This window comes from Hermetia illucens, chromosome 5 (genome assembly GCF_905115235.1).
Source record: "Hermetia illucens chromosome 5, iHerIll2.2.curated.20191125, whole genome shotgun sequence".
Taxonomy (NCBI): domain Eukaryota; kingdom Metazoa; phylum Arthropoda; class Insecta; order Diptera; family Stratiomyidae; genus Hermetia; species Hermetia illucens.
Window position 1 is genome coordinate 49,265,427 of NC_051853.1, and position 132,563 is coordinate 49,397,989.

The 132,563-nt window shown below is 41.4% G+C and overlaps 3 protein-coding genes across 3 annotated transcripts; 2 read left to right on the forward strand and 1 right to left on the reverse strand.

The window, feature by feature from the left end:
- Positions 1-20,214: 20,214 nt before the first annotated feature.
- Positions 20,215-86,342, forward strand: LOC119657792 (homeobox protein OTX2-A-like). Its single transcript, XM_038064875.1, has 8 exons — positions 20,215-20,369; positions 29,656-29,711; positions 57,475-57,626; positions 58,649-58,800; positions 73,663-73,949; positions 74,016-74,130; positions 85,673-85,897; positions 85,972-86,342. The coding sequence occupies exons 2-8, from the start codon at positions 29,686-29,688 to the stop codon at positions 86,068-86,070; spliced, it is 1,056 nt and encodes a 351-aa protein (XP_037920803.1). The 5' UTR covers positions 20,215-20,369; positions 29,656-29,685; the 3' UTR covers positions 86,071-86,342.
- A 15,767-nt stretch (positions 86,343-102,109) lies between these two features.
- Positions 102,110-103,892, forward strand: LOC119658051 (alcohol dehydrogenase class-3-like; the record flags this gene model as incomplete). Its single annotated transcript, XM_038065295.1, has 3 exons — positions 102,110-102,589; positions 102,946-103,032; positions 103,230-103,892. Coding segments are annotated over 3 exons (1,131 nt in total), but the record flags the coding sequence as incomplete, so codon positions are not given.
- A 7,208-nt stretch (positions 103,893-111,100) lies between these two features.
- Positions 111,101-121,146, reverse strand: LOC119657794 (alcohol dehydrogenase class-3-like). The gene is made up of 4 exons (XM_038064878.1): positions 120,790-121,146; positions 112,034-112,501; positions 111,886-111,972; positions 111,101-111,772 (listed from the first exon to the last, which is right to left on the reverse strand). Exons 1-4 carry the CDS (start codon positions 120,808-120,810, stop codon positions 111,209-111,211), a joined length of 1,140 nt encoding a protein of 379 aa, XP_037920806.1. The 5' UTR covers positions 120,811-121,146; the 3' UTR covers positions 111,101-111,208.
- Between the last annotated feature and the right edge of the window lie 11,417 nt (positions 121,147-132,563).

Below are 132,563 nucleotides of genomic sequence, written 5' to 3' on the forward strand. Positions count from 1 at the left end.
TCGTCGGATTAATACCTGCAGGACATGTATATACCTCATACAAGAACCGTTGGTTGTTGGTGGGGAAATCAGGGGCTGGCATATTATATGCCAATGAAAATGACAGACCCCATGCTTGCATGATGATTTCGAAGTATCTCCAAGCTATCTTGCTTTACAACCTACATGATGGCGACACTGCAACGGTGAGAAGGAGATTCTTTGGCGCTCTGCTCATTTCCCTAACGACGTAGACGAAGTTGCCAGTGGAACATTCATTAAAGATATTCAATATGCCATCCGGGGTATGATGTTAACACTCACCATATATGCTGGGGAAATTCCAATATCACGAGAAGATCGAGATTTCTAGAGTATCTGATAGGAACCGAACTGCAGATCATTAATTTGGATAATGAACCCACTTTCTTCAACTTGGTCAAGCGAGAAATCATCGATATCACAGTGGCATCCTTTGAAATTGTGGTGAGTGGTGAGTATCAAACGATATCACGCTCTCGGATCTCAGGCACGTTAATTTTTTACGCGGGCACGGATCCACCTCCAACCACTCCATTTCGGAATCCACAGAATACAAGTCGAGCGACATTCAACATAGAACTGAGCGGACGAGTTACGACGCCTGGGAGGTCCATCAAATCAGATCATCACAACTAGTATGAGAGAAGCTTTCGAAGAGAGTTGTTCAATCACGACTAACTCTTCCGAGGCAATCTCAAAGCTGAAGCGGATACTTGCCAAATACCGCAGCCAGCAGCTCACTTATCCAAGATTACAGAAGGCGATGAAGAAATGGCAAGGCATGCACTCCCCAGGCAGCATTCGAAATCTCAGCTCAGAAAAGACAGCTGCATTCAGCCCTCAACCAAGAGACTGGACTCTGGCATGCAAAGTAGTATCACTGGAACAATTGAAATGGGTATTTAACTCGTTCCAGAAATACAGGTCTGTGGGCCGGAATGGTAATATTGCTGCTCTAGTAGTAAAGAGAATTGATGGCCTGCTTATACATATTCGGATATATACCGTGCTTATTTGGCTCACGCTTATATTCCAATTAACTGCCGAGATGTGAAGATGACATTTATTTTCAAACCAGGCAAACTAACCTACAAGAATGCACAAAGCTTCCGACCAAGTCTAATTTCATCTGAAAAAACAATAAATCGGTTCAAAAGGGATATATATGTACATCCCGGAAAAACAAATCCACGGAGACAATACACAACGAACTCACGGCGATGTTCGAAAAGGAATGCGCCTTAGACCCAATCGAAGGTGCTTTCAATTATGCCTCATTCGCGACGATTTGTGTCCCAACAAGACAACATGGAACTGATCCGCTGTTAATTAGTTGGATCCTTCACACGCTGGAGTAGATCTATATTCTGGTCAGACTGAGGTCTATTCAGGTAGGATGTCTTAAAGGTTGCCCACAGGGAGGGATTCTCTTTCCTCTGTTATGACTCCTGGTAATAGACACTTAGTATGCCTCCTGGAGGAAATACAAATCTGCATGTAATCCACAGTTGGTGCTTCTATAAAAGAGTCACTGTGAACACCAGAAATATTGGACTAGTGACATTCACTCGCAACATCAGATGGGACAGCTACATGTGGAAGGGCGGGAGTACATTTCGACTCTAAGTTAACAGAGAAGCCCCATGTCCAAGAGCAATATTAGAAATCCTGCAGATTGCTTTCGTACGCCGATTTTCAAGACCTGATGACTTTCAGAAAACGGATTCATCAAAAAACTCATTTTGATATATGCCTGCATCATTTGGTGGCCGAATTTTCAACTTTGCTAACACCGAGAATCTGCTGACGCAAATTCGGAGGCTCGGTTACAAAAGTATTACTGGCGCAATGAGTACTACGCCGACCGCAGCCCCCGAAGCTATCCTAAATCTAGCCCCATTCATAATACCATTGACGCGTGAGAAGGTGGCGGTTACGGTTATTCGTTCATCTGGAAATTCCTTGGCAAACATCAAGTGGCTCTAATGCCCGCCGATCATATGGTTTCCAGATTCCTCTTTAAAAGGACATACTTCGTCGTAATCACCAAAAGAGAAGAATAGTTGATGCCATGAGTTTTTTGGAATTACAAAACTAATAATTTTCACTGACGAGCCAGTCGTAGAAGGAACACAAGATTACAATTATTAGCTATTGACTTTATTGACTCAATATTAAGGAAGCTCTCAATTAATTTGCGCCAGGAAGATGACGAGATCTCGCACAAAGCACCGGATCACCCTATAGTGTCCTGCCGACAGTGGCAACTACTTTAATGAGAAGACAAACAAGACTGGCAAATCGGTAAGAAACAGCGGTAAGAAACGGAACGGAAACAGAGAGAAGCCGACGTTAACACAAAGTACAGGAAAAGATGAAATAACACTCTGCTGAACGAGTTACCTGGAGTGATAGGGAGTAGCCTACTATCAATTCCATCGAGAGTCTTTGGGACAGCAAGAAGTACGTAAATACCTCCTAATGTTCGGACAACTCAAAGCAGCGTACCGAAGAGGGACCGTCAAGGTTAGTGAATTTTCACCATTTGAGCAGGTTGATAGCAAACGTAGTTTAAAGACGCTGCTCATATTATCCACAAAAAAGGTGGAACTTCACGTCAATACTACTTCCACTTATTTAGGAACTCATTATCGCGAATGAAAAGACTACCGCAAATTATTACGCCATCGAAAGGCTTACGACCACAAATTACAACTATTTCGTGATGCGGTATACTGGAGGGAAATCGTTGGTTGGAATTCCCTCTGTCATACCGTAAGCTACGCCGAACGTTCACATTTTCTTACGGTGACGGAGCTACAATGCGTTGTGCTCACCAAAAATTACAGTCATCCACAAGACACTCAGTTACTTACGCTTATCGATCTGCCCCCACATTTTCGCAGCTATTCTTTGTCCGGTCTTCCCAGGACGTGGCCAACGACGGGGACCTATTGAATTTGGAGCCAACGCGTTGTTTCCTTGGGAAAGAATACACTACTTCAGCTACGCCCTCCTGGAGCCATCAAAGCAGGGAATTCCTTTCACCAATGAGAGGGGAGAGTAAGAAGGGAACTGTTAGTTCAAGGTTAATCTTTTTCGGAACAAGAAAAACCCGAACCTAATAAGCAACTCGACTGCATCTGCCAGCAATCCTCAGATTCTCTGACAACGTTGTCTGGAGAGCTTCCCCGTATCTGCATAAGCGGGCCACGCAGTCCATCTAACCACCTCCCTTCAGTTTTCTCCCTTGCACTAGTAGATGGCTTTACGTAGCCTGGCAAGGAAGACAACGGGAATCAACCCCACGATCACCATCACAGTCAGTTCTGAAACAGTGCCGTGGACAGACGAAACTTACATAGGCGCTCCACTGGGTGTCGGTATCAGGTTCATCATTGAATTTACAACAGTATCAGCTGCGAAGGCACTATCCGCCCACAAATAGTAACAATAACTTCATCCACCTTCCATGCTCAAAACGGCGTCCTGCAAATATCGAGCCTGCGTCGAAAGATAAACCGTAAGAAACGTGAACCGAAATAGCGAATCTAGACATTTGCTCAATCTAGGGCGTCTTAGCTCTTTCTAGCTCTCACTCTGAAGAGACGACAGTGCCTCGAGCCCGCAGTGTGTGCAACGTTTTCACCAAATGCACCACGATCCCTACAGAGGATGGAACTTTTCTTTTCATTGCAAATCTTTGCTGTGTAACTTAACTGGTCCCATCTGCGGCGTACTGTTAGATCCTTTGTAGGTAGTGTAGCCATTCGTACCATACCCATCCAATTCTGATTTTCTCTCTGTTAAGGAGTCCTTCCGTATTGCTCGGCATTTCATCAACGACGAGCTTTTGGGTTCAAGAAATAGCGAAAGCGATATCTATCCGAACATTAGTTACCTCTAGCTATGCACGCTTAATAACCCCCCCCCCCCCACTTCAGTTTTGTCTGTGAAAACAATCAAGATGTAAAATTTCCAGAGAGCCCTTTGGCTCTAGACTAGAAAGCAGAGTCTTTTTTTCTTTGTAGCCGTCTAACCGCCTCACTCGTGCTCTTATTCGTTGTCTTCAGGTCTAATTCAACAAGGACTTAACCACCTTCGTTTTCTATATAGAAGACATTTCTGTTCCACTATCTTCCAGCTTGATCTTATAACCGATCTCGCTTCGGCAAGTTTGTTGTTTTAATAAGCAAAATCAACGGTTCAGTCCTCCTTCATTTCCTCGTCCTTTCTTTCGGTGACCCAAAATTCAAGACCCATCCGTCTTGACTGCGAGCAGACGGATTTCTAACAGGGCGACTTGTTATTTTCCTACGACCTTTTTTTAGCCCTCCGCTGGTTAATTTCTATATAACTTAATATCTAGCATACCTTCAGGAGTCAGGGATCCCGGGAAAATGATGGGATGCACTTTTACAAACTTGCAGGAACTGGGCAAAGCGAAACCCACACAAGCAACCGGCAATTCTCAACTTCGCCACATTAAAGCCTTCTCAGTGAACAATTCTGTAGTCGCAACACTAGTAATAATGGCTCACTATCATTTTCCCCGGTAATCCTATTTTTCCTTGCTAACAAAAAATTTATTGTAGACACTTTCGATTTTTGAAAAAGAGTTTCGTAAGCCGTCGTTAAAAGCTTCACTTATCTCTTCAATTTTACCAGAAAAACTATATCATACAAAGAGCACTTCGAAAACTTTACAAATATGGTATGTTCACATTATTTCCGCCTTATACAGACACAACTTTTCGTCATCCTTACATCTCATCAAATATAAGCACCTCTTTTTATTTAAATATCACATGGACTCATACAATGATAACGAAGTATTAAATTAATCGAAATATGAATACGATAGAAACACGATGTATACTCCTCATCATAGTAGCATAGCAACTCGACCGAACCTCTCGTTTTCCGCAGGCAATACGAAAAAGTCCAAGCCACACTTGCCGGTATGCGAATAGTGCAAAACATATCTGATCATTTCACAACATTACGTACATAAATATTTTTACAATGCCTTAGGAGAGCCGCTTTTGCAAAATGCATTTAATTGTATGCTAGCTTGGAAATGTACATAGCATTGCAATGCCAAATATAAGGAAAAGAGTGATCGACCATTTGTATTCATAAATATATGCATTTGTGTAGTTATCAAACAGGATTTAAAGTTAGGGCAGATTGCATGGTTAATAATTTTTTGGCGAAAAGTTTTCAGAAAAAAGTTAATACAGGTCAGAGGTCAGAGCATTGCTGCCAAATATCCACAGCAAACCAGAAATTTGCAACCCAATCTAGTAGTGAAATTTGCTTTCGTATGAATGAAAATTTTATATGTATATCGACTAACGAAATTTTGTTTTTTTAATAGAAAGTTCTCTTTTAGTTACATTTTAAATATTTAGAGAATTGTTTGTTCCTTTCTTTGGCGCAAGGCTTTTACATATCCAAAAAGAATTTTTACCTGGAAAAAAAATTCATCCCTCGAACTGGCTCTATTTAGATTGCTTCCGAAAACGTAATACCCGGTACTTCCTTTTAAATTGTAAAGTGTCTATACTGTACTTATTGCTCGCAACTTTCTAGTTATGCATTAATCAGACTAATCTAAATGAGTAAAAGAAAAACTGCATTACACTTGCATTTCCCAAAAGCGACGAAAAACCCGCGTTCATTATTTTTCTACAGAAAACCTATTCAAGTGTCCCAAATTGTTCGTTCACTTCAATTTCGACTTTTTCAACAATTTAAAACCTCGTTCACCATTAAACAAAGCGCGTAAAGTTGCTTTCAGGCGATTGAACAGAACCTCCCCAAGTATCGGCAGGGAAGTAGAAAATGTGAAGAATACGCGATGAGCGATTCCAGCGTCCTCTCAAGCATCTGTCCCATTAGACCCCCCTGAAATTTTCAAATTGTCGTAGTAGCAGTTATCATCGGCTTCCTGCCCCAAACCTCAGATCCAACTACATGTGCTATCCACCTCCCCCCGCGAGCACGGGATAGTATCCATCGTACCACTTAAAGAGATACAGAAAAGACGCACCCGCAAACGTTTAACGAGAAAAGCAAAAGATGCACCAACAAATAAAACGGCATCGTTCAAATTATTGTATAAATGGGGAAAGACAAAAAAAGGGAATAAGGACTTGCTTCGTTATGTACCGCTTCCATCACAACCTTCATAAAGAATCATCCCCGGCTCCACTTCACTCCCGAGACATAATCAACTCCACCCTTTCGAATTTATGTCTCTATCAAAAGTTTTTAGGGTACCTACACGGTAAATATATAGTAGAAGCCACCCGGCCCCATTCCGCCGTATCTTTCGAACTCTGCGCGGCAATAGTGCGAGTATTTATCCAACGTACCTGCATCCTGACTGGGGCCAAATACATAAGTTTTCGCAGCGGGAGCGAAATCAATTGTAACTACATTTCAGATACACCGACATACGCGTCGACTCCGCCCCGATTCGGTTTCAAATTCTTCTCAATGGTTCTGGTCCAGTGCGCAGCATCCATTCGCCGCTGTATCTGTATGCCACCCAATATTGCGGAGCTCATCCCACTTCTGGGCGTACGGAGTAAGTATATGAAGCTCCACATATATAACACTCAAGTGGGGCTCAGCTCCCATCTCTTTTCAACATCCAAGTCGGTTGTTTTTCTTTGTATCTTAACGAACATCAGACATCGGACAAAAGAATCTTTTTTGGATCGATAAGAGTGACGATGCTGTTTGGCGCTAATGGTACTGTTGGAGCAAGAGTTGGTCGTTTGATTGTGAGGATATCGATTTCTTAGCTACATACCTAGCCCTCTAATTTGCTTGAGTCAAGTCCAAGTGAATTTTGGGGGTAAAAACTTGAACGGAAATTATTGTGTGAGACTTTTTGCACGATAAAAACACCTCTTAGAGGAGAGATTTTCGACACTTTCACTTTTGCTGGCAACGCAAATTATCGGTCGGGGCCGGTCTGAGGATAAACAGGCGAATGGTCGCCCTTAAAACTGAAGAATATTCACGTGAATTCACAAATCCGTTGCCTCTTTTATTTACAGTTCTGTCTTCGATATTACATCATATTTATTTTAATTTGAGCTAAGAATCAGATATCAAATTACCGAATAATTCCCAGAAATTATTCAAGGTTGGATTAGAATTATCTAATATCGCTTTTTCCGACATTCTGACTATCGAAACATGAAGAATGTAAAAGGAAACTATCAAACTAGCAAAAGCATTTCCTTCTAAGGTTTGTGATGAATTCTGGAACTGCAACAATCTCAGCAATCTATAGATAAATATGCCCGAACCGAAATACTTCCAACAAATAATGGAGTTAAAGTTGTTTCACTGTTTTAGATATAAAATAGTTTATTAAGCAAATTCCTTATTTCGGAATTCAATTGTTTCGGGGTAGGTAGGTATTAGTGGCCGCTCAGAGGAGCCCAATTAGCGCTTTGGTGCGCCATTTTGATGTCACAAACTCCTAAGTCCGTCACTGTTGTTATAGGAACAGGGCGGCAGAGTCCAGCCGGCTTGGATCTTCAGAGCCAGCCCCTAGCATTCACAAAGGAAAGCAGCTCTCCCACCCTGCAGCTAGTAATCTCTCTGAGGTCCCCGAAGAATAGTTTACCCAGTGTCCGCAGCCTGACTCTAGCCAGAGCGGAGCAATCGCAGAGAAAGTACATGAGGGTTTCCCTTCCTTCTCCGCAGCTTCGACAATGCGAATTGTAGGGTATGCCTATGGGCCCCGTGCCGTAATCTTGACTGTATGTGCACGCGTCTGGCACAGGAGCTCTCGTGATCGGGCTATGTTATAAGCGGGCCAAATTCTCCTTGACTTGGCACAGCTTGTAAGCCTTCGCCATCTCAGGCGCGCGGCTGCTAGGTAGTGCGAGTAGATTCGACCCCCGACAGATGCCAGCCGAAAACAGACTGTATTTGCCGAAGGACTGCCAAGAGCGGAGCCTTGCCTGGCCTATCCGTCAGCCCGCTCATTCCCCAGAGGAGAGTGACCTTGAGCGTGCCGCCGAGACGGTTCAGCGCGTCTATGCACTGCCCCATCAGCCGGGAAGATGTCGTAGCTGAGTACAAGGCCTTGATGGCCGCTTGGCTGTCGATTGTTTCATTCTTCATAGTTTTTCTTCTTAAGAAGGGAAGGGATTGAGAAAAAAAGAATTGGTTCCCAAAGGACTTAAAATACCAACTACCAAACCTCTCCAAGAAAACCCAAACATAATATATGTACAATTCTTTCCCCCAAGGATAGTGAAAAAATCTTGAAAGTCTCCTCAAAATCCATTTCAAAAAACTTGTATGGTTCCTATCAACCCTAGAAACAATTTTATTCTTTTGATCATCCCTGTTGGTTCCTGGCTATTAGTTTCAGACTCAACCATAATTGTCGACCATTGTTTACGAAATGAAGTTCTAAATTGGTTTACTTTTCGGCCTTATTGAGACACCCAAATTGAGAAGCTGGGTTGGTCGCTACACGATATCAGATGCTATGACTGAGAGGACTGATTGTTGATTCTACCATATTTCACCCAAGATTCGAAACCGGGAATTACTACAAACCGATCGGCAATGGCATCGAATACAACATGGCTTTCCCCCCTTTAAAAACTAGCAGCGCCAACCGGACAAACTCAAGAGATGGCATTGCAGATGTGAACAACATCCTCAAGGTCCAAGAAAAGTACAGTGCGGCTGTGAAGAAGAGGAACCCCGTTACAACTTTGAGGACTTTCCCCCAAATGGACCAAATAACTACAAATACAAACAAGGATCTAGTGTTTGAACATCCTGCCTACTTTATAGTAACTGGGTATCAAAAACTATTGCATAATATGATGTTGGTATCTAATAATCTGTAGAGAGCCAAGAGCACCTAGGAATTTCAAACGAAATACAGAACATCAGAGATATGGCATAAAAGTTCAACAATTTTTACAATTTCAACAACATCGACATAGTGTCCCTGCAAAAAAACCTATGACATTCATTTTTCTCCGATTTAGTGTCCAGATTGAGAGATGATGAATATGGCGGAGTGGCGCTTGCCTTTTGCAAAGGAATAGCCTTTAGAAAACTCATTTTGAAACCCCCTCCCCCCGAAAGTACCCAGTGCAAACTTCAGGAAAGAGATTGCGAGATTTACGACCTTTCTCGGCAACCTACAAAATGTCATTTTCATGGGAGACTTCAACATGGATGATCTCAACAAAATTCATCCTAAGCACAAGAGGCAGTCCGGGAATGATAAGATACTTTACTTTTATGTAAACTAGCTGAATGAAGAAACCAAATTACACTTTCTGAACTCGCTTAATCCAACCACCACAAGAATGGAGGACAGTCAAAATTATTCCTATACCCAAAAACCACATTGATCCGAAAAACATCATGAACTTTAAATCTAATAAATCCTTTCGCCAAAATTCTTAACGAAATGTTGAAGAAAAGACTTTCCAACTTTCTAGAAGATGGCGGAGCTTTGCTATGCGTACAGAAAAGGGAAATCCATCACAACGTGCTTAAACGACCTGTTGCTGAAAATATATGTTGCCAAGAGTGAGGGCAGAGTCATGCAAGCGGTGTATGCCGACATCAGCAAAGCGTACGAATGAGTGGACCTACTCCTTCTTGCCGAAACTATGAGAGAGAAAAACGTGCCATCTGACATATACTCTTGGACCCTGCGCTTTCTGAAATACAGGGAGCTGAAACTGGATGAGTAGTCGTGTTCGGTAAACAGTGACCTACCTCAAGGAAGTGTTTTAAGCCCGGAACCTTTCAATTCATACACTTGACTTTATCATCCTTGCTATGGGTTCAGGAGATGATCAGGTGGATAGGCTACTACAAAAACAGGTTGACCTTTTTGTGCACAAATGTAACACCCTGAAATTCCCAGTAAACGGAGATAAGTCTAGCGTCATTACTTTTAGGTGCAATAAAGGGATACTATGTAAAATTCTGGTATATCAACTCCTTTTAAAACAAGTACCGGAGATAACATTTCTGAGCAGGACAATAACGAAATCCTGAAAGATCACGTCTATCATAAAATCATAAAAGCGAAACAGATCTTGCCGCAAGTTTCTCATGGGGATTTACACCTGAGAGAGCCGTAAAGCTGTTTAGGACCACTGTGAGACCAGCGCTTGATTGTGCTGCTGCCCCCACGCTCTTGATACCCAAATATCTGCACAACAGAATAGCCACGATTGAGGCATCTCAGTCGAAAGGATGGTTGGGTTTAGCTAAGCCCGCATCATCTGGCACATGCTCTGTTGGCCAAACCGGCCAATAGGCGCTATTGCCCTCTGAGGAGCTGATAACACTCAAAACACCTGCTTCCTCCTCCTATAGTTTGTCTATCGGTAACTTATAAGAATTCCCAGCCAGCCTTTAATAACTTCAAGATCTATGAGGAGAAAAGAAGAGTGGGAAACCTGCTGGTCTGGAGTGGGTTAGGGCAGAGAAGTAATAGGAACAAAAATGGTTGGGTAGTTAAAATCCGAAATGAAATAACCGAACTCAGGAACAGGTGTTTTCCCCTATATGCTATGCGGTAGTCTTTGGCCACCCTCAAGTCAAAGCTGGTTACAAGATGCAAGCAATGACGGTCCTCTCTGCTGCACTGGAAAAGAGTCCCACGCAAATGGCAAAGGCAAGCTCAAAAAGGAAGATAGCAATAATCACTTCCAAAAAGCCTGCACTCGTTTGGAAAAGCAAGATATCAGACATACCATTGTCAGGGAAATAATAGCGAATTCTAACGTCGAGGAGATAAAAATATTGTGGAGCTAAAAGTGAAATTATCTTGAACAACTCGGCAGCAAAGTCAGCCCTAATCAGCGGGGGCACCATGGTTTCATCCATTGCAGCTGAAGATCTACAATGGTGGTGCAGAAAAAGGGCTTGCAAGATAAATACCAAACAACGTCGAGATTAAAAGGCGAAGATTTCATGGCAATCTTTCCGGAACTGCTCATCAATATACCAGCTTTCATCTCAACAAATAGCAATAGATTTTATTCAAATCATGTCTACAGCAAACCTTTCGTTCGGAAGATTCGCAAAATCAGTAATGACAAATGTCTAAAGTGTCTCGTGCAGAAAACAATAAACCACCTTATTTTTGAGTGTAGGAGGCATAGGGTGGCTAGGGACCAATTCAATTGGAAAGAGTCTTTCAACTCTCTAAGTGTTTTTTTTTAAAGAAGGAAACCAACTCCAGATTCAAGAATCAGGCTTTGGGACTATGCGTCTACTCTCCCGTTTTATTTCGTATTTATTCTACCTTGCTTTTTGTGAGAAAATGTGAAAATCGCAAGCTGGGAGGCATTTCCTATTCCAAAGCACCCTTCCAAGTGTATTATCACAATCATATAAAAACGATAGCTTTGTCTAAACTTGTAAGTGTCCTACCTGTTCGGACAGGCTCCAATACAATTGTGCCTGCAAGTGTCATCACAAAAAGTATTGAAATATTCGTGGTTATCTAACCTACAAGGCCCAGTGCCCAAAAAACTGAGTGACAGCTGGCACACACAAGTCGAAGACCTGAATCTCAGTTTCCTACAATAATGCAGAACCTTCCTCGACGAGATAGCCTACTCTGCTCCACTCCTCCTCCATCACCAAATTCAGCGCTTCATATAGCATGTAGAGTAAATACACTGTCTAAATACGTCACACTAACTCAGTACACTCCACATCCGCTCCCCGATTCCACTACACACTACAGCTTACTCCCTTAGACTCCTTTTCCTACCGTAAAGGGTAGACTATGTTTTTTACCCGATCTTTTGCGGATTCATGGATTCAATCTATGTATAATCTGCATGCGAGCAGCACCTGGTGTTCTTTGTGATCGACGAACGTCTCAAATCTAAAGTTTATCGCAATGTCGTCCGTCCTGTCAGCCTGTATGGTTGTGTTGGTCGACTATCAAAGACAATGAACGGTGTCCTGCGGTAATGGAGACGAAGATGTTGCGTTGGACAAGTGGCGTGACATGTTTTGGTCACATCCGAAATGAGGATATCCGTGATCGTTATGGGGTCGCAACGATCGTGAAAAAATTTGTGAGTAGGCTTCTTCGATGGTATGGTCACGCAATTCGCGTTAGCGAGAATTCACTTGCCAAAATTGGTGTGAACATCAAAGCCGATGGTAAACGACAAAAGGTCAGGCCAAAACAACGGTGGCTTGATACGCTGGATGACGGTTTAAAAGCCTCGAGATTGCATCCAGATCAGGCATTTGATAGAGCCAAATGGCGATTACGACGAGTCGACCCCGCTTGTGAACGGGACAAAGGCTGAAGAAAAACAAGATGCGAGCAACACCTGGGAAACAATAGAGAATGTCACTGAAGAGTTCCAGGCTTTCGTTAACTCGTTTCATGTCGTGTTATCGGAGTACTCTCATCTAAACAATATTAAACGGAAATTTTCACCGGCTTACAGGCTAGATACTTATGGGTAGAGTCATAATTCCGGTGTTAAGCAAAGGTATCTAGATTCTAGGATGGTTGATGAGCAGGTCGCACCAGAACTGCATGATGCAGAACCAAGGAGAAGACTGCATATTTTTGCGGAATTCATGAGGGGGACTGAAGCGCATCATCAAAAACCATCAGCAAGGGCGCAAACCATCTGCTAGAAGTGATTCCAGCCACGTAACATTCTGAAACTGTAGAGTTAAGGTAGGATAAAGATTGCGGAATACACTTTTTTTTTAGAATTGAGGGAGTTTTGAGTCTGCAGTAATCACAGAGGATCAAAAAAGGCTATAATATTCATTTGAGAGAAATTTTGATAGTGCGTCAAGAAACTTGACGTCAAAATAGAATAGAGATGAACAAGCCAGACAATAACATTAAAGAAGGAACACCTATGTTCTTGCCGTTGGAGGTTTTATTTTTAGCTAAAGACTATGTGAATATCTGAGTAATCAATATCTTCCAGATGTAGTGAAATATAACGCGGCTAGCGTTAAGAGCTCAGGAGTTCAGTTTATCGACCAACATTTATGCAATGGAAGAATATTTTCAGTTTTTCCCAGAGGACTGCTTGCAGCATGCTATTCCCCTGCTGTTATATTCCTTCCTTTAGAAAGGCATTCCCTTCCATTTCCCTTACACTTTCACAAAATGCCACAAATTTACACAATGACGCCTGAAGCTTCATGAGATGATCCCAGGGGTAAACTGTCTAATGACTTCATTCTGCTTTTGAAGACGTCATAACAAAACTTCCATGTACTCCGACCTATTTGAAACGTTTTGTTGCTGTCCATAGTGATGTTGTGGTTTTTGTCGATTATATGTTTGGCTACCAATAACTCTGAATTGCTCTACTTTTCATAATCCACACCATTTCCATTGCGAGTAGCCTTTTTGGTCACTAGTTTCTGCTTGTGAGTATTGAAACTATAATAGTTTGGTTTTCTGCATTGCGCTTTGAATCATTCTGTGTGATTCATTGTAGCACTGTGTGAGGAGGTGAGATCACCTCTTTACCGACTTCGAGGTGCATTTCGTCACCGATACTCTTTTTTCTTCTCATCAGCAACATTTTCCAAGCTCCATGGCCCCGAGGACGTAAATCGGTTCAATGCATTTAAACATCCCGAGTACGTTCATGTTATCTAATTTCTCTCTCACGGACTGATGGACCCAGGTCATGTAGCTCTCAATTTGAATAAAGAATCAAGGAAAAATGGACTGAACATACCAACTAACTAAGGTTCTCACCCTGACCTGTTATGCACTTTACCTATCCGCATTGCTGGGCAGAACATATAAGGCGATTACCAGTTTGTACTCGATGTTACTCCTCGTATTAATAGCACTAGACCCGCCCTCTTTGTATTTCCCAAAGTTGAGGTTATTTTGCGTCAATGACCTCTGTGTGCTTCTATACAGAACCAGCGCCTGAAAAGTGATCGCCATGTTACCAGAAGACTAGACCCCTTCGTTAACACCTGTATCGGCCGTGTCCTCGGGGTACCCTGACCCGACATAATCTCAGAAGAGGAACTACGATACTACGAACTAAGGTATAGACCAGGTGCTGACGAAGCTACTGATTAGGAGGCGGGAGTGTCAATGGCTAGACCACAGAAACGGTGTCAGCTGCTTTTTAATGAAATCTACTATCAGAAACTGACCGGCACGCGGGTTCACTTTTGGAGCACGTCCCGCAGAACAGCAGAGGAGGAATTTAGACTTGTCGGGAAAAACTGGAGAACTGAAACACATTTTGATGAACCGACAGCGATGACGGGTAGGTATAGTTGCAGATATCTATTTCGGCATTCCCGCCCCTGTTTATTATTCTCATGTCCAAAAGGGGAAGTTGTCGTCCATTTCCGTCTCTATGTGAATTATGAGTGTTTTTGTTGAGCCTGTTGGAACTTTCGACCATGGATTCGCGATCTTATGTCCTCATAACAACTAAAACAGCTTTTACTTGTCTTACATGCAAATGTAGTATTAGTCCTTCCACTTTTGCCTTCTGTTTTCTTCGATCAGTGATGGTGAGAGAAGCTTACCTATTAAGACGTCTAAAGTCCCATGACAGAATCCTCCTCTAAAAATAATTTTCATTCATGCATAGGGAAGTTAACTTCATGTATTGACGGATTTAGATATCAGATCCTCTGAAGATTAAGATATGCATTCTTATCATTAACGAATTGCCGATGATACGTTCGTTTTTTACCACTTTATCGACTTTGATAATGGGACTTTTAAGTTTTCGCTATGTAATTGTAACATCCTTCCCCATGATGATGACTGCATTTCCCTTATCGACGTTCAGGTAGCTTACCGATTTTTTTAAGATTTTCTACTAAAGCTGCTTCTAAACTTCTGCTAGTTCCACCTCTGGGAAATACTCCCAATCCCAAGTAATCTGCCAATATTAAAATTTCATTTGTAACCGATTTCTTCTTTAACCTCTTCTCATTCCGCGGCTAAATCAGCTAATCCTGAACAAAATTCATTACTTTCCCCAGTCTCACTCCAGATTCCCTACCTGCAACTCTACAATATTCTCCTCAGCTACACGATGCATTATAGATATCTTAATCATATCATGATGAAATTTAATCATATCTTGATGAAATTTCGAACCTGAGGATCGTTTTTTAACCGCATGTACTGTAGGTACCATGGTGTCAAATCATAAATAAACCGGTGGTTATGCCGGTGTACCAATCCTCAGGTCTTGGTGAAGATTTAATTTAACAATAATTCCCTGCCTTTGCTCAAAAACATAGCCCTTGGTAGAAAATTTTTAGGTCTCGGTTGCCGGCACATTATTTGTTAACATGGTCTTGGCACAATGCTGTATTCACATTCTTCTGGTAACTAGAAGTCATTTTTAAACACAGATCATTCAAAGTCATCGTGGACCCCCAGTGGTCAGCAGCGAGAGATGTCTAACAAATATAATCGGAATGTCTTTCACGCATTTATGAGTAACTTAAACTAATAGTGCATATTTTTCTAAAACTGACGTTTTTAACATTTCCGGGAATTCCAACCCAAAAAGTAATATTCGTATGATGCTTTATAAAATTACCAGGAATATGAACCAACATTTTGAAACAATATCGTATTTTTAAGAGTGCTTTTTAAGGTTTATTCTAAGACAAAACCTTATTAAAATCGGTTTACTGTCTGTCTATTTGTCTATCTGTACGGGGAACCTCCCTTAAGTTCATTCTAGAATCATGAAATGCAGCAGTGTAGGCTATAATGATACAACCATGATACTACCAAGTTTGGTAGAAATCGCACTATAATTAACAAAGTTATAATAAGTCAAAGTTGTCGCTTGTGCAAATTCAAGACTTTGAATGTCAGTATCCAGGGAAAGTGGATATTCTTACATAATATATGCATATATTACGTGCTAGGTATTAATGGGACAAATGTCTACTCAAATGTTTTTATAAAAGAAATACTTTGGGTATTTCCTTTCCCACCTAAAGCGTCCGACTTCCGGTTTCCCGACTTGTTTGTATTATTTGTAAAAAAAAGTAGTAAAAATTGAAAATTTTTTTTCCAAAGCTGTAAAATTTTTGATTTTGTTTATTTTTAACCGCATTCAGGTTCAAATTCCTAGAAAATAAGTTAGTAATGTAAAATTCAGCTTTTTGGCTTCAGATAAGACTTGGAGTCCCCGCTCGGCCCACAGTTGAAGAACTCTCGGTACGACCTTCATCGGAATAATGCCGTGCAACTTTTTTTTAATTTTTAATTTTAAGTTAAATTAATTTTAAATTAAATTTTTCACAAAAGTTGTTCGAGACATAACTATTGTAATGTCCAATTTACAATCAGCTTTTCCCAACCAAAAAACGAAATGCCAAAAACATACGTAAAAATACTTCTTCTGTGTCGCCTTAAAGGGAATTTTCTGTAAATTTAAGAATTATATCATTATTGACTTTCATCATCATCAACGGCGCAACAACAGATATCCGGTCTAGGCCTGCCTTAATAAGGAACTCCAGACATCCCGATTTTGCGCCGAGGTCCACCAATTCGATATCCATAAAAGCTGTCTAGCGTCCTGACCTACGCCATCGTTCCATCTTAGGCAGGGTCTGCCCATCTTGTTTTTCTGCCATAGATATTTCCCTTATAGACTTTCCGGGTGGATCATCCTCATACGAATTAAGTGACCCGCCCACCGTAACCTATTCAGCCGGATTTTATCCACAACTAGACGGTCATGGTATCGCTCATAGATTTCATCGTTATGTAGGCTACGGAATCGTCCATACTCATGTAGGGGCTAAAAATTCTGAGGAGGATTCTTCTCTCGAACGTGGCCAAATTTCGCAATTCTTTTTGCTAAGAACTCAAGTCTCCGAGGAATACATGAGGACTGGCAAGATCTTGTAAAGTACGAGCTTCGACCCTATGGTGAGACGTTTCGAAAGAAACAGTTTTTGTAAGCTGAAATAGGCTCTGTTGGCTGACAACAACCGTATGCGGATTTCATCATCGTAGCTGTTATCGGTTGTGATTTTCGACCCTAGATAGGAGATAGTTTCTCCATTATTGACTTTATCTGAACAAATATCGGGATTTCCGGGATAGATTTTATATAGATGCATCATCATGGTTGTTTCTTAGATTTTTTGGTTGCCTGGGTTCTTAGAACGACAGCCCCTTTACTTTATGCTGCGTCCATTTTGACTCCTAACTCTTTCATTTACTAACTCTGAAAAGAACTTACATATATGAAAAGGCCGGAGTTTACATAAAAAATTTTGCATATTAGGGGAGCTCCCCCTTAAATTCAGCACAAAATTTTGCGGCTAGCTGCAAGCAAATGGCTCAACAGAATAAATACTTTCGCCAAATTTTTTGATAATAGTTTCAACGTTTTCGAGTGAATTATGTATGACAGACAAGCAGACAGGCATATTTTTAATCGATTTTAGTAAGGTTTCCTTTTGTACAAAACTTTGAAAATACAATACTGGTCAACGTATTCCATCAAACGCAATCGTTCTTATCATAATTAGGTCACTTCTGGCGCAAAACAAAATTTGCTTTGGTCACCTCTGGCCCAAATGAGGCATTATTGGCAGATATAATCCACGCTCATTTTGTATTGGTGAGCATACATATATAATAGAGTAACGCCACCTGAGAACAACTTTCGATCTCGCTGCTCCGTGGGCAGAGGACAGCTTCGGATGAGTTGCCTCTGCCCGGAACGAGACCTCCAACAGTTTTTTTAAAAATCTTCAAGCTTTTCCCTTTGCCTGTCTTTATGGCCTTGTTTGCTTCTGTAGTAGAAATCTTTCAATATTTATCTCCTATTGCCAAACTCGCCGATATTGGTAGTATCTTGGACCTTTGCTGTTTGGTGGGCATTTTGCAATAAGATATCTGCCCCCGAAAGGTCTTTGCGTAACTCAATAAAGCCAGGTTCATTCGGAGTTTTGTCAATGATCAAGTTTATTGCTGTTCATGTACTGATCTCCCTTCGATTAATAATAGCAAGCAATTCGCATAGATACCCTTCATACGGTTCGTTTCATCTCATCTGCTTCTGAACAGGAGGCAAACAATTTCGTCGAATTTTGGGGGCCCAAACAGTGATGACTTTATACCTCTCGACTAAACCCAGACCATGCTTACAATTGAGAGAAGGGGGAACCCGATCCAGACGAGCTGAAACAAAGAAGATGGAAAAGGCTAAGGAATTAAGCAAACGCGACAATAAACTAACTAAATGGACTAAATGGACTGAAACCAATTGACCCCGGAGATGATGGTCACAAAGCTCCCACATTGGGCGCCCAATTGAAAAAGTAAAAACATTAGATTTTCTACAAAATTCTTTAAAGTTACAACAGTTACATTTAGGAGGGAACATATGGGGTAATATATCGTACTCCATTGCCGTCCAAAACTTTTGAAGACTCCAGGGTGTAAAAGAACTGCATCGAAGCTCAAAAGAATAGATATCATAGTGAAGTGCTGAACGTCCCTCAAAACAATTAATTCATCGATTTTTTTCCCGCAAAATCACACAGCCCAATTAATATTTTCCAGTCGTCAAGTGGAGTCAAATTCCGTTTCATGCATATTTGAATTTATCTCCGGTTCCTCATCAATCGATAACGAGAATACATTCACACTTTTTCCACATCAGTGCAAGGAGAAATAGAATTCATTTTCATCTTTTTCTTCCTCTCCGGTCATTTGTTTATGCCAGTTCTCTTCCACCGATGGCCTGTTCACTCCTGCGCACTTTCGGCAATCCAAGAACCGAGAAAATCAAAACAAAAGCAGCAAACAGAATCATCTCGCCCCCAATATGAGGAAGGGCTTATAAAACATTGCGAAAAATACAAGTGAAAGCATCTTCCCGCATCTCCTGGCTCTTCTCCTTTCGCAATACAAACTTTGGGATTCGCGCAGAAATTTCATAAGCGAGTGAAATGAAATGAAACACAATACCCGCCCTTGCCCCCGGGGTGCGTTTCTGGTCCACCCCAGCATCCGCACCGGAGAAATGGCGGAGCGACGGGAACCTGACTGTGTCGCACAGCTTCCAAATGAACCTCTGTGTCAAGACATAAGACACTCTCGAATGCTGTAAATCGGAAAATAGGGAAATGTACAGTGAATTTTCGAAAGATAAATGTAAATTGAAGAACAGCAAACGCGTGTCTCCATACACCGCGCTGGATCCCATTCTTGCAATGAAGCCACTATCGGAAAAGCTATCGGGAAAATTCTGCGGAACGCTGGTGTGTGAATAAACCCAGTTCAGTGGAGGAAATTTGTGGCGCGGTGGCAGGTGATCGGGCGCGCGAAGAAGGGGCGTTCCAAGGCTGCAGGCTCCAACTGCTCCATTCTACATGGACACGGGGAAGTGGGCGGCGCGGCACTGAAGATCCAAAACGACAACGTTTTCTTGCTCTTGTTTGTTCGCTCGCTGATTTTTTGTTATGCTCGACCCCACATTAATTTCTGTCTCCAAAGTTTTCTTAAGACTTGATGCGAATCGTCGCCAAACTAAAAAGACCGTTTCCACGTTTTACGCGCTTTCAGAAACGTCCGCCAACGTTACTTTGCACCCTGTAACGATCGCTAGGTCCTATACTGTGTCCTGTCCTGTTTAAAAGTTTATAGTCTCGTGTATCCTGCTAGACACTGTGCCCGCGTTTCATTGTGTTAGTGAGTTACTCGCTGGTGATTGTGTGATTATATTATTAATAATAGAAGTAATTAGAGCCGAACATGTGATTGATTTTTATTGTAATTACTTCGTTGTCGGTCGTTTGTGGAAACGTAATCGCGTCTGGAATGCTGGGCTCGAATTTTGGCGGGAGATTTTGCTGAATGACCGTTGAAATGAAATAAATCGGAGCATGTTGCCTGCATGGAATGTAAATTGATTAAACCACAATTCTGTGATATAAAATGTATTGAATTTGGAAGATTACCGCGATTAGTGTCCTCCTGGATGAATATGAATATTTGACACCAGAAACAAATGAGGGAATTTCAAAAAATTGTTGAGATAGAAAAATCAGTGTGCGCGTCGGGATACATTCATCCATGAATATCTCCCAGGTGTGTGGAATTTAATTAAATTGATATTGAATCATCATCAATGGAATGCTACGAAAAAAAGCCAAAAACTTGTAGTTCGAATTGAATAATTTTCCTGCCTTGGGAGCAACACAACGAGACAAAAGAATTCCATTTTGATGACGTTCCGGCGCAGGTTTCAAATCTTATTTTGAGAAGGAATTTAACAAATATTCGGGTTAGTAAAGTTTGTTTTTTAGTTTCAGTTGCAGGAGATTATATTTCGAGTGGACCTTTTCATCATTTCTTTGGTGAAAGTCGCAATATTTTCTGGTGGAGTTGTTTGAAGATTATTTACAATATCTGTGAAGTTCTTGTCCGATCAAAGTTTGTGGATATTCTAACTCTAATGATTGAATTGAAATTTCACTAATTGCAAGACTACAACTCCTTATTTTTCATTTCTTCCTTTCCCAGGAATTAGGATTCCGCGAATCCTTCTCCTTCTAATTGGATTTAAGGTTTCTACTTTTTACATATTTCCGCCAAATAATGCCGTCTTCAAAACGCACATCATGATTGCCGACGCTTCGTCCCTTTATTGTTACAAGTATAATTCTTCAGAATTTTCCTCCCAGCGTCCTTTAAAAAGAATTAATTTTCAATTTTTTGATAATATTTGCCAAATTTAGTTATGGTCTTCAAAAGTGCTTCAAGTGGGCGGTGGACTTATGAATCCCTCAATTGCTAAACAAAATTTAGTGTCCTAGTTCCCGCTGTGTTTTCTATCTAAGCTAGATAGTATTAATGGTAAATAATAAAAACTACGGGAACTAGGACCCTAAATTTTGTTTAAGAATTAAAGGAGTCCTAAGTCCCACACACACACCCAGTTGATAGCAGAGCGGACCAGTTGTGAAGTAATTTACTTCCCAGGTTGTGCTCCACGGACCCCTCAGTCTTGGGCAAGCACCCAAGCTGCTAAAATTAGGCGACACGGTGCCGCCCAGGGCAGACCTAACTCATCAGGCGCTGCCTCATCTCTGCCCTGTGAACAGCGTGAAATTTTCCGCTAACGCAACGGAAGAGGCTACTTGTGAAAACACAAGTCTAATTGTTGCATCTTGGGTGCTTGCCCAAGACTCAGTGGTCCATGGACCACAACCGTCGACGTAAGCCGCTTCCCAACTAATCCTGCCCGCCATCAAATGGCTGGCGAACTTAGGACTGCCGCAATTTCTAAACAAAATTTAGTTTATCCTTGGTCGGCTTTAGGCCTGAATTTTTATTCGACGGCTTTGTCCTGAATATAATTCATACACATGTCCTGTTGTTGAATTTAAATAAGGGGGCAAATACCACCTAGTAACCACTTCGGTCACAGGAGGCAGCATTTGATGAGTTGCCTGGATCAAGCCGTGAGTCTTACTAGAATACTTATTACAGTAGTAAAATGCTTCAATGGCTTATACTCAACTTGTTTTTTCTCAAAGGATTCCAAAGGAGTCAGTGAAATATCTACTGATTTCTGACATTCTTCTTTCCAACGCTAAAACTCCTTCCAGCCCTTACCCCCACCCCCAGGTATGATGCAAAAACCTAATATCTCTTTGAAAATAGCTACCAACTTCTTTTATCGTACGATGCACCCTTGCTGACTAGCCCTATTTCCGCCTCATAATCAATTCGTTCAGATTACTGCACTATATGTCGGCTTGTTTATAATTAGAAATCGAAAATAAACTAAATTTCCCTAGAACCCTTTTATGATCTTTTATGTCGCTACTTCGAGAACCGATTGTTCTCTTCCTCAGTGATTTTTAATCTGACCTGCTTACAATCCAACTTGTCCTACCAATTAGCAATTCAGATTTAGGTTCTAAATCCGAAACTATCCTAAAGTGAACTTATTCTTGGGTTCGTCAGCAAACGGAAATAGTGTATGATGAGTAATATATAGTGATTAGTGCCTTACTATATCCACATTGACTTGCTGGTACTGCAGTAGATCAATGCTCCAAGGCTTTGAGCAATCAGACCCGAGTCTGCACCGGGACTCATCTGAGTCGCTTTGGCTACGAATATTCATCATCATCATCATCAACGACGCAAAAACGGTTTAGGCCTGCCTTAATAAGGAACTCCAGACATCCCGGTTTGGCGCCGAGGTCCACCAATTCGATATCCTTAGAAGCTCTCTGGCGTCTTGACCTACGCTATCGCTCCATTTTAGGCAAGGTCTGCCTCGGCTTCTTTTTCTACCATAGATATTGTGCTTATAGATTTTTCGGGCTGGATCATCCTTATCTATATGGATTAAATGACCCGTTCGCCACAACTTGCTGAGCCAGATTTTGTCCCCAACTTAATGGTATCGCTCATAGATTTCGTCGTTATGTAGGCTGCGGGATCGTCCATCCTCATGTAGGGGCCCAAATTCTTCGAAGGATTCTTATCTCGCACGTGGTCAAAAGTTCGTAATTTTTTTTGCTAAGAACCCAAGTCTCCGAAGAATACATGAGAACTGACAAGATCATAGTCTTGTACACTAAGACCACCCCATAGTGTCAGGTGAGATATTTCGAGCGGAACAGTTTTTGTAAGCTGAAATAGACTCTTTTGGCACGAAGATCCACAAGAGGTTATCCACCAGAGATTATCTGGTACCGGGGTAGCCCTCTGAGTTCCTATTCCTGGGACATGTATTCCCATCCCGGTTATTTGCGATAGGCCCCCTAGTGGGAGTTTCATAGAGGTTGAGGTAAGGTTCCCACCACGACAAAGACCTTCGAATAAAAGTGTGCAGTATCGTTTACAACTCGCGCTCTTAGTTCGGTAAAGATTTAGGCATGTTTTGCATTCACCAGTACGAATGCTGAGCCATGCACTCAGTATAGACCAGTACCGGTGTTGCTTGTCACAGCGGGGTTCAGATTGTGATGACAAAATCAATCCGTGTCTTAAGAAGATAGTGCAGTTATACCTCAAGATGAGAACTCACGTTAAACCATCCGGATTTAACTTGTTTCTGTTGCCAATGTCTGCAAATATTAAGTGTTCGATGCGCAGTGAAACTCCGACAATGAAAAACAATGCAGTTTACATTCCTAATCACATTGACGCATGTCGAGCGAAATCGTGAATCATCGTGAACCAATCATCTAGTTATTGGCCGTAATCACAGTTTGCTCCTCTTGATCTTATGTCAAGGATGCTGGTCTATCTAGTTGAAGGTAATACAATCTGAGTAATGCACTTGTGTGCGTAGCATTTCGTTTTTTAACTCAAATTTCTGCTACTTTCGAAGTCAATAAGGTATTGGCCGTTGTCACTTGATATGTTATGGAGGCTTCACCCCCGAATCATCCTTCACTGTGCCCCCGCGCTCCCAAACTTTGGGTTGAAATCCCCGAGCAATACCTTGACGTCATCCGAGGGCAATCTAGACCAATCTGGACCGATTGGCTTAAAATTTTACCTCTACATTTAAAACTGATGCCTAGGGTTTGTATGATATATTACATAAAGTTCAATTGTAAATAATAATAACTGCAAAGTAAGTAAGTAAACTAGGCTGGAGCCGGGCCTAAGCCCGATTGTGAAAGGAGGAGGGATGGATAGCTTCAGTCTGAATGGATGTACGCCACCGCAGCGTCTCAGGGGGTAGGTGAGAAAAGTGCAGGAACTCTGCAGTCTTGCAGATTACTCACTGAGGAAGCTGTCCTCACACCTGGCAATTAGGTATAAAATGCAAATCCATCTATAATATGAAAAGAAGGAGAAACTTTAAGTTCGGTGCGGATAACCGGCGGGAGTCGTCTGATTTTGTGACTGGGCCGGGCACCCGTAATGGACAGCACGGCGTCGAAACCGCTAGTCGTGGAGCAGTTCGATGTCTACAGGCCACAACGACCAGGACCATTGCTCCGCCTTCTGCAGCTGTTTTGCCACAATCTGTGGCGACCACTTCAGCAGGTTCGCGTAGGCAGCAGATGAACTGGGCTGAAGAAATGGAACTCTTCATCATCTGCTCCTACTACGAAATAACGGCGGGGGCGGGTACAACATCTTACCGCCCCTTGCTGTACCAGAGATTCATCTAACGATTCCCGCAATCCACACAACAGTACCGCTATATTACTCGCAGCGACACAATCCCGACCATCATCAGAAAACGTGTTCGGCTTGAGGTCATCGCGGAAACTGGTGACTGAGAGTCGATGGGGGTAGAGCCGGCAACATCAACAGCATCACCCCGCACTGCAGGCAACAGTTTCAGTACTCACCCAAGCACTCTGCTGCAACTACAATCGCTTGTGTGGTGCAGTTGCGGGTTTCAGATTGCACGATCAGAAGAGTCGATTTCGTGTTATTGATTTGAGTGACCGAAATGATCCACCATGGAAAGTTCATCTGAAACGTCGGCGGGACTCACTAAGGTAGAACATTGCTAGACTCATCCAGATCAGCACTGGCAATGCCAGCAGATGGTTGAGAAATAAAGTGCAGAAGGTTTAGAAAAATTATGCCATCCCCGGTGAGACACCCGCAATTGAAATTCTGGACACACTAAAGCAGAAACTTTCTGTCATATGCAGTCGATTACGACGGTGCGGCGAAAGTCACTCCATACGTGTCCAGAATGTAACATACGCGAGGTACCAGCGAAGCCTTTTCAGGTCTCCCAACGAATCCCAAGAGAGGGTCCAAACAGTGCAGTTTTCGATAAAGGAAGCGAAAGAATACTGGGGTGGACTTTGGGGGTTACCCGCCCAGCATGTTAAGTGAATCACCACCGAAGGCACCCGTCATGCCAATGCGCCTAGCATGAATTTCGCGGATGTTACCGAAGAGGAAGTTCGACGAGCCATAAACAACTCGAAGAACTGGAGGGGCCCAGGTCTGGATCGGGTGCAGAATTTCTGGTATAAAAAATTTGCCAGCGTACACAGTCGGTTGGCACACGGCATAAATTAGGTCATGAATCGGCGGAAGGAATTTCCACCCTTCCTCACTGCGGGGATTGCCTACCTTATCCCTAAAGAGGACACGGTTCAGGATCAGACACAAGACCGTTTACTTGCTTACCAACCCTCTACAAATTCATTATGTCCATTATTAGTGGGAGAGTCAATGCGCACTTCGAGGCCAACAACATGCCATCCGAGGAGCAGAAGGGCTGCCGAGTTGGGTTAAGGGGTTTCAAAGAACAACTCATTATCGACTCGGTAGTTATAGGACAAGTAACTAGAGGCCAAAGAAAAATTTTTAGTTGCTATATCGATTATGCCAAGGCTTTTGATAGCTTCCCGCATATCTGGTTAATTGATGTCCTTCATTTGTATCGCATTGGCCAGAAACTAATAAAGTTTTTGGTGACACTCATGGAAGGATGCATACCACCTTATCAGTACGTACATCTTAGGGTGCACATCCGTATACGTAGGGGCATATTCCAAAGGGATTCTTGGAGTCCCCTTTGATTTTGTATGGCACTGAACCCCCTTTCATGGCTACTGAATGATGCTTCTCCAATTAAATATGGCTTGCGTGCTAAGTGCGAAGTGCCACACTTAGATGACATCAAGCTGTGTGCTTGTACTGTCTTGTCTGCTGCGAATAGTAGAAATGTCCACACGTAATATTCGGATGGAGTTTGGATTAGACAAATGTCGAATCCAAGCCATCCGCAAAGTCCCGGCCATAGCAATGGTGACCTCCACATCGAAGCTATGACCGAGACAGACAAATGCTTAGGAATTCCACAAGGAACACCCGCTCGGGTTGGTGATCTGAAGGATCTTCTGCTGTCTGAATTCCTGCGACATGTAAAGTTGGTACTGAAATCGCATCTGTCGGGGAAGAATAAAATAAGCGCATTGAATGTATTCGCTATCCCCTCGCTGACTTATGTATTCGGAACATTGCCGTGGACGAAGACCGATTTGGAAAACATCCAGCGGCGGATACGACTGACTGTACTATTATGGCACCGGTATGTAAGGTTATCAATCAAAACCTTGGACACAAGCATGAGCTGATCACGAAAACATGTCCGGTTTACCAGCAATACTTGATAGTTCTGCTTGCAGCATGTATTGGGACCGGCAAGTTCTAACTGACGTACTGTTAGTTGACAAGACGGGTCGCTCCGCGTATATTATTGATGTTGCTAACATCAACATCGAACAGAAATACGCACAATCTGGTTCCAACCATACAGAAGTACACCATTCTGCATACGTGCTCGATGTTGCGGAAGTTCTCAACGGATTTTCCCATTCACTTACCACCGCCAACGTCCCTTTAGTTTTTAAGTAGGTAGGGTCGTCAGCGCCTAAAAACTTGGTACTTAGTGCTAGTATTAGGTAAAATCAAAATAATCGTTGGCGCTACATATTGAATCAAGGCCTTCAAGTGCGTGAAAACACTGCATTCAAGACAGTAACGGTACACTACAGTACATTGTAGGAGGCAATGTTGTAAGCATTGCGTTCGCCCGAGATTATTACCCTGATTTGACTCAGGTACTCATTCACAGCTGAGTCGACTGGTATCCAACGTCAAATCACGATGCAAATCCCGCTGCCACCAGTGAGATTCGAACCGCGACCTTCCGTACGACAGCCTTGTGCTCTAACCACCTAGCTAACTGGACACGGATTGATTGTAAATAATTTTCGGAAATTCTGAACCTTACTTTTTAAAATGCGATATTTTGGCAAAAATCCACATATTAAGGGGGTCATCCCGTGTGTCGGGTTGGAGAAATCGATTTTTTTTTTGCATGAATTGTATCTATATATAGTGGAGAATATGTGGGCAAAGGGATTTTCCAATATTCCGAGTCTTTCAGAAATTACAGTGTTAAACAGTTAAGGAGTTTGCAGCCGCGGCTAGAGTACTCGATGGGAAAGAGCGTCGATTCTTTTTTTACCTGTTAGTTTTTTACCTTAGCCTTATAAATTCGAACACAGGTATAAATATAAACAGATTGAAAACAAATCAATTGTCTAAACTTATTTGCCGTTTGGAATAAAAAGGATAATCCAGTCTAGAGTGAGCACTGAAAGGGTTTCAAGCTATACTCAGTTATATTTTGTTGTAAGTATTGTGCTGTTTGGGTGTTTAGTGATTTTTTGAAATGGATCGTACGAAGGGAGATCGCTTCAACGTTCAACGTCATGCTCGCACTAAAAAACGAGTATTTCATGGGAATCGATACTTATCAGAGAAGAAAAAGAACTTCGCATCAACATCAGCAAAGAAACTTTTAGCAAGCATGAACATGGATGTTCCAATTGCGACAAGTTTCGTATATTGTATATTGGATTTTGCTGGAATTTTCTCCGGTATTTCTGCAAATTTCTGCAAATAATAAAATATACTTAGTAGTAAAAAAGGAATGCGTAGGACATGTCGAGAAAAGAATGGGAACGCGGCTTAGAAATGTAAAGAAGATTCACAAAGACATTGGTAGAAAAGGGGCTGAAATACTTACTGATAAAGTTATTAACGACCGCACTACATTTTTTTGGGCTACCTATTCGTCGACACGCAAATTCGATAGAAGGAATGAAAAAAGAAATTTGGGCAACTTTCTTCCATAAATGCTCTACAGACGAAAATCCTCAGCATCAAATTGTCCAGCAGGCGAGGACAGTTGGTGCAAATGGCGCAAAGCGGAAACGAAAGGAGAACTGGATAGTTTCCACCACGAGAAGGCACCTTTGACAGAAGAAGTTCAAACAGTCATCAAACCAATCTACGAAGATTTGTAACGAGATGATCTCTTGAACAGATGTTTAGGAGCAGAGACCCAGAATAACAATGAGTCGTTAAATGCATTGATCTGGACTTTCGCTCCTAAACACCTTCATTCTGGGGACAAGGTCGTAGAAATAGCCACTTTTCTGGCTGTAATTATTTTCAATGAAGGATTCAATGGCATTCTCAAAATCCTAGTGACGATGGGATGTCAAGTTGGTCACATATGTCAGGTTTATGTCAACCGCCGTAATGAAGCGCGAATTTGGCTTTCCGAACGACGGTCGACTGACCTCGCTAAAAGAGCCAAAATTGGAACCAGAGAGCAACAATCGGCCTTACAAGACTTTTTTGGAGAAACGGAGGGTGTTCTCTATAGACCAGGTATAGAAGATTAATGGGGAGTTAAAATTTTACTGTTGATAATCACATTTAAATTTTCAAATGCGTTTTTCTCGAAACCGCATCTTGAAAGTCGGCTGCCACCATAGCTCAAAATCTATCCAAACAAATTCTTTGAAATTTTCACGACTTCTTTAATACATATTTCTACGGTCCCCAAACTAGGATAATTGCAATCGGACGGATCGTTTTTTTTATTCATAAAAAAACCGTAAAAAAACACCCAAATCGAAAAAATTAGGTTTAAAAGCCCACCAAAAATTTACCTTTTAATATTTTCTAATTATCCTAGTTTGCGGACCGTGGAATATTGTCCATATTAAAATGGGGTTTAGTTTTTTTTCCTCAGATGAACACAGCGCCCTCCAGCGTGGCAGCAGAAAAACGTATTCCGAAAACTAGCTACGATATCAAGCTAAAAAATTTATCACATATACTAGAGATATCAATAAATATATGGTGAAAAAATCGCGTTTCTATCTTTATCCATTTGCTCATTAATCCACTGTAAAGAATCCCAAAATGCTTAATTTTCTGGACGCGATGGCGATGTTTGTATCACGTAGGGCGATAGTACACAATTATGCTACAGTGCAAATGTAGCTGGTGTTAAAATCACTTTTATGAAATTAGTGTGATACCTCTTTTGTGTTATTGAAGTTATTTCTACTGTTGTGTATGTCACTTTGTCCGGGCTAGAAAAACCAAAAAAAAAGCAAATTTCCCCGTAATGCCGAAAAGATTTTAATTGAAACCAGTGAAAAGATGTTTAAATCGGTTAGATACAATAAACCCCATTCCAGAATCCTTACTTTCGTCGGCTCCCCTTTGGTATATATAGATTTTCATTTGTAGAACAAGATCAAATCGAAGCTCTGCTACTTTAAAAGGAATGAAAAGCCTGAATTATTCAGCCCCCTGGTCTCTATAGAATTGTTTATTGGGTGTCTCCAGACCATATAAAGTTGGACCATTACTTTTATGAAATGAGATATCGTTCATTACTGTTGCAGTAACTTCTTTTTCTCGCCTGTTGGTCTCAGATCACTCCTAATTAGGTGCTCTATAATGTACCCTCCTCCAGCTGAACTTCCTTAGTATAAATTAGCGTTCTACCTAAAAAAGGTAAATTAACCTAAGCGAAAGCATAAATTTCTGCAGTAAATACATTACACATCACCTTTTCACTACACTCCAAAACGGATTCCCTACCTTGCTCCTAACCATACTCATCGAACTATTTATGTCCTTATATTTATAAAAGAAAACTAAAATTCTTACTCATATTCATTTTATTGACCGTAATATCAGTCGAGGTCTATAATGTTCATTAATCTTATTTTCTCATTTTTCAGGCTCGCTAGAATTATACAAAACTAAAGATTATGTGGAGCAACACTCTGGCATCAGGGTAAGAATTCAAGAACAGTTCCAACTTTATAAATTTTTTTCTCGATTTCCCTTCGACCAAATATTTGTGATAATATTTCTAATGGCATTCCAACCCGTCATCACAAAGGTTTCCATTTTTTCATCCGTTGCTTTGAAACATGATTATTCTGTCAGTCACAGGGCTTGACATTTTCCCTTTTTGAACAACATTACTTCGCTACCTATCCTCCAAATGATAAACATTTTCTCCGTCTATTCTTCTCAACTGGAATGGAAATCAAGAGACCATTTTGTCTGTGAACTATCTACAATGATTTTAAGATACAGGTAATAATCAATTTGTGATCGAATTTGATCTTCTGGTTGAGTTGCCAACAGAGAGTCTGCGTTATTACGACCGACACCTACCACACGCAATAGTGGGTAGCACACAAAGAGTTCTAGACTTTTATACACTCCCAGGAAATTCGATATCTTAAGAATCGACGGAGGCTGTTGGCTTCATAAAAACAACTCGACTTGGCCATTCTAGAGGCAATGATTGCCACAGTCTCTTTTCGAAAGAATTAATCCTCACGCCTTTTGTTTGCTTTTTTTGATTACCTGCAATACGGAAAGTTGGAACAGGACAAAGGCGGGTGTAGAAAACCAACATGTCAATATCTTGCGTAGTCTTAAAAGATTTTTTATAGAAAATATTGCATTAGGAGATCATCAGGATGCCGTCATCATGAACATTATCCACAAGAAAATCAAATAATGCTGGAGTGTCTGAAAGGGTTTTAAGAAGTTCCAAAATGGCATTTCGACCCCTTTTTCACGTGACAGACATGTTGTCTGCTGAGATGTTACTTTTTATGATACTCCTTCCACTTGGGAGTTTTCAAGGCACACGAGATACCCAGACCTACATTCGCTATTAGTAATTGGAGTTGGAGTCGAAATTGAAACACAATCAGGGGCTTATAAGTACAGTAAGAAGGAAATTGAGTACATAAGAAACATATGCAAGTTCATTTTATGGCCTCAACTGGGTTGGAACAACATTTATATTATCGATAGCCTTTGAATATCGCAACAGACTGCAACGATTCCAAGAAATACACATATTGGAAATTTTAATTCCATACGCAACCCAAAAAAGTCAGAATTTTATTCGCTACTAACATTGTTGAATTTATGGAATTCGACTTCACAATGGGGAAACCCAAGTTCCATATTTGGATTTTCCATACTTCATAAATATTTTTCTATAACATTGTTCCTAAATGTGTGGATTAATGAGGTGCATTATTGGAATATTGCAGCCAACAATTTGAATATTTTGTCTTATTAATGTCGATTCTTGTGAATTATAATTTGACGGTATTGTGGCTAACCCATAGCGTCTTATCAGTGTTTCGACGGAAGGCACGCTCTTCCACCATAACTTAAGTGAGAACTGCAGTGATACTGGAGATGGTGTTGTTTTAACCGTTCCTCATGCTGCTGTTGCACTCTAACAAGACAGGACACCTAAGAAGCACTGATGGAGCGAACTCGCGTAAAGCTCGAAAGATGTTGTCAGACAAATCTTTCCCCAAGGAACTTCCATCCAAATTAGGAAACATCAGACTTGCATAGTTTGCGCCCCAATGAAGGCTTCCGAGCTAAAGAAAAGAAGGAGGCTTTCTATAAAAATTTCAGTATACTCCAAGTATGCTCCTCAAAGACAACATTGTGATCCTTATAGGAGATCTGCATGTGAAAGTACGCTGTGATAATGCATTGATTGAACATGGAATATGGAAACAAGATTTTGGTGACGGTAACAGCAATGATAGAAGATGATTTGTAAACGACAGTCTTTATGGTTCAATGTTCCGCTTGAAGTGCAATTCGAACTCTCCTCTGAAGGGTACAACTTACCCGTAGTACTTAATATAACTTGAAATCAAGCGGGCATGCGCCTTTCACCCCAGTTTAGTCACCATTGTGTATGGGCACTCTGAAGTAACAGATAATATTTATCCCCTGATAAATAACCTCCGATCAGATACGCACATTGTTGGTGCGAAGCTCAAAGCTAAGACTTATTTGTAGGTCGTGTTAAGGAGGCTATTGGCTACAAGAATCAAAATAATAGGAAGGAAGTAATGAAAAAAGAATGCAAGGTTAGTAACAGTAGGCCGTCGATATCCCATAACTGCAGTGCCTTGATAGTGGGACACTCGACTATAGTGGAATTTAATGTTACAAAAAAAATATAGAGAAGTTAAACTGAAATGTACACCATATCTCTTTGAGAAGAGTTCAATACTGTGTCATTTTCATCAATAGACCTGCCCTAACAGGAAACTTGAAGTATCCTGAACGCGTCAAATGCGCTGTCTGGCGTTCTGACCGCCTTCATCTAAAGTACAGGCTCCCTCGTATCCTTTCTCTAACATAGATGTTGCCCTTATAGACTTTCCGGACTAAATCGTCCTTATGCGAACCCACTTTCCGCAGCTTATCCAGCAAGTCTTTGCCCCCAGTCGTAGGTCGTAAACGCCCCTTAAATTATTTGCCTGTTTTCTCTCCGCTGGGCTCTACTCTCTTGCAGTCCACCCTTGATAATTGGGTCCATTGGTGTTCGGTCAACAAGCTAACACTGAATGTCATCAAATGCCACTGGATGTGCTATTCGCTTAAACCCTCCCGACATCCTTTCCCTATTCTCTTAATAGATAACCCCTTTCACTACTGACCTCCTTCCAAAACCTGGGTATAATATTCGACAACACACTTCGTTTCAACTCCCACTTCGTTGACATCATCGATAGAGCTTCCTAAATGTCTGATTTTATCCTATGTTCCTCCTCCGACTTTACTTCAGCCCTCCTTAACACTCTTCCACTCCCTTGTCAGAAATGTCCTTGAATATTGCTGTGTAGTCTGGCCCCATTCCGCATCCGTGACTGTCGCGCTCTTGAAGTTGTACAACGCGAATTCACCCAGACCCTCTTTTACAAAAAGAACCTTCCACGGGTTGTCTATCAGGCACGACTCCGCACCTTCAATGTCCCCTCCCTGAAGCAACGCGGTATCTTCCATGATATGTGCACTCTTTTCAAACTCTACAATTGCCTGATGGACCGCTCTGCCAACTCGGATATTAATTTCCACGCCGCATCTCAAAACGGATATTTTTGAAGTACCCTGCGCAGAGCTCGACATTTACTTTCCATTTATAAACATCAGAATATCTTTATGTCAACTAGGGGTTTTTTAAATAGGCACACGTACATATGTAGGTATAGTCGCTTTACAAGCTCAAATGGCCCCATCTGTGAGTCTTCAGCTAATTTCACCTTCACCCCAAAATGGATCATTGTAATGGTGAAATGCTGAATCAGTAAGAATCTGCACGACCTGCTTTTTTGTTCCTGGAAATGGTGCTTATCCAATAGTTTGGAACAAAGACCATCATCATCAACGGCGCAAGAGCCGGCATCCGGTCTAAGCCTGCCTTAATAAGGAACTCCAGACATCCCGGTTTTGTCAGGAGGTCCACCAATTCGATATTCCTACGCCATCGCTCTATCTCAGTCAGGGTCTGTCTCGTCTTCTTTTTCTACCATAGATATTACCCTTATAGATTTTCCAGGCTGGATCATCCTCATCTATATGGACTAAGTGACCCGCCCACCGCAGCCTGCTGAGCCGGATTTTATTCACAACTTGACGCCGCGGTATCGCTCATAGATTGCGTCATTATGTAGGCTACGGAATCGTGCATCCTCATGTAGGGGGCCAAAAATTCTTCGGAGGATTCTTCTCTCGAACGCGGTCAAAAATTCGCAGTTTTTCGATAAGAACCCAAGTCTCCCAGGAATACAAACCCTAGTTTCGAGCGAAACAGTTTTTGGAAGCTGAAATAGGCTCATTTGGCTGACAACAACCGTGCGCGGTTTTCATCGTCATAGCTGTTATCGGTTGTGATTTTCAACCCCAGATAGGAGAAATTTTCAACGGTCTCGAAGTTTTAGTCTCCTATTTTCATTGTTTTCTTTTGACCAGTGCGTTCATTCTTTTGGTTTTGGCGCTGACGCTGCCACCAGGTACTTCGTCTTGCCTTCATTAATATGTAGCCCAACATGTTGTGCTGCCTGCTCGATCTGGATGAACATCTCGGGTTGTTCGTCCCATGATGTCGATATCACCAGCATAGGCCAGTAGTTGGGTAGACTTAAAGAGGAACGTACCCCTCGCATTTACCTCAGTATCACGGATCACTTTCTCCAGGGCCAGGATGAAGAGGACGCATGATACGCATCTCCTTGTCGTAGACCGTTGTTGATGTCGAATGATCTTGAGAGTGATCCTGCTGCTTTTATCTGACCTCGCACATTGGTCAGGGTCAGCCTAGTCAGTCTTATTAATTTCGTCGGGATACCGAATTCTCTCATGGCTGTGTACAGTTTTACCCTGGCTATGCTATCATAGGCGGCTTTAAAGTCGATGAACAGATGGTGCAACTGTTGTCCATATTCCAACAGTTTTTCCATCGCTTGCTGCAGAGAGAGAATTTGACCTGTTGCTGATTTGCCTGGAGTGAAGCCTCTTTGGTATGGGCCAATGATGTTCTGGGCGTATGCGGCTATTCGACCTAGCAAGATAGTGGAGAATATCTTATAGATGGTACTCAGCAACGTGATACCGCTATAATTGCTGCAATGCGTGATATCCCCCTTTTTATGTGTGAGACAGATAATGCCTCGTTGCCAATCGTCAGGCATTGATTCGCTGTTCCACATCTTGAGCACAAGTTGATGAACAACTTGGGGTAATTGGTCACTTCCATATTTAACCAATTCGGCTGTAATTCCATCGGCTCCTGGGGACTTATGGTTTTTAAACTTTTATGCTTAGTGGTGGCAATATTTGTCCGTCGTCTTGAGTTGGCAGGACCTCGAACTCGTCGATATTTTCGTTGTTGGACAGTTCATCAAAATACTCAACCCATCACTCCAATATGTCCATTCTGTCAGAAATCAAATTTCCCTCTTTAACTCGGCAGGATGAGTATCGTAGTGTATAAAGTTTCATCCTGCTGACTTGTTGGTAAAACTTCCGCGCCTGGTGCGGTTGCTCCCTGAACTTTTCTAGTTCAGAGACTTGTTGGTTCTCCCAGACCCACTTTTTCTGTCTGGGAAGTCCTTTCTTCGCTCGACGGAGTTCATGATAAGTCTCGGCGCCTGCCCGCGTTCTTTGAGAATGCAACATTAATCGGTATACAACATTCTTCCGTTCCGTTGCTAGCTTACATTCATCGTCAAACCAGCCATTCCAACTCTTTTTGCAACTGGGGCCAAATATGTGTGTGGCCGTATCAATGAGAACGTTCTTCAGGATCTCTCTTGACTGCGGTTATTGGGGCATCCATTTCGCTCTTATAGAAGTTGCGGAGGGCTGTGTTATGAATGGCTTCAGTATTCACTTTCACCTGATTTTCAGAGGGGATTGTAGGTGGCGTCATAATTCGAGCTCGGAACACTATGCCAACAAGATACTCGTCCGAGTCTATATTCGCCCCCTATATTTTCTGACTTTCATCAAGGTTGAAATTCATCCCGTCTGGAGAGGCCCACGTATGTGGACCGCTTTTCGCGCATACCAGGTATTTCCGACAACCATTTCGTGCGATACTGCTAACTGAATAATCCGCAGCCGTTATCATTGGTATCCCTATGTAAGATATGGGAGCCGACGTATCGCCTGAATATGGGCTCCGTCCCTACTTGACTGTTGAAATCTCCAAGTATGATTTTGATATCATACTTGGGATTAGCTTCGAGGGTCCGCTCAACTGCTTCGTAGAAAGTATCCTTCTCCAACTCTGCAGTCTCCTCCGTAGGGGCGTGAACCTTTGTCAGGCTTATATTTCTAAACTTGCCTCGCAAACGCATAGCCATTCGCTTATATTTTCAAAGCCGATAGCATTGGAACAAAAATAGTCCCCTAAATTTCAGACGCGACGGAAAAGTCTGTCTGTTCTCTCACCGGATCCAGTTGAAAGTATTCTGTGCTGTTGCTATATGGGAGCAGCACATGGAAGGTGACAACAACTGTTACTCAAAAGCTCCAAACCTTCTTCAACATTTGTCTGCGAAGTATCATCGGAATACAGTTGCCTAATACTACTTCTAACAAAAAACTTAGTCGGTGTGCAGGCCTGTCACCCGAGGGCGATGGGTTTGGAAGGCGGAAATGGCAGTAGATAGGTCACACATTGAGGAAGGGCGACATTTCCACTGCTGGCTGCGTCTACTGTCCCAAGATGGTCGTAGACTAAGCCCCATTTACGTATCTAACGTAAATAATTGATTAAAGTTGAAATAATAGTTACAGTCCATTGCCAGAACCTCAGCTCTTGAGTTGCTTTGATTATCTTTCTTTAAAATATAAATTTTGATATGCGGGAAAATAAAATTATAACTAAATATATGAAATGAACTTAATGGGCAGAGTGTGACTTTCTAAATCTTTTTTGAATTCATGCGAAATCAAAATCGCCACCTTCATTCATCTACCACTGAATTAATTTCTTGAACTTGTGAATTCAAATAAATTGTTGCACTTGTTGGCCGCAACAATCGATTCAGGGAGGAATTTCCCTGGGTACGTATTGTTCTCCATCCGTTTTAAGTTTGAATTCAATACGCTTTTGTCATACCGTTTTGAATCGACAGTCAAGTGCCTCTACAAACACTTAACCTGCCAATATACCTCATGCAGTGCGCACTTGACAACTTGTGCAATGCACTCCAAATTTCCTCGATTTGCAAACCCTACTTCAATACCAGAAGACCAAGAAAGACACTTGAAACATTTGAATTGGGGGTGCGCTTTTTCCAGCCCTTTAGCTACCGTGGACAAATAACGAAAACAAAAGCCGCATGCGGTAAATGACTTCTTTGCAGCCAACAAAGAGTTTTCCCTGCTCCTTTTGGCGGAATCTTCCAGGACCAGGGCTACGTATGCCTGAAAGAGAACAAATCGAAAAACGCCAACCAATCCTAGTTCCAGCGACACAAAGCCACTGAGTAATTTATTTTTGCCAAACTCGAGACTGATAAAATTTGCATTTTAAATTGTAAATTATCGATAATTTATGAACTGGAAGTCTGAAGGGGGTTGCGTCCATGCCAGCGCTATCATCTCTTTTGTAAGCTTAAAATTTTGTCGCCTTTGTTCAAGACGCGTAGACCGTGCCAATGTTTTGCTTGCATTTGTGTTTGCCAAATGGGAGGATGTGTCGTGTGTTAAAATGCTTTTCAAGTCCTTTTTTAGGGGCAAAAAAGCATTTTATCATGTGCTAAGCTTTCCTCCTGTGATTTATGACTGAGGTGCTTCTGCAAAACATTCCGGCTCAATTTGTTCCCGTGGTTTTGTGATGGCGGAAGGTGAAATTGGAAGCATTCTATGGACTCACGCTTTAAGTATGCAACAAAAATATCTGAAACTGGTATGCAAGGAGCAAATAAAGCTGAAGCAGCATAATATGGACGTAAGGATATTTGTCGATCGATTTCATAAAACAGGAATAGTAAGATGCTTACTGGAAGCTGAATTGTACCACATTCTATTGTTATTGCGGTAGCTATAGTGCCCTTAGTTGTACAAAACAACTGCCAGCCCTTTGTAACTCAGTATTCATGTTTCGGCTTTCTTCAATTAAATCAACTAAACTAAGTACATATTCCTGCAAGGAAGGAAGTAAACGCATTTCGGTGTACATGGTTAATACTCTTCCAAACGTTCTGACCGACTTTATGACATCTGCTTGCGTGCCTTTGAGTGCTTCAAGTGAGTATTTATGACTTCAATTACGACCCTCATATTCCTCCTCCTACAAGCAACACCTAAGAATTTTATTATGATATGCATTGTTGAGTCAATGAATGCCAACGGCACCCCCAACGTTGTAAATTGATTTAATCCTATTCGAATTATTATGTCGAAGTGTCGCTTGCTCCTGGAGCGCGCAATAGGAATCCCGAAAATCAATGGTAGTAAGGATCAAGGATATGAATATAATTAAGTAATTGTTTCTGGGATTTGTACGAGGATCGCCATTCTTCAGAATCATATAGACCGAAAAGTGATAATCTTCCACATCAAACAAAGAACTTTGCCCCAATGTATCTGGGTTTCCGATTTTTATAATAAACATACATTTATTCATTAAAACCGGAGCGCGTCTCTACACTGCCCCACCCCAGTCTGGACGATGTCGTCGCTGAGTAGAAGGCCTTGATGGCCGCTTGGTTGTCGGCCAGAATGGCTGTGTTATGCTTGGGGCTCGAATCTCGCTCCAGCCATCGGCAGACTTCCAAAATCGCCAGTACGTCCGCCTGGAATACACTGGCGAATCCTAGGAGACCATGCGACTTAAATACACTGTGTGTATTCGAGAAAACACCCGCGCCGACTCCACAGGCCATCTTTAATCCGTCCGTAAAGAATACCGTGTCATAACCTTGCAACATACCGCCGGTCTTCCACTTTGCCTTGTTTGGAAAGTCCAAAGCAAAGCTGCTCGTGAAGTTCAACTTGCGTGTGGCATAGTCCGTGGGGAATGCCCAGATTTCCCGAGGTACTTCGTCTAGGATGTTGCTGTGGCCGTAGGACTTCGCTGCCCAGTATCCGGACTCACGTAGTCTGATCGCACTGCACGCTGCAAAGTATTTAATGCGGAGGTCTAGGGGGAGGAGATACAGGAGTACATTGAGAGCATCTGCCGGGCAGGCCTGCAGAGCCCCAGTAGCACCTGCACACGCGGTTCTGTTAAGCTTTATCCTATTGTATTTTTTCTTCAAAGCCTGCCACCATACAATAGAGCCGTACGTTACGATCGGACGCACTACAGAGAACCATCCTCGAGCGGAAACCCCATTTCCTTGCAGAGGTTCTCTTGCAGGCATAGAAGGCTATACATGCTGACAGGCACACCTTTCGCAACGCTCCTTCCATGATGTCGCTCATAATGGACAGAAACATCCCTAATACTAATATCACCAAGTCGTCGGCATACGCCACTACCTTCACCCCGCTGCTGTAATATGTACGTAAAATTTTGTCCATTACTATTAACCAGAGCACCGGTGAGATGACGCCACCCTGGGGCGTGCCTCTGTTCACAGCTCTGGTCAAGTGATTGCCTCCCAGATCCGACTGGATTATCCTGGTACTTAGCTTCCTTGATGGCGTTGGTACTGATGTTGTTAAAGGCTCCCTCTATATCCAAAAAGGCAGCTAGTGTATACTACTTGTACTGCAGCGACCGCTAAACCGTGCCAATTACCTCATGGAGGGTGGTTTCTGTGGATTTTCCTTTGAGGTAGGCATGCTGGGAGAGAAAGGCGTTCTCTCCATAACCGTCCTTAAGTGAACGTCCAGGACGCGCTCTAAGGTCTTCAGCACGAAAGAGGTCAGGCTGATTGGTCGAAAGTCCTTCGCGGACTCATGACCGCGCTTGCTCGCTTTCGGTATAAAAACCACTCGTGCGCGCCTCCAAGACTTTGATACGTATCCTAAAGATATGCAGCTCAACAATCTCAACAAGCCACGGCACAACCCTTTTCTGCTGCTTCTGTAGCATGACTGGCATTATGCCATCAGGGCCTGGAAATTTGTATGCGGAGAAGCTGTTTATAGCCCAGCCAATCTTATCCTCGGTAACTACGATTTGATAGACTCGCACAGCTGGTCTGGTCGCAAACCCTCCAAGCACGGATCTGGCTCACAGTCCTCCTCGCTGGCGGAGAAGTGCGTTTGAACCAGCAGCTCCAAGGTTTCATTAGAAGATTCCATCCAGGAGCCTTCCGACTTTCTAAGAAAGGATGGGCTCTTATGTTCTTTGGACAGAATCTTACTGAACCTCGCGGTCCTGATGGCCGACTTGTACTTCTTCAGGCAGTCCTTGTATGGCTGCCAGTATTTTTGCCTGTAGCAGATGTTGAAGATTTCTCTGGTCAGCTTGCTGAGGCTGGAGAGATCTTCATTCCACCACGATGACATGGTCTTTTTGCTGTACTTAGTAGGGCGCGAGACTTTAAATGCGGTATCAAATGCCTTTTCCAGAGCCCCGACCTTTAACTCCAGTTCGTCTGTCGTGCCAATCTTACCAATTTGCGCACCGGAGAGTTTGCTCTTAATTACTTGACCAAAGTTTCTCCAGTCGATCCTCCTGGGGTCTCTGAAGGTTTTGTAGACTTCTGGGGCGAGATCTAGACTGAAAGGTATCCAACTGTGATCAGAGAAGGATCTCTGGTCAAACACTCCCCAGTCCTCCACCCTACGAATTCCAATTTCGGTTATTAGGGTGTTATCAAGGACTTCCTGCCAACCGTCGCAGTTCTCCGAGCAGGGGGAATGGAAGGTTGGTGTACTGCCCCTGTTACACACCGATAGGTTTGAAGTAATATTGTTGATTTTCGAGCTAATGCCTATCAGCAGGTTCGCTTTCTTTGTTGCTATGGTGTTCGTCAGATGTTCTAGTTCTTCTGGCGGAGTTGATCGGTCGTGAACTATGTAAGCCGAGGAAATATACACGTTCTCTGCCCCCACCTGCTCCAGCTTGACCAGTCGTGGTCGGTGGAACTCTGGTCCGGACACAGAAAAGCGTGCAGACTCTTCCTCGCAAGAATACATGCTCTAGGTTTATCCTTATCAGGATCTCCTGTGCTGTGGAATAAATTAAAATATTTGCTTTGGAGCCCTTTGATGGTTATGCTGATTAACTTCACCATTTTTCAGCTACTTGTCTCTATTCTTAAAATTTAGGTCAGAGAAACCAAGGTAGCCTTTCAAGTCCATCTTCAGATTTTAGCCATCAATTTGTAATGCAAGGATAACATTCCCATTGCTTTTCGATTCGATTACACTCCCCTCCTCGCTTACGAGATCAACATTCAGGTTTTATTCTTTGGCAAATCCCCAGAGCTGGGTGCCGTACTTCAATATGGACCTTAGGATACAGGATTATACATTAACATGAGTGTCCGGATAGGGAACTGGTTAGAGCACGAGATTGTCGTCATTGGTGGCAATGTGGGATTTATACTCGTATCGTAATTTGACGTCGGATGGACTCAACTGTGAATGAGTACCTGAGTCCAGTCAGGGTAATAATCTCGGACGAACGCAATGCAATGAATGAAATGCTCTAACACACTTGAAGGCCCTGATCGAACAGGATTGTTGCGCCAACGATTATGATTATTATTCTCAGGTAATAAGTTCCTAGCCAGGAGCTTTATTAGGAGGCACATTTGTTTTAATTTCTGTCTTCAGCTCATTTAGTTTCACACGGCGTATTGGGTAATGGTCCACTTTTTTTATTAAGGTTTTGTGTGAAACAAAACCTTATTAGAATCGATTCGATGTCTGTCTGTCTGTCTGTCTGTCTGTCTGTCTGTCTATCTGTCTGTCACAGCCGATTTATTCGAAAACGGCTGAACCGATTGTCACGAAAATTGATAGGAGTATGTGATCTGCCGTTCCCTTTACATGCAGCAACTGACGCCATTTTGTGTTAAGTTTAAGGGGGGGCTCCCCATACATGTGAAAGGAGGGTGCAAAATTTTTTTTCATAAAATGTGGCCATGTAGGGTATCAAATGAAAGGTCTCAATTAGTACTTTTCGAAACTGGTTCAATATTTGACATTGGGTGAAATATAGGGGAGTGAGGGCTCAAAATATGACCCCCAAAAAGTGTAACAGGTCTCGTTCCCAGAACCTATCCAACCGAAAAATCTGAAAAAAATCTCAGTGGTGCATCTCTACGAAATCTAGGCCTCAAAATATATCCGGTTCCGATATCTGCACAAATAAAGTTAATAATAGTATATTTCCACATTTTAGAAATTTACCCGGCACCCCCCTTATGTTCATCCCAGAAGTACAAAATTTGGCACGGGTATAATGAAGAATATAGTGCACAATTTGGTCAAGTTTGAGGAAAATCCAACTATTATTAACAAAGTTATAGGGGGTGAAACTTTACAATTTTTTGTAAATTTCGTTCACTCTACAACCTGATGACGTCATCATCACATATCAATTCCTCAATGCCACAACGAAGTTAGTTCGTATGAATTGGGTGGAAAAGGATTATTTTGTTTTAGTTTTTTAGTCATTTGTATATGAATATCAATTATTCCAACGAGACATGTGTGTATGTAGGTATATAGTATATGCGTGCTAATGAACTTTGCGGGTAGAACCTAATTCAGATAAATATAAGAAGTAAATCGGAAATATGGGTATGATCAATTTACATATATACGTGCCTATATGTGTACAGTATTCGAAAATAGGCAGTTTTTTTGTTTAGGGTGAGCGTAACATCTACGGCTGTAATATGTACGTATGTCTCGTAGTTTTGTAGCTGTATACGGGTAGAAAAATGTGCGTTGAAATTTCTTAGATAAGATGAACACAAAACCTTTATACCCGAAGCACGAGCTTCCGGTATTCCGACTTGTTTGTGTTAAGGGGGTCATCCCGTGTGTCGGGTTGGAGAAATCGATTTTTTTTTTTTTGCATGAATTGTATCTATATATAGTGGAGAATATGTGGGCAAAGGGATTTTCCGATATTCCGAGTCGTTCAGAAATTACAGGGTTAAACAGGTAAGGAGTTTGCAGCCGCGACTAGATGAGAAAGAGCATCGAATCTTTTTTTACCTGTTAGTTTTTTACCTGAGCCTTATAAATTCGAACACAGGTATAAATATAAAAAGATGGAAAACCAATCAATTGTCTAAACTTATTTGCTGTTTGGAATAAAAAGGATAATCCAGTCTAGAGTGAGCACTGAAAGGCTTTTAAGCTATACTCAGTTATATTTTGTTGTAAGTATTGTGCTGTTTGTGTGTTCAGCGATTTTTTTAAATGGATCGTACGAAGGGAGATCGCTTTAACGTTCAACGTCATGCTCGCAATAAAAAATGAATATTTCATGGGAATCGATACTTATCAGAGAAGAAAAAGGACTTCGCATCAACATCACCAAAGAAACTTTCAGCAAGCATGAACATGGATGTTCCAATTGCGACAAGTTTTGTATATTGTATATTGGATTTTACTGCAGTTGTCTCCGGTATTTCTGCAAATAATTAAATGTACGTAGTAGTAAAAAAGGAATACGTAAGACATGTCGAGAAAAGAATGGGAACGCGGCTTAGAAATGCAAAGAAGAATCACAAAGGCATTGGTGGAAGAGGGGCTGGAAAACTTACTGATAAGGACCTCACTACATTTTCTGCGCTAGCTATTTGTCGACACGCAAATTCGATACAAGAAATGAAGCAAGAAATTTGAGAAACTTTCTTCCATAATTGTTCTACAGACGAAAATCCTCAGCATCAAAATTGTTCAGCAGGCGAGGACAGTTGGTGCAAACGGCGCAAAGCGGATGCTAAAGGAGAACTGGATAGTTTTCACCACGAGAAGGCACCTTTGACTGAAGGAGTTCAAACAGTCATCAAACCAATCTACGAAGATTTGTCACGAGATGATCTCTTGAACAGATGTTTAGGAGCAGAGACCCAGAATAACAATGAGTCGTTAAATGCATTGATCTGGACTTTCGCTCCTAAACACCTTCATTCTGGGGACAAGGTCGTAGAAATAGCCACTTTTCTGGCTGTAATTATTTTCAATTAACGATTCAATGGCATTCTCAAAATCCTAGTAACAATGGGGTGTCAAGTTGGTCACATATGTCAGGTTTATGCCGACCGCCGTAATGAAGTGCGAAATTGGCGGTGCGAACGACCATCGACTGACCTCGTTAAAAGAGCCAGAATTGACACCAGAGAGCAACAATCGGCCTTACAAGACTTTTTTGAAGAAACGGAGGGTGCTCTCTATGGACCAGGAATAGCAGATTAATGGTGGGCTAAAATTTTACTGTTGATAATCACATTTAAATTTTCAAATGCATTTTTCTCGAAACTGCATCTTGAAAATCGGCTGCCACCATAGCTCAAAATCTATCAAACCAAATTCTTTGAAATTTTCACGGCTTCTTTAGTACATATTTCTACGGTCCGCAAACTAGGATAATTGCAATCGAACGGGTCGTTTTTTTTTTATTCATAAAAAAAGCCGTAAAAAAACACCAAAATTCAAAAAATTAAGTTTAAAAGCCCGCCAAAAATTTACTTTTTAATAATTTCCAATTATCCTAGTTTGCGGACCGTGGAATATTGTCCACATTAAAATGCCGTTTAGCTTTTTTTCCTCAGATGAACACAGCGCCCTCCAGCGTGGCAGCAGAAAAACACCTTTTTTTGGAGATGGGTGCATAAATTAACACCTATTCCGAAAATTAGCTACGAAATCAAGCTGAAAAATTTATCACGTATACTAGAGATATCAATAAACATATGGTGAAAAAATCATGTTTCTATCTTTATCCAGTCCTTCAAAATAATTTTTCAAAAAAAGGCAAAAAAAACGGCCTTCACACGGGATGACCCCCTTAAGCGTGTGACTCTTGAGTACCTAGATCTTGGAAGGTACTTTCTTGATGCTTCGCGAACATATCTGCCTTATTCTGTACAGCACAAACCCATTGCCCGTTTTCCTGTTTATTAGGTGGAATTTGTTGTCTGGGGTTTTTTAGATCTTTCGCGGCCTTCCACACAGAGTAGCCTATGTCTTTTTGTTCTACAAGATTTGACACATACCTATTGAAGTACTCGTTCCTGTATTTGTTATTTGAGGCTTTTAGCTTGCTTGTCTGAAAGTTTAGGGTATTTTCCTTTCCGTTGTGTGGTTTCTTTCCCATAATTTGAGCTTTATGTTTCGCTACAATTAATTCTAATCTCAGTCGATGTTTGTCTGAGCGTCTGTCTGTCTGTCTGTCTACCACACCCAATTTATTGGGAAATGGCTTTAACGATTGTCATGAAAATTGGTGAGAGCATGTGGTATGTTGTTCCCTTTAAATACAGGAAGTGGCACCATTTTGTGTTAAGTTTAAGGGTGGGCTCCCTATACATGTGAATGGAAGGTGCAATATTTTTTTCACAGAATGTGGCCGTGTGGAGTTCCAAATGAAAGGCCTCAATCAGTACTTTTTGAAACTGGGGATCCCATACATACACAAGGGGAGCGTAAATTTTTTTCACCAAATTTAGTCACGTAATTTCCATAGCCGATCTCAGTTTTAACATTTGTTGGAAAGGTGGGGAACGCGGGAGGACGAAACTGATCATTTCTTTAATGGGCCCATTCTCAAAAACTACCCATCTGAAAAAAGAAGCTGGTAATATATGGTGCCTAGACTCCGAAATACCCTCGATACTGATACCCGTTCAAATAAAGTTAATAATAGTATTACATTACTATAATTTTTAGTAATTGACTGCAAAGCCCCCCTTAAGTTCATCCTAGCACCACGAAATTTTGCAGCAATATAGACTATAACATAGAGCATAATCCTACCTAATCCTAATCCTAATCCTAATCCTAGTTCAAAGTTATAATAGGTCAACATTGTCGATTCTTTGCAAATTCAATACTCTAAATGTCAATATCACCTGAAAGTGTATATTCTCACTTAATATATGCATATACTACGTGCTACGTACTAATGGGACAAATGCACAGTCAAATGTCTTTATGAAAGAAATACATTAAACCTTTCATACCTGAAGCGTCCGGCTTCCGGCTTCCGGCTTCTGGTTTCCCAACTTGCTTTATTTGTTTAGAATAAGCATAAGACCTACGTTCTGTAATATGTAGGTATTTCTTCTGCTTTGAAAAAAATAAGAAGGAATATTTTGGGTTTACGAATGGAAAAATGGGCGTAGAAACTTTCTCACTTAAGATGAACAGAAAACCTTTATACTCGAAGCGCCAGCTTCCAGTATTCCCTGTGTGGAGTTGCCAAATCTCCCATCAGGCGCGTCCCTTCGTGCGGATAAGGGAATGCTCGGTGAATGTGTCATGGCCATGCACATGCACGCATCCGGAGATGTGCGTGTATGAGCATGTTTATGCGCAGGCCGGGTAGGTGGGAAGTCAACGCCCACCCGTGGATAAAAATTGGCTATGGGAAGGATACCCAGAAATAAAACCAAACATGGAGGAGCAGAAAAAGAATGAAGTTACGGTGCAGGGCTTCGGAAACCCAGTGCCGGCGGTTTTTGGGAGTGAGCAAGGCCGTCGATATCCAACGACCGCAGTGCCTCAGTAGTGGGAACCTTGGCTACTGTGGCATCTAATGTTACAAGCGTACGGGAGAAACTTGAACTGGCTCCAGTGATGGATCCGTTCAGAAGGAGCTCGATTTTTCGCAGGTCCCTCCCACACGGGCACAAGCCCCCACGATCGCTACCCCCAGTGGGAAGCGTATAGCGGTAGTCTTCGATGAGGAAGAATCACTGACACCGATTCACCCGAGCGATGTTTTGGGCAATGATCAGTCTGGAGCTGCCTTTACTGCCCTCGGTAAAAAGATCATGGAGCTGTGTGAGTTTATAAAGGAGCGCAGGAACATTCACCAAAATATAAGGGCCATGATAAGAAGCATCCGTTTGATGTACGGCAAGGCCCAGGATGAACGAGTAGGGAAGTCGCCGATTGGAAAAGTGAACCAGGCAGCTCAAGTAACGCCGGTTCAAAACACAAAAGGGGAGAAACCGAGGAAGAGGCTGCGCGAAAAGCTGAATGACTCAACACGCCAGCAAACCCCGAAAAGAAAAAAGGACTCAACTCCCAAAAAGGCGGAGTTCATGAAAAGTATGTCTGAAGCTACCAGGGAAAATACTGCAGTGGCTACCTCGAGAAAAGGGATCGAACCTTCAAAGACGGATGCGGAAGCTTGGAGGAACGTAGAACCGCGGAAAAGAAATTATCGGAGGAAGATTAGACCGGAGGTGATTTTCATTTCCAAACGAGGCGAAGGGTCATACGCCGACATTCTCAGGAAAGTGAAGGCAGACCCCGAACTCACCAATTTGGGAGACAACGTCAGGCGTATTAGACGGTCGCAGAAGGGAGATCTTATGTTGGAACTTAAGAAATCCAAGGATGTAACCGCGGACAAATTCTTAAGACAAATCGGGAAGACTTTAGGGCAGGAAGCCGACATAAGAGCTAGCAGGCCGGAGATCACTATAATCTGCAAAGATATAGATGAAATCACGACGAAGGAGGAGGTTCGCGAAGCGTTCGAGAAACAGATCGATCTTGCCGGACTACAAGAGTCAGTGGTGAAAACGCTAAGGAAAGCCTATGGGGGAACACAAACCGCGGTGGTAGCGTTTGGGTCAAAGACCAAACGGGCCAAGCAGCGCTGTGGACTTGTGGAGAACAAGCCTTCCAGGAAATAATGGAGCACCCGGAGGAGGGCTTCATCAGAGCGAAGGTGAAGGGCATCCACATCTACAGCTGCTATGCTCCACCCAGCGCTACACTCGTCGAGTATGAGCGGATGCTTGCCGCTCTTGTTTTGGATGCAAGAGGACGTTGGCCGATCATAATAGGAGGCGATTTCAATGCGTGGGCTCTTGAATGGGGCAGCCGGATAACTAATGTCAGGGGACGTATTCTCCTCGAAGCATTCGCGGAGCTGGACGTGGTACTGGCGAATGTTGGGTCTTCGTACACTTTCCGGGAAAGGGGCCTGGGGGTCTATAGTGGACCTGACATACGTGAGTGCCACTTTAGCCAGTAGAATCGCTTGGCATGTCAGTGAGGACTATACTCACAGCGACCACCAGGCAATCTGCATAGAGATCAAGGGCGGATCGAACTCGAAAAAGAGTTTTCGCAAAATGCCGGTTGGTATGCTTGGCTGGACAGTGAAAGCGTTCGAGGGGGACACGTTCTCCGCGGTGCTCAAATCCGACATATCCCTGAATGGTACGGCTGGAGAGAAAGCCACCCAGATCACTCGATGGGTGACGGAAGCATGCGATGCTACTATGCCCAGAAGGCGATTGCTCCCCAGTAGGCAACCCAACTACTGGTGGAACAACGAAATCGCAAGTTTGCGAGCCGCATGTTTTCGGGCAAGGAGGCTTTGCCAGAGGCTCAGGGGAAAACCCGGTGGCGACGGTCGAGAGAAGGCACACAAGCAATTGCGTGGCCGCCTAAAAGAAGCCATTCGGAGGAGCAAAAAGAACTGCTTCAAACAGCTGTGCGACCATGCCGACATAAACCCTTGCGGCGAGGCTTACAGAGTGGTGATGAAAAGGCTGCGGAAATCACCCCAGGTGACCTGTCCGCGCCTCCTGAAACAGATTGTTACCACTCTGTTCCCTCACCACGAAAATAGGGGAAGGCAAGTTTTTGTCCAGCCAAATGACGGCATAATACCGCCTGTAACTGTGGAGGAGCTGCGGGAAATATGTGGTAGGTTCGGTGACAACAAGGCTCCAGGTTTGGATGGCATCCCCACCCGAGCTTTGAAACTGGCAGTGAAGACTAGGCCCGACCTTTTCGTCAACACCTTCGAGGCGTGCCTAAAAGAAGGAATATTCCCTGCCCAGTGGAAAAAGCAAAAGTTGGTGTTGCTTCCGAAGCCTGGCAAGCAACCTGGAAACCCAGCGTCGTATCGTCCTATCTGCCTGTTGGATACAATGGGGAAGATGATGGAGAGAGTCATCTACAACAGACTCCTGCCCATCGTCGAAGCCAGGAATGGTTTGTCGGAACGCCAGTTTGGTTTCCGACGCGCCCACTCTACGGTCGACGCAATTGGCATGGTGGTAAACCTGGCAAAAGGTGCACTGATTTCTGGCGGCTGCTGTGTCGTGGTGGCGTTGGATGTCAAAAACGCATTCAACTCGGCCAACTGGAATAGAATTAAACGGGCGTTGGCTGACATAGATGTCCCCGGATACTTAGCGAATTTGGTAGAAAACTACCTCTCAGAGAGGACTCTCTGGTGCGGGACGGATGGGGGCCCCAAAGAGTACATGGTCACAGCCGGGGTACCACAGGGATCGGTACTTGGTCCCCTGTTGTGGAATATCATGTATAATGGGGTGCTTGCTCTTCCCGTCCCAGAGGGGACTACGATTGTCGGCTTTGCTGATGACCTAGCTGTGGTTGTTGCAGCAAAACACCCAGAAGATGTGGAGGTTTACGCAACAGAAACAGTGAGAGCGGTAAAGTCCTGGCTAGAAAAGGCCGGGCTGACCTTGGCGGACGCGAAAACGGAAGCGGTCTTAATAACGAAACGCAGGAAAAATAACACTGTAAAAGTGGAGGTCGGTGGACATGCGGTCGTATCAAAGCCGGCTATCAAATACCTGGGGGTAATAATTGACACCAAATTGAGTTTTAGGGAGCACCTAGAGTATGCATGCCAAAAGGCAGCCAGTGCCACCATGGCACTTGCAAAAATGTTGCCAAATATTGGTGGGCCGAAACATTGCCGGAGGTTGGTGCTAACCGGAGTGGTGCGCTCCATCCTGCTCTACTCGTCGCCTGTGTGGGCAGAGGCGCTTGCAAACTCTCAGAGACGGAAGCAGGTGAACTCGGTTTACCGGCGGATGGCTTTGAGGGTTGGCAGTGCTTTTAGAACCACATCAGATGAGGCAGTATTGGTGGTGGCAGGCATGATCCCGGTTGACATTCTGGCCAAAGAAATGAGTGTCCTGTACAATGCAAGACACATGGAGGGGCATGCAACGCAGATGGGACGAGTCTGCGAAAGGTCGGTGGACGCACAGGCTCATTCCCAACATTAGGGTGTGGCTTGAGCGAAAACATGGGGATACCAGCTACCACATTACCCAGTTCCTCACGGGACACGGTGGTTGCTACAGGCAGTATCTGCACCGCTTTGGGTTGGATGATTTTCCGAACTGTCCCAGATGCGATGGCATACCGGAGGATCCAGAGCATGTGATGTTTCACTGCCCACGATTTGCGATAGAAAGAAGGAGCTTAAACCAGGTGCTGGGCAGGAGCGGGACCCCGGAGAGCTTGGTTACTGAGATGCTGGAGTCCGAGGAGAAGTGGCTTACGGTTAGCTCCGCAATCATCCAAATGCAGGAGGAGTTGCAGAAGGAACAAAGAAGGAGGAAAGCTGCAAATAGGAGAAGGATGAGTGCCTAAGAGCAAACCTACCCCGCGAAGTAATACCTCAATGGTGGTCCCGCGGGGTTGGAGCTGGAGCTGGAGAGACCGGGGGGTGGTTTTTAGTGGGTGTGAATCCCACACGCGCCCGCTGTTGTTCCGCCGTTTGGGCGGCGGAGCTGCGGCGGACGTGTCTTTCTAAGATTTTCCACCTCCGTGTACGCACAAAAAAAAAAGCTTCCAGTATTCCGACTTGTTCCCATATTGGAACTATGGTACTTTCTTGCCAGTCAGATGATGTTCTACCTTCATGAATAATCCGATTGAAGAATTCACTACGCCACAGTATTGGGTTCGAGCTCAGATTTATTTTATCGCTTCCTCGACTTTTGGAACTGCTCCAAAAGTCGGCAATGATTGTGGAAGTGGAGGATGTACCAATTCTTCAGTTGAAATCTGCTTAAAGTATTCTCGCCATCTATCCGTCGCGGCTTGTTGATTGGTACTATTTCTGTCATTAACACAACAGCAGTGTCATGTGTGCGTTCGTATTAGCTTTTGACAAGTCGATACAAATCTCTCTCGCCATCCCGAATGTTCAGTTTATCGTAAAAATCTTTATAATGGACCGCCCGGATGATAGCGATCGCTTTCTTTACTTCCCCGTTGGCATTCTTGTAAATTTAGCAATTGGCCAGCATTTCATTGTCGAGAAATTTGTGGTAGAGGCATTTCGTTTCACGGACCTTCATTGGAACATCGTCATTCCAAAGCAAGGTATCTCGAAAATTGATAGAGCAGTAGCTTACTCCAAACGCAATATATATACATAATAAAATAAAATTGTAGTTTGGAGTAAGCTACTGGTCTATCAATTTTAGACTTAACTACAAACAGAAGGCAATATCTAACATTTTAAGGTATCTCGGTTGATGAATCGGATTGGTAACCCCGAGAGTGACATAGACCGATTTGTGGATAGTGTCTTTAACTTAGTTCCATCGTTCTTCCACATTCGTAATGATTGGTAATTGAAGAAGTGAAATCATTTGTTCTCCCGAAAACGCCACCATTTAATACGTGATGGGCCATTGCATTCCCCACGCGGTTTTATCGGTGGCAAGGCGGCAACCAGGGGCCGATACTATTGTGCGATGGTCTCTTATTGAAAGGCTTCGCAGTCAGTGACGGTAGTAAAATGTCGGCGTCTTATGAGAATATAGTCAATTAACATTTTACTGTTCCCACTAGAAAATGGGGAAGGTCATGGGTGTCCACAAAATCAACTATATTCTCGCCACTCCCAATGCGCCCTCCAACCCCTTTTCCCCATAACACCTATTGCCTTCTGCCTTTTTACCCAGATAACCCTTAACGTCGCCTGCAATGACGATATAGTCATTAGCAAGCATCCAGAAGTTGCCAGAAGACAACATTGTTTCCTTATTGTGTGAGACGTGGCACCATACTCTTCGATCCTCTTATTTGAAGAGAAGGAAGGCTGTTGTATCTTTATTGGAGGAAAAAGAGTGAAAGAGTGATCTTAATTCCATACATTGATGTGGTCAGTAGAAAAATATGCCGACGTAAAACTCCTGCCAACCTGGCTTTCAAACGTAAATTCTAATAATAAATTTATAGAAGCCAAAAAGACGCACATCTGATCGTTTCAAGTTCTTAAAATCAAAATGTTTACTGCTTTCGAGATTTTAACAACCATCTCCTTTTCAAACTCATGTGGGAAGAGTAATTCTTCTCTTGATTTTGTGAGAATTTTGGAATCTTCAACCAAATTATGAGACAATTTAATTACGTATTCAACGTACACATACGAGTACATATGACTGACTTTATATTTGAACCCTTTGTAGCTGCAAACATTCACTTACTTTCCCAGATTTATACTGAAGTGAAAATTCCATTCAGCACTTTTCACTCTAAATAATCAATTCAACCCGCTTCGTTAAGTAAGGCCTTGAAGGACTTTAAAAATTTAACGAAGTCACAAGTACATCAAAGATTTTTAATAATTCGATTCATTAGTATTCCACGTAATCGACCTTCCCCGTTTCTGAGGCGAGCACTGAAAATCGTTATCTTCAGACGAATTCCATACAATCTGTCGTTGATGGTTGTTATCCTTGAACGAATTCGCTCCGCTTGTTGAGCGGGACCGATGATTTGCATTAAGGATTTCACTTTGAAGTATTTTTCCACTCGATTTTGATCGTTTTGTTTGAAACCAAAAATGATGATGTGTTCCATTGCCATAGATACTGAAGACACATATAAGCATTTTCAAAAACTTGGGGAACTAAATTCGATAATTCTCTTAAATGGTTGCCCCCTCACATCCTTGCGTCCTTGTACGTCCGTTTCGCTTTTGTGTGGCTATCAAAATTCTGCATCAAGCCAAGGTATATCATTAGTACAACTCGTTATCTCCGTGAGCAACGAATAACGAAGGTGGAAGCCCTTACCGCCTTAGGTAGATGCTATAAAATGAATTGAATTCTTTGTAGTCTCACGTGCTCGATTTATGTGGAAGGTTTGCACTGGAAAGGGTACGTAGAAGGCGAATTAGGGAAAAATAAGGAGAACCCTAATCTGCGTTGTGATGAGTTGAAAGAGCGCTGGTTACGAGTTAAATCTTGGAGAAGGATTAGAGGTAAGATACCATGGGAAAGGGCGGATTTCGGTAGGGTGAGCTGGTGGCATATGGGTAATTAAACTAATCATTTCAATCAGTGAAAGTGATTAGATAAATGAGTTGGCTGGCCCAAGAAAAAAATTGACGTGTGCATATGGTAAAATTAAACGAACTTTTGTCTGGCATTTTATTCATGTTTAGTACGTGAAACTTTTTGTGGCTAGAAGCTATACACAAGCCAGGTAGAACTCCAGGTCTACATTAGTGTTAATTTAATTTAACGAAGTAGCTATCGTTCCTCCCAAATACCTGGAATCTAGCCTTGTGGCAACAATGTGATTGGCTGTTTTGTTACGGAAGAAACAACATTTTTCAACGTCAGACGTCAGATTCCTTCCTGCTGACAGAAGAATGCATTTAATAATATGCAATATTCCTTCGTTTTCTCCCGTCCCAACATTCCTTAGCTTTCCCAATGGGCCCATTCCCACTCCCAAATTCCAATTTTAACTTTCAACTTCAACATGTAATTTTTAAATTGAGTAATTTTATTTATTTTATAAAAAAAAGTAGGTACTGGTCCCTTTTCCTTAATCTCAAGAATAAATACATTTAAATAATTCCAAATTTTATGGCGATTTCCCAAATAGTGCAAATCAATTTTGAATCGTGATAACGTACACCTCAATTGTTTGTGCCTACATCATTTTGGAAAATTGTTGTTGTTTTCCCAACGTTTCAACATAGAGAAGGGATCGCCGTGTTGCTAAGCGCATGCTCTAGCCATTCTTTTGCTTCTGAACAGTGCATGAGGTGTTGGGTGTTGTCGCTGAGCCGGCGTGAACTTCTAAGTTCAAGGCCCTGTGTAGCAAAATCAGTATGAACGGGACCGGAACCGGCTGATCGGACAAGCAGCTGATGAGCGAGAGATGGAATGGAAGGCTGGTTTTTCTTGAGGAGGACATACGTTGCGAGGAGTTCTGCTATGGTTATGTGAGGATCAGCTCCCCACAATATATCTGAAACAGGGGAAACATCGATCGAGGATGTGATCCATCGTGGATCCTCCTTTTCGATTACGTCACTGGAATCCAGAGTTTTATGGCTCTACGCGTGCGATCGAGCAGTTATTTTTTTTTATTTTTGAATTTCATGTTTAGCTCGCGTGTTCTTTATTTCGAAAAGTTTCATGAATACCCCTTAAAGTTTATTTTTCAGGATCCGGTGGGGACCCACATACCGGAAAGAACACGTGAATTTTGGTATAATGACACGTGAAGGATCGAAGTGTGCAAAGGACCCGCCCCCGGCGTTCCCGAGCTTGACTAGCACAGAGGCGTGCAAGCACGCGTCGACGAAGCATTTCGATGGAACTTCAGTATTTACGGGCGGACCTTCACGGTCAATGTCGCCAGCTTTTTACCTTGTCAGGATAGCTCTCCCCTCTTTTTCCGAAAAAAAACTTAAACAACTGTCAATCCAATATCGTCAATTATCAATGTCGAATATGCCTTTAACACTGTAAATCAATAGGTTAACCCTATTAGTCGAAAAGTTCGAAGTCCAAACTGATTGTTAGAGAGATCACCTCCCTTGCTGGCACTCAAGATACATATACACACAAATATTATAAATATTCGTTCAGATAATTTGTTTATGTTAGGTGGAAGGCATATCAACCCACTTAGCGTTGTTTGTTTTGTTTCGGAAGGAGGCATGCGATAAATGCTGATAAGCGCTATCTTAACTGCTTCCTTAGGAGGTTTGTTAGGAATGCTTTTTTGGCTATTTTCTAGGTCCTTCCCCTCAGTTATCACTTAAACACGTCCTACCAGCACAACGGGAAAGTTAACAGCTCATCCAAGCTTTGACCAGGGCAGACTTCTAGAGTTTTAGCAACAGAGAACCCATACTCATGTCGGTGTTTTGAAGCATGCCCTGCTGTCCAAATTCCTGCGACGTGTGAAGCTAATGCTGGAATCGCATTTCTCGAGCACTGTATTCACTATATGGCATATGCATTTGAAATATTGCCAAGAATTAAAAACCGAACTGAATGCATCACACAAATTTCTTCGTGGAGCAAATGAACCTGTCTGTCTTGTCTGCACAATCTACTCCACTATTAGTACAAACACCCAGAAAATAAAATAACGACGGCTTTCGCAGATTTTTTTTAAAGCCGTCCTCAGCAATCGAGTAGCAAAACTGTTCTCCTTTGGTAGTTGGTAAAATTTGTACGGCTGGAACTAGTTTAAATTACTTGTGGAATAAAAGAGTAAAATAAAACTAAATCCACGTGGAAAATCACACACTATCATAAATTGCGCAAAAAAAACGTTACTTTAACAAATAAAATTTAAAGAATTCAACGATAACTTCGCGGCGATAACACTGCAAGAAGATAGCTATATAACTAAACAGCAACTCATGCGAATGCGTTGCGAATCTCCATCGAACACGCGTCTTTCCGCTCGCCCGCCATAGACAAAAAAGACGCATCAGCAGTAATTTTTTCCAGCACAAACCGAAAATTTTCATTGCACCCGCAACAATTCTAGACGTAGCATGCATTCAACTATGTATTTCCCAGCAGTACCTAAATACACAAATGTTTCACAATTGTCTAAGACGATCCGTTAGGCAAAGTATATGCAATTTATAGCGAAAACAACAAAAGAGAGGTTTAATGATAATTACTTATAAGGAATTAAAGTAATCATTTATAAATGTATTTTTAAAACATCTTAATGATTTTTCGTAATGTGAAGTAGTAAGGGAATTACGAATTTTAGAAAAAGAGCGAGCAAAAATGCTGCGTATATCAGCTGCTTGCAGGACATCAGGGAAACGAAATGATCTGCATGCCGCAGAACCGTGGATACTACAAGTCCTCATTAAGACTATAAAGCTCGGCAAATCTCGGCCTTTTTAGTCGTCTCGGTCAAATCATCGAATACTATGTCTGAATGACTTCCACACAATTTTACTTTAATGACGATTTTACTTTATTTTGTGAGTGTACAGGCTTTGATTTTAAATCAAATTAATTTAAATTTAACCAATAAGTCGCCTGCCATTGTCTATCTCATACCTTTCACATTCCCATATGGATCAATCAAGTAGTTGTCTGTTTTGCCCTTAAACAGGATTTCTGCGTAGATAGTTCTCCTTCATTATCAACAACGCATGAAGTTGACGTTGCTTCTTCAACACTTTTTACTTTCCACCTTGGTCCATGTGGAGTTTTCAATGAAATCGCCGTCTTTTCTAAAGTGATTAGCTGGTAGGGTTTCCTTGTTTATCCTGAAGGCAATTTGTCAATTTTTCGCTCCTCACTTCGTTGGGAAAATTCTACTTTTCCATTGAACTCAATCTTTTACACTTTTACTTTTTATTTGCTTTACGCCCAGTATATTCTATACTGCAGTTCGCACAAGAACGCAAGAATTTCTGCTAGTTGAAGGCTCTGCTAGATGTTCACCACTGATAACTATAATACCTTCGGTGAAAAAAACTGACCGGAGGTGGCGACATCCTCGGACTTTGGTGTAGATATCCCCACTCTAAACTGAAATTATTTCATCTGCATCCGTCGTTATTGACTTTTTGTCTTCAGTCTGACCACATTTACTTGACTGACCGTCCACGACCTTCCGTTTTAAAGAGCCAGATCTCTGAGGATCTACCTTGCGATAAATGCTACCTTTTATCACCTAGATGCCTCCCACCAATGTTCCCCACTCCATCTCGCTCATGATGTCATTGCTCACTCGTAGATGAGCCATATTGTCACTGAAGAGTCTTGTGTAGAAAGCCCAGTCTATTCGCCAGGGATTCCCTATAATTCTATCTACTTCCGAGTTGCCCTCAATGCAAAATCTGATTACTGTGTGTTCCGTCATAAAAGGCTCATCCGACACTTTTCAATTCCATTCTGATCCGGGTGTAGTCCTATGAAAAGTATCCTGGTGCGGTTTCCAACGAGATTTGGGCAACCACGCGGTCTCAAGTTAGAAACTCTGAAAGACATATTTGTTTTAAATTTCTTTTGAGAATGATGCAAACTCTTGGTTTTTCCAAAGAAGAATCCCCAATTAACCGCATGCTTCTTCCTTGCAGACTGCTTACCTGCCCCCAGTACAACCAGGCTTATTGAGCTTGCACCATTCCAATGTTATCCTTGGAACTTGACCTTGCAATTACTCTAGATGCAGCTTTTGCATGGTAGAGGTTTACCTGGACTATTTTGGTGCTGGCCATTGGCTTCTTTAGTGTTTGGAGCTTTTCCTCCAATCTCGGAGTATAATTCTTCTCCTTGCTCCGCAAAAACTTTAAGAAGTATGGCCAGTCGAGTGTCCTTTACCGTATTGGCATAGCTAACGTCAGATCTCTTCTCTCCCTTGATGATTAAAATTTAGGTCTGCCCTGTGCCTTCTTAAGGACCTTGCGCGTCCCCGCTTTTTGATCGGAGGCCTTTGTTGGTTGCAATCTTCACAGTAGGCCAATGTTAACCTTAGGTCCATTGCTTGACTTCCCAACTTGTCCCTTCTTGCGTGTAGTCTCCTTGCTCTCAATGTCGTCTAATGGGCCAGTTTAAGTGCGGTATGGGGACACAATTGTTTATTATTAAGTTTTTTTATATTTTTATTTATTAAAGTTGTACTCATTTAAATCCCAGGGGTATGAGGGTTAGAGGGTCCGCCGCGCTCTATCCTCCTGTAGCACGATAAGGCCAACCCGAGGCGACCAGGTATCAGCAGAGCTTCGCTCGAATACTGTCAGCTACCCCCGACTGAAAAATCCAATAGCACGGTTCACATTACACTCTGGATTGGAGGAAGTATTTTTCGACTACTCAATCTGGATACTTATTGGTTTGTTAATAGTAGGGTCACCTCCTATAGAGTCTAGTTGTCACCGGGAAGGACGAAAACTGTTACTGCCTATCCTTTTTCATGAAATCAAATTTCCCCACAAAAGTCAAAGAAAGTCCTCGAATCCTGTAGAATTAAAAAAGTTCAGCCTCTCTTTATACTAATCTATTCATTCATTTCAGATGTCCTTCCGACACCGATTTGGGGTTTTCTCCGTTCGCCGCAACAGCACAAGGCGGTGGTCCAGGAGCTATCACGGGAATGCCCTATCTAAAAACAGCGCCTTACATAATGACCGTGGATTCACTACATTCAATGGGATATCCGACAGCAGGTATTATCCTTCACTCAAAGCTAATTGCAATGCTCATATGTGGAAACATGTTGCAAAACAAACATTAACTACTTACATTTATGGCTTTCCAACCCCTAGAAATTAATTATTTGCATGCCATTTCCTATATTCCAACTCACGTTGAACTGCAGCCCTTCAACCCGATTAAATTGAGAATTCTTCGAAATGTTCAAAAGCGCAAGGATATAATTGCCATAATGGCAAATGTAAACATACGAGCAAGTGAAATTGAAATGTAAACATGGCTCCAGGATATTTGTCGGAGATTAACTTCTTGGCATTCTACCCATCCAGGAAGGCGTACACACGTTCGCACTTACGCGCTTTTATTTGCGTATCATTTATATTACGGTAGAGGCCTGGGAACTTGGCTGCAACCGATAATTCATACAAGAGTTGAATGGGGTTGTCGATTTTCAGGGAGTGTAGTATGGATGAAAAGGAGTTTTTCCTTAAGGAGTAAGAAATCATTGTTACAAACAGGATCTATGTAGCATTTCCAAAAGCTGTTCATAGAACGTATTGATTTTTAGTGCAACCGCTACCATACAAAATATTGTCATCAACCCCGTGCACAGCAACCCCATCTAACCACCATTTACTCCTGCACTCACTCAGATAATACAATTTTCAGTCACGTGCAGGATATCTAGAATTGGATAATCGGAAATAAGTTGTAACGTGATGAATGGTCACAAATTTCAGCTCCTTGTTTTCTTAAGGACACCGTCAAGGTTAAGAAGGGAATAAAGTGCGACACAAGTGCATAGTCCTGAACGACCGGCAACGGCGGCACACAGTAGCAACTCAACCGCACTATGGCTAATGAAGATAAGAAACGTGTTAAAAATTAAGGAGCCAATAAAAATCGAGGGTGCATGACCGAAATAAAAAAAACATAGGAACATAATCCCCACTTTGATAGACTAACCCGAAACCGTTCTTTGATGATGGTCCATATTTTTGCTCAGTTATCTTCTTATTTTCTCGTCCTGGAATAGGTAATCCGCGAAAACAGAGGCGTGAAAGGACCACATTCACACGAGCCCAATTGGATGTTTTGGAATCACTATTTGGTAAAACACGATATCCCGATATATTTATGAGAGAGGAGGTCGCTTTGAAAATAAACTTGCCCGAATCGAGGGTACAGGTAAGACGGAGATTATCATAAATTTTGCAAAATGTTTTCCAGAATTTTATTTTTTACGTTTTTGAAGCTGTTTTTATGATTGAACTTTATGATTACATACTCGTGAATATGTGACACATACGAAATATAATCATAATATCATTAAAAACGCCGCCATGATAATTTTATCGGATAATAAAAAGGTGAATTGGGATGGCAGTGCTGGTTATTAGGGTTTTATTGAGCTGAAATCGATGAGTATGATTTCTATGTAATAAACGGAGTAAATTTCGGCTCCTGCATTCCATAATAAAACAGTTTCAAGTAAGTTTTAAAGCGTGTAATTTTAGGCCGGAAATTATTCCAAAAAATACAATCAATAATCACCCAGGCCTAATATTAAAGGGTCATCCACTTGTAAAGCCTGTGATTTGTGCTTTGGCTATCTGCACCTGTCTCATGCCTTCCCTATAAATAAAGGGTAAAGGAAATTAAAATTTTTGTTAATACGTTCCTCAGTTTTTTGTCAATCACTAAAAGTTATATTTCTCCTTTTCACTTCTTTATGGAATGTAGGAAATACATTATCCGCAGTTCCTGTACTCGAGTGAGTTTCTGTTCCGCAGTATCCACCAGTTTCGCAATATACGAACTTTCTTTGGTTCTCTATTGCCTTGTCCTGAGTTGTAGGAAAGAATAATTTGATCACACATAGCATTTCCCTTTATCCTATCACATAGTGTTCTTTAATCCTTTTCATAATTCCATTTCCAATTCCTTTCTGGACTCCACAATATTAAAAATTAATCCATTCATTTAGCTTTACTTCAAAATGTTTATTCAAAACTATGATATTTAACATCTCCGGGAATCCTAAATTTTACAGAATGATGAAACCACTATGAACATGGAAAACGAAATACAAATTGCCTCTTTTCTTATATTTTGGCAGTTTTAATGTAAATTTCTACGCTAGCTTACAATTAGATGCATTTTGCATAAGCGGGCCGACCACAAGAAATATTTGTTTGCATGTGGTACATGGATGCAAAAGGTATAATCGGAGCCTTTTTTTCTACCGCTCAATTGATCGTTCGGTTGTTCGAAAGAAGGAACAAATCATGCGTCAGTTCAGTCGATCAGCTGATCAAGGAGGAGGAAAGAAAGTTATCAGACTGGCACTGAAGGGAGAATTGAGATTTGGAAAAGGACTACACGTACGCTGAGAGGAGTTGAGATTTTTCGAATTGGATGTTTTTTTTCGAAGAAAGTGAGGAATAAAACACATTGTGAAATCGGAAGCTAGGCGCTTCAAGTATGAAGGTCTTAGAATTTTTAGCGACAAATCGAACTTTGTAAATACTAGTACAAGTTCCACCAAACTTAGTAAGATCATGCTTTATATTATAGCCTATGTTGCTGTATGATTCTAGGATGAGCTTAAGAGGGGTTTCACAGAAAATTACTAAAAAATGTAGAAATATATTATACTATTATTAACTCTATTTAAACCGATGTCGGTATGGAGGATTTTTCGGAACCTGGGCAACGTTTTCGGTTGGGTAAGTTTTGAGAATGGGTCCATGAAGGAAACTACTACTTTCCAGCCGCCCTCCCCCTCTTTTGCATTAAATGTCACAACAGCATTGAAAAATAGTAATCGATATCTTTATCTGATAACCCATGTGACTATATTTGGTAAAAAAAAATGTACTCCCCCCTTTGGACCCACCCTTAAGTTCCACGTAAAACGATGCACGACTCTTTTCAGAGCATCCAAACTTGAGAGCATTCCTTACGAAAATTTTTCGCTGTCCATGTCGAGTTTAAAATGTTGTCGGCCTCATCGAGAAGCTCATGATATGGTGCCTTTAGTGGTCTGCGGGGGGCGTGTCGGCAACATCAACGGCGCAACAACCGGTAACCGGTCTAGGCCTGCCTTAATAAGGAACCCCAGATATCCCGGTTTTGCGCCGAGGTCCACCAATTCGATATTCCTAAAAACTCTCTGGCATCGTGACCTACGCCATCGCTCCATTTCGGACAGATTCTGCCCCGTCTTCTTTTTCTGCCATAGATATTGTCCTTATGGATTAAGTGACCCGCCCACCGTAACCTGTTGAGCCGGATTTTATCCACAACCTGACGATCATGCTATCGCTCATAGATTTCGTCGTTATGTAGGCTACGGAATCGTCCATCCTCATGTAGGGGGCCAAAAATTCTTTGGAGGATTCTTCTCTCGAACGCGGCTAATAGTTCGCAGTTTTTTTTTTGCTAAGAACCTAAGTCTCTGAGAAATAAATGAGGACTGGCAAGATCATTGTCTTATACAGTAAGAGCTTTGACTCTATTGTCAGACGTTTCGAGCGGAACAGTTTTTGTAAGCTGAAATAGGCTCTGTTGGCTGCCAATAACCGTGCGCGGATTTCATCGTCATAGCTGTTATCGGTTGTGACTTTCCACCCTAGATAGGAGAAATTTTCAACGGCCTGAAAGCTGTAGTCTCCTATCTTCATTTTGTTCGTTTGACCAGTGCGATTCGATGTTGTTCGTTCTTTTGGTTTCTGCTGTTTTTATCTGGCCTCTCACATTGGTCAGGGTCAGCCTAGTCAGTCTTATCAATTTCGTTGGGATACTGAATTCTCTCATGGCCGTGTACAGTTTTACCCTGGCTATGCTGTCACAGGCGGCTTTGCCTCAGAAAGAAGTGAAGCCTCTTTGGTATGGGCCAATGATGTTCTGGGCGTATGAGGCTATCCGGACTAGCAAGACATAGGAGAATATCTTATAGATGGTACTCCCCAACGTAATACCTCTATAATTGTTGCACTGGGTGATATCTCCCTTTTTAAGTATGAGACAGGTAATGCCTCTTTGCCAATCGTCAGGCATTGATTCGTTGTTCCATACTTTGAAGATTAGTTGGTGAACCACTTGGTGTAATTGGCCGGCTGTAATTCCATCGGCTCCTGGCGACTTATGGTTTTTAAGCCGATGAATTGCATGGACTGTTTCTTTTATGCTTGGTGGTGGCAGTATTTGTTCGTCGTCTTCAGTTGGCGGGACCTCCAACTCGCCGATATTCTGGCTGTTTAGTAGTTCATCAAAGTACCCAACCCATCGTTCCAATATGCTCATTCTGTCGGATATCAAATTTCCCTCTTTGTCTCGGCAGGATGAACATCGAGGTGTGTGCGCCCCTGGTGTAGTCGCTCCCTGTACTTTTCGAATTCACAGACCGATTGGTTCTCCCAGGCTTCCTTTTTCCATCTGTGAAGTCCCTCCTCCGCTCGCCGGAGTTCGTGATAAGTCTCCGCGTGTGCCCCCGTCCTTTGAGAATGCAGCATTACTCGGTATGCAGCATTCTTCCGTTCCGTTGCTAGGTTACATTTATCGTCAAACCAGCGGTTCCGGTTCTTTCTGCGGCTGGGCCAAATTTATGATAACGTTCTCCAGGTGGTTGTGAAGATCATTGGTTGATACTTCGTCTCCAGGATCTCTGTTAACTGCGGTTATTGCGGCATCCATTTCCCTCTTATAAGTGTTGCGGAAGGCTGTGTTGTGGATGGCTTCAGTGTTAACTCTCACCTGATTGTCAGAGGGATTCTGGGTGGTGTTGTTATTCGAGCTCGGAGCACCATGCCAACGAGTTAGTGATCCGAGTCTATATTGGCTCCCCCTATATGTTCTGACATTCATCAAGACTGAGAGGTGGCGGCGCTCGATCAACACGTGGTCGATTTGGTTGAAAGTGGTCCCGTCTGGAGAGGTCCACGTATGTTTGTGGACAGCTTTCCGCGCAAACCAGGTACTTCCAACAACCATTTCGTGTGACACTGCTAATTGAATGATCCGCAGTCCGTTATCATTTGTATTTTAGTGTAAGCTATGGAAGCCAACGTATCGCCTGAATACGGGCTCCTTCCCAATTCAGCTGTTAAAATCCCCAAGTATGATTTTGATATGATGAGGGTTCGTTCTACTGCCTCGTAGAAGGTATCCTTCTTCGACTCTGCAGTCTCCTCTGTAGGGACGTGAGCGTTAATGAGGCTTATATTTCGAAATTTGCCTCGCAAGGGCAGAGTGCATAGCCGTTCGCTTATGTTTTCAGAGCCGATAACACCAGGTTTCATTTTTTAACTGACTAAGAAACCTACCCCGAGCACATTTTTTACTCGTTTTTCGTGTAGGGTTGTCTGCCCTACCCAACCCCCAACCTGGAGGACCAGTTGGTTCATTTTGTCCCGTTTTTAGACGCGGGAGACTCGCCTTCATCCTTCTCCGTCTGCAGCTTTTCGTTAAGAAAGAGCTCCCAGCGGTCACCACGTGGAGGTGGAGATAGGGTTTGGTAGTAGAGCTGTTGGTGTTGGTTCGCAGGCATTTCCCATGTTTTATGCTCCATCGTGTATACCAATCCACGTTTCGCCCTGAGACCTATACTACCCTTTGACCACCTATTATAGAGGATCCTAATGGCTCTCACCATGTTTTAATTGTTCTTGTTCTTAATGACAGCTCAAACATTGTTGCTCGAAGCTGCTTGAAGGGTAGTTCCTCCTGGTCAGGGCTCTGTTCACTATGAGTCTTGGCCGGATTACTCCTTCTAGAAGCACCTTCATCTGTAGCATTTAACGTGTTTTCCTGCGTTTTCTATTTTGCCATCTTTGGCATTGGTTGGGATCGAAAAAGTGAGGAGCTTCTCTAGAATGAGTCAATTTCTTGTTCTCGAAGTACCTCCTGTGGTCACCCCTCTCGGAGAAATGCGGTGGGTGTCGACACCGCCTTAGTGGAGCAGCTATTTCCATTCAACTGACCATTTTTTGCCTTCGTTATTGGTGCTCTTGGCAGGGTCTTGCTTCGCTTGAACACCTCCTTCTCCAACTTTAAATCACTTGCAACATTAGATGCCACGGTGGCAAAATTGTCCACCACCGAGGCACTCAAGGGATATCGAATACCGGAAGCCCGCTTGCTCACTCCCAAAAGTCGCCAGTACGGGGGCCCCGAGCACCTGCACGATACGTTTCCTCGTTCTCTCTTCATTCCATGTGGGATTTATTTTCTGGGTATCTTTCCCATAGCCATTTTGGTCCACGAACTAGAGATGAGCAAACACTAGCCCATGCATAGTCAGAAAAAAGAATACATGAACACATAGTTACACATCAATAAGTGTGCCCCGATCCGCCAACCGCGGTCGAACTTAGTGAAAGATCTTACAACTCCTCACAGGTCTCTCTATCCGCCACACGCATTTTTCGCAGAAACTGTTACACCGATTGACACCAAATTCGGTGTAAGGGTGTGAACTGTGAACGCTCACGCATACAGTGAGTTACATCGTCCTAGGTGGAATTTAAGGTGGGGTCTCCATATATGCAAACGGGGTGTACATTTTTCTTTCAATAAATATAGTCATCAAATATAGTATGAAAATCAATGAAAGGTCTGGTTTGATACTTTCCAAATCTGGTCTCAATTTTGACATTTAATGCACAGCGGGGGAGGGCATTGACTGAAAAGTGGTCATTTTGTTCATGGGCCCATTCTCGGAACCCATCCAACCGAAAAATCTTAAAAACATCTATACGGTGCCTAGGCTCCGAAATATCATCCATACCAATTTCCGTTGAAATAAAGTTAATAATAATATATTACCATAATTTTTAAGGTTTTGTTTGCAAAACAAATCCTTATTAAAATCGGTTCAATGTCTGTCTGTCTTTTTTTTTAAAGGAGGTGGAAATCGTCAAAAGTTTCTGGGCTGGGTACGCCAGAGTGTGAGATTTTTACTCACTAAAACCACCTCCGACACCCCGCCCCCCTTACCCCGTGGAATCACCTTTAAGTATTACATCACGGGGCGGAGTTAGTCTACTTTAGCTAGGTCTCCTTCCGTCTTCCCGCGGGGTTCGTAACCGCGCCTTCCTCACTTCTTCTGCTTTTCGCAGTTTTTCCTGGATTACAGCAACCATGCAATTGATCGCATCCCAGTCTTCCGGGCAGGCTACCATTCTCCGGACAAAACTTTCCGGTGATAGCACTTCACCTAGAGTTTCCTCTAGGTTCCTCCTTTCTTCCACGAACCTAGGACACTGGAAGAAAACGTGCGCTGGGTCCTCTGGGACCCCGTCGCAGTTTTCACAATTAATTGACCTGTACAGGTATTGGCGGTATCCTCCATGGCCGGTGAGAAACTGGGTGAGATTATAATTGATCTCCCCATGCTTTCTCTCCAGCCACTCCCCAATGGAAGGGATCAATCTGTAAGTCCAACGACCCTTTTCTGACTGTTCCCATCGCTGTTGCCATCTGCTTATGGATCTCTCCCTTTCGGCTTTTTTACCTGAGATAAGGGAGAGATGGACCTGGTGTTATAAATGTTCATCATTTCGATTGCCAGGATGTAAATCGCCATCATTTCCGAGATGACAAACGCTGCATCGTCTGAGACGATCCTGAAGGCAGAACACATCCCTACGGCTGTTCTTCTATAAACCGTACTCAGCTTATGTGTATTGCCTAACATCTGCAGTGCTCTTCCCCAGACTGGGACTGCATACAGCATGATAGAGCTCACCACCCTGGCTATGAGGAGCCTGCAAGTATGCCGCGGGCCTCCTACGTTCGCATCATCCTTGCCAGAGCAATACTCGTGGTGGATGCTCTTTTACAAGTATGCTCTATGTGCTGCTTAAAATTAAGTCCTCCGTCTATCATCCCCCCCAAGTATTTGATGGCCGGCTTGGAAGTGATGATACGATTCCCGACTCTAATGCAGGCGTAATTTCTTTTGCGGTGCTTAGTGATGAAGACCGCTTCCATTTTTTCCTCCGCGAGTGCCAGTCCAGCACTCCCTAACCAAGCCTTAACAACACTGATTGCTTCGCTCTCCACCCTCGAGATACTTTACGACCATAACCAGTGCTATATCATCGGCGTAGCCCACCACCTCCGGAACCGAAAGGTTGAGTACATCATTATACATGATGTTCCACAGTAGTCGGTCCAGTACAGAGCCCTGTGGGACACCCGCGGAGACAACGTACTCTTTGGGGCCATCATCAGTATCATACCAGAGTGTCCGCTCTTTCAAGTAGCTATCTATAATAGTGGCGAGGTAGGTGAGAACACCAATCGTCGCCAGAGACTTTCGTATAAGGTTCCAATTGGCCGAGTTAAATGCATGTCTGTCTATCTGTCTGTCTGTCTATCACACGCACCTTTCTCAGAAACGGTTATACCGATTGATACGAAATTTGGTGAGAAGGTGGGAACTGTAGACGCCAGACATGCACTGAGTGACATCCTTCTACTTTGATATTTAGGGGAGGTCCCCATACATGTAAAAGGGGGTTGTAAACATTTTTTTCACCGAATATGGTCATGTGGGGTATCAAATGAAAGGTCTCGATTAGTACTTTTCGAAGCCTTAGTTCTTAGTTTTGAGATTTGTTCGAAACGCGAGGAGTGGAAGGGGTGGAAAATGATGATTTTTTTAACGGGCCCATTCTCAAAAACTATCCAACCGAAAAATTTGAAATAATTCACGAAGCTGGCTCTATATGGTGTCCAGGCCTCAAAATACTCTCAATATTGAGATCAGTTCAAATTAAGTTAATAATAGTATATTACCATATTTTTGGAAAATTGAGTAAAACTCATCATCATCATTATCCCAGAGTTATAAAAGTAGTAGTATAAAATATAATATGAAGCTTATTATTCCCAATTTTGATCAACACCGTAGTATTAGTAACAAAGTTACAGTAGCTCAAAGGTGTCTTTACCGTGCAAATTTACAACCCAAAGTACTAAATCTGACATGCTGAATGCATATACATAACGGGCTACCATACGTACAAAGGGGATAGTGCGACACTAAAATGTACTCACAGAAAAAGCAAACAAAACCTTTCATACCTGAAGCCCCCAGCTTCCGGTTTCTCGACTTGTTAGTAATTGTCTGCAAAACCCCCTTTAAGTCCATCCTAGAGTCATGAAATTTTGTAACCATAGAGGCTATAATATAGAGAATGATCATACCATACCGAAATCGCGCTATTACTAACAAAGTTATAACAGGTCAAAGTCGCTTCAATGCAAATTCTAAGACATATATATACATTACGTGATAGATACTATTGGGAAAAATGTCCACTCAAAGGTTTTTGTATAGAAAATACACAAATCCTTTCATACCTGATGGGTCCAGCTTCCGGTTTCCCGATTTGTTCAGAATTCCAAATGATGATCGTTTTTCCGAGGAAACAATAAAAAATTTTCCTATAAATTTGCATTACTATCCAACATAAAAATTTAGTCTACATATTTTTATGTAAATAAATCCAAGAGCCGTGAACTTGAGCAATAAATCATAGGCAACTAACTTTAAAATTACTGCATTCAGATTTATGCAAATCTAGATTTATTACTGTCAAAAGATATTATCAAATTGACAACAAATTTTTGTTTATCACGCAGAAAGTTATGTGTGATAATTAAACCGAAATTGTCTCGTTTTCAATGCTTTTCCAAGACCAAAACATTCCAGTTTTGGAACAATAAAAATTTATCAGGCTTTATTTTATTTGCAATATTTTTTCATTTGTCTTCCTGGGTAGTTTGTGATTTAGGCGAGCTACTAGACGCCAGCCATTATTGCTGGCTGCTGAATTTATTTTTAAAATCGACATCTGCCCACTTTTTTTTCGTTATTGTCCCTCTTCATTATTTTATTATTGTAGTTTGCGAAAAGTGGCATGGTCTCTGCTTAATCCGACATATCAATTAATTTCTCTCCGCTCCTCGTGCCCAGCAGTTGTGATTATATGTGTTTAATTGTAACAATAAAAAAATATTTTCTATTCATGAAATGCAGTCAATGCTTCCTTTGGGAGGTGCACCTATGTATGAGTGAATATATAAAAACGGTATCTACTGCAGTCCGCCATAACTATTGTGCGTTATTCAGGTCTCCCTACTATTTCTTTGCTCGAGTTCCCTTTAACAGTTAAAAAACTATTGGATACGTGTGCGTGCATTTTCACATTATATTTTAATCCAGATACGCATGATATGTCGAATCGGTGTCCCTCGAACAATTTACGCACGCATGTGATCCTTGCTCAATGGGAAATGAACGAGATTTATATGGGTGAAAAGTCACGTCTTGTGACCGTGCCATCGAATAATTTACAAAGTGTAATTTCGTAGGTGCAAATTATAGAAGAATACGCCAGAATGTCAATCAGAATGAAGACAATCAAATGATTGGACAATGTATTTTTGGCAGATATTAATTTTATGACATCGACAAAAGATCTATTTCAAACAGAAATGATTTTTTTGTTTTGAATAAATATTTATTATTTGATTCCAACTATACACTAGAAGCTTCAGATACATTTCAACTAGTAAATTATTTACATAATTCTGTGCCAATGCTGGAAATTTAATGTTTTGGCGTTAACTATTTGTTTTACACTTTTTTCTCAATTTAAATTAAGTTAAAGCGCAAATTTTTTGAGTGGTGATCAATATTAATTTAATTTTTGAAATTTTAAAATTTAAAAAAAAAGTCAAAATATTCAATCTGATGCTAGTGTAGACGCCTTTCCGAGGTCCAGGAAGTCAACTCTTTTCAGCCGCTTGGACTTCCGATGAGACAAGGAACCATTGTGTTGGGGTGACTCTTCAGTCTGGCTAAGTGTTTAGCAGCGGAACACACGATTTCCTCCACTATTGTCCTGGTCTCTAAGTATTTATGAAGATCGACGTTGCGGAAATACCAAGGAACACGGTGAAGAACCCACAAAAAATGTTTGAACTTAAGTTTAAGTTGTTGATTTTTCGCCTCTATGTGTCGTTTCCAGTTGAATCTTCTATCGAGGTGTACCCCCAGGTATTTGGCGTTAACCGATTGGGGTGTAGCGATGTTGTTGATCTTCACTTGATTACAATTTCCTTTTCGCAAAATGAAGGTTCCTTAAATATACGTCGGCTCGTTAACTTTCATCTTCCAAATTTGAAACCAGCTTTCTGCTTCCCCTAGATGGGATGGGCAAAAAAGCTATTTTTGGGTCTGCATGTGAACTTAAGATTGCGGTGTCATCAGCAAAGGTTAACCCGCTAAAAGGAAATGCGACCGTGTAGATAAGATACAACTGGAATCAGCGTTTCGTTAATAGATTATGGAAACAACCAGGAAGTAAATAAAACTATTAAAATGAAAAGTTTCCAATTTAACTATAGAAATTTATTTATTTAAAGGTAGCAAACACGTGTTTCGGACATAACATGTGTCCTTCTTCAATGCTGGTTTTGTAATCATTTATTTTACTTAACTCTAAATCTTATATACTCCAATCTATAATATTAGACCAATTATCTAGTGTGTGGACTTTCTGTCTTTTTTAAACAAAACCTTATTAAAATCGGTTCAATGTCTGTCTGTCTGTCTGTCTGTCACAAGCGCTTTCCTCAGAAACGGCTATACCGATTGACATGAAATTTGGTGAGAAGGTGAAAACTGTGGACCCCCAGACATGCAGTGAGTGATATCCTTCTATGTTGAGATTTAGGGGGGTCCCCATACATGTAAAAGGACGGTGTAAATTTTTTTTTCACCGAATGAAAATGAAAGGTCTCGATTAGTACTTTTCGAAGCCGGTCTTAGTTTTGAGATTTGTTAAAAAGGCGGGGAGTGGGAGGGGTGGAAAGTGATAATTTCTTTAACGGACCCATTCTCAGAAACTCCCCAACCGAAAAATCTGAAAAAATTCATGAAGCTGCCTCTATATGGTGTCCAGATCTCAAAATACTCTCCATATCGATATCTATTCAAATTAAGTGAATAATAGTATATTACCATTTTTTGGGGGAAATTGAGTAAAACCCCCTTAAGTTTATCCCAGCGTTATAAAAGTTGGTAGTAGTATAAAATATAATATGAAGCATATGATCCCCAAGTTTAATGATCATACTATTACTAACAAAGTTACAGTAGCCCAAAATTGACTCCCCTGTGTAAATTTACTGCAACTAAATATCAATATCATATTGAAGTGGCTAGTCAGACAAGCTAAATGCAAATACATAACGGGCTACATACAAATGGAATAGTCTACACTTAAATATACTCACAGAAGAAGCAAATAAAAACTTTCATACCTGAAGCGCCCAGCTTCTGGTTTCCCGACTTGTTGTATAATATCCACGTTGTCCCATGAAATGTTATGGCCGCTACCTACTCTAATGCTCGATCTTATTGTTGTCTTATCATTGATGCCTAACAACGGCGTCAATTGTTTCCTGTCATTGACAGCCTGTTTTTTCCTTATTATGGCGTCTATAATGTCGGTGCTGTATCCGTTCTTTTTCGCAGTGTCTTTTATATAAGCCAGTTCTTTGATATATCTCGATCTGGTTAGGGGGATGTTTAGGATTCTATGTACCATGCTGTGGAAGACTGCGAATTTATGCTGGTGTGAATGGAAAGAGCTGCTAGGAATGACTCGTTGTGTGATTATGGCTTCCTAAATGTATTGAACTCGAGGTCTTCCCCGTTTCTATAATAATTATTTTGATATCCAGGAATGGTATTTCTCCCATTTGTTCAGTCTCCATGGTGAATATAATATTTTTATGGAGCTGATTTATTTTTCCTAACAATCCATTCAACAGCGATTTGTCCACAATGGCTAGTACATCATTAACATATCTAACCCAGAAAGTGAGCATTATCCCACGCGGTTCTATTAGTTCCTCTAGAACTGCCATAAAGAGTTCTCTTAGTAGTTACCCATTAAAGTCCCTGCGGTGGTTTTGTAGTATTCATTCCGGAAGGTGAAACAGTTTGCACTCATACATATTGACGTTAGCTTTGTATATTGGCGATTCTCCCTCTTTTCCTTGGTTGAGGTGTGGTGTTTGTTGAGCCTCATTTCGAAGTTCTGTAGGGCCTGTTTGACGGATATACTCGGAAAAAGTCCTTCACATGAAACGAAACTAGCATTTCATGTTGCCTAATTTTAGCATCCTTCAGCTTCTCGACCATCTGGAAGCTGTTTTTTACGGCATATTTGCTACGATAGTCACCGATAGCGTTGACTTCTTATAGTAACCATTTCGCAATATTGTAGGTAGGGGAATTAGTGTCCGTTATAATTTCCCATGTTTCGTTACCATTTTTATGTACCTTAGGTTGTATTCTAAACCTAGGCAAAGAGGGATTAGGCATGCGTAATGCGGCTATGTTCTTGACAAGGTCAACACAGGGATTGGTCGTTTGATTTTGTTTATAAGCCCTGCGTGCCAAGCCTTATCGAATGCTTGTGCTACATCTAGAAATACTGCTGTGCAATATCTTCTGCCTTCGAGAGCATTGTTTATATCTGATTTTTTGGTGGGGATGCTGGGAGTCCTGAGTCCGCATCCACTAGATGACGGACCCGACCACTTGGGAAGCAACTTACTTCCTCTCTTGTAGTCCACGCACTCCTTTTTTTAAATTAAATACCCAAGTTTATCAAAAATCTTGACTGACGGTTTCGTCCAGGGCAGAGTCAACTCATCAGACGCTGACTCACCTCTGCCCTGGGAGCAGCAGGACCGAAAGTAGCGATAGGTGGTAATGATGAGTTCAAACCTTTTTTTGTTGAGGATGCTGGGAGTCCTGAGTCCGCATCCACTTCATGACGAACTGCGGAACTGCTGACGCAATAAACCCTGCGCCGTTACTCATGGAGAAACACCGTGATTTTTTCCTAGTGTCTAATAGCAAAAATGGAATGATCGTCTCATGCAACACCCTTCCAGATTGAATCTAAGGACAACTGGGCTAGTGATGTGACAGGTTTTGATCACATCCGAAATGAAGATATCCGCGATCGATATGGGGTTGCACCGATCATGGAAAAATTGGAAGAGAGAGGCGTCTTCGATGGTATGGTCATATAATTCGCGCTAATGAGAATTCACTTGCCAAGATTGGTCTGAACATCGAAGTCGACGGTAAGCGATCAAAAGGCCGGCCTTAACAACGGTGGCTTGATACGCTGGATGGGGATTTGAAAGCCTGGTGATTATATCCAGACAGGTACAGGTACATTTGATAGAACTAAATGGCGAAACCGATCACGATGAGGTAACGCCGCTAGTGAACGGGACAAAGGCTGGAGAAAAAGAAGACTTCGTTACATACTACTATCAATAAACCAGTAAATCCACTTGCCCGACCAGTTTCTAAACATTCTCAGCATGATCAGTAATATGGTAGCGAGTCTCTCTAAGTCATCCCAAGAATAATGAGTATATCAACCCAGCTAAACATTTCTTCGATTGGGCCATTTATCATCACTCTGGATCAGTTTAAGAAATTTCAAACTTTATTTCAATCGTTTACCTCCGAAATAATCCAGTCTATTGTATTCTTGCATTGAAAACCAATCAAGTCTCAAAGGAAATTAGTTTAAAGATAGTATTGTACTGGGGTCATATTTTCGCAATCTTTTTGCCGCTCGTAAGCCTTCACAGTAAAAAGGAAAAAAAAGTTTCATAGCCTCGTACTAAAACTAATCTAAAGATGAGAAACTCTGTCAAACAAATAAAAGCACACCTAAGAAGTTTACAACAAAAAATTCAATGAAATCTGCAATAGGATCACTTGTTGATGCTTCACCTCCAGGCTAGGTGTTGCGGAGGGCTAGGTGTTGTGGATGGCTTCAGTGTTAGCTCTCACCTGATTGTCAGAGGGATTCTGGGTGGTGTTGTTATTCGAGCTCGGAGCACCATGCCAACGAGATAGTGATCCGAGTCTATATTGGCCCCCCTATATGCTCTGACATTCATCAAGGCTGAGAGGTGGCGGCTTTCGATCAACACGTGGTCAATTTGGTTGAAAGTAGTCCCGTCTGGAGAGGTCCACGTATGTTTGTGGACCGCTTTCCGCGCAAACCAGGTACTTCCAACAACCATTTCGTGCGATTCTGCTAACTAAATAATCCGCAGTTTATTATCATCCCTAGTCCCTACTTGACTGTTGAAATCTCCAAGTATGATTTTGATATCATACTTGAGACAGGCTTCGAGAGCCCGCTCAACTGCCTGGTATGAGCATATGGGGCTATCCGGCCTAGCAATATAGCTGAGAATATCTTATAGATGGTGCTTTGATTGCTGCACTGTGGGATATCTCCCTTTTATGTATGAGACAGATAATGCCTCTCTGCCAGTCGTCAGGCATTGATTCGCTATCCCACACCTTGGACACAGGTTGATGAACCGCTTGGTGTAATTGGTTACCCCCCTATTTAACCAATTCGGCTGTAATTCCATCGGCTTCTGGCGACTTATGGTTTTTAAGCCGGTGGATTGCACGGACTGTTTCTTCCATGCTTGGTCGTGGCAGCATTTGTCCGTCCGCAAATCAGATTTCAGATCTTTGTCCCGGCAGGATGAGCATCGAGGTGTATAACGCTTCATCTTGCTGACTTGTTGGTAAAACTTGCGCGCCTGGTGCGATTGCTCCCTGTAGTTTTCGAGTTTACAAACCTGTTGGTTCTCCCAGGCTTCCTTTTTCCGCTTGCCGTTCTTCGTGATAAGCCTCTGCGCGTGCCCGCGTCTTTTGGGAATGCCGCATTACTCGGTATGCAACATTCTTCCGTTGCTTGCTTACATTCATCGTCAAACTAGCCGCTCTTTTTGCGGCTGGGGCCGTATTTATAATAACGTTCTTCAGGTGATTGGGAAGATCATTTGTTGATGCTTAAGGCTTGCCATAATAAGGGTCGAAATTGTACATACAAATGCATTTACTTTCTTCAATAGGTTATTTAAAAATAGCAACTGAATTCCGATTTATTTCCGATATATTTTCAGGTCTGGTTTAAAAATCGTCGAGCAAAAGCACGTCAAATCCAAAAGCAACATCAGCAACAGCAGCAGCACCCACCGTCTGCATCATCCAATACCAACAATAACGCAAATAGTGGCAATTCTCGCACCGCAAACCAACAATCCAGCAATAGCACGTCCGCAAGCAGTGGCGAGACAATTTCAGCGAATTCCCAAGTAGGCAAATTGCGGGCAATATCGACGACGAAACTCAAAGGAATTAGCACCAATAAATCCATAACGCCAATTTTGCACGCCAATAACAACAATAGGTAATGCAGTTCCCAATTTGAAAATGTCTCCGACTTGATTTGATGAAGAAATTGTTTCTGTTTCAGTCACTCAACCGATTCATCCACGGCAACATCCAATTCAATTCTGCGGGACTCTCCGAGCATTTTCAAGTCTACACAGAATCATTTCTTCATAGGCTCAAACACCGCGTCTCCAGGTGTAAGTATAAGCTTTTACCGGTTTGAATTTCCCCTATCAAATACAACAACCATTACCACTTTCTTTTGTTTAGTAATTGAGGACCATTTGAAATATGGCTGGAATTTTAAGAAAGCATTACTAGTACTGCCTTCTCTTCTAATATGGACATTAATTAAATCTGATGACATAAAAAGCCGATTCAACTACCACGTAAATGACACTGTTATCATGCACTCCCCATTTTTGGTACTCATGTTGTTTATTTATTTATTATCGAAAAATAAACACAGCAAACTCCACTTACGTATTGTCCTCACAAGGAGCAAAAAGAAAGAATCGAAACCTATGCGTGAAACTACTGAAACAAGCCTGAATACAGGAAGCTGGTGCTTCGGGTATATAGGGTTTTGTGTTCATCTTATGTGAAAAACTTTCTACGCACATTTTTCCATTCGTATATGGCTAGACACCCAAAATAATCCTTAATATTTTTTTTTCAAACTACAAGATATACGTACATATTACAGACGTTATTTATGCCGAATACTATCCTTATCAGGCACGCACATAAATTGATCGTACAAATATTTAGAATTTACTTCGTGCGCAAAAGCATGGATATGTACATATGCAGTATATATACTGAATACCGCTGATTTAATGTACAAATATATCTATTTGAATTAGGCACTACCCCCTGTGCGGAGTTGTCAAATCTCCCATCAGGCACGTCTCTTCGTGCGCATAAGGGAACGCTCCATGGATGCGTTATGGGCATGCACACGCACACGCACGCATCAGGAGATGTGCGTGCATGCCTACGCGCAGACCGGGTAGGTGGGAAGAAAATGCTCACCCATGGGCAAAAATTGGCTATGGGAAGGACACACAGAAATCAAACCAAATATGGAGGACGAGAAGGGTAGTTTTTTTTTACGGTCCAGGGCTTCGGAAACCCAGTACCGGCGGTTTTTAGGAGTGGGCAAGCGGGCTCCCGGCCGCCGATATCCAACGATCGCAGTGCCTCTGTAGTGGGAAACTTGGCTATTTTGGCATCTAATGCTACAAGAGATCTTAGTGGAGTGGAAATAGGATCCTTTTCGAAAAAGCTCAAAACTTGGGAGGCCACCACTGAAGACAACTTTACCCCTAGGCAGTCGAAATTCGTCGAGGGACTCGGAAAGGAACTTGGAGAGTCCCCGGACTGACATAACTATCGATGCTGTAAAGTCGATCGTGGAAGGCAGCAAACTGCAACAGCGTTTGTTTCGTTGGGGGAACCCATAAATGCACTCTGTGAGTTCATTAAAAAGACGCGGAATATCCACCAAAATATCAGGGCTCTGATTCGAGATATTAAGTTGTCTTATATTAAGGCCCAAGCGTCATGTGGCAGGGTCACACCGGAGATGCAAGATAAGTGAGAGCGCACGCAAATGAAGTAGGGATGGAATAAGTGAATCCCTTGGTGCCCAATAAGAGGCCAAGAAGAAAAAAGCCTCCTCGCCAAAGAAAACTGAACCGGCGAGGGTTCCGGGTGGTTCTTCAATTACGGGTCCAGCTGTGACAAAAGGGAAACAGCCTAAGGCTCATTAACTCCTAGGAATGGACAAAGGTGGGCGACTAAAAGCGGCATAAGGAGAAAAACAAAACTCGTCCGGAAGTAATTATTATTTCCAAGAAAGATTTCCGAAGAGGAACTACGAGAGGTCTGTGGCCGAATTGGAGACAGTAAGGCTCCAGGATTGGACAGGATTCCGAACAAAGCCCTGAAGTTGGCTGCTAAAATCAGGCCCGCATGGTTCATAAGTACATTTGAATCATGCATGGTTGAAGGAGTGTTTCCCGCTCAGTGTCTGTTAGACACTATGGAGAAGATGTTGGAGAGGGTAATATACGACAGGCTGCTTCCGTTCGTCGAGCTAGTGAGTGGTCTATCGGGACGGCAGTATGGGTTTCGTAGAGCGCGGCCCACGATTGATACCATTGCAATGGTCGTAGACCTAGCCCGGGAGGCATCATCCGCTGATAAGTGCTGCGCGGTGGTAACACTGGATGTCAGGAATGCCTTTAACTCAGCCAACTGGGGTTGGATGAAGGCCACCCTAGCTAAACTGGTTGTCCCTGCTTACTTAGCTCGGATAATCGAGTGTTACCTTTCGGAGAGACTCCTTTGGTGCGAGACGGACGACGGGCTGAAGGAATATATTGTGACAGCGGGTGTTCCTCAAGGCTCCGTACTGGGTCCCTGCTGTGGAGCATAATGTATGACGGAGTGCCCGGCCTTCACGTACCAAGGGAGGCAACATTGATTGGTTTTGGAGACGACCTGGCAGTGGGAGTAGTTGCGAAAGACCACCAAGACGTGGAGCTATATGCAAGTGAAACCATTCATACTATCAGGGCATGGCTCCAAATGGTGAAATTGGACCTGGCGGAAGATAAAGCGGAGGTGGTCCTTATTACCAATCGCAGGAAAAACAACACTGTCAAAATCCGCGTTGGTAATCACGACGTCGTTTCAAAATCGATCATTAGACACCTGGGGGTAATAATCGATGCCAAGTTGAACTTCATGGGTACCTGGACTATGCTCGCGAAAAGGCAGCAAAGGCTAGTTCATCTCTAACAAGGATGATGCCAAATATTGGAGGGCGAAAATCTTGTCGCCGGCTGCTTACCGCATGGTTGGTGGAATCCATCCTGCTATACGCGGCTCCTCTCTGGGCGCGCGCTCTCGATTAAACAACGATCCAGAGAAATGTAAGCTCTGCATACCGGCCAATCATGATGAGGCAGTTTGTGTCATCACGGGAATGATTCCCTTGGATCTTCTGATGAATGAGGCACACTGTCTCTACCGGAAAAGGAGGGTGAGTCCGGCCGAAGTGACAGCGGGCTTTCTAAAAGCCACTAGGAAGGAGCTGTACAGGAGATGACAGCAACAGTGGGATAATTTCTAAAAAGGCCGCTGGAACCATACACTGATGATGCGTCGAGCGCAAGCATGGAAATTTAAATTACCACCTAACGCAGTTCCTTACGGGACACGGTGGATACAGGAAGTACTTGCATCACTTCGGATTTGATGAGTCTCCAGACTGTGCGCTTCGGGTATAAAGTTTTTGTATTCATCTTATGCAAGAAACTCTCTATATACAATTTTGCATTCGTACATAGCTAAGAATAAAAAATATGCCGTCATATTTTGCCAAATTTCAAGATACACATATATACATACATATCGATGGCGTAAATGCTGTATTCATCCTAAATAAACAAACATTGTCTATTACCGCATTAGGATGCATACATACATATGTCCGCAACTAAATTGATCTAACGCATCTTCACGCATTTCCACTTTACTCCGTGCACAAAAGCATACATATATATGTTATGTACGTAAATTAAAAATCTCTGGTAGCTAGGTGTTGTCTATTATATTAGTTACTATCCGCAAGCTTTATTAGCACACACATATACTTGCACATGCGTACTTGGAGTAATTGACCCTGATATGTAAAAAACTAAAAAAAAGCCAAAAAAGGGAAACTAAAACGTACCCATGGACCCCTGCATTCATATAAGTTCACTTTATATAATGATGACGTCATACACGTCGTACGGTGCCATAAATTTACCTGAAATACGAAATTTTCGCCTTCAATAACTTTGTTAATAATAGTCGAATTACCATCAAACTTTTCAGAACTATGACCTATATTATCGCCAATACTGATGGCAAATTTTGTACTTCTGAAATGACCTTAAGGGGGGTTTTCCGATAAATTTCTAAAACATTAACGTTTTGAGGCCTAGATTTCATATGGGTGCATCATTCTGGTTTCTTTTTTTAAATTTTTCGGTTGGATTGTTTCTGAGAACGAGACTTGTTTCACTTTTTCGAGCATTTTTCACCCCATGTCAGAAATGAGATCAGTTTCAGAAAGTACTAATCATTTAATATCCCACATGACCATATTCTCTGACAAAAAAATACACCCCGTTTCGTATGTATGGGGAGCCCTCCATCAAACTCAACACAAAATGGCGCCACTTGCTGAATATAAGGGAACACCACACAGACCACATCTCATCAAATTTCGTGATAATCTGTTCAGCCATTTCCGCGTAAATCGGGTGTAACTGATAGACAGAGGGACGGACAGACATTGAGCTGACTTTAATAAGGTTTTGTTTCACACAAAACTTTAAAAAATATGAATTGCTAGCACAAAGAAAGTGAGTGTTTGTCAAACATTCAAGATACGCCAAAATAGTGACCCGAAACATAAGGGGTGAAAAACACGCATGTGGTAGCGTTCAATTGTTCGAAGCTATTCAAAACCTCTCCACAATCCTCTAAGTGCAATATTATTGAAAACCTACAGGATTGTGTCGATGGTAAGATTTACGAATGTCCCGGTGGGAGACTTTGCGAAGGTACGAAGGTTTTGTGTAAAACAGAACTTTATTAAAATCAGTTTACTACCTGACTGTCTGTCTGTCGGTCACACGCCTCTTTCTCGGAAACGGTTATAGCTATTGACACCAAATTTGGTAAAAAGGTGGAAACTATGATCGCTCATCCATACAGTAAATTACATCATTCTACGTTGAATTTAAGGGGGTCATCCCGTGTGCCAGGTTGGGGAAATCGATTTTTTTTGATTGAATTGTATCTATATATAGTGGAGAATATGTGGGCAAAGGGATTTTCCAATATTCCGAGTCATTCAGAAATTACAGTGTTAAACAGTTAAGGAGTTTGCAGCCGCGGCTAGAGTACTGGGTGAGAAAGAGCATCGAATCTTTTTTTACCTGTTAGTTTTTTACCTGAGCCTTATAAATTCGAACATAGGTATAAATATAAAAAGAAGGAAAACCAATGAATTGTCTAAACTTATTTGCTGTTTGTAATAAAAAGGATAATTCCGTCTAGAGTGAGCACTGAAAGGCTTTCAAGCTATACTCAGTTATATTTTGTTGTAAGTATTGTTCTGTTTGTGTGTTCAGTGATTTTTTTAAATGGATCGTACGAAGGGAGATCGCTTTAACGTTCAACGTCATGTTCGCACTAAAAAATGAATATTTCATGGGAATCGATAGTTATCAGAGAAGAAAAAGGAGAAGGAAGGTGGTCAAAGGGTAGTATAGGTCCCAGGGCGAAACGCGGATTGGTACCCACGATGGAGTATAAAATCTGGGAAATGCCTGCTGAACCAACACCAACAGCTCTACTACCAAACCCTATCTCCACCTCCACGTGATGGCGGCTGGGAGCTCTCTCTTAACGAAAAGCTGCAGACAGAGAAGGATGAAGGCGAGTCTCTCGCGCCTAAAAACGGGACAAAATGAACCAACTGGTCCTCCAGGTTGGGGGTTGGTTAGGGCTGACAACCCTACACGGAAAACAACATGTTGCGAAGTCACAACAGGAGCCTCGGACTGGACGGACTACACAACGATGAACCCGATAACGACAACGGAATAACGATTAGCGCATTTTCTCATGGAAAGTGCGCTCTCTGTACAGAGATAAAGCTGATGAGCAGCTAGCCGATACCCTGTTCCAATAGGGCTGATGTAACAGCGTTACAGGAGATGCGTTGGACAGGGACCGGTTTCCTCGAGAAGAGTCGCTACACCATGTATTATAGTGGCCATTCAGTAAACAATGTGTTCGGAGTAGGTTTCTTAGTCAGTCAAAAAATGAAATCTGCTGTTATCGGCTTTGAAAATACAAGCGAAAGGCTATGCACTCTGCGTTTGCGAGGCAAGTTTAGAAATATAAGCCTCATAAACGTTCACGCCCCTACAGAGGAGACTGCAGAGTCGGAGAAGGATACCTTCTACGAGGCAGTAGAACGAACCCTCGAAGCCTGTCCAGATATGATATCAAAATCATACTTGGGGATTTTAACAGCCAAGTAGGGAAGGAACCCGTATTCAGTCGATACGTTGGCTCCCATAGCTTACACGAAAAAACAAATGATAACGGACTGCGGATCATTCAATTAGCAGGGTCACACGAAATGGTTGTTGGAAGTACCTGGTTTGCGCGGAAAGTGGCCCACAAACATATGTGGGCCTCTCCAGACGGGACCACTTTCAACCAAATTGACCACGTGTTGATCGAACGCCGCCACCTCTCAACCTTGATGAATGTCAGAACATATAGGGGGGCCAATATAGACTCGGATCACTATCTCATTGGCATGGTGCTCCGAGCTCGAATAACAATACCACCTAGAATCCCCTCTGATAATCAGGTGAGAGTGAACACTGAAGCCATCCACAACACAACCCTCCGCGACACCTATAAGAGGGAAATGGATCCTGCAATAACCGCAGTCAACAGAGGACCTGGAGATGAAGCATCAACAAATGATCTTCACAATCACCTGAAGAACGTTATCATGGATACGGCCACAAACATACTTGGCCGCAAAAGGAGTCGGAACGGTTGGTTTGACGATGAATGTAAGCTAGCAACGGAACGGAAGAATGTCGCATACCGAGTAATGTTGCATTCTCAAAGAACGGGGGCACGCGCAGAGACTTATCACGAACTCCGTCGAGCGGAGAAGCGACTTCACAGACGGAAAAAGGAAGCCTGGGAGAACCAACAAGTCTGTGAACTAGAAAAGTACAGGGAGCAACCGCACCAGGCGCGGAAGTTTTACCAACAAGTCAGCAGGATGAAACCTTATACACCTCGATGCTCATCCTGCCGAGATAAAGAGGGAAATCTGATTTCCGACAGAATGGGCATATTAGAGCGATGGGTTGAGTACTTTGATGAGCTACTGAACAACCAGAACATCGGCGAGTTGGAGGTCCCGCCAACTGAAGACGACGGACAAATACTGCCACCACCAAGTTTAGGAGAAACAGTCCGTGCAATTCATCGGCTAAAAAATCATAAGTTGCCAGGAGCCGATGGAATTACAGCCGAATTGGTTAAATATGGAGGCGACCAGTTACACCAAGTGGTTCATCAACTTGTGCTCAAGGTATGGGACAGCGAATCAATGCCTGACGATTGGCAACGAAACATTATCTGTCTCATACATAAAAAGGGAGATATCACACAGTGCAGCAATTATAGAGGTATCACGTTGCTGAGTACCATCTATAAGATATTCTCCACTATCTTGCTAGGCCGGATAACCCCATACGCCCAGAACATCATTGGCCCATACCAAAGAGGCTTCACTCCAGGCAAATCAGCAACAGATCAGATTTTCTCTCTGCGGCAAGCGATGGAAAAACTGTTGGAATATGGACAACAGTTGCACCATCTGATAGCATAGCCAGGGTAAAACTGTACACGGCCATGAGAGAATTCGGTATCCCGACGAAATTAATAAGACTGACTAAGCTGACCCTGACCAATGTGCGAGGCCAGATAAAAGCAGCAGGATCATTCTCAAGACCATTCGACATCAACAACGGTCTACGACAAGGGGATGCGCTATCATGCGTCCTCTTTAACCTGGCCCTCGAGAAAGTGATCCGTGATGCTGAGGTAAATGCAAGAGGTACGGTCCTCTTCAAGTCCATCCAACTACTGGCCTATGCTGACGATATCGACATCATGGGAAGAACCACCCGAGACGTACAAACTGCCTTCATCCAGATCGAGCAGGCGGCAATTGAGGCGAGATCTTGGCCTGCACATCAATGAAGGCAAGACAAAATATATGGTGGCAACGTCAGCACCGAAGACGAATCAACCAACAACATCAAACCGCACTGGTCAAACACAAACACGAAGAAGAATAAGGATAGGATAGGACCAACCGATAACAACTACGATGATAAAATCCTCGCACGGTTGTTGTCAGCCAACAGAGCCTATTTCAGCTTACAAAGACTGTACCGCTCGAAACGTCTCACCATAGGGTCAAAGCTCTTACTGTACAAGACTATGATCTTGCCAGTCCTCATGTATTCCTCGGAAACTTGGGTTCTTAACAAGAAAAATTGCGAACTCTTGGCTGCGTTCGAGAGAAGAATCCTCCGAAGAATTTTTGGCCCCCTACATGAGGATGGACGATTCCGTAGCCTACACAATGACGAAATCTAAGAGCGGTACCATGACAGTCCGGTCGTGGATAAAATTCGACTCAATAGGTTACGGTGGGCGGGTCACTTAATCCGTATGGATGAGGATGATCCCACCCGGAAAGTCTATAAGGGCAATATCTATGGTAGAAAAAGAAGACGAGGCAGACCCTGCCTAAGATGGAGCGATGGCGTAGGTCAGGACGCCAGACAGCTTTTAGGGATATCGAATTGGTGGACCTCGGCGCAAAACCGGGATGTCTGGAGTTCCTTATTAAGGCAGGCCTAGACCGGAAACCGGTTGTTGCGCCGTTGATGATAATGATGATGATGAACATGGATGTTCCAATTGCGACAAGTTTTGTATATTGTATATTGGATTTTGCTGGAGTTTTCTCCGGTATTTCTGAAAATTTCTGCAAATAATAAAATATACGTAGTAGTAAAAAAGGAATGCGTAGGACATGTCGAGAAAAGAATGGGAACGCGGCTTAGAAATGAAAAGAAGAATCACAAAGACATTGGTGGAAAAGGGGCTGGAAAACTTACTGATAAGGTTATTAATGACCTCACTACATTTTTTGGGCAAGCTATTCGTCGACACGCAAATTCGATAGAAGGAATGAAGCAAAAATAATAAATGTTCTACAGACGAAAATCCTCAGCATCAAAATTATCCAGCAGGCGAGGACAGTTGGTGCAAATGGCGCAAAGCGGAAACTAAAGGAGAACTGGATAGTTTCCACCACGAGAAGGCACCTTTGACTGAAGAAGTTCAAAAAGTCATCAAACCAATCTACGAAGATTTGTCACGAGATGATCTCTTGAACACATGTTTAGGAGCAGAGACCCAGAATAACAACGTGCATTGATCTGGACTTTCGCTCCTAAACACCTTCATTCTGGGGCCAAGGTCGTAGAAATAGCCACTTTCCTGGCTGTAATTATTTTCAATGAAGGATTCAATGGCATTGTCAAAATCCTAGTGACAATGGGATGTCAAGTTGGTCACATATGTCGGGTTTATGCCGACCGTAATGAAGCGCGAATTTGGCGGTCCGAACGACGATCGACTGACCTCGCTAAAAGAGCCAGAATTGAAACCAGAGAACAACAATCGGCCTTACAAGACTTTTTTGAAAAAACGGAGGGTGCTCTCTATGGACCAGGTGTAGCAGATTAATGGTGAATTAAAATTTTACTGTTGATAATCACATTTAAATTTTCAAATGCGTTTTTCTCGAAACTGCATCTTGAAAATCGGTTGCCACCATAGCTCAAAATCTATCCAACCAAATTATTTGAAATTTTCTCGGCTTCTTTAATACATATTTCTACGGTCCACAAACTAGGATAATTGCAATCGGACGGGTCGTTTTTTTTATTCATAAAAAAAGACGTAAAAAAACACCCAAATTCAAAAAATTAAGTTTAAAAGCCCAGCAAAAATTTACCTTTTAATATTTTCTAATTATCCTAGTTTGCGGACCGTGGAATATTGTCCATATTAAAATGCCGTTTAGCTTTTTTCCCTCAGATGAACACAGCGCCCTCCAGCGTGGCAGCGGAAAAACACCTTTTTTTGGAGATGGGTGCATAAATTGACACGTATTCCGACAACTAGCTACGATATCAACCTGAAAAATCTATTACATATACTAGAAATATCAATAAACATATGGTGAAAAAATCACGTTTCTATCTTTATCCAGTCCTTCAAAATAATTTTTCAAAAAAAGCAAAAAAAAACGGCCTTCACACGGGATGACCCCCTTAAAGGAGGGTGGGTGACAGCAATACATACAAAAGGGGGGCGTAAATTATTTTCACCAAATATAGTTATATGTATGGGGATGTAGATTATAATATAGAGCATGATCCTACCAAGTTTGGTGGACACTATTACTAACAAAGTTAAAATGAGTCAAAGTTGCCGCTCCTATGCAAATTGAAGACTTTGAATCTCAGTATAACGCGAAAGTGGATATTCCCAGATAATACATGCATATATTACGTGCTGGGTATGATTCCGTAGCCTACATAACGACGAAATCTATGAGCCATACGGATAAAAACCTGCTCAATAGATTGCGGTGGGTGGGTCACTTAATCCGTATGAATTAGGATGATCCAGCCCGGAAAATCCATAGGAGTATTATCTATGGCAGAAAAAGAAGACGAGGCCTGAGATGGAGTGATGACATAGGTCAGGACTCCAGGCAGCTTTTAGGGATATCGAATCGGTGGATCGCGGCGCAAAACCGGGGTGCCTGGAGTTCCTTATTAAGGCACGCCTAGACCGAATACCAGTTGTTGCGCCGTTGATGGAACAACTAATGGAACAAATGTCCACCTAAATGTTTTTATAAAAGAAATACCCAAAACCAGCTTCCAATTTCCCGACTTGTTTGAGTTTCTAATGTCATTATTACGATTTTTTAGCATTGTCCGAATTTCAATTCTGGATACGAAAATAGAGTTTCTTTTGTCTTTCGCCCTCAGTCACGGTTTTGTTTTATCTTTTTTCATTAATTTTTTTTGCAATGTATCCAACAGACTGTACGTAACGTTCCTTTAAGAAAAAGAAACACATACAACTCCTTTTTTCTGAACACCTTATGTATTTCATAATACGGTATCCGGATTTCATTTTTGCCCACTGTATATATATTTTTAGCCACCCTCACCGTACCATTATTGACCACATAATATTTCCAAGGCCTTGAAACTTTGTTGATCTCACTCTAGAAATGATAATTCTAATTTGAAGAGAAACTAAAACAAAAATATCAAATTAGCTTATCTCAATAAGCAGAATTTTCGATACTGGTTTGAAAATAAATCGGGAAAGGTTCAAGGAGTAATCATATTTCTAGGAATAATTTACCATTATTTCGTTGAAGATGACTTCAGTAATACTGTAATAGTAAACTCTGGAAAACACTTCAAAATATTGATAATCTTTTTTTTTCTCGAATTTCAATTAAAGATTATTATATCACCAACGCATTTCAATGGATTTACTGATGAAAGGAAAGAGTCCCTGACCTTGTTATCAGTAGAAATACCGGTTTTCCCTGGTATTACCGCTGACCAGACCTGACAGTTCGTGACTTTTATGAGATTTGATTCGGTTTAAGAAACGAATATGAATTTCCAAAAAAACGAAAACTTAAGGTATTTTGTGTTCGGCTTTCACGCCTATTAAACTGTGCTTCCTACAACAAAAGTCATCCTAAATTGAGTTCATATTATATACATATGTATGTACGTATGTTTGACACCTGGGAAGAATACGAAACTAAAGCTAATCTTAGCGAAAGTCACCTCCTGGGTTCACGCCATCCCTTTCCGTTGAATAATAGTTTTTGTGCCGGGTGAAAAGGCCCAATTCGCCCCGTCAAACAAGACATTATTATTGCAAAATATTTATCGAAAAACACCATAAAACACAATATTTAAATCTACCTTCAAAATTATGTTCTAGATTCCTGGATCATACTCTAGCAACAATTCAATATGGTCTCCAGCGGCAATAGAAAATTCATCGGCCCTAGGAGCGTCTTCATCTCCTCTTGACACAAGGACAACGGCGTGGAGTCAAGCAGCTGCCGCAGCAGCAGCGGTATCATCCCAGACCAACTGTTATCAGAATTATCCTGGCTACTATTCCAACATGGACTACATAGGATCGGCCGTGCAGCAACAACTGGTCTCTACAACCATTTTCGACAGTTTAGCTCCTCCCAGCTAATAATACAATTTTGTTTTTATTTTCATTGACAGGATAACGCAATCGAGACCGGGTGGATGAAGTCCCGGGAAGAAAACTGGTTTTACAATAGCGCATCAACTAATTGGGACTCACATAAATCGAATAAATAATTTGGAAATTTGGGAAATTAACTGGAAAACGTGCATATTGGTTGGCATATCGGCTATGAACAAATCATATCATCTGAAGTGAAAGTTGTTGTAGCAGCAGATTATCGTTCAAATTGTGTTCGGGATCTAATGTCAAAATCTTAATTTTAATGAGCATATCAACGAAAGAATGTTTTAGAATTAAACGGAGGATATTATTGTAAATTTTTTCTTAGGGAAATATGGTAAGAAAATTAAATCAAAATGTATATTTAACTAGAATATTGTTTATAAATTCGTGGATGTAAATAAATGAAAAATATTAATTTCAAAATGCTCCACCGTTTATGAGTTTTTAAGCATAAGGACATGTAATAAGCTTCCGACACTCTTTACTCGACTCCCAGATCTGATACTCATACGGAAATTCTGGGAGTCCGAAATTTGTCCCAAACAGTGGAAGAAGGGGATGATCGTTAAGAGTCCAAAGAAGGTCACTCGTTTGGGCCTGCCCTCACAAAAATATTGTAACAACTGAAATAATCCGGGGACGTAATCTCGAACGCTTAATCGAATGGTGGCACACTGGTTTTTGCTCCTGATCCTCCTGCATTGACGCAGAGAAAGAAGAAGAAGAAGAAAGAAAATGTCGGAGGATTTTGAGGTCGCCAAGGTTACATCCTGTCACCGATATTATTTCTTCGTGTTATCGATGACGTTCTTTATGTTGCCTTGTGCGGAGGACGTGAAGGAGTTCACCTCGACCACGCTGATGATTTCTGTTTGCTCTATCAATGGGTCATCGAGCTTGGCCAAATGGCTCTGATTTTGGAAAGAGAGAAAAAAAGAGTTGAACTGAAAATAAATAACAAAACTAAGGCTCTCAGTCTGACGTTTCATCGCACTCTCCCTATTTGTGTTAATGGGCACAGCATCCGAGGCATCAATTTGCATATCTAAGAAGCGTGGTTTCTACGTATGCGACGGTTACACAGAATTTGATGCCGCCCGACGCACCAACAACATTGAATCCGCTTTCACTGGTTTGTCTAAAATCTGAAAGCGGAATTATCTCAACCTAAGGTCAAGTTCAAACTGTTCTGTCTTCGTTGTTCTGTTCTTTGTGTGTTGTTATATTTTGAGTACCCCATGGAAGTAACCGAACTGTTACTCAAAACCTGAAAGCCTTCGTTAACACCTGTTTGCTCGTATCATCGGAGTACGCTGTCCTGATATTATTTCAAACGAAGAACTTTGTCGGCGCATAGACTTGTTACCAGTGGACAATGCGACAATCGAAAGGCAGAAATGGCGATGGATAGGTCACATATTGAGTATGGAAATCGCTCTCCAAACATGTTTAAGAGCACTTGGGGCAAAAAAGTAGAGGACGTGTGCCGGCCCCTCGTGAGGTTCTAAGGAGAGCAGTAACGCATTTCAGTGAACCGCGAACGATGACATATAGGTGCAGTTGATGCAGTATACCCCGTAAAGGGTGAATGGCAACCATATATATTTTTTGGGAATTTGCTTGAAATCTCCCTTAAGCTCAACTTAAAATCACACAATTTATGATATATGATATAATATTGAGCATGATAGATCGAAGCTTGGTTCTTCTGCTCCTGACATCACAGACTAAAATTTTGTATGGTATGCACTTATGTAACTTTACTGTAACCCAATATATTGGACATCAATTTCGCATTAAAGTAAATTATCTGACTTACATATTTCTTTATGGGATGCCCAAATGATCATCCATATTAACGGAAGGCAATCTAAAGGGCAGAGCTTATTTAGATAACCTAAAAAAGTGCCGAATTGTTCCTCAATCAAATGCAAAATACAATACGCGAAAAATCGCAGGAATCTGACAAAATGCACGCGCAAAGCTAAATTTTGATAAAAAGAAAAAATATACCAAGCGAGGTGGCAAAAGCCCGAGCCCGAAAAGGAAAATCCACGATAGATCGCATCTTCCTTGGCATCCTCAGGCCTTAAGAATAAAGGATGCCTCTCTGTTTAGTATGTTTTGAGCAGGGATTAGGAAGGGCTAAGAAGGAACCCCAAATTAAAGAAAATCAGCTAATTCCTGGATCCAGTTTCATGCAGATTCCAGATTGCGATAAATTCACGTCGAATACAAAATTTTGACCTTCTATAACTTTGTCAATTATAGCTGCATTTTGTTCAAACTTTCCAAAATTGTATATTATATTATTCCTTATAATTATACCTCTTTTTATTATTACCTATAATGATAGTTTTAGGATAAACTTAAGGGGGGTTTACAGGTAAATTTCCATATGGTAATATACCATTACTAGCTTTATTGGAGCAGGTATCGGAATGGGATGTATTTTGAAGCCTAGATTTTATATAGGTGCAACATTACATATTTTTCAGATTTTTCTGATGGACAGGTTCTGAGAACAAGACCTGTTACACTTTTCAGGGCACACATTATGAACCATCACTCCCCTATATTTCACCCAATATCAGAAATGAGATTAGTTTCAAAAAGTACTAACCACGTCCTTTCACTGGATAAACCCACACAGAAAGATAAACACATCAGACTCATTGGTGTATAAGCCTTAGCCCAAGTTTGATCTCTTCCGTAGATTTGCTAGGCCCCTTTGTCACAACAGCGACAAAACTATTTGAATAGTTGCTGCTCCATGAGTAGAATCGTCTGCTGTGAATAGATTGTCTGGAATTTTGGCTAACATAGAGTCATCCATACTAAATCTTTGCCACGAGGCCCCCTTTGCTTTATGGATCTCTCGCGTAAGTGTTCGGTTGTATCCCCTCCCTATTAAATAGTTGGTGCGTTTTGTGTCGTAGGTTATGAAGAATATAGTTCCACTAACTACATTTAGTTTCGTGGTACTTACTTGTCATGTATATGTAACGTATATGTAATGCCGTTTACAGACGTCCTGATCTCGTATTTGGGTTTATTAGTCCGCTCTACTCCACTAATCTTAATTCTCGGGTTTTGGTGGCGGTGCTTTCAATTTCTGTTCTGGAGGTTGTGGAGGTTTCGATATATTTACATTTTGCCTACCTCCAAACAAATATAGCTGCGATCTGAGGGCGATGTCTCCTCAGGCATATGAGACTATAGTAGAATTTTAGAGAAATCGTGATAAATCATCATCATCATCAAAGACGCAACAACCGGTATCCGGCCTAGGCCTGCCTTAATAAGGAAGTCCAGACATCCTGGTTTTGCACCGAGGTCCATCAATTCGATATTCCTAAAAGCTGTCTGACATCCTGACCTACGCCATCGCTCCATCTCAGGCAGGGTCTGCCTCGTCTTTGTTTTCTACCATAGATATTGCCCTTATAGACTTTCCGGGCTGGATCATCCTCATCCATATCGATTAAGTGACCCGCCCACCGTAACTTGTTGAGCCGGATTTTATCCACAACCGAAATCGTGAAAAACGCCGTGAAAGGCATTTAGCAACAAAATTGATAAAGTCGAAAAGGTTAGCAGAGTAAATCGAGATGTTCCACAAAGCCATATTGCTCTTTCGCTATAGTATGACCGAACCAATTGCGCTTGTTCCAAAGTCCTCGTAGGTTGACTTTGGAACAAGCGGAGAGGCGCGAGATAGGCTGGTAGTTTGCAGTTATAGTAGGAATAATAAGGTCTTCTTTCCAAAAATAAGCAAAGTGGTATTCTGGGAATCTTTTGTTGGAAATTATGTATAGGAGGAGGGAGATGTATTAATTTCAGTTAACTAGGAAAAGGTTAGGAAGCTCATCCGATGTTGGGGTCATGTTTATCAATGAGGAGGTGAGCAACTCAGAACAGTCTTCTGCGAGATTAAGCGTAGATACGACAGTTGGTGAGGAGTGTAAGGAGGGAGCGGGTGAAAGCATTGTCATGGAGTATAGGCAGTAGAGCCAGCGAAATTGGTGGAAATGAGAAAAGATCGCTTGAGATTATAGGAATTGCAATTATGTGATGAAAACGGCTTGAAATCATCATGAGCTTGGACGGCCCCACACTTTTGAAGTATCGTTTACGCGCTGTTTTGGTCATTGCATTTACAGAGGAACGCATAGCCTTACAATGAGTTTCATGCGAGAGTTTGTTTGGATATCCATGGCGAGCCAAGTTGGACAACTGCTGAACATACGCAGGCTGTAAAATTTCACAGATACAGTGAATAACCAATTGTTGTGTAGAGTTTAAAATCTTCATACCAGCGAAAAGTGGCGTAAAATTTTTTTTCCCAATGTAGCCGTGTGTATAAATATAAGGCGGCTTTCCCTTAGGTATAATTCACACTTATGTCGACGAAACCATCAGTCGTCGTATACAGTAGAATCCCTATAATTCGTATGGTCAAGGGACTGACAATTTGGTACGTAATATCGGAATTACCAATTATCGGGAGTGCAAAATAAAGACAATTAACTCTGGGGCAAATTTATAAGGATTAGCCGGAAACACGAAAACGGTTTTACTGTATTACAATACTTTGCTGAAAAACTACTCTTAGGTTCATATTAGCGTTACAAACAGCGTAAACCATGTTATAGACTACGACATTTTGGAGAGAAACCTATCATAATATTATTAACAAAGTTATAGCCATTTCCATATGAATTTACTGTATCCCAAGGTATATATAATATTATGGAATGCCAATATCACATCAAAGTGAATAATCTGACCTGCTAGCTACGTACAAATGAAACCTATACAAAACCTGTCATAACTGAAGGATTGACCTTCCAATTTTCGACTTGTTTCGTGCCCCATGAGTGTGGGGTCCACCTGCCCAGTGACTCCTGTAGCCACGCAAGGCTATTTACACCGGGGCACCCAGTACCTTATTATACTCAGAGGATTTTTTTTCAATCCTGTTAGTGTCACTCAAAATTTTCAAAATACTACTGGCCTACGAAATTATTTCTGGGTCTTTTTTTAAAAATTGACAATTGACAAAGTGTTTTAAATATATGTTCGTTGTAATTGTAATTAAGATAAAACTCTTCATTACGAATAATAGTCTTCTGATGTTTGTAGATAGAAAAGAGTGAAAATAAAAGAACTTCTATGTCAAAAAAGTTATTCTCAAAGCCAAATTGCGAAACTGGCAGGGGGTTCGCAGTCTACGGTCCGAAATATAAAGAAGGCAATAGTTTAAAGCAAATTATTATCGTCAAGGCGTGCTGGTAGAAGTGGAAGGAACCGTCCCATAACTTTTCGAACTGAGAGAGAAATTACTCATAGAGCCGTTGAGAATCATAGAAAACCGCAAAAAGTTATAAAGGCCTTGTCAGATGACAGTGGTGTAAAGTTATCAAACAGAACGTTACGGTGAAGTTTGAAAGAGCTAAATTTCAGTTGCTACCGACCTTTGAAAATTGATTGGAGTGATACGTGCTAAACAACTGGCATTCGCTAGAATATATAAACATAGGAGTGCGGAGTATTGGGGGAAGGTAAGCATATTAGTTGAAAAACATTTTTTCAATTATGAAGCGAAAATTTTAATTTTGGCATAATACCTTCAACATTTGAGATTTGTTTCTCCAAGGAGTCTTCCACGACACTTTCCAATTTGTTCGTCCTAGGCCCCATGAAAATACAACTGCGTTGTTAAAACAGTAAAGTATTCTCTCTGTGTCATGATATGGGGGGTGGTAAGGTCAACCCGAGAACAGTCGACTCCATTTAGTTGAAAGCACTAAACGTCAAGAAGAAAAAGAAATACGAGTTTTGAAAACCCGGTTGCTTCACAAAAGGAGAAAATAGTATCCAAATAGAGATCGTATCTTTATGCAATACTCCGCACCATACGATAAAGCTAAAAAAGTTGTGGTATTTTTTGGAAAGCAAAAAATATCTCTTTTAGTTTGGCCTTGGAATTCTCCAGACCTAAACCCAATCGAAAATGTCTGGACGGCCTAACAACAGAAATTAGCAGGGAGACCGCCAATAAAATGGTATTAATTGAAAATATTATCAAAGTCTGCACAGAAATTGTTAAAAAAAATGCATTGCCCACATGCCGCAGCACCTACATAACTTTATTGTTCAAAAGGGTTGATTTACCAAATATTGAATTAACAATATTTTTCTTAAATATAAAATTATTTTTACACACAATTATATTTTATTTATCTTGTCTCTTAGCTAATAAACTTATAAATATAACAATTGAATAGATATTATAGGTCTGACAGCAGACTAAACGCTTGAGGAGAGACTTTTTCTCAAACCACTATAATAATTTAGCAATGTGTGTGTAGTAAAACTCGTTATTAACTTCTCTGTTTTGATAACTCACCCATACTCAATATGGCATTGTCATTTCTGAGGATGCTGCTGCTTTGCGTTTGGGAACTATGCTACCCTCGGGGTCATCAAGCCGTGTACGCGGTTCGTCAACCGAGATATTTGGCTTTGGAATAACGATGTTCAAATGAAGGTCCGTGAAAAGAAATGCCTCTACCATAAATTTCTCGACCATAAAACGCTGGCCAATCGGCAAATTTACAAAAATGCCGATCGGGAAACAAAGAAAGTGATCGCTATTACCCCAACGGTCCATTATAAAAATCTTCACGATAAACTGGAAACTCGGGACAGCGAAAGAGATCTATCGACTTGTCAAAAGCCGACAAAAATGCACAAAAGATGTCGATTTTGCTTACCGATTCTAGAGGTTCCGTGGACACATAGCGGGTATATTTCGCGCACATTTCAACGCAAGAACTTGCCCATCCTCTGCTTCCCAAAACTCTGCCAAGATTTGGAACAATTCGCAGCCACAGAAGTCGAGGAAGCATTTCAACAAATGAAATCGAGTAAAGATCTAATGGCCTTACAGCTGAACTCTGGAGAGCGAAGAACTCAGAACCATTACTTTGTGAGGGTTCCTCGATCGGGTTATTAAGGAAGAAAGAACACCATCTAACTGGCAAAAAGGCACGATCGTTCCAATATGGAAAAAGATGTGTAACCCAGCATAATGTTGCTGCGTTTGCTGCCCCATAACATGCAAATTTTTGAACCCATTCTTGACATCCGTATTAGCGTTCAAATAACCATAAGTCAAGCCGGGTTTGTCAAGAACTGAGAGATTACTGGCGCAATTCACGCTGTACTTCTTTCTCATGGCGAAATTCCGTTAGAAGCATCAACCTCTATACATTGCATTTCTGAAAGACATTTGATCATGCTCCACAAGGACTAATCTGGTATACTTGACGGGAAAACCTAGTGCCAGAGCAACTCGTGTGCACAATCTGAAAAGTAAAGTTCGAAGTGTAACAGATATATTAAAACTGCTTCGTATCTTTACCGGTATTCATCAATAAAGCGCCTCTCCCCACTACTTTCTGTTCTTCTTAAGGGCCCAGTCACACGAACCATCCAACCTCCAGAGGCCTACATACTGTTTTGATGGCGATGGTTTCCTTGTGTCTTATAGCAAAACTGATCTTGAGCAACCTGTTCCAAAATGGATCGCCTTATGCAACTGAATAAAACGGAATATTTGACGATCGATCCCAATAAAGCAGGCACTGTCACTGTTAGTGGCAGTAATTTGCCCAGAAATGAACGATTTACCTCGGATCAATGCTGTCAGCCAATGATGAACTCCGTAATGAAATTTCTTTACGCATTAGCGCAATCTGGATGAAGTAGCGTTCTACAACTAGTATTCTTTGCGACAGACGTATCAACGAACGTCTAAAATCAAAAATTGGCCACAATGTCTTTCGGCCTGAAGCCCTCTACAGTTTTGAGTACCGGCCGACTATCAAAGACAATGAATGGCGCCTCGCGCTAATGGAGACGAAGATGTTGCGTTGGTACAGTGACGTAACCGCCATGATCACATCCAAAATGAGGACATTCGCAATCGGCATGGGGTTGCACCGATCGTGTAAAAATTGCGAGAAAACTATCTTCGATGGTCTCGATATATAATTCGCACTGATGAGAACTCACTTGCCAAAATTGATCTGAACACTAAAGGCGATGGAAAACGACGAAAAGTCCGGCCGAAACATCGACGACTTGATACCCTGAATGGTGATTTGAGAGCATCTGCATCAGATTTTTGATCGAGCGAAATTGCGAAATCGATCAGGATGACCTGACCCCTCTTCTGAACTGGACAAATGCTGAAAAAGAAGACACCTATGATATCATATACATCATAACACCATCTTCTTATTTTTGTCCCTTCTTCTGACTGCCAGAATTAATTGTAAAATAATGATATTTTACAAAACCTTATGCCAATTTCGTCTCTAACTTTTTTCGCGACAGAAAATCTTGATTTGGCCACTCGTGACCGATTGTGCTTATATATAGATATGTTACATTATTATTTCTTTATTTTTAAATTTTATTCGTAAATATTACCTAAGCCATACGTTCGAATAATCGCTTCATCTTTTCAAGTTCTTAACCCTCTTCTAGCCGCTTTTATTGGTATTTACGAAACCAGACTTAGAAAAACAAAAATTTCGGATCTTTTACTAATGTAGTTAATATTATGAATGAGGCTTATGTAGAGACCGCATTTATATCCGATTCTGCGGGACGTTATGCATTTTTCTATTTAAATTTTTAGCTTCAGCTATTATTTTAGCTATCGCTTCTTTAGGACACGTGGATTTTGTAGAATGAAGAAAACAAAATGCATGACTGGTGATAAGTCCGCCCACTTAAACGAATTAGGTTACATTGCGGCATGCTTATGCACCTATTGACTTTTCAATGCATATATACACGTGCATTTATACAATTAGTAACGCTGAGCATATTTACCCAGATTTCTGTGATCACAACAAAGTGTGAATTAACTTTTCCAGGTTTCTTTAGAGATATCTCAAATTTTCTTTAAGAGTTGTTGAGAGAGAATATTATCACAACAAAATTAAATGTACCGTCTGCAACCGAATCTGGGGTCGTAACCTTTTCAATTGACAGCAATTTCACAATTATGTCCTTATCAACAAGAGCTAGTGGAAAGCTTTCAAAAGTAAGAATTATCTCCATAAGTTCTGTTTGAAGGAAGATATGACATATATTTTTTTTTATTGTTCATGGCTATACGTAGTAACGTTCTATATAAGAGGCGCCCGCTGCCTTCAGCAACGCAGTCACGTATTTCTTCGGTGGCAGTAAGACATCAGTTACAGGCAACAACTATGGAGCAAACTGGAAAGGTATAGTGACATTCAGTGTAAAGTTTAGTGATGCTAATTTTGAAAGAAATTCAACAACAAATCTTATGGATTTATAATTATTAAAAGTGTTTTTAGCCATCGGAATACAAAACCCAAGTTGTGACCTCCACCAGAAATAGTCCCATTTTCATAGAAATTTTTTGTTAACTGCCATATCAGTCAATTCGGGGAATAGCACTTTTTTAACATCTGGGAAGTGTTGTGCAACCATGAACATCCACGAGATAAGAAGAAATTATTCAATAAATGGGTTTGTTACAAAGTGTATTAATCCCAGCTTCCAAAAGGGGTCTGTATTGTGGTACGTGCGCGCACGCCTATGTGTCTAGTTTCAAGCCCGATATCCAATAATTATCAAAGGTAATAGTATCCAAAATCAGCTGCATAACCACTCTAAGGGCTCGTATATTCCTCCATTAAACCGCATTCCAGATTGAAATCGTTCAAGTACCGCTCAAGTCCTGCCTACCTACACACCCCCCGCACGCAATCTCGCCACTTTACTACACACTATCAGTGCTTACTAGAATGGTGGTTCACGATTCCTATTAAATAAATTCGAATAAGATAGTACAAATGAATAGCATTCTCTTCGAAAATTCGTGACCAATGTTATCTCATAGAAGTCACTGCCATGGTTATCTAGAATAATCAGCAATTGTTTATATTGAGAGAAGTTCATTTGGGGTGTACTGTGCTTCTATTTATGGCAGATAGTTTCGTTCAATTTGCATTAAATGATAAACTTTACAAATAAGATAATGCTTAATTGATGTTTGCTAATAAACAATTAATGTAAATTGCACTTGGGTGTACATACATTGTTATCGGGGTGGTTCTAATCTTAAACAGTGGGAAGACCACCAGACACCAACAATGAGGACCTCGCCTGAAACTTTTTGTATACAAATGTGAAAATGCAACAGTAGAATATTCTGTCGTCAGACTCTATGTTATATATACATAAAACAACTACTGGATGGCAATATCGTTGAAAACCTTAAAAAGTTAGTTAGCGGGCAAGGACAATGCACTTTGTAGTAGCTATGACTCCGTATCTCATTAGGCTATGAAGCCTGGAAATACTAACAGTAACATGCCATAAAGATGAACTAATTCAAATACAAACCGTATCAAGTGTATTAACGTTAGCCTCCTCCTTAGAAGCCCAAGCTTAATCCTAAAAGCTGTAGAAAAATCCAGGTTAGCATGGTTTTCGGCAGCTCCTATAATACTTTTCATAACAAATACCTAATGAAGCGGAGCGTCGCCTACTAGCGGACTATGCTATATGCCGCTGTCACTCGGTACGGATGACAAATCTTCCTGGAAGGAAGGATACCACATCTTTTTAATATAGTTCCTATTTTAATAGCATCCCCTAGGCAAGAGGATTCAACCGTATTATCATTTCTTGTATACGGAATTCAATAAACTAATACACTCTTGCGCGCAGACCTGATTTTCACTCTAAAATATGGATACCATTAACCTTTCTCGGACTGCGCGAGAAACATAAACTCCTCCTAAACTGTTCTGCGACATCTGTTTGTTAGGCGTCATGCTAGTCGACCATCTCGGGATAGTGGGTTCTATGCATTATGTTATGTTAGGCCAAATTTGTTGTCGGTTATCAATGCTTAATCTATCCACTATAATTTTAGCTATCTGCTCAACAAGTCCGCAAGTATCTGGCCCATACACCGACAAACCTGTTCATTTGTTGTTCAGACCACACTACACAATGACGTGACACTCGAGTTGATGAAAGCTTCGAACTTTCGAGTACCAGTAATGAGAACTAATGGTATCTCCCGAGGTGCCTTCAGCCTCTATTGCTTCCCCTGAAATGTTAACAGTACATGCGGAAGTGTTAACTTTGCACATGCTCCCATCAGCTTGGAGCATGCCTACCATTTATCCCTCGTCAGTTGGTAAGCAAGTCATCGTTTCTGTCATTAACTTACATAATAGAAGTACCGAATGGAAACGTTCTTTCTTTTACGCCTTCATATTTGAAAAAAATCCTTAGACCTGCACGTGTACCACTGCTATATTCTTACAAACTTGTTACTTGGCCAGCATTCCATTGACGATAAAGTGTTTCCTCTTACGAACTTTCATTTGGACTTGAGCTCTATAAAGCCAAATATCTTAGTTAATGAATCCCTTGGCAGGCTTGGTAGTTCCTAAAGATGCATTGACCACTTTGTGGATTGGCATTTTTGGTTCGATTCTATGTTTCTAATGTCAACTCAACACGTTTAGCATTTACCGCAAACTCCAAACCTCCACGAACCTTTGGCGAACCAAACATCGCCATCCACACATTTGCAAACACGTTAGTGTTTTCTGAGCAGGCAAGCAAATTCCCTCTGATTTATCCAAAAAATCGACACCCGATCAGATCGGCGGCGCTTGCAAAACTATACAAGCCAAGCCAAACACTCTACCCACACGTTTGCATTTGCGATGGTTTGTTGAGATTTGCCAAGCATGTGGATGGGGCATCAGACACTTTTGGCGGACCAAACATCGCCATCCACACGTTTGCAAACCCTTTAGTGTTTTCTGAGCAGGCAAGCAAATTCCCTTTGATTTGTCCAAAAAACCAACACCCGATCGGATCGGCGGCGCTTGCAAAACTACACAAGCCAAACCAAACACTCTACCCACACGTTTACATATGCGATGGTTTCAGACACGCGCCAGTCGTTTAAATGTGATCACTTTGTTTCCTTCCGCCAAAAAAACATCACCATTTGACTCGTGAGGTGCTACCAGCAATCAATGATCTCGTAGGGAAGAACTTGGCTGTCAGTGGAGATGGCGAAATGAAAGCAGTAGAAAGAGTACGAGCAATCTGACTGTTTCCACTATCGAATCTTAAGAATTATGATAACATTCTAATAAACCACGTGTTGATACAATACCAATGCGTGTGCTAAATTTTTTAAATTTTACCCTCGAACCACAGGCTGCTATCTGTCTTTTTCCCAACATGACCATTAATACTGTTACAATTGTTTGAGTTGAGCAGTTGTCAAAAGACTTATTTTTCAGCATCAGATTGATCTGTCTGCGGCTTGTCCACCGATTTATTAGAACTATCAATGCCGTCAATCTAAGTTTCAGAGTTTTGGTTCTTTTATTCCGGAACCAATTCTGTACTATTCATTGGTTGGTTACCACAGTTACCCTTCTAATGAATTCAGTTGTAGGCATCGGCCCTACAAATGCTGTTTGACATTCCTTTCTTGCATATTCATCCACCTCTCCTAGCCATTAATACCTCTGCGCCTCGTTATCCATCCATTACCTTCATTATCCATTTTTTGACAGCCGGGGCTTTTAGGTTTTACTGACGTTCTTATACCAGTTCAGATCTAATTTTGGGAGCTACGATGGCTTTAAATGCCACCCAACTGTCCACAGTATATGGCTCCTCAGATGGTTACCGTTGCGATAATACTTATACTCCCTAATCGTAGGAGCTGAGTGATATAAAATCACTACACACCCTCCCCCATAAAATTAGAATTACATTGGTGTACGCCGCAAGCCTCATCTCGGGCCTTCCTCCAGGGCAAGGATAGGTGGCCTTTTTATGGCACCCTTTATATAGAAGCAGCCGATTATGGTCATCATCCTAGTGTCCTATATGTTAGGTACACGACTTGGTATATCCGGTATACCATGTACGTGTTCAATCCACAGTCTTTCCTAGATGCCGTTCAACGCGGGAGCTTGAATTTCTCCAGCTTTCCCTTTTTGCAGTTTTCCTGGTTTTTCACCAAGGAAAAACGAGAGACTTATCAGCCAACAGGCTTTATCCTAGATTCGATCTCATCCTATAATAGCTTTCCTAGAGGGTCACCGTTACTTAACCATAAGCCGGGGTAAAAAACCCACCACAACACTAGGTCTGTTGGCTTAACTAGTTACCGCTCTAGAAATGGAATTCCCCTAATGCAAGAGGATTGGGTAGACTCCATCCAACACCACGGGTTCCCAAGAGATAACCCGCACTACGCCCCTCTATCACAACAAAGTAGATAATCATCTGGGGCTACCAATGTTTTCACGCTTGGATCCGTATGGCTTTCAAGTTTGGACAAGTTTGTATTCCCTATGCCCCATCTCTCGGTAGAACCAAGACCCGCTTTGCGGCGTCGAGTATAGTGGATAGTCATGTGTATATTAGCTCCAATCATCTCCTTCCCAGTTTACACTGCGGAAAGAGGAAACCAAGTACCTTGTATGGATACAGCATAACCGCCATCAGCGAAAACTTTGCCGTCAATTCAGGCAAGTGACATGAAGTAACAAAATATATCATAGATATGAGCCCAACGTTCTTTTATAATACGAAGTTAAACAGTAATCACGGTCAAAGCCTCGATTATCACACATCCGATTTCTGTAATTTTATTCCACTAGGAAATAGTATTAGGTTCTAATTTTCCAATCATTTATCCATAGCCCTTGGGTGAGGTACATAAGTGGCTTGCGGCAACTACTCAAACGACTAATAAGAGCAGTCCAAGGGTAGAAATTTATTGGTGAAATATTACACCTCATTTTCAGCTCATATAAATTTGCTCCGTTGTTTGTTAGAAGATTTAAGCCCAATCCCAATTCAATTTTAAAGTGAGATTATCGATGAGTTCAGGAATGGAGGGGGAGTCTGTTAGAGAGCTCCCCACTCCCATACACAGCAAGGTAGGTATCGCCGTACAGCGTATAATATCAAACCGTCGACTTGGTTTGGACTCAAGTCTGGCAAGTGGACTTCGTAACACTACTTTTACCTCGCTAGCAAAAGGTTATATTTAGCTCTTTTCTACTTGCTCAGATGGAGCGCGGTCTCACAAAAAAATTATATTACGGTCGAATTCAATCTTTTTTGCAAGAAGAAAAACCGGTTCCATTTGGGAGCACTCCTCGACACTTTTCTGAAAATATTGTCCACAGAACTTCCCGGTGTCTGCATAGAAATGCTGTGGAATTTAAAACCACATTTTACTAGGAAAAAGAGTATGATCGACGTCGTTCACCCCTCCATTGCAAAGTACACTGTCTGGGGATCGTGCCTTACCGATCTTATGTAGGTAGCACCGAAAACTTCCATATCTGCTTTGAATTTAAAGAAGGAAATAATCAATCTCTCTATATTTTCGGTTCAGCCCCGGGCTTAATTTTCTAAGGAGACAAGTAGTTTTCCCAAAAAATTTTTCACTCATAACCAACTCTGAGACAATGTCGTAGGCGGACGTCATCCGTAAAGCTTCCCAAAATCCTCCCCACAATAATACACTTAAGACCATCAGCACAATCCTCCGCCCCGTGAAGCAGGACCAAAAGCTTTAAGAATGCTTGAAAAAAAGTCATTTTCCAGTCGAACCATTGACTTGGCGTCTATCTCTTCAATCCCCCGGGACATAGGGTCAGGACTTTACATATTCATAGTCAAAAGGGTTACTTCGATGAACAGTCATCCATTCGCTTACCCGTCGCATCACTATGGCAAGTTTAATTTGCACCTCTTCAGCAATGCGCCTGGCAACAAGTACCGTAAGATCTACATAACCAATCAAAGCTACTTTTTTCGGCAAAATGAGTCTGAGTAGATAATCCCTCAATATCCGCGTGACGCGTGGTAAAAGTTTGCTGACCATGAAATGAAATCAAAGGTATAATCAACGGCTATATGTCTCAACTCGTTGAACTACATTTGCGACCTACATGACAGCATCCACTGCTGTGAGGAAAATTCCTTGACAGCACATATCGCTTCAGCAAATCTACTCCTGGTACGTTCATTGAGCTACGTTCCAGCTGTAACAAGCTTTCAGAGTGGCTCGTTTGCTGACAGCACTTCAGGGTCTCCACTGTCTTCACTGACAACCTTTAGCGTCGCCCCATACCAGCAACTACCGAAAATTAGTAAATGTGTCAAGTAGTACTTCCAGCCGAACGTGAAAGGTCAGTTTGTGTACTTCTGTCGGGTCTTGATGCCTTCTTATTCTTTATAGAGACAACTGTCTTTTTCAGCTTTTTCATGGTAAAGAGCAGGTAATCCTCGGGGTACTTCACAATATTAACATGAAGCTGAATGGAATGCACAGAGAACAATGTCCATATGATGCAAACCATGTGTTCAGCAGTAATCGAAGACAGTTTCACTAGAGCCTTCAATTTTTCAAGTGCTCCTTCGACTCTGCCTATTCCAGAGCTTCGACGAATCTCCCAATATTCCCCTCCGCGACGTTCCACTCTCAGAGAGAACGCCGGGCTCACGTACGCCGAGAGATAACATTAATCACTTCGAATTTACTGATGATCGTTTTCCGGGAAGACTCCACTCGACCGACGATACCAATGATTCCGACGCGAAAGGTTACATCGGTCAGAACGTCGGCTTAGATCCGGAGTTTAAAATTGTCAGCTCCGCTCTCTACCATTTCCGTTTCCCTTTGGAGTCTAGATGAGCATGTTCTGGCATTACAAACATCCCCGACCAAGAAAAGCACCTCGGTACTACGCCGTTCTCCAGACCATATAACCTGCAGCAGAAGTCCGGCATCGTCCCATTCAGTGTTAGATAGATGCTAAAAAATGTTATCCCTAATCACCGAATTCACACAAAAGTTATATAAGATACCCGCCTGCTTTGATAAGACTACGAAATTCGCGTATCTGGGCAAAACAGCATGTTAAGATACATTTGGAGAATCCTGTGCAATTGAAACAGGATTCTCTCAAAAAAAATAGTATGTACTTATTAGAATTAAAATGTTAATTCCTTAATATCTTATTATCCTTACAGGTCATCAAATGCCGTGCTGCGGTGGTATGGGAGGTAAACCAACGATTTTCAATTGAAGAGATTGAAGTCGATCCGCCAAAAGCACATGAAGTTCGAGTTAAAATGGTATCGACTGGACTGTGTCACTCAGATTTGTCAGTCAAAAACGGTGTCATGGAATTTTCCAACAAATTCCCACAAGTTCCAGGACATGAAGGCGCTGGAATTGTTGAAAGCGTTGGCGAAAAAGTAACAAAATTCAAACCGGGCGATCATGTCATTCCCTTATATGCGGGACAGTGCCTGAAATGCGATTTTTGCAAGAGTGGAAAAACTAACACCTGTGAAGTCTCCATAAAAATGCAAGAAGGCACCGCTATGATCGATGGAACCAGTCGATTGAGATGTAAAGGAAAAATGCTCTATCAATTTATGTCCTGTGGCACGTTCTCCGAGTACACTGTGGTTGAGGATATAGCCCTTGCAAAGGTAAGTTTACTGCATGACAGCGTCAGCCAACTTTGACAACTGATCAGGAATCAATGATAAATCCAGATTTCAGCCATCAAAATTTAGAAACCTCCGCCCTAAATCAAAGTTCATCAAAGTTTTCCATCAATCATCCCTTATTTGCCATGCATCCCTTAACTGCATATATTAAAAAAAAACCTCATGAATGAAATGAGTATCATAATACCACATCAATTCCCAAAGGTAACCAGCTTGTTTTGGCAGCTGCAGACCACCTGCAGTTCATAATCTAATCGGACCTGATTACATTGACTTCAAAATTGGCTTTCCTCAACCTCATATAATAAATATTAATATCTGATATATTCTTACAGATAAGCAATAAAGCGCCACTCGAAAAAGTTTGCTTGATTGGATGCGGTATACCCACTGGTTATGGGGCAGCAGTAAATGCAGCTAAGGTGAGTTCATAATTTCATTCACTAATTTACTAAAAGTTATGAGGTAAACGATGAAAAGTCAATGGTGGAACTAAAATAAACTAGAACGATATAGGAAATAAAGTAACTTTTTCAAGGATAACCTTCCAGCTTTATACGATAGTGCACTTTTAGGTGGACACTTTACTATTGATGATAACATTCATTTAACTCCACAGGTAAAACCTGGCAGCAAATGTGCCGTTTGGGGACTTGGTGGAATTGGTTTGGCAGCTGTAATGGGATGTAAGAAAGCAGGAGCCTCAGAAGTTTGGGGAATTGATATAAATCCAGCCAAGTTTGATCTGGCTCGCAAATTCGGCTGCACTCATTTTGCCAATCCAAACGACTACAAAGGAAGGAAGTTCGCTGATGTCTTACTTGAACTGACAAAGGGTGGATTTGATTACACTTTTGAGTGTGCAGGACAAATTGCAACAATGAGGCAGGCAGTCGATTCCTCTCATCGAGCATGGGGACGAACAACATTAGTTGGAATTGCAACTTTCAGCCAGGATTTGAACGTCTTCCCATTCGACTTGATATGCGGAAGGAGTATCGGTGGAACCTTCTTTGGAAGTTACCAAGCAGTGGAGTCTGTACCAAAACTTGTTGATGAGTATTTGAACAACGAACTTATGGTTGACGATTTCATAACACATACCTTCAAGCTGGAACAAATTAACGAAGGATTTGATTTGATGATAAAGGGAGGATGTCTTAGGAGTATTGTTATTTTCTAAAGCGGTCGGTACTTCTCGAAATCTGTATAATATGTTTAATCCAAATCTCTAATCTCAAGCAATGGGATTTATTGAATAAATTAAACCATTTATAATCAATATGGCTTATTACTTCATTCGATAAACACTATAGTAGACAGCTCCAAGCTTAGGAGAAAAACCATGAACGTCAAATAAAAAAGCTGTTGTAGCCAAAAAAATCCAGACGATTCAAGAAAGTTTTATTGGTTTGTTGGTTTCGTCCCTTGTGTTTACAAGATAGCTGTCAATTTAGAATAGAATACGTTAATTGGGAATTCAGAACTTTTACAGAACCAAAAGATGATAAAACTATACACGGCCATCAGAGAATTCGGTATCCCGACGAAATTGATAAGACTGACTAGGCTGACCCTGACCAATGTGCGAAGCCAGATAAAAGCAGCAGGATCACTCTCAAGACCATTCGACATCAACAACGGTCTAGCACAAGGGGATGCCCTATCATGCGTCCTCTTTAACCTAGCCCTCGAGAAAGTGATCCGTAATGCTGAGGTAAATGCAAGAGGTACGATCCTCTTTAAGTTCATCCAACTACTGGCCTATGTTGACGATATCGACATCATGGGAAGAACCACCCGAGATGTACAAACTGCCTTCATCCAGATCGAGCAGATGGCGCGAAAACTTGGTCTGTACATCAATGAAGGCAAGACAAAGTACATGGTGGCAAAGTCAGCACCAAAAACCAACCAACCAACAACATCAAACCTCACTGGTCAAACGGGAAGGATAAAGATAGGAGAATACAACTTTGAGACCGTTGATAATTTCTCCTATCTAGGATCGAAAATCGCAACCGATAACAGCTACGATGATGAAATCCTCGCACGGTTGTTATCGGCCAACAGAGCCTATTTCAGTTTACAAAAACTGTTCCGCTCAAAACGTCTCACCATAGGGTCAAAGCTCTTACTGTACAAGACAATGATCTTGTCAGCCCCCATGTATTCCACGGAAACTTGTGTTCTTAGCAAGAAAAATTGCAAACTCTTCGCCCCGTTCGACAGAAACATCCCCGAAGAATATTTGGCCCCTTACCTGAGGATGGACGCTTCCGTAGCCTACATAACGACGAAATCTATGAGCGATACCATGACCGCCCGGTTGCGGATAAAATCCGACTCAATAGGTTACGGTGGACGGATCACTTAATCCGTATGGATGATGATGATCCAGCTCGGAAAGTCTATAAGGGCAATATCTATGGTAGGAAAAGAAGACGAGGCTGACCCTGCTTGAGATGGAGCGATGGCGTAGGTCAGGATGCCAGACAGCTTTTAGGGATATCGAATTGGTGGACCTCGGCGCAAAACCGGGATGTCTGGAGTTCCTTAGTAAGGGAGGCCTAGACCGGATACCGGTTGTTGCGCCGTTGATGATGATGAAAAGATAGGAATAGAGACATCTACATCACTATTATGCGCAAGTCAAATATAGGTGATACTTTATCTCAGGACGATATAATTTAGGAGCAATTCTCTAGTTTTGGTAGATAACTACCTTCTACCGAAATACACTTAACATTTTGTAATTTTTTCGGTTCCATTATCATAAAAAGCTACATCTTGAATATCCGACTATTTGCCAAAAAGAGTTCAACCTCTTCACCGCTATTGAAACTTTGACGTACTAGAGATTCCTTCTGTGGTCCAAACAGCTGATGAATCTGGACTGCAGAGTATTTTTTTTAGCTGGTTCCAAGAAATGCGCATCGTCTTGAATAACAGCAAAAGGCTCTTATTTCGACAAACAACTTAACTGAAATTCAACTAAAAATTACTTTTAAAATCCCGAGGTATAGTGGGAAGAACTCATCCAGCAAGCAATCACTTTTCGACCTTCATTGATGCAGCCACATTTCTTAATCGCCATTCTTTACTCGCCTATTTTGATTCAGGCTTGAAGTGACAAACTTATCATGAATAAATATACGATTGAGAAATTCTTCTCATTCTTCAGCATATTTGGCCAGGCGAAAAAATAAACGAGAAACAATTTCCATGAGATTTTCGAGCAGATGAGTTCCTCGTTGAGCATTGAGTCTCCATTATTTTTACCCACTATTGCTTCAAAACATTTCTATACGTCAAATAAGAACCATGGTTGTTAGTGGGGGAATTAAGTACTAGCCCATTCATTATATCTCAACGGTAACCGTTTCTGCATGCTGATTTCAAAAGACCTCCAGGTTACATTTGTTAACGACAACTCAAATTAACCATAAAAGATCAACTGGAAGATAAGGATACTTTGTATTGCTCTACTTAATTTCCGTACGACCAGGAACTTTTCACAACGGGACATTCATAAGAACTGTCCAATATACCAAGAGTAAATATGTGGGGGCAATGCCAGGATACGATGCTGACGCCCATCGTATTTGTTGAGAGATTGTATATAGGAGGAACAAATTCACCGGCAAAGAAGAATGTGTATCGTTGATCCAAGAAGAAGAAACTTTCAAATCGACAAATGCGGCAAACGCTGCTTCTAAGGGGCAGTGCAATGAACCTTAATGTAGCCTATATCCGCTGAGGAAATAATTCCTCCAATCGTGAGTGGCAGTCTTCCATCAAAAACTCACTTTTTGCAAACATGATTTGTCCAGCAATCGTTTGATAATATACCGGGTCCGACTAACCCGATGATACAACGGAATCAAATGTTAGCAACAATTTCTAAATTTCCAACAAAATGGTGATCAAAGCAAGTAAGTGATATCTTGTCGAAATAAGTAAGTGATATCGAGATCAGTGCCACAATGCTACCCATAAATATACAAAACGATTTTTTCCCGTTTTATCATTCCCTTGTCAAATTCAGAAGGTGTGAAGACCCGTCAGACAGAGAACCATTTATCTTTGGTCGTACACTGTTGAACAGTTTGCCAGCGAAGATTGATAAACACTGGGACACTATCAAAAGTGCTCTTCTCTCCATTGAAAATGAGCTTATTGTTGTTGTGACCACGTCAGGTCTGCTATCTGCTGGGACATGGTCGCGGATCGAGGAACATAGGAAACACATTCTCCCGGCGGGATGGTTTATCTGCTGCTTCTTCTCATCCGTAAATTCTGGGAGACAATATCCGCCCACTTTAAGCACATCAACATCATATCTCCACAGCGCGCTTTCAACAGCGTCAACAGTGTATCTGGAAGTAGGAAGGCTCAGTCCGTTGCATTCTGTCGCCGATAGTATTCCTTATGGTTATAGGAGACTTTCCCCATGCTACCTGTACATAAGCACCAACGAAACTAAGATTATCAGTTTGACTGGACATTGCACTCTTCCTATTTGCGTTAACAGGCAAAGCATCGAGGGTGTTGATCAATTTATATATCTTCGTTGTTTCTACCAATGGTGATATCGAACTTGATGTCACCTGACGCATTAACTGTATTAGATCTACCTTCGCTGTTTTGTCTAAGATTTGAAAATGGAGATACCTTATCACCAAGCCCAGTGCAGTACGGAAAAATTATCACCGCTGTTACTCAAAAGTTCCAAACCATCGTTAACACTTGCTAGCACAGAAGCGTGCAAGCACATGTCGACCGAGCGCTCCGATGCAGTTTTAGTATTTGTGGCAGGACCTTTACGGTCAATTCCGCCAACTTCTTAGGTTTTTGGGATAGTCTTCGGCCACTTAGAATGGTCGCTTGATCATCCTATTTTCCGGCCAACGTTGGGCCCAACGTTTTTTGGATTCAAGCACATACATTTTCTAGTTTCAGGATTCAAATCCGTGGAAGATAGCCTGTTACGGCTCACAACTTCGTTTTGTTGAGTCGGATAGAGAAACAATAGTTTCTCAACATTATTCCTGGCTAGGCTCCACGAACACTTGCCTTCGCATTTCTAGTTTTAGGTTTCACGCCTTTTCTCCCCGGAAGCAAGTGTTCCTAAACCTCAATTTTCCTTTCCCACCTTGTAAAGTAGAGTTTCCTGCCTTATCCTTGGTAGTATGCCAATAGAGCTAGCCGTTTGTTGTGTTCTTTTTTAAGACTTAGCGTCTCATATGTAGGTGATTGCCTTTCAGAAGTCTCTGGATCTACGGGCCTTTACGGCTATATGCTGAAGGAATACAAAGAAAGAATCAACCGGGCCGAGGAAAGCGGAATAATAAAGACTGTGGACTAGAGTTTTTAAAGATTGTGAAGTGAGTAGAAATCAAGGACTTGGAAGGAGAATGATGAAAACGGAGTTGTGTGCAAACCTAGCCTGCACGCGCGGGTGAGCCGTCGGTTTTTTTTTCATTTTCCAGGTTTCAGCTCGCGCTTTGGTTTAACTAGTTAGGCTTACGCGAATCCCTATTTTTTTGCGATTATTTTCAAGGTCAAATGCGGACTCACGCGCTGGTATAGACAGTAAATTTTGTGTAATGACACGTAAGGGATCGTAACGCTCAAAGGACCCCACCCCCACATTGCTGAGCCTAACTAGCACAGAGACGTGGAAGCACGTGTCGACTGAACGCTCCGATGAAGCTTCAGTATTTGCGCTCGGACCTTCACGGTCAGTTTCGCCAACTTTTTAGGATTTTGGGACAGCTCTTCCCTCAAGGTCGTCTCCGGCCACTAAGCATGGCCGTTTCTTCATCCTATTTTGGAAAAGTTGTATTACAATGTGTCGGAGGTTGACTGTCAGGCTACCGTAGTCCGCTTGAGTGCTTTAATGGCCGATATGGTATATTTTTTGCTTGATGTATTGGAGCTCATTGATCATACGTTCCTTGCCAGTTGAAACCTAAGGTTGGAAACTTTGTACTGCAACAATGATCAACCAATGCTAATTTCTGATAGAAAGCCTCCTCCTCCTTTACAGCGAAAGTTTCTGTCGGCCCATAACAGTGTACTACTGAGATAATCTTCTCTGAACTGCTTCCGGATCAAAATTTCATAGAGTCTGTCCGGGTCCAAAGTGATAAAGACGCGGTTTGGGATTGTCATTAGCCAGAAAGGCCAATTTGTAGCGGTAGAATTCTCACTCAAGGAGAGTAAACAATATCCCAAAAGCATTTCGTATCCTGTTACGATAGTCTAAGATCCTAACCGATAAGTCTAACATAATCGGAAGTGGGGATTCGGATTCATCAACATAGAGGATATCAAAGATTAACACCACCTGACAGGATGTTCAAACTGCTAGCCCACAAACGACACTTTATGTTGCCTTAACGATAGGCAAGAAATATAGAACAGCCAGAATAATAGTGGCTACTATTATAAGCATATGACATTTTTCCACCTACTCGAAGAAACGCCTAATTATTTCTTCTATTCAGACTGGCCCCCTACATGAGGATGGACGATTCCGTAGCCTACACAATGACGAAATCTATCAGCGATACCATGACCATCAGGTTCTGGATAAAATCCGGCTCAATAGGTTACGGTGGGCGGGTCACTTAATCCGTATGGATGAGGATGATCCAGCCCGGAAAGTCTATAAGGGCAATATCTATGGTAGAAAAAGAAGACGAAGCAGACCCTGCCTAAGATGGAGCGATGGCGTAGGTAAGGATGCCAGACAGCTTTTAGGGATATCAAATTGGTGGACCTCGGCGCAAAACCGGGATGTCTGGAGGTCCTTATTAAGGCAGGCCTAGACCGGATACCGGTTGTTGCGCAGTTGATGATGATTCAGACTATACATAGAAATTCAACTCTCCTCCTTTTTCAAAGGGACAGGAAAGAAACGGCAAACATAACCATAAGATAGAGCAAAAAAGAGCAAAAGCTTCGAGAAAGAGAAGCGCCTTTGAAAGAGCCCCGGAGTTTTCTTGGATATTCTACCACGCAATTATGAACTCAATCAGCTTATTAATCTGCCCACGACGCGATAGAAGCAGTGTTCATTCCCTCCTTTCATCTTCGCCTTTCACATAATGAGCCAATGTCGATCCAAGGACTATTCACGGTTTTTAAGGTTTTGTGTGAAAAAAAACCTTATTAGAATCGAGACGGTGTCTGTCTGTCGTCTGTCTGTCTGTCTGTCTGTCTGTCTGTCTGTCACACCCGATTTATTCGGAAACGACTAGACCGATTGTCACGAAAATTGGTGAGAGTATGTAGTCTGGTGTTCCCTTTACATGCAGTAAGTGGCGTCATCTTGTGTTGAGTTTAAGAGGGGGCTCCCCATACATGTGAATGGAGGGTGCAAATTTTTTTTTCACAGAATGTAGCCATGTGGGGTATCAAATGAAAGGTCTCAATTAGTACTTTTTGTAACTGGTTTAATATTTGATATTGGGTGAAACGTGGAGGAGTGATGGCTCAAACTATGACCCCCAAAAAGTGTAACAGGTCTCGTTCTCAGAACCTATCCAACCGAAAAATCTAAAAAAAATCACAGTGGTGCATCTCTACGAAATCTAGGCCTCAAAATATATCCGGTTCCGATATCTGCACAAATAAAGTTAATAATAGTATATTTCCACATTTCAGAAATTTACCCGGCACCCCCCTTATGTTCATCCCAGAAGTACAAAATTTGGCATGCGTGTAATGAAGAACATAATGCACAATTTGGTCAAGTTTGAAGAAAATCCAATTATTATTAACAAAGTTGTAGGGGGTGAAACTTTACAATTTTTTGTGAATTTCGTGCACTCTACAACCTGCATGACGTCATCATCACATATCAATTCATCAATACCACAACGAAATGAGTTCTTATGAATTGGGTCGCAGAGAATTATTTTGTTTTATTTTTTTAGCTATTTATCAACTAGACATGTGTATATAGGTATATAATATATGCATGCTAATGAACTTTGCGGGTAGTGCCTAATTCAGATAAATATAAGAAGTAAATCGGAAATATGGGTACGATCAATTTATATACGTGCATATATGTGTATAGTATTCGGAAATAGGCAGTTTGATTGTTTAGGGTGAGCGTAATATCTATGGCTCTAATATGTAGGTATGTTGGATTTGTAGCTATATACGGATAGAAAAATGTGCATACATAAGATGAACACAAAACCTTTATATCCGAAGCGCGAGCTTCCGGTATTCCGACTTGTTTTCTGTTTCCAAGGCAAATATCTAGTAGCGAATGTGACTTACTACAGAAATGAGTAAGTAGCTCCCAAAATACGTATATATGTATATAGAATGGAAACTTCTAGTACGTGCTTCTGTTATTGGTGAAGAATGCAAACATCAAAAGTACTCATTATTTCATTAAATTAACCTTCATAAAAAATTCAAAATTGTTTCCAATAAAAATGCATTTAAAGAAAATAAACGCAGAAGGGTTGCGAAAGATATTTATTTCTATTATATTCTTTTCACATAGACTAATATATATAAACCTGTTGGATATATAACGCAAACAAACAAATCTTCGTTCAATCATAACGATTAGTAATGTATCACACATCGAACACATTTTCCATCTTTCATCAATTCCAAACTTTGATTGATATCATCTAGTTTTAATTTATGCGTGATGAATTCATCCACCATTATCTTTCCACTCATATACTCGTCAACTAACATGGGTACGGATTCTACGCTCCGCCAACCTCCAAAGAATGAGCCTTTAAGCGTGCGACCTGACACTATCAGCAACGGGGATAAATCCATTTTCTTTTCATGACCAGCAATTCCGACTAAGACGGTTACTCCGTAAAACCGATTTGTAGACTCCACTGCATCCAACATAGTGTTAACGTTTCCAATACATTCAAAAGTGTAATCAAAACCGCCGCCAGTCATTTGGGTTAAGACATCAGCAAATTTCTTTCCTTCGAAGTCCTTTGGATTTAAAACATCGGTGCAGCCAAACTTTCGTGCGGTTTCAAACTTATCTGGATTTATGTCAATCCCGTAGATTTTTGAAGCACCTGCCGCACGACAACCCATCACGGCTGCCAGACCTATCCCTCCAAGACCCCAAATAGCGCATCGACTTCCTGGTTCAACCTAGAGACAATATTGAAAAAGAAAAATAAATAAATGCTCGCGATCTCAATCAATAAATCAAGATATGCTATGTGGCGTATATTCCCTCTTTAGTAAGAACCATTCCTAATCACCTTAGCTGTATTTAAAGCTGCTCCATATCCTGTGGCTATAGCACATCCGATCAAGCAAACTTTCTCTAGTGGTGCTTCCTCATTAATCTGTTGAAAAAATACATTTCTAACTAATATCTTCTCCCATATTTTTATAAAGCCAACATACTTTTACCAACGACACATCGTTCACCACAGTATACTCTGAAAAAGTGGAAATACCCATTGAGTGATGCAAACTTTGTCCTTTGCAAGTGAAACGTGTTGTTCCGTCCTGCATTAGTCCTTGCATTTGTTGTGGAAACAATTTTAAGCATTGATTCGATTTCGGATGACGGCATCCGGGACACTGGAAACATTGCGGCATATATAGAGGAATAACATGATCCCCTTCCTTGAAGTTTTCGACACCTTCACCCACGCTTTCTACAATACCAGCTCCTTCATGTCCAAGAATCGTTGGAAACTTTGCAGCACTCGGAAGCAAACCATTCAAAAAAGAAATATCACTGTGGCACACGCCTGTTGCCACCATCTTGATGCGCACTTCATGAGCCTTAGGAGGTGCAACTTCGACCTCTTCAATACTAAAAGGTTCTTTTTCAGCCCATGCAACTGCGGCACGACATTTTATTACCTAGAAATTGAAAAAAAAAATAGAATAAATCAAATGAATGAAAATTAGTAGATTATTACGATGGTAGTTGGTCAGCCCATCTTCCCTAAAACTTAACTACCCCAAAATCTAAGAATTTAATATAAAATGAAGTTCTCAGAAAAGCAATCCAAACTCCTAAACGTTCCACTAACTTTTGAATCTTCTATTAATATATTTGGCCAAGTCTGTTGAGCCAATTCTCCCTGCAGGATATTTTATGAATGAGAGAAAGACTACAGACCCTCTCAATATTCTGTCAACGATAAAAACCCCTACATACTGGAACCTGAGTTCCAGCCCGTAAGCTAGGTGCTAAATTCTTATCAATGATATGTTATGCAACACTGACTTTCTTTTTCTGGAGTATGAATGATAACGCCTAGAAAAACGGTAAGAGGTCAGCCACCATGTCTTCATTGATCAACACACTCCCTTAAACCTAAAGTGAAGTACTCCGCTAGAGGTTCAATGTATTCTCCGTATGTGTCTATTCTCAGCGTATGACACCTACCTAAAAATTTTAGAAAATTATGCGTGCCCCGAATTTTCTAGGACAGATATTTGAAGTTTCCAATTGCATTCCGAACCTGTAGAGGTATTGGCATTCTCCCCTAATCCAAATGAGAAACTGACGATGATTATAATTAACCTCCCATGTTTTTACTTCCACTAACAGATGGTAGCGGTCAACCTGTAAATCCACCGTTCAAGTGCCGATCCCATCAAAGCCCTCCAGTTTTCCTTTTCAATTCTAAAGAACTACGTTATTAATATGTATCTTAGTTAACATGAATTCCCACTCCGCTTCTGAATGGAATAAAGACTGAAGAAAAATAAAAAGGAGTCAATATAATTTCCTTCGTACTCGTTTGGGTAAACCTGACCCACTTCTTATTTTTGATTGTGCAGGTCTCCTGCCTTGCGATCCCCTTCCCATATCTTTGATGATTATCTGATGGTCACTACGATTGTAACCTTCCCTGGCTTATCATGGCAGATCTTCCACTTCTCCATTTCGAGGTTGAAGTTTTGAATTGCTTACATTGCTTACCTTCGTCCCCAAAAAGCATATTAGGGGCTAATTCATACGCCCCGCCCAGGGAGTGGACGACTTGTAACCAGCAACTTTTTATCGGGTTCGGCAGGCTGATTTATCACAATATCTTACCTCGATTCATACGCGATCCACAGATGTAGTTCCTGATCAGCCCTGTAAAAGTTAAGATTGATTTACAGCGAAAAATCAGCAGGCCTCACTAGAGGGGGTGAAAAAGGAGGGACTCCCCCAAGGCTCGATTTTTCTTCGGGGCCAACAGAAATTTCAATGAAAACAAGCGATAATAAGCGGATTTGTATAATTTTCACCCCCGCCCCGGATAATTTTCACCACGGCATCGTTTTCCTCATAATTTTCACCCCGGATTTCCTTTCAATGGCTAGTATGGCTATAGTGCATTGATATGAAAACTCGGTTTCCATAGGGAAAGAGAAGTTCGGATTTGGGATGGGTCGCTCGGCTAAGAGTAATAAACGCCTATATTGAAATAGCATCTGTCACTAGGCCCGTCGAGAGTGGAAAGAAGGCAGATGATCCCCCCAAACATAGAGTTTCCACAAGGGACCGGGATTAGGAGACTTTAACAAAACTAAATTAGTTCCGCAATTTCGGGTGATAGCGCATAATTTTCGCTCAAAGCCAAAATATTCAGTAGACAGAAGGCACCTTTTGGTCTGAATATGATGAGATTGTTCCAAAAGGATATGCAGGATTATAATAATCTTAGATTTATAGAAATTTTTTTCCAATTGGTTGGCATAACCTTTAACGTTCTTGTGAAGTTTGAACGTGATAAATCTATTCGTGCGGATTCAGCCACTACTTCCTCATAACGCGAAAAACTTGACCTGCAATTTTTACTACAGAAAACAAAATATCCACCCGCAATTTTGTACTTCCAGTGAAATTACGGAATCAATGAAAATTTCGCAGAAGTGCTTTGGGGAGTACGCAAATATTTTAGTGGCACGAAGCATTCAGTAAAGGCCTTGAGGTCGTAGAAAACTTGGCTCATACCGGCTCGGCTCATGCCGTCCATCCACCAATGTCAACGATGATAACCTTCGACAAAGTAGAGGAAATTGTGTTCGTGCTCACATACTTCGATTTATCCTCGACCTCAGTTACAAACGCAGAGCTGCATGCGGCCAATAGAATCGTATGTATAATGGCATGACATATAAGACCAGCTACTAAATATCGCAAGGTACTCTTGCAAATAAGTAACCGCGGACAAGCAGAAAGTTTCCCTTTGTGTTTGTTTTTCTCTACCCATTCTTCCTACATGGGGGAGTAAACCTCTTTAAAAAAAACTCCGTACCCGGAATGAAGAAATCGACGCAAGTAGCAAATAAATTGCAATAACGACAGCTCTTGAAATTCCTTCTCTATCTTTAGAGGTAGTCATGAAGCACTACGGCATTGGGCCTCTCTTCTGGGACTGACAGCTTCCTCACTACTAGGGGGAAAAATGGGGGGTCTTTTTTTAGATTCCTTTTATGGGACCATAAAAGCAAAAAACGGCTCCCAAAGTGATAGATAGTCGCCTAACAACATCAGAATGGCCCGTCGCCCTTCGAAGTTTTGGCGATGGTCTTCGGAAAAAATAAATTCATTCCAAAATAATAAATTGTCTCCTCTGAACTCGAGGAGCAGAAAATGGGACCTCAAGTCAAATATAACGTCAGTACAAGAGAAGATCGACATATAGAAATTCCAATTCGAGATCCTTGAATGCCAACAAATAACTGTAAATGGTGCATTTTTCATGACCCCTCAATCACCGACTTCAACTGTATATTATGTAATTGTGAAGGGGAGACTATCCACATAACATCTACGTGCAGGTTGTACCGAGTACATCAGCCGCCATATTTCCAAGGATTTTCTATCATTACCTTACGTTGAAGTCTGTTTAAATGATAAACTATTATCTCCATTATAAGTATACTCCTCAGGGAATCTTGGAGAATGATCGAGACGAATTACGATCTAGTTCTGCTTCTCAAAGAAGAACGTTCCGCCATCGTACCGTTGTCCGTGCTGAATTGAGTCAACCTAGCAGCACACTGTCGAGATACAATCTCATTATAGTTTTAATGAAGAATTCTCGGAGTTGCTGGAGATACCTGGTCTATGTAAGGTATCCATTTCCAAGAATTGAATTGAAACTGTTGAATGTAATGCGGGGTGGTGATTGATTGATGCTCTTGGTCACTAGTTTCCGCGATGACTCCAATCAAACACCCTCCCTCATGATGGCCGGGATTTTCTCGCATCGAGTAATGAAGTGATGCTGGTTTGCACAGTTACGTCCGCATATTGGGAAACTGCTGACGAACCTTTTAAGAAACAACAGGCGGTAAGATGTTGCACCTACACCTGCGATGTAGGATGAGCCATGCTCCTTGTCATCGTCCGGCCTAAACGTCGATTTGCCCCACCATTGGCAGTTTCAAAGTCGTTCTGTCTATATAAGTAAGACGACTCCCGCGGGTTATCCGTATCTGACCTTAGATTCGTGTCTCTCCCCATTTAATGGATTTGCATTTTAAACGTTACTACCAGGTGTGGTTATAGTTTCCTCAATGAATAATCTGTAAAACTCGAAAGATCCTGCCTTTTTTCCACTTACCCCCTAAAACGCTGCAATGGCATATAACCATTCAGACTGACGCTACCCATCCCTTTCAGAGCCGAGCTTGGGACCGGGCGCGGCTATTATTATTTTCGGATCGAATGCCATGAATTTTAATTTCTACTGAAATAGAGAACCACTAATAATTAGCTCTAATTTAAACGACGCTCCCTCTCCTCCTCATCGCCCTGATTGCCAGTAAAACTCATATATTTACAAAAGGTATCTCTATAAAAATTGGCCTAGAGATGCCGAGCCTAATCAGCAAGGTCGTATGGAGGAAAAACCAAGCCCGAGGTGAAAATCAGGCAAATCACCCTAACCCGCATAATTTATCTAATTTTATTACAATTTTTTTACTTCTGCCCCGATAGAATTCCTGCCCAGAAGGAATCCTTCCATTTCTGACTCCTCTCGAAAAGTCTGTCCATGTGAGTACTAGGAAGGATATTGAATTATTGCCGTAGATCAAAGGGTTCATGTATTGAGGCTTTGGTTGCAAAACAATGTGTGTCTGTTTGTCCGTCTGCCGTTGCTTTTTTAAGGCTTTGTTTGCAAAACAATGTGTGTCTGTCTATCTGTCTGTCTGTCACACGCACTTTTCTCAGAAACGGTTATACCGATTGACACGAAATTTTGTGAGAAGGTGGAAACTGTGAACGCCGAGATATGCAGTGAGTGATATCCTTCTACGTTGAAATTAAGGTGGGCCCCATACATGTAAAAGGGGGATATAACTTTTTTTTTCACCAAATATAGTCATGTTGGGTATTAAATAAAAGGTTCCTGTTCGTATTTTTTGAAGCCGGTTTTAGTTTTGACATTTGTTAGAAAGGCGGGGAGTGGGAGGGGTGGAAAGTGACGATTTCTTTAACGGACCCATTCTCAGAAACTACCCAACTGAAAAATCTGAAAAAAATGAACGAAACTGCCTCTATATGGAATCCAGGCCTCATAGTACTCTCCATATCGACATCTGTTAATAATAAGTTAATAATAGTACATTACAATATTTTTGGGGAAATTGAGTAAAAACCCCTCTTAAGTTTATCCTAGAGTTATAAAAATTTATAGTAGTGTAGAAGATAATATGAACCTTATTATCCCCAAGTTTGATCAACATCATACCATGACTAACAAAGTTACAACTAAATATATATCCATATCATACTAAAGTGAGTAGTCTGACATGCTAAATGCATATACATAACGGACTACGTACAAATGGGATAGTTCTGCACTCAAATATACTCACAGAAGAAGCAAACAAAACCTTTTATACCTGAAGCGCCGAGCTTCCGGTTTCCCGACTTGTTTTATTTCCTCCTTAACTTTCTCCTTGTTTCACCAATTTTTCGTGGTTTACCGGATACAAAGCAATTTCCAAACCATTTCGATAGAACTCCTAATAGGGAAACACATGAAGCTTTGTACGCAATTGAGGCTGAATTCATTAGAATTATACGCTGGCGGACCTACACATGCAACTTTTGCCACTTTTTGGGCTTTGAGGTAGCTTTGCCCTCGTGCTTGACTCCAATCAACCCGTTCTTCCTGCAACCCCTATCTTATCTTAGCCAGCACATACATACTTTGCTTCAAGACCGTACCAGCAAGTTCAGTAAGCAATGCAGTCACCCTTGCACTCGCCTGGAATTATTTCCCTTCGCACCTAAGTTGACTGATATCCAACATCCAACCTACGATACAAGTCCCTCCCTCCAGACTTGATCTGTGGACGGTAATAGTAATGAACAGGATGGAGAAAAAATCAAGAGCGGAGAAATGGTGTTCTTCACAAATGGGCAGAAAGTCAAGGATAATCTAACTATAATTATCATCAATCATTATATAAATACAGGCAAAGAAGGAGAGTGGTCTCTTCCATTATAGGATTCTGTGATTATTAGACTTTTATTCTACGGGCCTAAGTCTCGGATTCCTGCATCTGTCGTTGATCTCGAAAATTAAAATAGATTCGCATATGTAAATAATATCTTTAATTTAAGGGCCTTCCTTTTTAAGGTTTTGTTGAAAGCAAATAAAAATAATCTTTGGAGAGACAATCCAATTGAATTAGGGCCTTGACCTGTGTGAGAGCACTTCATTCGAGTCCGTAGCGGTGTACTATAGGATTACAGTGGCTTGTAATATGCAATGTGATCAGCGTTGCGCTCGCCCACGTATATAAGCCTGATTTACCTCAGGTACTCATTCACAGCTGAGTCGACTGTATCCAACATCGAGTCACGATAGAAATCCCTCTGCTATCAACGAGATTTGATCTGCGACCTTCTGCTGCGACAGCCTAGCGCTCTAACCACTCAGTTATCCGGACTTGAAAGCAAATCCTTACTAAAATCGGTTTACTGTCTGTCTGTCCGTCCGTCTGTCTGTCACATCTATTTCCTCAGAAACGATTACTCCTATCCATACGAAATTTGGTGAAAAGGTGGAAACTGAGTAACATTGGCCTCGACTAAGTGTAAGAAGGGTGACCATACATGCGAAAGGGAAGAGGGAGTGCACATTTTTTTTTACCTAATATAGCCATGTGGACTATCAAATGAAAGGTCTCGTACTGTCAAAGCAGATATTAGCTGTGTCATTGGTTGTCAAAAGCTCCTCTCCTCCGAGGATCCGAAATGGGCCAATCATTTCAAGGAACCGTTCTCAGAAACTACCTAGCCTTAAAATCTGGAAAAAAATCATGGTGGTACATACAAATGATAACTAGACCTCAAAATACTCGCCGGTATGTTAACTGCTCAAATAAAGTCAATAGAAGTATATTATTATATTTTGAAAATTTATTTACTAGCTCTGTAAAATGCAGTAAGATAGACTTCAATAGGAAGCATCATATTGGAAAGTTTGGTGGAAATCCAGCTATAATAATAGCAGTTATAGAAGTTTCTCCTTTCTCTTTTCCCTCCACGAGATAATGTCAGTACCAAGTCCAATTGAATATTGGACATATTCAACGTATATTCACCACGAGCTGTATATAAATGGAACTATCGTGTATCCAAATATTTTTACATGAAAAATCAACAAATCCTTTCATTCCTAGACCGCTGAGCTTCCGGTTTCCCGACTTGTCTCCTCTTACTCCAGCATTCCCTAAGAGCAAATGCGTCAAGGTTGGTGGGAAAGGGGAACCCCATAGGGGGTGCATCAGTGGGATCAGAGGTAAGGGGAAGTATTAGATAAGAATGTAATCTCCCACGAGTTCGCGAGGTCATCAACTCCACAAGTATCTTCGAACAACTAATTTTTTTTAGCTTTGTGTCCTTCACACACCATTTAACGATTTTCTTTAATTGTAAAGATTATATGAATTTTAAGATCCATCTTAAGGTTGAAGAATGTTAAAGATATATTACAAACATACATAATCAGAAAAATACATATCCATGTAAAAACTTTATTATGAATAATACTTATTAGTATTATGATGTAAAGTTTGAAGAAGTGTGGATATCAAAGAGACGAAGAGAACATCCTGGAATCTAAATGTTATTTAGCTCACAAATTGTATATTTAGCTATAAAATCATGCACAACCTGCATCAAAAGATACAGAAACTGAGCTATCATTGATGTGCATTTCGAACCAGTCTTCGGTTGGGCTATAATAATAGCTTGCAAGGAAATAAACACAGAGTTGCACATTGGGAACTATCTCATCTTATCGCTGTTGATTTCTTTCCATTTCCGCACATGTATTGCTTGTAGGTCCGATAAAATTTACGTAACGTGTAGTTGCGGAAAACCCAAATTACCCTCTATCCTCTAATTGATCCAATACACCAAAAATCTTCTGAATAGGAGGTAACAGGGTATTATATAGCTCCGCTACGGGAATCATTGTTCCTGAGATCAACACTTTAGGCGAAAAACATAAAAAATTTCTATCTTTTATTTTTTTATCACAGAGCAATAAACAATTATCTTTTATACTAAAATTGGCAAATGAGCATTACATACCAATTTCTGAAACGAGAACTCTGCGTGATACTCTCATGTATGTTCAAACTATTATTCTGGTCATACAAATTTTAAAGATAGCGCAGAAGAATGCATGTCATCATTACGTTGCCTAATTGAGTGATACGTAGTTATCAGATTAAATTATAAAAAAATGGACTCATCAATTATGATAGTATGCCAAAAATACTTTCAGCAAGTGGATTTCTAATAACTATGATTTTTAAGATTCTTTTATGTAAATGGTTGGATTACTCGTAAAGGTCTCAACGAAGTTTACAATGGTTACATCTTGTAATATCCTCTATGAAGGTTAGAAGTCGTATTGGCTATCTCCACCAGTAAGCAGAATTGTGTATTATTTACGAGAGCTGGAAACTGTACCCATATTACCAGTTCCAGGTTCCGGTTCATTAGTCTCTATTATCGCATAATATCACACAATTCACGTGACTCTTTACACAGGAAAAGGCAATAGGAGTTGCTTGTCCCCAAAATCGCACTACTTATCCACTACTGATTGTACTTCAAATCCACACTGTTATCTTTCAATCAAGCATCCATAAATAAAAACAAAAGTTACCTTTCCGGCGGTTTCAGCCATTTCAACAAATCAACTTCACTAGACACCTTCTACTCCACAAAGTTCTTAATCAACTGATATAAAGTTTACTCGTTTGGTGCGTTTAAAGCATGACTTCGCTACAAGATATGAGTTATCGCCACTCTGTTCTCACAACAATAACCAATATTAGTAAGGTTAGAAGCCGGGTGCAAAACCTCAATCCGGCAGAAGTGACGAAGTCAGCACTAGTTTCGTAGGCTTTTGGCCGAGATCTCATCAGCAGGGGAGTGCTGCAGCCTTGACCATTGCCGTACCAAATGATGACTTCATTCGCAGTATCAACATAAATAGAAATCACGGCGACAGTGAGAATCGAATGAGAGAGGAAAAAATGTTTTATTCATTAGAGATTTTAGGTTTTGTACTTTTACGTGAGAAATTGTCGATATTATGCGCATAGAAAGCAATAACTCGTTACGTTGACTAGATCACAAGTGAGGATAAGTTGAACATGACCATGCAGCTCCCAATAGTTTCGGACCGCGATTATTTTTATCACCAAACCCAATGTTCAAAAGATAAGCCTGTATCATAGCTATTAATGTTACATTTCTAATAACCCCTTATGATCAACACGCCACCATTTTTTTGATAAGAGAGTGATTAAGGAAGAGTGGAGGTAGTGAGGACCTGCTAATTATTGACTGATAACATTCATCTACCTCCATAGAGAAAGTAAAGTATAATAAATATGATATAACAAATTACATCAAAGATAAATTGCAGAAAAATTCAAGATAAAAAATATAATCTATGACCGCGAGTAACACTACGCGATATGCTCAGGGTGGAAAGCATTCAAGCTCTCAACTCCACTCCATAAAGAATGTAAACAGAAATTTGGAAATTTAAATAGGCTAAGGTGTATTGGTCAAAAGGTTCCTGAAGTAAACACCTTTTGGTGCTCCTAATGACCCCATTTAACTTCTGTTTTTTTATTAATATCCCACATCTGTTACTGACATTCCCTCCAAATTTCAGTATCCAAACTAAGTTGTTAAACAGACGTCGTGTTGAGTGCATCTTTTTGCGTGCATGTTTTCGATTTTTTACAATTTTAAAAATGAAACGAGTTTGTATTAAATTTTGCGATTTGTCATTTCCACTGCTAAATCCGAACCAACTTTCACCAAAAGTCTCGTTACTGGAGACGACGCGTATACTTATGAGTATGGCATGCAATACCATGATTATTCCTAACTTTTTTGATAAGCACAATTTTCTTCTTCTTTAGCCTTTCTCCCAATTTAGTACCGAGTCGACTAGTTTCGATAGATTGCATTTTCCTCGTACGTAGCCCTGATCTGGTTGGAATCGTAAGGCTCTCAATTCACCATCTGGCATGTTCACCACCGAGTTCATTAAATTTTTTCCTTAATTTTTTTTCTGTTTAGTCGAGCTAAAAAACTCCACTGAGAACAGCAGCCGAGAGGTGGTAATGGAAAAATCGAAGATGACTCTGATAACATAGCAAAAGCTAAGTGTAAACAACCCGGAAAAGTGGAAGCTCCATAAATTCTGTGTAAGAATACCTGGATGCATGGTAATTCAATTTGTACATAGCTCGTATTATATGTATATGTATTTAGAATGCCCAAATATTCATAAAATACCACAACATGCGAGATGATTACGAAGGATGCGGAGCATGTTAGCTTTAAATACCCAAAATTTGCGATGCACAAGAGCCCGATGGAATCTGTCCCCAAGCCACCATAGTAGTGGGTGGGAAAGTTCATGAAGGCGGCTGATCGACTATATAATAAGGACAGAGGATCTTTGAAGGATGGGGATGAATAGCAACACAAACCGCAGTTTTTATCTGATCCTGCCTCGCAACCTAATACGATGATGGCAGTGCAGCAGAGTAAGCAAAGAAGGAGATGGTTTTAGTGAGCAAAAGTCTTTGAACGATTAAAAAAATGGAAAACAGGCAGGTAATGAACTGATATTAATAAGGTTGTGGTGTCCACAAAACCATGCAAACGTGATTAAATTAAGCACTGGCATAAGAATTTTGAGGAAAAGGCACAATACCGGTTTAATTGAATGGGGTTGGGAAGTATCAGTACCTGCTATGAGCAACTTAATTAGCATTGTGGGACGTCGTTTTGATGCCATAAACTTCAAACACCATAACTGCTGCGGAAACGAAGCAAAATCCAGCCGACACAGAGTTTCAGAGCTACCCCGTACCACTCACGAAGGATAACAGTTCCCCCATCCTGTAACTAGTGATCGCAAAGGAAATACCTGAGGGTTTTTGCCTCCTCACGACAACTTCGGGGATGCGAATTTTAGGTGTCTCGAATCGGGCGAGCCTCAGTGAGCGCAGTCTGAATCTCGCTGGCGACTGTCAAAGGTGGAATCTACTCGCGCTACTTAAAAGCCGCTGACTTCAGATGGCGAAGGCTCACTAGCTCAAAGAGAATTTGACCCTCCTATAATAGAACCATGCACTGCCCCAATAGCGTATTCAATGTGGAAGTCCAGAGGGAAGAGGGGCAAGACTGCATTAAGAATATCTGTCGGTCTGCACCTGCCACACTTTCACACGCGGCTCTTTGAATCCTATTAAGCTTCGTGCGAGTGCGCTCTTTTTTCAGCGCTAGCCACCTATGGTATGGTGGATGAGACAAACAACGGTTGTCTATACCCAGAGAACCACCTTCGGCCGGACACTCGATTTCCTTCTAAAAGTCGTCGATGGTGCTACCCTGGAGTGTCCACCAACTCATAACTCTGATCAAATGACTCCCAGATCAAATTGAATTACCCTGGTTATTAGCAATCTCCAACTTCCAATGCTATTCTGATTAGAGCTTCCTTAATGGCCTTCGTACAAACATTGTTAAATGCTCCCACTATATCTAGAAAGGCAGAGAGAGTAACTTACTTATAATGTAGCATCCATTCAACCGTACTCATTACCTCCTAAAAAACGAGTTCTTTGGATCTACCAATAAGGTAGGCGTGTTGAAATTTGGAGAAAAACATGCTTTACTGTCTTCAGCACGAAAGGGGTAAGGTTAATTGATCCAAAGTCCTTCGTGAACTCATACCCCGACTGCCCGCTTTCAGTATGAAAATCACGCACATGCGTCTCGAGAAAGCGGTACGTAGCCGAACAAAATGCATCTCCAATAAATACCTACAGATCAAGGCACAACCCCTTCTTGTTGTTTCTGGAACATGACTAGCATTATGCCGTTTGGCCCCGGAGATTTATCTGGGGAAAAGCTGTTTATGGCTATAAAGCCGATTTTTTCCTAGGTAATTATTGGACAGCTATTCATTACAGCTCGGTGGCAATGTTTTCTGCTATTCTCTGCTGGAAACGAGACTGAAGAAGGTTTTGACCTTTCACATTCCTGATACCAAACCGCCCTCCTTTTCCAATGCCTCCCTAAAGGCGAAGGTCCCTATTGGCCACGCAGCCCTCAACGTATACTATTCCATCTTAGCTTAGGGTATTAGCACAGTAGAGGGAGGATGGTTCCGGGCTGTTGCTTTAATTCATCATCAGACCCACTTGCTCCTAAAATATGACCAGCAGGCAAACAGATCTTCGTCAACTGAATGAGCTAAGGCTGGAAGCCACTGACATGAGGACTGACCAAATTATGCAACTTTAGCCTAACGCATAATCAAATGAGGTGGTGTATTTTAAATTTCCTAAATAAATTTCAAGTTGTGTATCAAACTGATTTACTGAAATGGGTGTGTTCCTGAAAACCAAAAGTTCAAATTAGCTATTGCCAACCATGAATCGAAGCTATCAAACAAACCAAAAAATGGTGAATTTTAACCACTCATGTCTGCTTTAACGAGGTACCCCCACAGTATATTGTTTAATACACATTAATTATATTAATTAGAACAATAGTGTTTATATGGTGACGCGAATATTTATCTCCACCGATGGCTTCAAACATATTTTCCATTTTGCAATTATAAGAAATTAAATACATAATTGGTCCCAGCGTAAAAGTTATCCGGGCAGTGCAGTTCATGCGCAAGGGCAATGTTTACATGGCTTTGGGGGAAATAACACCCGAACACAAGGTGCGCATTTACCTGTGTGGCGATAGAATGTACATTTTTTGGAAATTCAACCTCAGGAAATGTTAACTCACATTGAAATGATCCTCAAAATTTAAACCTGACTCCAAAGTCGGGCAATCACGTTCCACTTCCTAGGAATATTTTCTTTTTGGGCCCCTTCAGAAGGGTTTTCACGGAATTGTTCGTGCAGCAAATCATAAAATAAAATTTCTTGACTTTTACGCGCGAAATTAATTTTGACATTTTGAGGTTTTGAGGTTTTTCAAACAGTTCTTTGAAAGTTTTGATAGAACTGCATCATAGAAATGATTTCCGTCATTACTGCAAATAAAGCGTGCTTTCCGGAACTATTTGTTTTTACTAATTGGTAGAAGGAGCTTTACCTCATCCTCTTTCTCCTCTAAGCTCGAGCTAGGTGTGCAGTGTTCTACGTTCCCGCCTGCGCTTTTCTTTGTTGAATCCTTCATCATAAAAAAAAATCTAAATCATCATTAAGGAAAATCTAGATATATATATAAATCGTTAAAAAAAGCCCTAGGAAACTGGGGCGAAGATTACCCACAGTAAATTAAAATATTTGCTGGCCATTTGCCACGTAGATCCAGAGCGACCAGCTCTTTGGGAATACTTGAGTGGTGAATTCGATTGCATTGCATAACCCACAATAGAGTTGATACCATCTCTCAATGTGACACCCATCCTCTGCCACTTTCGCCTACTGTTCAACACATTTACGCGGACGAAATTCTTATTTTGATATTGTATAAGGGGTTTCCAGACTTAAGCAACGACAGCGAAAGCTGATCTAGCGATGTTGATGAGTCAGTGCCGTCCCCAGAAGCAACTTTTCCTAAATATACAAAATAATCGCTCCACCCATTAAGTATGCGTTAAACTGAAAGCCTTGGTTTTGTTGGTAATTATTTTGAGCCCTGCTCCCTTTAATCCTAAGACACTTAGTCAAGGTCATGGTAGGAGAAAGCAGCAACAGTTAGTTAATGCAGTAGAAAAAACGCCACGATGACGAGTGCAAAAAAACGCGGATCTTTGCATTGGAATCCGAATTTCTCTGCGATTTTACCTTTTATCTTGCCTTTTTTTACATAAATAACGGCCGCCGTTAAATTCAACTTAGGGGGATGTCATTCGCTGAACGTCGCAACTCCAACGCTTTCACCAAAAATACGTGTGACAGGCAAACAGACGGACAGATAATGACCCAATTTTAATAAGATTCTGCCTCCACAAAACCTTAAAAAATATTTAACATGCTACATAAAATAAAGCTGAACTTTCACCATGTAATTGGGGTCAACATTGGTTTCGCATCATTTGCGTCAGTTTCATGTGTTTTTGGTTCTTATCAGCACCTTTGATAACCGCCTTGCGATACGATATTTTTCGGGACTGTGAATAGCAAACCGTACAGAATTAACCAACCAATTTTTCGGTTCGCTTTTTTTCTTCACACTTAGCCAACCTTTCTTCACCTCTTCGTGATTAATCGTTGGAAAACAGCAATTCTTTTTATATTATTCATTAAATTTCATTCAATTCAATTTTTCATGATTGTGGGTATTCTGATTTTTATATTTTTATTTTATTATTGGTAGTCTTTTGGCGGAATCTTTTGTAATTTCATAATACAATTTGCTCTCTACTGAGCCCTGCTTTCCTTTGTATTATAATTTAGTTTACTTTGATTATTTTTAAAGGTTTATATAAAACAGAACCTAATTATAAACAGTTTACTGTCTTTCTATTACCCACAGCTTATTCAAAATATACATAGTGCTATTGACAGAAATTTTGGTTTTGGTAAATATTTGGCATGAATATGCATTTAATTTATTGAGTTGTTTCTCATACATGTGGGAGGGAAAGAAGAGAATGTCCCAAATTAAAGTATGGTAGGCAAGCTTTCAACAGCTTTCCACAAAAAAAATTCAAAAAAATGTTGATAAGTATAAATCTTAAAACTAGAAAATTTTGGATCCAAATTTCACATGTCCTTGTATAAAGCCTAGTATAAAATCTAAAAGTGAAATATTTAATGCAAACCTCCCGATTTTTAACAGAGTTATAGTAGGTCAACACTTTATTTTCAATGGAAAGTCATCTGACTCTAAAATCATAAAGTCTAAGACTATTAAAATAAGTTGAAATAATTGGTATACCATGAGATTTTATGAAATAGTACGTGTGATTGTGCACATATGTAGGATCATTCTGCTATCATTCATTCAAAAATTGTCGACTATTTATATAATATATGTAATAGACATAAATGAAAATCGTATCGGCCTATCAACAATAGACAATAATCCTCAGGAAAGAGTAGTTCTTTGTAAAGGTTGCTGTAAATCTAACACAAACACTATGTTTGCGGAAAGCCACTTAGTAAGGACTCGAATTCCATTTTTTCGACATTGAGTTCTTTTTTCTCCTTTTCCTGTTTTAAAGAGGTGGCACCTGAATTTCCATGTGCTTCTGCTAGTTCGGCCAATTTGATCCTCAAATGCCTTAATGGACAATAATAAGATGATCCTTTTAAAAAGAGTGGATGTTTCGATGGGAATTTCGCTGCATATTTATGAGCAAAAGGTACACTGTTCATTCTTCCTTTTTATCGTGCCTTTTACTAAATAAGTGAATGTCGATCCGAGGACTATCCACGTGAATCTCCGCTTCACACGACGTGTATCCACTAGCAAAAAGCACCGCTTTTATCGATGGGAACCTCATTAGCATGAAAACCCCCACAGATGTAATTTTCATGATCTGAAGTTGCTCAATGATGAAGCACTATGGCTATTGGATTTCGACGAAAAATCCCACAATTCGCTGGTACTGGGTTTGGCGAATCCCAATTCCTTCATATTTTTTTCAAGTTCTAGGTCTTTTCCATAGCCAGTTTTAATTATCGTGAAATAGGACCGGGAAGAGAAATTTAAAAAGTACGTCTGATTTCTACTTGGCGCTACGCTATTACATTTTGATAAACTTGCTGGATGCCGACTAGTATTCGGATTCATCTTTGCTCTTTCTAATTTAATTTGGATTCTCATGAATTATACTTTTAAAAATCGAATTTAGACTTAGAGATTGTAAAGAACAGCTGAATGCATTCAAACACCTCTAATAATGCCATTATGATCGTCATAAGAAAACAAAAGATCTGGTCAACGTTGACTGTGTTCCCCCACCCCACGTTAACAACGACTCCGAGCTATTCGAAGCCAAAAACCGCCAGGGAGTTAAGTCAGTTTCTTGAATTTATCAACGTGCAGCTCGGCCTGTCGGTTACCACCAGTTGAACTGAATGCACCATCCACATACTGACAAGTGTAATATCATTAATTCAACTCTGGACATTGGAGGCGTTAAGATACAAAATTGGGATAATTTTCCGTGTGCCCATCTCGCTCACATCCTAAGCAAACCGAATCTTGTTCATTCGATCATCGGCCGCTGAACAGTCAAAACAAACAAACCAAATGCATCCTTGTTACGGCCGCCGGTCAAAAGCGGACTATTCAGACGTAACTGACATGCCGAACTGTACGTGGATTGCAGGCTTTATTGAACACTACCCGCAAACTTATCATTAGGGCATACATACACATGCCTATTTCCAGTAATTGATACTGCTATTCAAATAACTAAAAAAAGCTAAAAAAGAAGAACGAAAATATCCCCATTGTCCCCGCAGTTCATATAAGGTAACTTTGTATGATGATGACATCATACACGTCTTGTAAATTCACATGAAATGCAAAATTTTGACTTTCAATAACTTTGTTAATAATAGTTGGATTGCGGTCAAGCTTTCCAGAATTATGTCCAATATCTACACCGATGCCAAATTTTATACTTGTTGGATGAACTTCAAGGGGGTTTCAGGTAAATTCCAAAATATGATAATATACTATTCAACTTCAGATATCGGAATGCTATGTATTTTGAGACCTAGATTTCATATAGATGTGAACAAATTCTAAGAACGAGACCGATTTCACTTTGTGGGCACGATTTCACAGATGAAGCTTTCCACCCCTCTTTGACATGAATGTGGATCCTCCTATAGCACATGTAAAGGGATTCGCAGACCACAGCTTCTCACCAAATTTCGTGACAATCGGTTCACCTGTTTTCAAGTAAATCGGCGGCCACAGACAAACAGATAGACAGTGAAACGATTTTCATAAGGCAAAAAGTTGACTGACGGTTTCGTCCAGGGCAGAGGCAACTCATCAGACGACTGCCCAGGGAGCAGCGTGACCGAAAGTGACGATGGATGGAAAATGCTCCACTTAAATATAATCGCAAACACGTAATGGGTACGAATTACATTTAAGTGAAATCATAAGGTTTTGTTTTACACAAAACGTTAAAAACGATCTCAAGCAAGCCAATTCACTCGCGTATCCTCAGGCAGGGGCCTCTGCGACTAACTACTGATTAAAGAAAGCAGTTTGAATCGCACCGGTTCAAATTACTTACGAATCGGCAGGTAAGACCTGTCCCCATATAACGCCATACTAGGCTGAGGCCAACGGACTTGAGGAGCGTTTAAATCAATAGCGTAAAACTGTTATCCGATGCAACAAGAATATGTAATAGACGAGGGTAATACCAACCTGATGAACTGCTTACACCGGCAAATACCAGCAACGAGGATCCGATTTCATTTATCACCGAGCCGACTCAATATTTTCAGTAGCTCGGTCGGCGAACGAGCAGTAATATATTGTGTTCATCAGACGAGTCTTATCTTCAAGGACGTTGCCTCTACAAAACCTATCCTCTTAAGAAGCGTCGTCGTATCATCTCTAAAGTTACCAATGTTGACGTATCACTACCTTTGAATAAATTGTTGTTTCTGTTAATTTAGAACTCTTGTTTTTGTTCCTATTCGTATCCCCAACAATTCAACACTATCTCCCGTTTTAAAGTACGCATTGAAATATAAAGTCATTAAATCCTCCGCAGACGAGGAAGGTGGCGGGGAGTATTCTGCGCTGCAAATTAAATCAAGCGTCAGAATACTACAGTCCTCCATTTTGAGACTTGATCGTGAGCTAATAACTCATTCCCCTTATAAAATACTGTTTGGACGCCCTGGCAGCAGACCGGTCTCATGAACATTGCTAGATTTAATCCCAGCTTTATCAAACGAGGACTGACGGTAAAAAGCTAATTGGATGTAGATCAACATGACATACATGAACATAATATAATACAATCCAAGAAGTAGTGTATCCGCAAGAACACACATTCAGCCCTTGGACTAATCCTCCTACAAAAGAGGCGAAGCACTTCTTCATCCGGAAAGTTCTCCCACGAGAATATCCACAGACAACCCAAACTTTAAGTGGATCGCTTCCCAGAATCGACTACCAGTCAGTATTTAAAACTGCTGGTGAAAATCCCATGGAACAACCACTTTAACATGCATCTATGTGGTATATTTGATGCCACCTATCAAAAAATGCGATGATAATTATACATTATCTGACTGGCAACCAGCATTCAACATTAGGTTCATGTATATATATATATATATAGAGGCTCTATTTCTATTAAATTTCAAGTTTAGTACAAAACCCTGAAAAATCTTCTTTGAGGCTAGCGGATGTGATTCGACAATGCCAACTCTAAATTTAGTTCCAGCCATACATAGAGCTAACTTATTGACACACAAAAAGATCGCTGCTAGAAGATGCATGATTCCATGGAATCCAATACGTATGCGCATACCTACATACATAGATTGCACTCAATTTATGCAAAGCAAGCAAACTAAATTTCTTCGTTTAAATATAGCAAAATTAGTGAATTTTCCAAAATCACATGAAAGACAAAGTTTCCTAATGTTCTGCTTATTTATTTTTGAGTTCAATTCCAGAACCACTTGCCACTTTTATATATAGGCACAAGGTGCAGTTTTGAGATGAATTTTCATCTTAATTTGTGAAATAAATAAAATAAAATAAGGGTCGTGGTACATGTGCATATGAGATATAATCACTCTTGCTGCCAGTCTTTTTACCCAGTAACATTGTTTTTATCGCCCTCCTCATTGTACAGGGTATTCAAAGCTGCGATGTCCAATATACCTATGACTTGGCTTGGGTAAGATACTATCCTGGCAGCGATTCTCTCATTCACTAAACACCTAACACAATGTCACCATGGCTCGAAAGAGATGAAGATAGGATATATAATAGTTTAAATCTCACTAACGGAATAAGAGCTACAGGGACAAATTCCTAACGAGGAGTTATCATTAGCTTTCCACAAGAATTTGCCTTAGCTTATTCTCGTTCATTATTCGTAGTATAAAAATGATTCCTCTACCTTCTCAAGAAAGAAAGGCATGCATAGCATAAAATTAGTATTTGATCCTATATAAAACTACCCTTTACTTCGCATTGGGTCTCCACGCTTCATTACTTTGTGCCAGAACAAGCGCTACACATGCATTCTACGCTTCCTTGTGAATTTGTTCAAAAGATCGATTCATGTAGTCATTGCTGAGTCAAGTTTTGCGTTAATTCATATCCTCTAAAAATATCCCCATCTTCCTTCCTTTCCTTTGCAAAAAATACTTTAAACTAGGAAAACTGCAACCTAAGAGACATCGTTTTTTTTCTTGCTCGCTCCTTATTTATTCTGCTTTGGTATGTTCTGCCAATACCTCCCAGCCACACAATTCACTTCAGGTTTATGTCTAATTCCACCATCTCTCCAATAATGATTTAGGGTTATTCTAATCCTTAACCACCTCCTCTCAGCTAATCAGAAAAGATCAGGAAGCCCAGGTCGGCTATCACATTCAGATCAGAAAGAAGAATCATTCAACCTGAATCCGTGCATATACTTCCTGGATCTACCACGTGGTTCATTCCCACCTGCTGTCGCTGAATCCACTCCTAAGCAATATGGTCAGAATCAGAATCTGAGCCAAATGATCCTTTTATGAAATATCCCAACATTGTTGCCCCTTTTCCAGTGATTTTTCTTTTGTCTGTCTTTGACTTTTCGTAACTTTTTTACCAAAAGGTCCATCTAACCCCTCGTGTAAGAACAAACACTGTCTCGTTTTAGGAGAATCAGGTCCATCTTCTTTCTCAGTCCCCATATGCTAGTTCTTCTTTTCAAACGAATATCACGTATAAAACGGTGAGGCAAACCACTCCAACGAATAATTTACTAATTTCTAGATTCCCATATTGAATATCCTCCCGTTAGCGACACGTCCATAATTACATCGATCGCCACGTCCAGGTACTTAATAACCGGTAATTCGATATCCCTAAAAGTTGTCTGGCATCCTGACCTACGCCATCGCTCCATCTTAGGCAGGGTCTGCTTCGTCTTCTTTTTCTACCATAGATATTGTTCTTATAGACTTTCCGGGCTGGGTCATCCTCATCCATACAGATTAAGTGATCCGCCCACCGTAACCTATTCAGCCGGATTTTATCCATAACATGACGGTCATGATATCGCTCATAGATTTCGTCTTTATGTAGGCTACGGAATCGTTCATCCTCATGTAGGGGACCAAAAATTCTCCTCTCGAACGCGGCCAAGAGTTCGCAATTTTTCTTGCTAAGAACCCAAGTTTCCGAGGAATACATGAGGACTGGCAAGATCATAGT

What these genes read in the sequence shown, in the direction of transcription:
- LOC119657794 (XM_038064878.1), bottom strand. Translation starts at nt 120,810, where the DNA reads ATGGCTGAAACCGCCGGAAAG. An exon ending in ACGATGTGTCGTTGGTAAAA is followed by an intron (nt 111,973 to 112,033) that starts GTATGTTGGCTT and finishes TTTTTTCAACAG; the next exon opens with ATTAATGAGGAAGCACCACT. An exon ending in CAGCTTTAAATACAGCTAAG is followed by an intron (nt 111,773 to 111,885) that starts GTGATTAGGAAT and finishes TATTGTCTCTAG; the next exon opens with GTTGAACCAGGAAGTCGATG.
- LOC119657792 (XM_038064875.1), top strand. Translation starts at nt 29,686, where the DNA reads ATGTGGAGCAACACTCTGGCATCAGG. An exon ending in AGCAACACTCTGGCATCAGG is followed by an intron (nt 29,712 to 57,474) that starts GTAAGAATTCAA and finishes CATTCATTTCAG; the next exon opens with ATGTCCTTCCGACACCGATT. An exon ending in CAAACACCGCGTCTCCAGGT is followed by an intron (nt 74,131 to 85,672) that starts GTAAGTATAAGC and finishes ATTATGTTCTAG; the next exon opens with ATTCCTGGATCATACTCTAG.